At 40.4% G+C, this 118,306-nt stretch overlaps 1 protein-coding gene and 1 long non-coding RNA gene across 5 annotated transcripts; one reads left to right on the forward strand and one right to left on the reverse strand.

The window, feature by feature from the left end:
* Positions 1-25,973: 25,973 nt before the first annotated feature.
* Positions 25,974-111,132, reverse strand: LOC103349888 (uncharacterized). Of its 4 annotated transcripts, XR_011388522.1 has the most exons (9): positions 108,633-111,132; positions 105,638-105,757; positions 98,459-98,788; positions 98,293-98,373; positions 80,769-80,828; positions 61,652-76,093; positions 51,845-52,019; positions 49,097-49,290; positions 31,806-34,976 (listed from the first exon to the last, which is right to left on the reverse strand). It is a non-coding gene; the product is annotated as an uncharacterized lncRNA (long non-coding RNA). The 4 variants fall into 4 exon arrangements; XR_011388523.1 differs by lacking the exons at positions 31,806-34,976; positions 61,652-76,093 and adding an exon at positions 25,974-31,679 and having other exon boundaries at positions 108,633-111,089; XR_011388521.1 differs by lacking the exons at positions 31,806-34,976; positions 49,097-49,290; positions 51,845-52,019; positions 61,652-76,093 and adding an exon at positions 25,974-31,679 and having other exon boundaries at positions 108,633-111,115.
* Positions 111,133-111,855: 723 nt separating this feature from the next.
* Positions 111,856-115,106, forward strand: CCN2 (cellular communication network factor 2). Its single transcript, XM_051854328.2, has 5 exons — positions 111,856-112,173; positions 112,293-112,515; positions 112,751-113,002; positions 113,151-113,362; positions 113,723-115,106. The coding sequence occupies exons 1-5, from the start codon at positions 112,111-112,113 to the stop codon at positions 114,017-114,019; spliced, it is 1,047 nt and encodes a 348-aa protein (XP_051710288.1). The 5' UTR covers positions 111,856-112,110; the 3' UTR covers positions 114,020-115,106.
* The last annotated feature ends 3,200 nt before the right edge of the window (positions 115,107-118,306 follow it).

The raw sequence follows: 118,306 nt of genomic DNA on the forward strand, positions 1-118,306 counted from the left end.
ACACACTTTGGATCAAATAGCCTGTCTGATTTCAAACCGCATTAGAAAGAACTACCATGAAAGAACAGCAAGAGTGAATGAAGCAGAATGGGCTTTAGATTCTCTTCTGAAGTCTGTAATGAGATTTCATTGATGCTAAAATAACTTTCTAAATCTCATGTTTCACTAAATATGGTTTTCTTGGCATGGAATTATAAAAATACCATCTCCCAATCTTATGGGCTTCTGGGTCTAAATAAAAATGTTATCTTAGTGCATAACTGAGGCTATACATAAGGGAAAAGAGACCAGAGAGGGAAAAAAGCCCACGAGTCTGAAACAGATAAATCCACATGCACTCTGTGAAGTATCTAACTGTGGAGGCAACCCCGTCATTGCTGAGCAGCCACAAAGGTATGTCTGGGAGTGAGCAAGCCTCTCTGGGGCCCTGATGCCTCACAGAGGAAGCCAAGAGAGAGCAGGTCAGTGAGATGATTTGCTGGCATTTGAAGATCTCACTGGACTGATATTTTGATTCCTTTCTACAATTTGGTCAGACAAGTGTTTCTTTTCCAAATATGAATGCGAAGCTAGACAGAAAAGCTGAAGAATTCACTAAGCCTTATTCAAACACAATGCTCTTTTGATTTTTCTTTTTAAAATACATAGATTCATCCATTTAAACTGTAGCATCAATGTGAAATGGAATATTACCATGAAATAGGGAAATATTCTATGAAATGCTTCCAAAGCAGCATTAGCTAATGTGGAAAAGACCACTTCACAAAGCAAAAGAGGTTTAAAATTGGAAATGTTTTAGACAGGAATATTAAGTGCCTTTTAATTCATTTTTACATCTTTTTTTCTAGATCTTCCATGTTTCACTAGCAACAAGTACAAATAATGCTTAAAATATCTTATAGTGTTGAGCATTTAACCTAGCATTTGTTTTAAAATAACAGTTAAGATCTTGTGCCCCATATTGGAATGCCTGGGTGTGATACCTATTTCAAGCTCATGATTATAACTTCCGCTACTGCAGATCCTCAAAGGCAGCAGTGAAAACTCAAGTGACTGGGTTCCTGCCACCTATATGAGAGACCTTGAGTTCCTTGCTCCTGGCTTCAGCTCAGCCCAGTACCCGCCACTGCATAGTGAGTCAGCAGATGGAACATATCCCTCTCTCCTTCTTTCTCTCTCTCTAATAAATAAATACATAAAATGTTAAAAGAATTCTTTAGTTAAAATGTATCCTGGCTGACTGGCGCCGTGGCTCACTAGGCTAATCCTCCACCTTGCAGCGCCGGCACACCGGGTTCTAGTCCCGGTCGGGGCACCGGATTCTGTCCCGGTTGCCCCTCTTCCAGGCCAGCTCTCTGCTGTGGCCAGGGAGTGCAGTGGAGGATGGCCCAAGTGCTTGGGCCCTGCACCCCATGGGAGACCAGGAGAAGTACCTGGCTCCTGCCATCGGATCAGCGCGGTGTGCCGGCCGCAGCTCGCCGGCCGCAGCGGCCATTGGAGAGTGAACCAATGGCAAAGGAAGACCTTTCTCTCTGTCTCTCTCTCTCACTGTCCACTCTGCCTGTCAAAAAATAAAAAAAAAAATTAAAAAAATGTATTCTGGCCCAACTTCCCCTCTAAATTCAGGCAGAAATATTCAATATGACTGCAGCTACCACCAATCTGTTGCCTTTATCTTTGTAATCTGACCATACCACACTACAGCACTCGCATAACCTGAACATGCTAACCCACTTCAAGTGCCTTTCCCTATACTGTTCTCTGCATCTAAATCAGTCTTGTCATAAATCTCGTCTTTCCTTCAAGGTCCATCTCAATAAGCTGTGACTTAATCTTGGATCCCTACACTCCAAAGCCATCTCTGAAGTAAACAAACTGCCGTGGTCCTTTGTTCTCCTATCTAACTTGTTGAGCTTTGTTTTAAAGTGGGCAAAGAGTAAATCTCAACAGGAAACTGAAGCTCCAAGGGGGTGAACAATTGTACAACAGCTCAAATATCTACACATAAACTATGCAAAGCTCCATACTGAAAGGATTATACAAGGAAATCTATCAGTTGTTGCCACAATAATTAACTAGTCTCTTCTATTATTTTAACTAGAGTCCATCTACTAATTCTAACACAGATTAAAAAAAGCAATATTGAAATCTGATTTCTAAACTAGGTCTGTTTCAGACAAAAGTGAGAATGGTTGCTTTCTGCCATTATTTTGTCTGTATCTCCATCTTCCACGAACTCTTCACCATACTCACACTACCAGAAGGAATGCCCACTGGGTGTCTCTTGAGCATCATCACACCTACACAGATGTCCCCTACCCCAAACTTTCCACGCATGCTCCCTATGCTCACTGCACTTCTCTGAAACACTCTCTCTTGGGCAATTCCTTTGATTATTTGATTAGCTTCCAATGAGTGCTTAAAAATGATGTGCTCAATGTTCTAACCATTCACAACAACATGCTATACCTACGGCCAAGATATCACCTAAATGAGTGGCTCATTGTATTTGGACTCTGAATTATAATAAGAAAATGAAAGGTTATCATTTATATGACAGTGTGAAGTCTGAATATTTTCACCAACAGTGTGTGGAGGTTATTCCTTTTCAACAAAAGAGCCTAAAGGCCATTACTGCTTGCTCTCTCTCTGTCCGCAAATCACAGAAGCAAAAAGACGGGTTTTGGTTCCACCATTTAGTTATTGTGGGAAAAGGACCAGCCGCAGACACACTGGCTACCCAAAGACTTTGCCAATAATTTGAGAAAATTGACCAAATGAAAATGTAAGTGCAAAAAAAATGTTGAATCCCAAGTTAGAAAAGTCCGAAGATTTTTGGTTTTTTTCTTTTAAATGAGTTTACAAAACATGCAACTAATGGAACAATCTGTTTCAGGTTCAGGAAAATGATTACCTATTGGAGTAACTTTTTAACACAAATAAATTTGTTTTCGTAGTGGATGCTTAGGAGAACTTTTATGAACTGTAATATTCAAGTAAACAAACATACACAACATTTTTACTGCTGTTCCCACAAATCTCTATTTTCTTTAAGTACTTAGTTTCATCATCCATATTTTCATACACTACAGTTCTTTTGGCAAGCATGCCATGCAAGATTCAAGGAAGATCACTCTATTTCCAGCCAGGTCTATATCCCGACCTTAGCTAATTGCTCCATTGAGCAAACATTTGGACTGCTGACACACAGCCAAGCACTGCTTCCCAGGGGCTGTTGAAAAAATGCAAAATTGCTCTCAGTTTGCATTCTGTCACTAAAACCTCCATTTTCCTTCCTGGCTCATGAAAATATTTCCTTTCCTCTGGTGCATACTATTCCTCATGCTTAAAATACTTGGTTTTGTGTACATACGAGAAGAAATACAATTTCTTCTAGGCAACTATTGTGTTAGGCTATAACGCTTTCAATGCAAATCTCCAAACATCCCACCATTTGATTTTCCCACCAATGCTATTTTTAAAAAATATTTATTTAGTTATTTAAAAGGCAGAGTTACAGAGAGGCAGAGGCAGAGACAGAGAGAGAGATCTTCCATTCACTAGTTCACTCCCCAGATGGCTGCAACAGCCAGAGCTGTGCCAATCCAAAGCCAGGAGACAGGAGCTTCTTCTGAGTCTCCCACGTGGGTGCTGGGGCCCAAGGACTTGGGCCATCTCCTACTACTTTCCCAGGCCATAACAGAAAACTGTATTGGAAGTGGAGCAGCCAGAACTCAAAACCGGCACCTATATGGGATGCCAGCACTGCAGGCAGCAGCTTTACCTGCTACACCATGGCTTTACATACTACACCACAGTGCCGGCCCCCTAATTAAGGAAGACATTATTCCCATTTTCAAAGAGAGCCTCCACATTGTACCGTTGGAGTTGAGATCAGGTTTAGTAATTGAATTCAAAATTCATTGATTTTTTCCATTATAATCTCCCACTCTACCTTATTCAAATTGTTACTATCTGTGAGTATTGATTATAACATGTATATTAAGAGGGCAACTACCTGTTTATCTTTGGTTAGCACTTAGCATAGTTTTATATAATATTTTTAGAGAAAGTGTGTACCCAACAAAATCAACTGATTCTTCATTTCTTGAAGATAAGAGAAGATATATTTTTACAGGTTAGTCAATGAAATTTTTTCACATGTATTAGAGCAAAGGGAATGAGAGAGGAAATGGGTCTACTTGATGCCACCATGAGCAAGAGCATAATATATCGTAACTTCTCATCTTCATGGCAACCATGCATAGGCTACCATAGCTTCATGGCAACCATGAATAGGCTACTATGTCTCATAGATGAGAAACCCTAGTCACAAAGAAGTTAAGCATCTTAGGCAGTTCACACAGTATATGGTGCAAATGGGATTTCAAGTGAAGTCTATCTGACTCCAAGTACTATGGTATTCCCATTAAACCATCACACCATCCTCTAGTGTGGTTTCTTACGTAAATTCTATCAGAAGAAAATTTACTTTGCAAATTAGAAAAAAAAATCAACCTAAGCCTACCTTGATTAAAAGATCATGGTCTATCCCTAACCAGATAGTGATTCTGAGACAAATTGCATGTGCACTTGGCACTAATTGCCTGTTTCGTCCTGGAGATACTTGTATTATAATACAAGTATTTCTTTGGGAAGAACCCAATCCTTTAGCCTCTCTGGCACTGTCTAGCATGACTCAAGTCAGACTACAACAGCTCCAAACAACCCCTTCTAAACAAGATCTTAAGAATGTCAGTGACTAAGGTAGTATTGTTCTCAGATGACCTTGGGTGGGGGCCATGTCCCCTCACAAGTATGAAAAATTAAATGTTGCGAGATGGGGAAACTTAAGGTGAAGGGGTGTTACCATTTTCAGCACAAAAAGAATTGTTTTAATGTACCAACTGACTACATATTTCCTGGTTAATGGAAGCCCTCTCTCAAATCTTATTTTTTCCTCTTTGGTAGAAAGAAAATGAAAGATAAGACTTAAATGAAGTTACCCTCTGAAGCCTTACAGGAAGTGTTTATTTTGTCTTATGTAGAAAACCACAACCAGTCACCAGAAGAACTTGATGTCCCCGTTAAGAACGAAAGAGACCATGGTAAACAGCTGGAGGGAGCTGATAGCATGTCACACTGGCTGCATTCTTTACTAGCCCCTTGAATTGCTCATTTCAAAAAGGAGAAAACATTTCCTGCCTCAGTGCATAACAGAGGAAGGCAAACGGTCTGGAATGACCTCAGAAGGCTTCAGACTTCAACATAATTTGCTCAAAGCTTCAATCAACTGAACATTTGCCATACCACTTGGAAAAATGCCTGCATTTAGAAGGAAGAAAGGGAGAAAGCCTCCCCGTGAGAGAGTCTCAACAAGAAATCATTACAAATACTGAAAATATTTTCATCTTTGAGGTGTATGAGTGAGCATATCAGAATTTTTGGTATGTTTTTCCAACGATTCTTATTCCTAGCCAACTGTATCTTTTTGAAAACAAAAGGACATAATCTACTAACATGTGCAATACCTGGAGAATTTAACATATTCATTCATTTACTCACTCAACGCTGCCCCAAATACTTGGTCCACAGATATATCGGGAGCATTTGCTGTGTTTCTGATACTGATCTAGAAAATGTGGCCGACTGTGAACCAGGCAGTGAACTGGCCCATCCTTATGAGCATTCGGACTAGTTCAGTGGTCTTTATCCAGTTTGTGAACCAGAATCACCAGGGTGTTTTCTGGCTTTTGTTGCTTTTTGTTTGTTTTGGGTTTGCTTTTTTTTTTTAAGATGCAGAGTTGGGGGTGGTGGCAGGGGGGAGTCGGAAAGAGAGGTCTTCCATCCTCTGGTTCACTCTCCAAATGGCCACAATGACTGGAGCTGGGCCAATCCGATTTGAAGCCAGGAGCTTCTTCTAAGTCTCTCACGCGGCTCTGCAGGAGCCCAAGCACTTGGGCCGTCTTCCATTAATTTCCCAGGCATCAGCAGGGAGCTGGATCAAAATTGGTTCAAGCTGGGACTTGAACCAGTGCTCACATGGGATGCTGGTGCTGCAGTCAGAGGCTTAACCTACTACACCACGGCGCCAACTCTACCAGGGAGCTTTTAAAACAAGACACTTCCAAGTCCCTACTTTGCAGCAGTTAAGTCAAAGTCACTGGTTTGTAGATGCACAAAATCAAACTGAAAATGAACAATATAGTGTGGTGAACTAATGACAGAAAAATAAGAGCTATTTTGAAAGTATATAGCAAGCTCTCACAACATACATTCAGGGCTGTCCTCGAAGCATGTTTTAAATGATGATTTATCAATCAGTCTAGAAAACAAAGGGAGCATGGGCATTCTGAACAAAAGTGAAATCCAAAGGCAGGCACATACATTTTTTGGGTAGCACAGTGGTGTTATTATTGTTGGTGTGAGGTCCAAGGTTCAAGGCCAGTCAGACAATCAAAGAGACTGGATGAGTAGGAGTGAGACAGCAAGAAAACCCCAATTCTCATGCTGAGGAGCCAGTATTTATTCCCAAAACACTTTAACTTTTCAAGCAAGTTTATGCAAGAAATTCATGTGATATTACTCATTCTTTTAATTCCTTTACACCAGGCCACAGGCATATAAATTTTTGTAGATTTCTAGAAGCAACAAAACAATATAATCTCAAATTGCATCATCTCTTAATTGCTGGAGGAAATCAACACTTGATCTGCTACAGCTATCTGTCATCGCTGCATTCAAATTCTTGCCCAGTAGTTTATATTTCCTTTCCAGCAGAACCAGCCATTTGTCCTGCTTTAAAGATCTGCCCAAGGGTAAGGCCTGAGTGATGCTGAGGACACTTAATGCCCTTGTTCCCAGGAAGAGGAGAAAGCACTGGGGTATGGAAAGAATAATTTGAGCTTTGTGCACAGGCTGCTGGTGGAAGGGAGCACTGACTATTCTGAATTGTTTTTAAAGCATTTTGTCAGTTTGCTTACCTGATAAGGCAAGAATGAGGACCACTTATTTTCCTGGGAAAAATGATAAATTAAACTTGCCTTTGCCTGCTGTGCCTATAATTGCCTCCTGGGTTCCACGAGGCCCCAAAACATGTATTTGTTATTTATAATTTATTTTCCCACTATTTATAAAATAGTGAGACAGTCTTAACAAATAATGAAAAAATTCAAGTAAAGTGCCAACTCTTTTGACTTCCATATTTTGATTTGATATTCAATAACTTACTTTATGATCTATATGAAGGATCTCTGGAAATGAGATCCCAGTGGAAAGGAAGGGGCCATCAAAGAAGGATGTACTTTTCTCTGAAGGGAGGAGAGAACTTACACTTTGCATATGGCCCTGTCTACATACTGACGGAGTTTGTGCATTCAAAAGGCTTCCATAACCTTGGCAGCTCATGACAAGAGCCTTGGGTAATCACTGACATCATAAATAAGAGTGTCAATTGTTAAATCAACAACAGGACTCACTGTGCACTTGCTCCACACGTAGGATTTCTGTCCTTAATGAGTTGTACTCTGAGAATTAATGGTAAAACTAGTCTTCAAACAGTACTTTATATATTTGTGTCTTTGTGGGTGCAAACTGTTGAAATCTTTACTAAGTATAGAGTTGATCTTCTGTATATAAAGATAATTAAAAATAAATCTTAATGAAGAATGGGATGGGAGAGAGAGTAGGAGGGGGACAGTTTGGGGGTGGGAGGGCAGGTATGGGGGGAAGAACTGGTATATTCCAAAAGTTGTACCTATGAAATTTATATTTATCAAATAAAAGCTTTCTAAAAAATAACTTATTTTAACCAAATGACCAACATTTTATTCCTGTGTACAAAGAACTCAAAAATTCCGCTGTACCTCCCACATCCCATTAGCTCACAACAGATAATGGCCGCATTGACAAGAACTATTTCCAGTTCCTGTCAAGGGTCATTTCAGAAAGGAAGCTCAAGCTAAAGCCTCACACTATTATTTTTATTTTACAACATTTAAAAATAAATAACGAGTTACTGGCCTCAAGGGTCTTCTTGTTTCTGCAATGACCTTGGGAGAAAGAAGTTTTATGCAGGGGAAGCACCCAGTTGCTCAGATTAAAGAGCCCAAAGACAACAGCTCAGACCTAAATACTAGGGTTCCAGAGCTACTAGTTAGAGACCGGCTTTCCTCCCACTTGATTTGTTCGTGGCCTTGTGCGGTCATTCACAGGAGTTCAATATGGGTATTAGTTCCTTTTTAGGAAACATCAGACAACAGAATGCTACACCCAATGTAAATAAATACTAATAGCACTGACTGTTTGATGTTTTATACTGTTCTAAACATCAATGCCATGTGCTCCAAATGTATCCATCTATTCATCTTCTACAATAACCTAATCCTAAGAATCTTACCTGTATTTTGATGACAGGGACACAGCTAGAAAGTGACAAAAGGAATCAGAATCCATTTGTTCATGACATAAAATTGACAGTTTATAACCTGTATGCATGTCTGTCTTTTGGTTACTAACTAGATTTTTCCATACAAATAATTGTGCAAGATTCCTGCGGTGCACATGTGAAAAAGGCACCAAGAAGTGAAATGCTCTCTGAATTGTTACAGACAGTGCCCGTGTTCCAACTGCAAAGAGTGAGAATGTTTGCATCTCCAATAAGGATGTTGACACTACCCATGAGCCAAATGCAGATCACCCAATGTTGCAGAATAATTCAAACACTCATGTCAGGTGGCTCTTTCCAGCCAGGAAAGGGAAATGGAGTATTATTGATGATGCTTTTGTTTTAGATTTGTTAGCCCTGAAGATTGTCTGTTGAAATATTTACTCTTTTCTTTTCTGGTAACATCCCCATAGCTACTTGTGATATAGATAGTATAGTCCCATTTAAAGTGACTTTTTGTTTTCTAAATTCTTCCTTCTATTCTAACCTAAAGATTCAAAAAAAAAAAAAAAAAACTGCAGCATTTCTCATTCTATTGTCCATTTTCTGAATTTTCTAGTTCAAATCAATGTAAGCAATGATCCTTAATAACCTAAACGAGGATCCATACTCAAGTGTACGTTTGAGAAAGCAAACGTGTGGTATCAGGGCAGCAGTCTGTATCTTACAGTAACACTGGGTTAGGCCCTAGTGCCACTGCTTGTACGTTACTTGCCCTCTACTGTCCAGAAAATTCTCACGTTTTAATACTTGGATATTAATGCCTGCCACAAGGAATTACTGAAAAGACAAAACATGAGATACCAAGGACAAGTATTTGCATTTCCAAAATAAAGGGTAAATATATTATAAATGGAATTTAGACCAGTAGTTAAGATGCCTGCGTCCCACATCAGAGTGCCTGGGGCCAATTCCCAGCTCCAGTTCCTGACTCAAACTTCCTGCAGTGGAGAAAGCTCGAGTAACTGGGTTCCTGCCACTCACAAGGGAGACCTGGATTGTGTTCCTGGCTCCTAACCCTGGCCCTGGCCCTGGCCCAGCCCCAGTGCTGCAGGCATTTGCCTAACAAAGCAGTAGATGGGAGATCACTCTCTCTCTCTCTCTCTCTGTAAGTCTGCTTCTCAAATTTTTAAAAAATTATAAATTACAATATTTATAGTCTTATTCCTAAAAAGATGTTTTGAAATTTTTAAAGAATACTTTTTAAATAACCAATATCAAAAATACACTGTACAGTAATAAAATCTTCATTGCTGCTATATTCAACAAGTCAATTCCTGATAAACATTACAAAAAAGAAACAGGTATAGAACTCTTAAAATACAATTAAGAGAATGCAGCCGGCGCCAGGGCTCACTTGGCTAATCCTCCACCTGCGGTGTGACACCCCGGGTTCTAGTCCCGGTTGGGGCGCCGGATTCTGTCCGGTTGCTCCTCTTCCAGTCCAGCTCTCTGCTGTGGCTAGGGAGTGCAGTGGAGGATGGCCCAGGTCCTTGGGCCCTGCACCCGCATGGGAGACCAGGAGAAGCACCTGGCTCCTGGCTTCAGATTGGGGCAGCGCCCCGGCTGTGGTGGCCATTTTGGGGGTGGACCAGTGGGAAAAAAGACCTTTTTCTCTGTCTCTCTCTCTCTCTCACTGTCTAACTCTGCCTGGCAAAAAAAAAAAAAAAAAAAAAAAATGCTGTGATTTCCATAAAGATATTTTTATTTTCAATTTTTCATTTTATCAGTTCTGACAATTGTGTGTAAAATCCTTTATATAGTAGCCAATGGAGAAGCAGCAAATGTTCAGGGCATTAAACTGGCCTAGACCATGAATTCCTTGGGGGTGAAGAGGCTGCATGGTATAGTGCTCTTTTCTTTTCTTTTCTTTTCTTTTTTTCTTTCTTTTTTTCTCTCTCTCTCTCTCTCTTTTTTTTTTTTTTTTGACAGGCAGAGTTAGACAGTGAGAGAGAAAGACAGAGAGAAAGGTCTTCCTTCCGTTGGTTCACTCCCCTAATGGCCGCCATGGCTGGTGCCATTCCAAAGCCAGGAGCCAGGTGCTTCCTCCTGGTATCCCATGCGGGTGCAGGGACCCAAGCACTTGGGCCATCCTCCACTGCCCTCCCAGGCCACAGCAGAGAGCTACACTGGAAGAAGAACAAACCAGGATTAGTACCTGGTGCCCCAACCGGGACTAGAACCCCGGGGTGCTGGTGCCGCAGGTGGAGGATTAGCCAAGTGAGCCACAGCTCCGGCCAGTATAGTGCTCTTGACAGATGTTTTGGAGTCACATTAGAGTTTGGATTCTGGATATCACATATAAAGTGGTCTGATGTTCCTGAACCATTTCCTTATCCATTTGCTGTCAGTATACTGCTCATTGCCAGCAATAAATACAATGAGAGTAATGGGCGTGCACACACAGGAGGAGCTCAATAAATGCATTCCTTCATCTCATCTCCCTGTCTTTGTATACTAGTATTTGCACTTACTAGGTTAATTAAATAAAAGCAATGTTGTTATTTTAAATTGTGCTGTAAAAATACTTTACAAAGCCAACTAAGCACATTGGCCTTTTTCTGTTAGTAGGAAGATATGTCTCTTCTCACCTCATTCTCTGTACTCTGGGAGTACAGATATTCACACATACACTTGGAGATACATCACACATGTGTGCTGATGTGAGTCACTCGAGCTGGTTCTAGTTCATCACAACTCATGGAGTCAGGCAGTAACACTGTAATCATAGTTTTGTTCAGAGTTCCCCAATGCCCACATTTCCTCAAAGTGACAGGTATTCATTATTGGTGCTAGCAGGCATTTTCAGGGTTGCAGTGGAAACTATACAAGTTTTCCAGTGAGCACACATTTAGCCAGAAAACAAGAAGCCTGTATCCAATATGCAGCTCAAAAGACACTATGACATCCTCCGGAGGCCAATAACATGACTCCCAACAGAAACATAGTAATAATGAAATTAAGAAAACAGATCTACCCTGGTATTCAGCCAATGTATAAGAATCTCCAAATTCCCTAGGTTAGTCTAAACTCATTCTTCTGTCAATGAGAAAAATAGGAAAAAAATAGTAAATTCTTTAATATCCTGCTCAGACAGATTTTATGGTGACAAAGTTCAAACCATTCCAACAGGAAAGAAGCAGCAAAATAAATCAAGAAACATAATTTTCAATGATGTAATTATTTATTTATTCTTCAATTTCCTGATCTAGTGTTATACTGGGAACCACAGCAGGTACATTTATTTTCCTACAATTTTGAATGTATGAATCTTGTTTGGTTGCTTGATAACTGATTTTATTTATCAATTTCCAATCTCAGGTCTTTAGTAATACATTTTTTTTTTTTGCTAATGAAGAGCCCCTTACTACTCACCACCTCCCCACCCCACTGAACACACACACATGCACTGGAACTTTTACACCATAAGGCTGTTAATGGGCAGATGGGCCCCATTTTATGAGACTCTGACGTTGAACTGATGATGTTGACCCACTGCTCTTGCATATTACACTGGTAAATACTTGAAGTGGAAATCTTGGGATCATAGCTAAAACATTACAAGGTAAAAACCTCATGTGCTTCAATTAGAAATTATTCTGTGTGGGTCATAGTTTCCACGTGCAAGTTTTTTTGAGTTCCAGTTTCTCTGAGGTTTGATTCAGAATACTAAAATGTTTGCACAGAAAGCTGCTTTGACATTTTCCCCTTTCAGTTTCACAACCAAAACAGAATTCACACTGTGGAGCATATCAAGTCCTTCCCTTCACGATAAACAAACTCCAACAGCTGACGATGAGATCCACACCAGACAGTGCAAACTGTAACTTTATTCACGTTGAACATACTTAAAAGCGAAATAAAAGTATAATTGAACAGCTCAAGAGGTTGTTAAAAAAAAATACTGCTTATCCATTAATGGAAAACTGTCCCAGGTCACAAGGTATTTTATTCCAAAGAGCAAGAGCTTGGAGACTAAGCCTCCCTTTTGTGGACAGAGGTCATCTAAGAGCAGGGTTGACAAAGTTAACAGGGAAAGTCTACACTGATTTTCTACACTGCAAATAATTGAGCAGAGAGACCGAGCTTATCTTACAATAACTCAATTAACTTTAAAAAGTGCAAAAATGATTTTTAAGAAACAGTTAAGTGAAAATGGAGTACTTCACATATTCAAGCTGGTTTCAGAAATTTGATTTTGGAGCACACCTAAGTTCACATTTCTTGGAGCTTTTCAAAGACTGCCTCAGTGTTCTTTTGTTTCACAAAAAAGTCACTCGAACTTTTCTTTTTAACATTCTTAACCAATTTATAATCCATTCTTGCGGATCAGCAACATGCTCTGGGTTCAGCTGGTCATTTCTGAACAGAGCTAGACTCACCCAAGAATCTGCAACGAGTCTGTGGTTGGTCAGGAGCTCGCTGGTCAAGGGGTGGTACGGGCAGAGCAGTTACTGCCCCCTCCAAATATGACCACACTTTAATCTCTGGGGCCTGATACAGTAAAGGGCAATTACAACTGAAGATGGAACTGCAGTTGCTAATAAGTCGACCTTAAATAAAGACTTCCTTCTATTACATGGGTGAGCTCAGTGGCATAACAAGAGTCCTTAAAAGTCCAAAAAGGAATCAAGAGAGCCCAGGGATGTGATGTGATAAGGATTCCACCTACTGCTGCTAGATTTGAAAACAGGAGTAGTGTCCATAAATCGAGGGATGCAGGCAGCCTAGAGAAGACAGAAAAGGTAAGGTAAAGAATTCTCCCCGCCACAGCCTCCAGGAAGGAACACTGATTTTATAGTCTAGTGAGATCTGTGTTGGACTTCTGACCTATAGCACTGTTACATGACAAATTGGGATCATTTTAAGCTCCCAAATGTGTGATCATTATACGTTATAGCAGCTACAGAGAACTTACACAGATGATCTCATCTGGAGCACTTTGTCTCAGCTCCACATGGTCACTCATTCCCATGCAGGCAGCTTGGAGACTGCTCGCATGAAAGACTGGGCAAAATTCCATGACAGCAAGGTGAAGTTCAGGGTCTGTTGCTAACTAAGCCTAGACTTGGCAGATTATCATTTTTGACATATTCTACCAGTGGCAATACACAAGAGCCGCTCAGATGGAAGGAGTAGAGAAATAAACCCCATCTCTGAGAGGAGTTGCAAAGTAGCTCCAAAAAAGGGGGTGGGAATAATGAGTATAGTTTTTGCAAATGATCTACCACGAAACTAAAACTTTCACATCTCACTTTTGTAATTTTTTAGTAATTGGGTTTAAAATCTGAACAATGAAGTTATCTTGAAAACTGAATAGTATGTTGTCTACTTTGAAAAAAACATTATTATTTTTGAATTCCTGTACTATTTAGCTTTCTGCAAAGGGCAGACCAATTCCTCCATTTAAATTAAATTAAAATTGCTCAAGGTGTCCAGGTTATCTGGCCATCTAAAGCAATAATGACCAATAGCAACATCATGGGGGTCACATATTCAATTTACAACTTAAAAGAAGTAAAAAACAAACAGTTGAAAAAAATTCTAACAGCATATCTTATTTAACCTAATGTATCTAAACCTTGCCATTCAGCATGTATTTAATATAAAAATGCTGGTGAGATATTTTATTTTCATTTTTCTCATGTTCAGTCATAAAACCCAGCATTAATTCTTATGCTTCTTAGTGATATAAATTAGTCTCATTCACATGCTCCATTGTCCCACATGTCTAGTGACCAGCATATATTAAAGATTTCAAGAAAAGCCATAAGGAAAATTATAAGGTGCTGAAAGTTAGCTCTTCGTGTTCCTTTTTTGTCCTTTCACCACTGGGACATCCACCTACTTCCCTTTTCAGGGCCCACCAGTGATTTGCTGTCTATACATGGGCCATGAAATTGCTTACCATACAGCGTGGAATACATTCTGGTTTAGACACTTTTGGTTTGAAGCCCAAAATGCCATTTACTAGACTTTATAACACAACATAAGCTTCAGATTTCTCATTAATACCAATTTTGCTATTCATCTTAAAATTTTTATAAACTTCAAGTGCAATGTGTAAAGATATTTAACTCAATGATTAGCATCGTAAGGGCATTGTAAAAAAAAAAAAAAAAAACCAAAAAACAAAAAACTACCATTAGTTTTGTTCTTTAAGTCATGACTGCCAAGGGAAAGCAATGGCCAGCTTTAAAATTGCATTGCTTTTAGAGTTCTGGGCCATTCACAGGGAGCCAAATGAGTTAGCGATACAAACAAACAGTGGAGAAAAAGGTGGCTGGAGAGCAACATCTCCTGGGAGAGTCCTTATATTTTGATTCTTCTACCCTTCTGATACCATACAAGGAAAATTAAAAAATCATATTTCAAATATTCACTCAAGATAAAATAATTTCTAACCCTTTTCATTGTGAAGATTTATTTTTTATTCTGAGTTTGGAGTGAACCATAAATTTCATTTACATTTTCTTTTAAACTAAGAAGCATACTGATTTACCAAAACTGAGTAAACTGTAATCTGACTAAAGGATGAAAACAAAAATCAGGACGAAAGGACAGATTCATGGATAAGTGACTGTTGTCCTAAGCCGACAGCTTTTCCTACAAGGTAGACAAATCTAAATACAGTTACATGATCCCAGCCTAGATCATACTGTCCCAGTGAATCACTGCCCACTCAAGTGAACAAAAATATACAATTATTAACTTCCCAGAAATTGAATATAATGTTGGAAAATTAAAAAATTGTTCCTTTTGTGAGTCAGTCAGGGTGTTCTGTGCTGTTTCCAAGATACACAGAAGCAATTGCAAATGTAATGTCTTTGATTGTCGGCCCCTGTGATTGGGCACCATACAGGTATCTGACAAATGTGACAGTGGGGCAAAATAGTAAGTGGGCAAGGCGTATTCATGAACTAACTGGGTATCTTACCAGACACTAGAATATCTAACTTACTTGATGCCTTAGTCTCCTTGGGATGCTCTAACAAAGTACCAAACAATTGATTGCTATTCCCAGATTCGGCTGGATTGCAGCTCCACAGCTTCAGTCTCTGCCTTTCTCACCACATAGTATCCTCTTTGTGCATCTATCTGTGTTCTCACTTGGCCATCTTCTCATAAGGACATTGAACATATTGGATTAGGAGCCACCCTACTCACATATGAGTTCCTCTTAACTAATTCCTTCTGTGGACTTTTTTTTAATAAATAAGGTCACATTTTAAGCTACTAGGGGTTGGCATTTCTACATATTTGGAGGTTGGGTGGGGAGGGGATGAGGAATCTACAATAGTTGAAACCACTGGGATATAAATATAATGGTTGAGAGGCAATGGGGTAGAGTGGTTAAAGACATGAACTGTTGAATCTTATCAACTTGGAAGAAGCCATTTAAATTCAAATCCTGCTTTTGTTGATTAGCAGAGTGACCTCCTATAAGCTTCTAACTTCAGATGCCTCAGGAGTTAATGTCTAATTACATGATGATAATAACAGTAGTGCTTAACTCACAGGACTATGATGAGAATTGAATTAATAAAGTGCCAAGTTAAAGCCCGTCATACTGTAATACTATAAGAGTGAATGGTAATCATTATTTTTCCTGGTGTGTTACAGCTATTCTTATCCAAATTTGAAGTTCTAGTCTTCATAGAAGTATCTATGCTACTATTCTGCTTTGTTTTAGTTTTGGTATTGAGGGTATAGTTCTTTTTCTTTCAAAGTAAACAACTCTGCTATCACACTTAGGGCATGTAAATAGATAAACTTTTGGAAGAGGAATTTGACAACACATATCAAATGTCTCAAAAACATATTTATAGTGTTTAATCCAGCCATTTTATTTCTTTTTTATAGAAAACATTTATTTAATAAACATAAATTTCAAAAGTACAACTTTTGGATTATAGCAGCTTTTCCCCCATAACTTCTACCCACAAACAATCCCATCTCCTACTCTGTCTCCCATTCCATTCTTCATTGAGATTCATTTTTAATTATCTTTATATACAGAAGATCAACTCTATACTGAGTAAAGATTTCAACAGTTTGCACCCACAAAGACACACAAAGTATAAAGTACTATTTGAAGATTAGTTTTTCCGTTAATTTGCATAGTATAACACATTAAGGACAGAGGTCCTACATGAGGAGCAAGTGCACAGTGAGTCCTGTTGTTGATTTAACAATTGACACTCTTATTTATGTCTTCAGTAATTACCTGAGGCTCTTGCCATGAGCTGCCAAGGCTATGGAAGCCTCTTGAGTTCACAAACTCTGACCTTATTTAGACAAGGCCATGATCAAAAGTGGAAGTTCTCTCCTCCCTTCAGAAAAAGATACTTCCTTCTTTGTTGGCCCGTTCTTTCCACCAGGATCTCACAGACAGAGAACTTTCATTTAGGTCATTTTTTACCACAGTGTCTTGGCTTTCCATGCCTGAGATACTCTCATGGGCTTTTTAGCCAGATCTGAATGCCTTAAGGGCTGATTCTGAGGCCAGAGTGCTGTTTAGGGCATTTGTCACTCTATGAGTCTGCTGTGTATCCTGCTTCCCATGTTTGGTCATCCCCTTCTTCTTAATTCTATCAATTATTATTAGCAGAGACTGGTCTTATTTATGTGATCCCTTTGACACTTTATCCTATCATTATGATCAATTATGAACTGAAACTGATCACTTTAACTAGTAAGGTCAGCCATTTTATTTCTAAGAATTTATTCTAAATAAAAAATTGAAGATGAGAGAAAATACTCTGCTACATGGGTCATGGGTTTTTGTTTTCTGTTTATTACCAAAGTCATGTTTAAAATAACAAAAAGTTACAAAATATTATTTTTGCAGAAATTAATTAGTTCCTTAATAGCATAGTGGATTAATGTAATAAAATAGTACTTTATCATTAAAAATTGTGTTGGATACCATCTTTTAAGAAGAATATATATTCACTATATATAATGGAATAAAATGGAGACAAAACACAGCACTGTAAATAAATTTTCTGCAATGATGAAAATGTTCTAAATCCATGATATCTGATGGAACAAGGACAGAAACCTCAGCCATTCTAGGTCATTGCCCAAAAGACAGATAAAATTGGAATTTATCGGCCGGCGCCGCGGCTCAATAGGCTAATCCTCTGCCTGCAGCGCCGGCACACCGGGTTCTAGTCCCAGTCGCTCCTCTTCCTGTCCAGCTTTCTGCTCTGGCCCAGGAGTGCAGTGGAGGATGGCCCAAGTGTTTGGGCCCTGCACCCGCATGGGAGACCAGGAGAAGCACCTGGCTCCTGGCTTCAGATCAGCGCGGTGCGCCGGCCGCAGCAGCCATTGGGGGGTAAACCAATGGAAAAAGAAAAACTTTCTCTCTGTCTCTCTCTCTCTCTCTCTCTCTCTCACTGTCCACTCTGCCTGTCAAAAAAAAAGTGGAATTTATCTCTTATCCCTGAATCTCACTTCAGTCTCACATCCTGTTGTCTCTTCCCACCGCAACCCCACATTCTTCCCCAGGCATTTGGAAGCCAGATTTATTTCCTTTGAATAAATTCGGTCTCCTCTCCGTTAAGTGCCCTTTTTCTTACAAAATACAAAATGGTAGTCCCTGGCCACAGGTGGAAACTGGAGTGTTGAAATGGGGCTTCCATAACTAAGGAAATTAATTTTTATTTCATTGTCATTAACTCAAATTTAAACAGATGTGGCTCCTCACTATGGTAACCATAACAATGGTCTGTAGTATCATTTGATTATTGATTTCTCTTCCCTTCCCCGTTTCCTTTCTAAAATGTCTCCCTTTAGTGTGTCCCTCCCTTTGGATCCTACTTCACAGGTAATGCTCACTCATTCTTCTATTTTATCACTCAGTCCTATCTGCTTTGGGGACATAACTAGCCCAATGACTGAAGTTATTTCAAGGCATAATGAGGCTTAACATACCACAGATTGAGTATCCTTTATCTATACTATTTGGGACCAACAGTGTTTCTGATTTCAAATTTTTTTCTGATTTTGGAATATTTGCATATTAATGGTGAGATTTTGGGGGTACAGAATTGAAGTCTAAATAAATTCACTTATTTTTCATAGGCACCTTATATATACAAGCTGAAGATAATTTTATACAGTATTTTTAACATGCCTGCATTTAGACTGCAACCTGTCACATGAGATTGGGTGTGGAATTTTCCACTTGCAACATCATGTTGGTGCTCAAAATGTTTTGTGTTTTGGAGTGGACACTTAACTTACGATTTAAGATGCCCATGTTCCACAGGGGCGTACCTGGGTTCAATTCCTGGCTCCCACTCCTGATTCCAGCTTCCTGCCAATGCAGAACCTTGGAAACAGAAGTGATAATATAAGCAAATGGGTTTCTGCCACCCATGTGGGAGACTTGGATTGTGTTCCCAGATTCCTCCTTTGGCCTTGGCCCAGGCTTGGCTGTTACTAGCATTTGTGAAGTGAATAAGCAGATAGGAGTTCTGCCTCTGTGTGTGTGTCTGTCTCTCTCTATGTCTCTCTCTGTCTTTGCCCCTCATATACATTCTTAAAAATATTTCAGATTCTGAAACACTTCAGATTTTGAATTTTCAGATTAGGGAAGCTCAACTTGTAGTAGTTGTATCAGTATTTAGAATTTGACCTCCTGCTAAAACAGTCTCCTGATAATTTCATGTATTAAACTAAACACAGGGGTAATAAATAAGTTAGTTTTGATCATATAATAGGAGACTTTCTATCACAGTTGGAAACATTCAACATTGCTTTAAGGACAAGTCATTTGACTTATTTAGTAAGGATGATGAAGTATTGAACTATAGTCAAAGATTGGGCAACTGCACATTTGCTCAGTTTGTTTATTAGCTCTAATATTTTACTCTTGATTCTTTAGGATTTTCTTTATACAGGATCATGTCATCTTTGAAAAAAGTCAATTTTACAATTTCACTTCCAATATGGATCCTTTTGTTTCTTTTTCTTGTCTAATTGCTCTGGATAGAATTTCCAGAACAATGTTGAATAGCAGTGGTGAAGATGGGGAGTCTGTTCTGTTCTTAATGTTATGAGTACAGTTTTCAGTCTTTTACCACTGAGTATGATGTTAGTTGATTTTGGTTTTTGTTAATAAATTCCCTTTAATATGTTGAGAAAGTTCTCTTCCAGTCTTATATTTTGAGAGTTTTATAATAAAAGGATGTCAGACTTTGTCAAGGTGAATGATTTCCAGATCATCAACATCCTGTAAACAGTACCTAGCATTTAGTTTTGCACAGTCAGTAATTTACTAAGTGTTTGCTGAGTTAAACCGATTTGAAAACACCAAACACCAAAAACCTGGAATTGTGTGTCAAGAGACATTCTTTTCATAAATTATCCTTAGAGATTTATTTGCAAAAGTTGGATTTTGTCCCCTTTCCACACAAGCCATATAATTCACATAAAAGTAAGAACAAATCTCGTACACAAAATATATTTTAAAAAATTAAAATGGTTAACTCCAACACCTAGTACCATTAGTAAACAGAGTTGTCTAGGAACATTCCTGAATTCTAGCAGACTCAAAGGGGCAAGGGGGGAGACAAAACCTCTAGCCAAGGCCTCCTGTAAAAGCCTCAGTAGCCTATGTAGAAGACTCCTCAACAGCTCGATTTGAGCATCTGAGGGTCTCCTCTCAGCAGATCACATGACAGATATTTTTAAAATCTATCAGCATCAAGTAGCAGTTTGCAGAGGGACTCTGTGGCTTGCACCAGAAGTCTACAGTTTTCCTCCCCATACTCTCTTGCGAGGTATGATGGCCCCAGGTATGTGATGTTCCTTTCAGGCATCCTAATTGGATCTTGCTAATGAAAAAAAAAAATCCACAAGGAACATGCAGTACAAAATAATATTTGTCACTGATGTGGTAGAAATAGAAAATTACACAAACAATTTGGGAATTATAGGTTCATCACCACTGGAGTAAAAAGTTATAGACCATTTCTCACCCTCAATTATCCACTGGTTCCCTGTTGTGCTTGAGCCAAATACTTGGTTTCCTTGCATGCTTCTCTGACTTCTACTCACCACGAATGAATGCTAAAGAATGCCAGCCAGGAATGCCACTGGCCAGGTTCTTGGTGAATACCTTTGAGGGCAATAATATATGTTTACATGTAACTCATAATTAATCATTAAACTTCCTTTTGAAAAATAAAAACACATTTGGGGGTATATTTTACTGTCTGGGGGGCCAAGAAATGACAGGATGGGAAGAGAGAAGAAGCAAGTATGGTGGGGGTGATTAAAAACATTTGACTTGGCTCAAAATAAAAGTACATATTTCACACATATTTTTAAACCAGCCCCAGAAGACAGCCTGACTTCGAACACACTGAACAGGAAGCCATTTACTGCTGGAATGCTTGCCGAGCCCATCCAAAACACACATGCTCTTAATACCTCTGGGCTATCTAAAAAGGGTTGGGGTGAAAATATTTAATTTATATGTGCAATCCTGCTTCCTGTTTTATTTTTCTCCTCATTGCCAATTATGTTTTTCAAACTTTGTGAAAAATGATAGGAAACCTATTTCAGTTTCCCCTCACCCGTTATTGACCCAGCTGTACGTTCTATCTCGATTTATAGCTCATGCCTGGCTTGAAGACCAAAGTAAGAAAGGTAAAGACGGATATGAAACTCTCATGGTTACTGTGGCTAAAAAGGAATCTGGGTGGAGAAAAGCTTGCCCTGGTGTTGATATCAAGGGCAAGAGGGTGTGGAACAGGGGCTTGCCTTAGCTCTCAGAATGTGTGCATTCAGTAGCATGCATTCCATAAAGGGCAAAAGGAAGGGTATAGAGAAAAGAGGGGAAGAGAAAGAATTTTCTAAGTATCAAATGAGTGACCGGAGATACCTGAATCTTCTTTAATGTCAAAGGAACAGTCTTGGTTATCAAAAGGAATTTTACATATCATAGAAGAAAAAAGAGAAAGTTCCAAATGATTACAAATTAGAATTCAAGCATAATATTTTCTAAAGCTTTATTTAATGACATTAGAGTGCATTATACTTGTTATTACATGGAAGGTATGCCTTTAAAATGAAATAAATTCCAGATGGGTGTACTTTATATAGCATACCTGTTACTCTTATTAGCATATTTTGATTTCTTGAGAATGCTGAGTCAATGTGCAATGAAATATTTGAAGGAAAATCTAAGACCAGCTGGAAATCCAGCAAGTTTGAAGTTCAGATTTTAAAATTCTTGAAATCAATTTGATTTCCCCAGAAAGCTTACCCCACCCTACGGACAGCCATCATATGAAAGGCTTTTTATTGACCTTTTTTTTAAATACTTCAAGGGAAGGGGGGAATATCTGCAAATATTTTAACTCAAATAAGTGCCCACATTTCAACATTGCCTCTCAAAGCTATGTTTCAATTTCATGTCAGACTCACATTCTAACTGGAATGCCATTTTGGGCAAATCCATCTGTTGTCATGGGCTCTACAATACTTTCATGTCAGGTAACCAGCTTTCCTTGAACTTTTGTTGGAAATTTTTAAGGCAAGGCAACAAACTTTCATATTGTTGTGAAAATATTCTTCTTTAACTTTTATTTAATGAATACAAATTTCCAAAGTACAGCTTATGGATTACAATGGCTTTTCCCCCCCATAACTTCCCTCCCACCCGCACCCCTCCCCTCTCCCGCTCCCTCCCCCTGTCCATTCACATCAAGATTCATTTTCAATTATCTTTATATATAGAAGATCAATTTAGCATATAATAAGTAAAGCTTTCAACAGTTTGCACCCACACAGAAACACAAAGTATAAACTACTGTTTCAGTACTAGTTATAGCATTAAATCACAACGTACAGCACATTAAGGACAGAGATCCTACATGAGGAGTAAGTGCACAGTGACTCCTGTTGTTGACTTAACAATTTGACACTCTTGTTTATGGCATCAGAAATCACCCTAGGCTCTTGTGAGTTGCCAAGGCTATGGAGGCCTTTTGAGTTCACCGACTCTGATCATATTTAGACAAGGTCATAGTCAAAGTGTAAGTTCTCTCCTCCCTTCAGAGAAAAGTACCTCCTTCTTTGATGACCTGTTCTTTCCACTGGGATCTCACTCACAGAGATCTTTCATTTAGGTTGTTGTGTTTTTTTTTTTTTTTTTTTTTTTTTTTTTTTTTTTTTTTTGCCGGAGTGTCTTTGCTTTCCATGCCTGAAATACTCTCATGGGCTTTTCATCCAGATCCGAATGCCTTAAGGGCTGATTCTGAGGCCAGAGTGCTGTTTAGGACATCTGCCATTCTGAGTCTGCTGTGTATCCCACTTCCCATGTTGGATCATTCTCTCCTTTTTTTATTCTATCAGTTAGTATTTGCAAACACTAGTCTTGTTTATGTGTTCCCTTTGACTCTTAGTCCTATCATTATGTGTCTTGTTTATGTGTTCCCTTTGACTCTTTTTATTTTTTTATTATTTATTTATTTATTTATTTTGACAGGCAGAGTGGACAGTGAGAGAGACAGACAGAGAGAAAGGTCTTCCTTTTGCCGTTGGTTCACCCTCCAATGGCCGCCGCGGCCAGCAAGCTGCGGCCGGCGCACCGCACTGATCTGATGGCAGGAGCCAGGTACTTATCCTGGTCTCCCATGGGGTGCAGGGCCCAAGGATTCAGGCCATCCTCCACTGCACTCCCTGGCCACAGCAGAGAGCTGGCCTGGAAGAGGGGCAACTGGGACAGAATCCGGTGCCCCGACTAGGACTAGAACCCGGTATGCCAGCACCGCAAGGCGGAGGATTAGCCTAGTGAGCCGCGGCACCGGCCCCCTTTGACTCTTAGTCCTATCATTATGATCAATTGTGAACAGAAATTGATCAATTAGACTAGTGAGATGGCATTCAACTTTATAATAATGCAGTGTATTATACCCTTTGTCAAACCAGCCCTCAAAGCTTATAAGCAATACATGTGATAAAAATCTATTTGCCTTGCTAACTTACAAGTTCTGCGTGGCCACAGATGTACATTATCCTGTGCAGTTGCATTTAACATTAAATTACCAATTCTTGCTGTAACATATTTCTGCCATTTCTCATATATTTTTAACATGAAGTAGAGTGTATTATGAGGCCTGCTATCCTGACCTAGCTGTGTGCCAACTGTGGATAACAATTGTTAAGGCTGCTGCTATAAAGCTCCCAGGATCAAGTTGCAACATAAACTTGGATCACCTGTAATAATGAGCTATTTTAATATTGTATTGAATCACCTGTGAATTGTGCCAACCAGTGGTGTGGAAAAGAGATTGATAGCAGTCTTTGATGATTTCTATGTTTTTTTCTTTTCTTTTTCTTTTTTTTGGACAGGCAGAGTTAGTGAGAGAGAGAGAGACAGAAAGAAAGGTCTTCTTTCCGTTGGTTCACCCTGAAATGGCCATTATGGCCGGCGCGCTGCGCCGATCCAAAGCCAGGAGCCAGGTGCCCCCTCCTGGTCTCCCATGCAGGTGCAGGGTCCAAGCACTTGGGCCATCCTCCACTGCCTTCCTGGGCCACAGCAGAGAGCTGGACTGGAAGAGGAGCAACTGGGACTAGAACCCGGTACCCACATAGGATGTCGGCGCTACAGGTGGAGGATTAGCCAAGTGAGCTGTGTTGCTGGCCGATTTCTATGTTATAAATATATACTGCCCTGACAATCAATTTCAAGGTTCCAAATTGATGTCACTGCATACAAGGCCAAGCTGGACCCAGCACACAACTCAAATCAGCCCAGCCCAGCCTAACAGCATGTGCAGAAGGATAGATCCACCCCTCCCACGTATACATGGTTCCAGGCACTTCACATTCTATGTCTACTTAACAAAAATGCTGAAGCCTGAGTCACCAGGATCAACTTTGGCTGAGCAGGTTTTCAGATCTACTTTGGAGAGTCCAGTTGGCCTTTGGTACAAATGAATTTTGAAATCCAAGCCTGATTAAATGAACTTTTTGAAGATCTCTCAAACATAGTAGTACAGAATAAATGTTAGCTATGGATATTTTTATTTATATTGTTTTTACTTCAAACATAGAATCTTACAACCAGACTACTAAATGATTTCCTTCCTATCACTTTTTCTTCGTGTAACCCACACAGCAACAGAAGTGATCCTTCTTTTTTTTTTTAAGATTTATTTACTTACTTGAAAGCCTGAGTTACACAGAGAGAAAAGGAGAGGCAGAGAGAGAGAGAGAGAGAAAGAGAGAGAGAGAGAGGTCTTCCATCTGCTGGTTCACTCCCCAGATGGCTGCATCGGCCGGAGCTGCACTGCTCCGAAGCCAGGAGCCAGGAGCTTCTTCCAGGTCTCCCACACGGATGCAGGGGCCCAAGGACTTGGGTCATCTTCTACTGCTTTCCCAGGCCATAGCAGAGAGCTATATCAGAAAAGGAGCAGCCAGGTCTTGAACTGGCACCCATACGGGATGCCAGCACTGCAGGCTGAGGCTTTATTCGCTATGCCACAGCGCCGGTCCCAGAAGTGATCCTTCTAAAACCTGAATCTGATAAAGGTCTTAGAATGCAAATTTGCCAAAGATTTCCAAAGTTTCCCACCAAACAGAAGCAGAATACCAATTTATTTCCCAAACCTAGAAAGACCTGCAAGATCTGGCCCCTTCCTTACTTTTTAGCTGTCTTTCTGATCCTTAGCTCAAACTTCTAACTTCCACAATATCTTTATTCCTGTTCTTCTCCCTGCAAAGCGACACTGGCTTTTTCAAAGTCATCAGATCTTGGATTAAATGTCACCACTTCACAGAGGTCTTCCCTGATGACCTAATTTAGATAACCATCAAATCACTTTTTTTGAATGTATCTCATAAATACAACATTAGCAACATAGCAATTCTTCCCACTGTACCCACCCTCCCACCCATTCCCCCTTCCTCTTCCTCCTCCTTCTTCTGTTTAGTCCTAGAAAGAAAAAGAAACAGAAAGAAAGAAAAAAAGGAAGAACGGAATAAAAAAAAATAAGAGAACTGTTCCTCAAAAGTCTAGACAAGGGCTGTTCTGTTGTTGCTTCTCAAAGGTGATTTCGCTTTTCCCCCTTTCTCTTTTCCTTTCCTTCCTCCTCTTCTTTCCTTTTAGAAACTTAATTGTCTTTAAAAAAGAACCCAAGGATGATACATCTTTTGTGAGCTCTTAGACATAACTATAACTTATGAGACATAATGATATCCCCATTTAATACACTAAAAGGAAGTGATTCTTGAGAACAAGTTTGACTATTAAGTCTCATGATACAACTCTTTAGGGACAGAGGTCCTGCATGGGAAGTTGGGGCACAGTGACTCTTATTGTTTATTTAACAATTAAAACTCTATGTATGACATCAGTAATCACCTAAGGCTCTTGACACGAGCTGCCTCAGCTTTGGAACACTTTTGGATCCACTAGCTCGACAAATCACTTTCTATTAACTCATTTTCATCCTCTGTGGAGCAGTGTCATCCTTATCTGTGGTTTCCATTATTTATTTATTCATTTGTTTTATGTCTTTCCTACCAAAATATAAGCAGAGATACTATCTTGCTGACCATTGTATTCTTCGAGCACCTAATTTGTAAAACATCTATTAAGCTTACAAACTGTACAGATGGTATGCAGGTATTGTATATTCCTTGCAATGGAGCCTTGAATTTATCCCATGTATAACTCATACATTAAACCGTGTTCTTTTCTGAAATAAATCACATCATAATCCTCACCCAATATTGAAAACTGTAGGCAACAGTATCTATGTTCCAGATCTCATCAGTTAGTTCCTATGGCAAGTCCAACCAGGGCTGACACTGTGGCATAGCAGGTTAAGGCCACCACCTGCAGCACCAGCATCCCATATGGGCACCAGTTCTAGACCTGGCTGCTCCACTTCCAGTCCAGCTCCTTGCTAATGGGCCAAGAAAAGTATTGGAAGATGGCCCAAGTCCTTGGGCCCCTGTACCCACAAGGGAGACCCGGAAGAAGCTCCTGGCTCCTGGCTTCAGATCAGCTCAACCCCAGCTGTCGCAGCCATTTGGGGAGTGAACCAGTGGATGGAAAATCTCTCTCTGTCTCTGACTCTGCTTTTCCCTCTCTGCCTTTCAACTAAATAAATAAATCTTAAGGAAAAAAAAAAGAACCAATTATTTCCCAGAGTGGAAAGCCATTTGCTTTATTTTTCCCAAGTCCCAATCTTGATGTCACCAGAAATCACTTAAGTGCCTCATTATGTAAACGAGAAGTCATATACTATAAAACCTGGTTCTCTGAAATGCAGACTTTGTCATTTTAAGTATCCTTATTACAACAAGTAGACTGACTCATCTCTATTTACTACAGTAAGATGAATAGGGGGTGAAGGAGACTAAAAGCGGTTCTACAGTAATAGAGTTTCCTGAGCATGGGTGGGGAATCCTCTAAGGAACACTCAACCTTCTAGAGTCAGGATTGAAGTCATGGCATTTTGGAGCAAGTCATAGAAATGCATAGCAAGGGGTTATTAATTAATAGCAAGGGGTTTGGTTGAAAGTATTTTCACATATGAAGCAAGCTCCTCAGTACTATGTCTATTTAATTAGTAGAGAAAAAATTTTAAGAAAAAGAGCAGTTCATAAAATATGTTTCATAGTAAATTAGGAGTTAGTCAACTGAAGCTTGACTGTTGTAGACGTAGAGACTGATAAATTAGCAAGGGTGACTGCCAAATAGTGGTAAGGGAAACTGAGAACTTGGCAGCAGTGACTCATCTGCCATGGACCAGCAAGAGAAAAACATGACGGACACCAGAGTAAGAGAGAAGAGAGATCCAAACAAAATGAGAACATGGAGACTTGAGTGGAGACTTCCATCCACTGGTTCACTCCCCAGATGGCCGCAACAGCTGGAGTTGGGCCAGTATAAAGCCAGGAGCCAGGTCTCCTATGTGGGTTCAATACTTTTCTTGGCTCATTAGCAGGGAGATGGACTGGAAGTGGAGCAGTCAGGTCTAGAAACTCTCTGAGTTTCACTGAAACATGAAACCACCTGTAGCTCTACTTATGTATTGTTTGTAGTTGCGTCAAGTGTGAAATATCTAACAGTATCAAAAGTTGTGAAAGAACTAAATAGAATCCACTCCACAAGTTGTGTTTGACTCTGAACTCATTACTTCATTTTTAAAGACTGAACTAAAGAGCACGTCTTTTGAAATTATTGAGAGATATAACTTGACTCAAGTGGATATATTCTATATTTTTAGTCATTTATCTACTAATATAAAGTAGTTTACAATTGTTATGGTTTCATTAAAATGCTGTGTCTGTCATAAGTTCTTCTCAATAAAGAGCAGGAGGAAGTATCTCTATGTGCTCACATCTTTTTTGAGAACCCTGGATGAAACAGCATTAAAACTTTGATGTTCCGATGCTTCCACAAGCTAATGTGCAAGATGTCTCTCTAAGGGTGTAGCATAACACTTCCAGATGACCATGGAGTTCTTTCTTCTAGAAATATTTGTTAGCACCTGAAGATCATTGCCACAGGAAACCGTGCCTACAATGTCTGACACAAATGGGAAGCACCTTGACTTGCACCAACAGATGTTAAAATGTACTATGTAATGTTACACTAATAAAACAGTATGGTACAGGAAGAAAAATAAACACATCAGAAAGATAACACATGGCTCATAAATAACATTTAGTGTATTATAATAGATTTCTAAAGTTATAAGGAAAGGAGGGGTTATTCAATAAACAGTTCTGTGGAAATGGTTAGTTATTACTTGGAGAATGTATAGCATTAGTCTTTAGCTTAAATTACAGTTAACATACACTATATATTCCAGATGGGCTAAAGAGTTTAATGTTTATATTAACTATAAAATACATTTTAAGTATATAACACATATATATGATTTATATTACATGTGATATATTATCATATACACATACCATATATCGTATGTAATATATAAAATATTAAATATATATTATTTATTGTGTCTACATCTATGTATATATAAGAAGCCTTTTAAAAAAGTCTTACCTCTCTATGGGTAAGGAAATCTTATAATTTTAGATTTACTAAGATTAAGGGTTCTAGAAAAAATGTATTAAGTGCCAGCAAATATGTCTTAAAAAATTGAAAAATACAAGAAATACAAAATCATACCCCAAAATTATAAAGACAAAAATTTAGGAAAAGCAGTTGCCAAAAATATGACAGATATCCAACTGAAATTTTAATGTATCAAGGATTTCTACCAAAAAATCAAATAAATAAGAGAAAGGCAATGAATGGACAACTTACAAGTGAAAATGTATAATAATAAAATATATTTTTTAAAAACTTCTACAATAGTTGTCAAGGAAGTAAAGTTAAATTGATGTTTATTAGTATAACATGCTTTAAATAAAAACTCTCAGTACCGTCAACAATGTGGTGAGATAGACAAGCTCCTAAGTTGGAAGTGGGAAGATAGAATTTTGCAACGTTTGGGGAATGCAATTTAATTGTATGTTAAATTCTCTTGTCTCTGTTTTTCTACTTCTGAGGAAATATTCAGCTGGAAAAAAGACTTAATTTTCAGTGATAGAAATGAAAAATAACCTTTTTGAACAGCATATTAATAATGATATCATTATATAATTATATGATAATGATATCATGTCTAATACTTACCTTAAGCCCAACACTATTCCAAATATTTGATGAACACATTCAGTTGATCTTGAAAAGAGCCCTACGAATTTGATTTTAATCTCATTTTAGAACCGAGGAAACAGAAACACAGCCATTAAGTAAGTTGCTCACAGACGCCCAGCTGTCAGTCAGCAGAGCCACTGTTCAGACCCAGGGAGTCTGACCCTGTCTATGATCTGATACCCCTACACATACCACCTCACACAGCTGTGCATAAAATGGAACATGATACAGTCATTAATTACAATGTTTTCAAACACTGTTTAATGATGCAGGGTCACACAGTATAATTAGAGAGGAAATCACCCCACAGAAATATGCACAGGATGTTTTTCTGATTTGGTAAGAGGCAAAATACAGATGAACAGAAAACATTAGAAGGAATTATTTGTAGAAGTCAAAGCTACTATTCTTGCCTGATAAGGATGTTGTGATTTTAAATTTTTAAATAATTTATGTGCTTTTTTTCTTTTTTTTACAGGTAGAGTTATAGACAGTGAGAAAGAGAGACAGAAAGGTCTTCCTTCCATTGGTTCACTCCCCAAACGGCCTCTACGGCTGGTGCTGCGCCGATCCGAAGCCAGGAGCCAGGTGCTTCCTCCTGGTCTCCCATGTGAGTGCAGGGGCCCAAGCACCTGGGCCATCCTCCACTGCCTTCCAGGGCCACAGTAGAGAGCTGGACTGGAAGAGGAGCAACTGGAACTAGAACCCAGCGCCCATATGAGATGCCGGTGCTGCAGGCGGAGGATTAACAGAGAGCGCCAAGGCGCCGGCCCCCTAATTTATGCGCTTTACCAAAAAAAAAAAAAAAAAAAAAGTTCTAATGAAGACATGTAATGCTTTTATAAAAATCAGAGGATAGCACAAGTCACTTTTTAAAAGACAGTAAAGGGCCTGGCGTTGTGGCATAAAACTGCCACCTGCTACACTGGCATCCCTTATGGGTGGAGTTCAGTTGTTCCACTTCTGATCTGGCTCCCTGCTGATGCACCTGGGAAAGCATTGGAGGATGGCCCAAATGCTTGGGCCCCTGCAATCACAGGGGAGACCCAGAAGCAGCTCCTGGCTTCTGTCTGGGCCAGCCCTGGCTGTTGTGGCAATGTGGGGAGTGAACCAGAGGATCTCCTCTCCCCCCGCCCCCCGCTTTCTCTCTCTCTTTCATTTTTTTTTTAACTTTTATTTAATGAATATAAATTTCCAAAGTACAGCTTATGGATTACAATGGCTCCCCGCCCCATAACTTCCCTCCCACCCGCAACCTTCCCCTTTCCCTCTCCCTCCCCCCTTCCATTCACATCAAGATTCATTTTCAATTCTCTTTATATACAGAAGATCAGTTTAGCATATATTAAGTAAAGATTTCAACAGTTTGCACCCACATAGAAACACAAAGTGAAAAATACTGTTTAAGTACTAGTTATAGCATTAAATCACAATGTACAGCACATTAAGGACAGAGATCCTACATGAGGAGTAAGTGCACAGTGACTCCTGTTGTTGACCTAACAAATTGACACTCTTGTTTATGGCATCAGTAATCACCCTAGGCTCTTGTCATGAGTTGCCAAGGCTATGGAAGTCTTTTGAGTTCACCAACTCTGATCATATTTAGACAAGGTCATAGTCAAAGTGGAAGTTCTCTCCTCCCTTCAGAAAAAGGTACCTCCTTCTTTGATGACCTGTTCTTTTCACTGGGATCTCACTCGTGGAGATCTTTCATTTAGGTGGTGTTTTTTTTTGTTTTTTTTTTTGCCAGAGTGTCTTGGCTTTCCATGCCTGTAATACTCTCATGGGCTTTTCAGCCAGATCCGCGTGCCTTAAGGGCTGATTCTGTCTCTCTCTTTCAACACCATGTCTCTCCAAATCTCTCTCTGTAACTGTGCGTTTCAGATAAATAAAATAAATCTTTAAAAAAAAAAGTAAAAAATATTGGTAGGCTGGTGCCGCGGCTCAATAGGCCAATCCTCCGACTGAGGCGCAGGCACACCGGGTTCTAGTCCTGGTTGGGGCGCCGGATTCCGTCCTGGTTGCTCCTCTTCCTGTATAGCTCTCTGCTGTGGCCTGGGAGTGCAGTCCTTGGGCCCTGCACCCGCATGGGAGACCAGGAGAAACACCTGGCTCCTGGCTTCAGATCAGTGCGGTGCACCGGCCACAGTGGCCATTGTGGGGTGAACCAACGGAAAAAGGAAGACCTTTCTCTCTGTCTCTCTCTCACTGCCCACTCTGCCTGTCAAAAAAAATATATTGGTAGAATATACCCAGATATAACAAAATATAAACTACCTACAAAATTCTAGTCATAAAGAGGATAATTTACATACTCTGGCCTTAGCTGACTTTCTGATTGCATTCTCAGGCTAGAACTAGCTGGCCTTAACCATACGCACAGCCATGTGAGAACTGTAGCCATGTCTTCAAGGCCATCACAGTTGATGATCTGCAGTGCTGGAGTCATCTCTCAAGAACACCGTGTCACCACTACTGCCTCAGGACCTGCCAGAGACTTAGAACTTCCATTCCCACCTACTGAAAGAAAGGAAGAAAGAAAGAAGATTTATAAAGAGAAAATTATTCTTTCCTTCATTTTGTAGTTTTATTTTTTGGCTAGGACATGACATTCCTGTCTGGAGCCCCTGCCATATTTCTTTCATCTATAACTGATTACCATGTGAAAATAGCACACTTGCCCCCTCAGTGTGTTCTGTGTAACACAGACCCAGCCCACGCTTCTAAACCAACTGAAAAACCTTATCATGTAGAACCTGCTTTTGAAACGCAAAACTGTTAAAGACAGACAAAACACATACACCTCTCTCTCTATAAAAAGTGAACACACTTTTACCAATAGTACGTCACTTTATCCTTACAACATCCCTTTAAGGGAATAAAGATGCAACCCCTAAGGCCCCTGTTGGGAGGGTTTCCAAATAAAGTTAAATTATGACTTACTTACAAACAAAAAAAGCCTGAAGTATTAAAGCTATTCGCATACCACAGAGTTTCAAAGGCTAAAAGCTGACCACGAGGAATAAAAAGCAATGCACAAGTAAACGAATGCAGGAATTATGGTTAAGGCGGATTGCTATTTGGGGTCTGGCTAAAAGATCTGCAACGGAGCCCTGGCGAAGTTAGAATGATCTCCTCACCCTACCATGGGAGATTTTCATACATACTGAATGCAAACTATTTTTTTTCCCAGTTCTTCTTGTCCTTGTCCTTATCCTTATCCAACACTACTTCCAAGAAGAGGAGAAGTAGGAAGAGGAGGGGGAGGAGGAGAAGGAGGAGGAAGAAGAGGGGGAGGAGAAGGAGGAGAAGAAACAACTCTAGCTCCTAAATCACTGAATAAGAGTTTTTAAATCCATCACCCAGCTGAACACAGCAGTGGGTCTGTGGACTCTACCACCAAGGGAGGCTGAGGGAGGGAACCACTGAGTTAGCCAATCACAGCCTTTGGCTTGCCCAGAGGCAGGACAAAAATACCAGTGCTAACTTTATTTTCATCCCTGGCTGGGAACACAGAAAGTGGCTTAAAGTTTTTCTTCCTCACACCTCATAAAGAAAGAACTAGCTGGGCAATCAGTGAGGCAAAGATGACAAGGCAGAGTTCGATCTAATGAGACCTGATGGGATCTCTTCTTCTGCCCACATTTCAGCAGCCCTATTCCATGGGGTGTAAAGGCCAAACCCCCTAACCTGCCCTGGGAGCCCCTCCACGGTCTGACCTTTCACATAGTCCCCAGATCAAGCTACCAGATCCATGTGTAGCTGGTACACATTTCTCAGAAGGCAACCTGCCCTGTCTGTCCCCTGAAGCTTTGTTCTTGGCTTTCTCCCGGGTGCACCCACCTTTGTGTGAAACCAAGGTAACTGTGATCGCTATGGGAGCTCCTACAGGTTAACAACTGGCACCTCACGGGCACTTTGCAGCAAGCCTGTATCCCTCCTCTTCACACTGTTTCCTTCACGAAGGAGAAAAGAGTACACAGGTGTTGGAAAACTGTGTCTCCACCGTCCCAAGTATGTGGACTTTGTGTGTTTTGTGTTTTACTTACTATGCTCATCTAATCATTGCTTTCTTCTGCTGTTATTGTTCACGCCTGCTTTAGCCCGGTCTTACAGCCTGCCTCGTATGGCCTCTACTTGTTCCATAAACCCGGGACACTAGAGAGAGCCATCTCTCACACAGAGGTGCAGGCTTCTTGCAGTCCCTGGGAGCCTTTTAGGGCCTCTGTGAAGTCAAAATTGTTTTTATAAACAACACAGATAAGGGTTTATTTGCCCCTATGATGTACAGTGTCACAACACACACACACACACACACACACAACTGCAGAACCACATAGAAAAGCACTGTCTCCTCTTACAGCAGACATTAAAATATTTTTAGAATGTAAGGCAATCCCACTTTTTCCACTTTTTTAATCCCAGAGAACATAGTTATTTTCAGAAAAATGTGATTATATTTATATCACAATGAGTTTACTTTTAAAGAAAGATTAAAAATGTTTTCAGATATGATTTCTAATATGGCAACTATGGATAAGTATAATCCACATAAACAAAAGCTCACAAATTGTCAACTTCCTCCAAGCTATCCTTTCTATTGACAATCACAGATTGACATTGCTGGAAGTCACTAAAAGGAGTGATTTTTTTTTTCACACAAAGGTTTCAGTAAGATATGCATTGTGCACACCTCTGCAACAAAGCTGAGGTCACTTGGTTCACTTGTGGCAAAGTGGCTCCTGCACACGCCATCCTGCCATTCACACAGGTGCCTCAGCCACATTCCAGATTATACACATCGTGAGCATAACCAAAGGAAACTATGTTCTTGCTTCTCTTGTACAGAAAACTGCACCACACTCTTTTGTATCCTCATATGGTACTTGGTACTGACCTTCCTGTGTGTTAGGTGCTGAATGAATGTTTATTGAAAGAGATTTGACTAGAACAACATGTCTTGAATTACCATGAAGTGTTTTAGAAATATACATTTTGTTTATTAAAAAGATTATTTATTTGAAAGGCAGCATTACAGAGAGGCAGAGGCAGAGAGAGAGAGAGAGAGAGAGAGAGAGAGAGGAGAGGTCTTCCATCTACTGGTTCACTCCCCAAATGGCCTCAATGGCTGGAGCTGGGCTGACCCGAAGCCAGGAGCCTGGAGTTTCTTCCAGGTCTCCATGCAGGTGCAGGGGCCCATGGACTTGGGCCATTTTCTACTGCTTTCACAGGCAACAGCAGAGCTGGATCGGAAGAGGAACAGCTGGGATGCAAGTCAGCGCCCAACATAGGATGCCCGCTTTACCCACTACACCACAGCGCTGGCCCCAAATACACATTTTCTAAAAAATGATTGACATAGTACTTATAAGATTTTCATTTCTCCTCATGCAAGTAGTTTTGCTTTCTCTTAAAGTTATCATATGAGCTTGAAAATAATAATTTCATTTCGAAGATACTATCATTCATAATTTATGATAATTATATGCTGGCCTTGTTACAAATGGTAATTATTAGTACATTATATTGTTATATTGTAATATACTAAAACAACTAAAAATTAATATACAGGTGGTATTATACTATGTTGTGAAATGTCCTTAAAAGGTAAAGTTATTCTGCAGTAGATAAGTAAAGAGGCCAAGATAAATATTCCACAATAAGATGCTAACCTGGGCCTTGTGTGTCATACAAATCAGTCTGGAAGTGTCCTGAGGTATTCGCTTCTGGCTCAGGCAGAATCCCCATGAAAACAGCCCGGCTAATTTGAGTTAGTTCTTCTCATTCTGAGGCTAATGAATACAATGAAATGGAATGCTAGAGGTAGGGAAGGGAAATCCTCATTATACCAGTGTACTAAACTTGACTCATTGTAAGTACTATTGTTTTTACCAACAAACTTGCACAACTTTCATCATTACCAAGAAACACTAGGGAAGGCATTTGAAACAGCATGGTTCAGATGCCATGTGGAATGCCTGGGTTCCAGTTCCAGCTCCACTCCCAATTCCAGCTTCCTGCTAATGAGAACTTGAGGAGCAGCAAGTGATGGCTGAAGTACCTGGGTCCTTGCACCCATGTAGGAGACTTGGATTGAGTTCCACTGTGAGCATTTCGAAGGGAGATCTCTGTCTGTATCTTTCAGAATAAATTTTTAAAAAACCAAAGAAGCATGTTTTCCTACAGAGAAATGTTTACATGAACCAATTAAGGGCATACACTGGGAACTAATAATCAAATCCACATCTCACTGGTTAACTCCATCAGTTTAATTATTGTGCTATTTTTTATGTGGATGAAAACAATATTTTAAAATCTAAACTTAGACTAATTGACTATTTCTTCTTGTGATGTAAATTTGTTTTGCAACCTTTCTTTATCTTCCCCCATTATTTCAGCAAGTATGTATTAGAAGACCAACATGGGGCTGTCATTGTGACATAGAGGGTAAAGCCTCTGACTGCTAAGCAGGTATCCCATATGGTTACCAGTTCAAGTCCCAGTTGCTCCACTTCTGATCCATCTCCCTGCTAACACGCTTGGGAAAGCAGCAGATGATGGCCCAAGAACCCCTGCAACCATAGGGGAGACCCAGAGGAAGCTCCTGGCTTCAATCTGGCTCATTGTGGCCATTTGGGAAGTGATCCAGAGGATGGAAGATTTCTCCCTCTCATTTTCTCCTTCTGTCTCTCTCTCTCTGTAATTGTGCCTTTCAAATAAATAAAATAAATCTTAAAAAACAAAAACCAACAATATGCCAGGAAGTATGCAGGCAATAGGGATCCCAAAGTGAGCAGAATATAGGCCCTTCCTTTTTAGATTTTTAGATATTATAGGAGAGATGCAGAGATCCCATAAATATTGAAGTACCAACAATGATGGGTGCTGAAAAGACAATGACAAACTGTTTTTGTGGAGCATTATAGAACCTAATTTCAATGGGATAAAAGTAACATGCTTATTAATTTATAATCATAATCAGAAGAGTACTGCCTTTAATCACTCAGTGAATATTATCACAAAATGTAAAACATATACAGTTTTTACACATATATATTCATATGTCATTTATTTTCATGATGTTTACATCTTTCTCATGTGATAGAAGTTCATATGTGAGTGCAAACTCTTTTTGTAGTATTTGTTTATTTTTTTATCAAAAGACATCGCTGTAATATGCAGCTTTTTATGTTGATGCTGCTAAGTGAATATGGCTAGTACCAACCTGTCCTCAACCCTACTTGCCACTTCCCTCAGGCATGGCTAGCATTATGTTGCCTTACTCAAGAAACTGCAGCTGAGGATTTCCTTGCTCTTCTGACCAGGGAAGGGGAAGAATGTGACCTCATTCTCAAAACATACTTTCAGAGTCCCGGCTTTTTTAAAACATGGAAACTATTTCCATTATCAAATCAAATGTTCACATCTTCAACAAGACCTTTCTTGGTTTTAAGACCCTTTAAATTTCAGAATTAAAGAACTTTAATATGGTCTTTCATTGCCAAGAAGTAAGATTTTATGAAAACTAGTACTAATGATTCCACAGGACTTAGAATAAAGCTTACTATTTATGTCTTTTCAAACAAGATACATGATTCACTTTCTGAATCTAAAGACTAGATTTGATCCATTTGCATTTTCTGAGAAGTTGGCATTGGAAATACATCTTATTATTACATAAAAAAACCAAAATTATCTATTTTGATAACTGACAATGATTTAATATGAAAAAAAGTTAGAACTCAAGAACAAAACAAAATGGAAAAGATGTTTACCTCATGGCTAAGATGCCTTATCCCACATTAGAGTACCTGGGTTCATTGCCCAGCTCTGGCTCCTGACTAGCTTCTTGCCAATGCTTACAGGCAGCAATGAAGGCTCAAGTAATGGGTTCTTGTCATCCACATGAGAGAACTGGATTAAGTTCCTGGCTCCTGGCTGCAACCTCAGTCCAGCCCTGTCCCAGTCCTGGCTGCCATGGGCATTCAGGAAGCTCTTACTCTCCCTGTTTCTCTCACACAAAAAATAAAATAATAATCAAAAACTTAAGTAACAGCAAGTTTGCTGATGCAAACCAAGGGGGGAAATAAAAGCATGTATCTTAGCAATTGGGAAACAAGCTTTCTGTTTTCATTGCATTGTTTGTCATCACATAAACATCATGTAAACACAGACTTTGAATCAGTTATTGATGAGCTTAACGACTCCATAGTAGATTTTTGTGAGAGCTTTTCTACAATAAGTTATCTTCATTTTGATAAATAAGACAGATGTTTTATGTTTAAACAAAGATTATGTGCCTTCTTAGACACTGTAGTCTACATTACATAAGCAGAACCTCAGAAACTCAGTTGCTCAAATTGTTTTTCTGCTTTTGGAAAGTTTTACTCTCTTTGGACAATCAGATTTTTACTGTAGCCTTTTCCATAATTCATTTTGGGTGCAGTAGGTCATACATGTTTGTCTGGAGCTATTCCTCCTGTGATGAAACACCAGAAAACTAAAAACTTGTGAAACAGGCTCAATATTAGGTAAAATGTGAACTTTTTTTCCTTCACATAAAAATATTAGCTCAGGGAATATAATTGCTCAGTGGATAAACTATCAGATGTAGTAAAAGGGAACAGCATTAGATTTTCTTGAAAACTAATGGGGGTGCTTAATTTCCTAAGGAGTTCCCAGAATAATTTGGCTAATTAGCATAAATTAACCTACTTTATTATCATAGTGTCATCTTGTATCTATTAAAATAGTAATTCAAAATAATGGCACCAAATCTTGTTTTAGTACCAGTAATTCATTGTTATTAATGATGCAATGAACACAAATTTCTTTATTTAATATTTGAATGATGTGTTTTCATGTAGCTTCAATTGCAATGTTACTTTGCATATTCTTAAATAACGTTTTCTAGAACAAGAAAATATTTTAAAGTTTTTTGTTATTTTTTTCCAGTTTATTGAAAATCAGAGTTATACAAACACTACAGAGAGAGAGAAAGAGACAGAGATAGAGATCTTCCATCTGCTGGTTCACTCCCCAGATGCCCACAACAGCCGGGACTGGGACAGGCTGAAACCAGGGCCAGGAAGCCAGTCTGGGTCTCCCAAATGAGTATCAAGGACTCAAGTACTTGAATCATCTCCTGCTACCTCCCAAGGATGCACTATAGGAAGCTGGATCAAAAGCACAGTAGTTGGAACTCAAACCAGGCACCCTGATGTGGGATGTGGGTGTCCCAAGTAGTAACCTAAACACTGCGAGAAATCTTTTCAAATCTATAATAATAATAATAATAATATGCTCTCTTCACTTTTACAGAAGACCAGAAGTGGATGATATAAAAGCATCCCTCTTTTTTATCTTCCAAGGGTTACAGATTTAAAAAAAAAAAAAAAAACACTTTTATCTATGTTTATAAATGATAAAGATTTCCTTGGCCTAAATTTTGTACTTCCTCCATTTTAATTTTAAATGGAACAGAGAAGTGCTGAAAGGGAAAGCATCTGGACCAATGCCTTGAAAATGAAAATGAGGAAAAGAATGTTTGAGTGTGTAAGTATCAAAATAGAAAGGGAAGTAGGTAGGATTGCTGTCAAGGGACAAAACATATAATTCTGTTTTGCAGTCCACATTCAGAATTGGATATCTACAAATCTAGCAAAAAAATACATTATTAGCATATAAAATCTCAAATACAATCCATTTTATATTTTTTAAAAAACCTATTGGTTAGTGTCAGTGCTATTATTCCAGCGCCTGATCTGAAATAAACCAGAGATAAAAGGAGAAATACTAAAATTTATTTTGTCATGTTCTACCCATTATGTTACTTTATTAATGACCAATTCCATAAAGCCAAAGAGAAATTTGTTTGAAAGATGGAATGGAAACTAGAACAGACTTTCCCCCAGTTTTTTTAATTCTCTTTCTTATTTGGATCAATTACTATAACATGAATTAACTGTAACTCTGCCTTTCAAATAAATAAATAAATCTAAAAAAAAGATACTCATTTATTTAGACCATAGAGAGACCCAACTCTGTTCCCTTCATCTTCCTGTTCAATGTATGAGTCATAATTTAAGTCCCAGTTCTAAAAACAGTACTACTTAGGCATCACATATTAATGTTAAGTAATTTTTATGTGTATCAAGCTTCTCCCTGTATGAATAAGACTATCCAGTGCAGAATTTGAAGAATTTCTCTCTAGGATCAACATGTTAGGTTAATTTGCACATAGTCAATCATAGCCACACCATGACCTGCTATACCCCTAAGGGAACCAATCACAAAAAAGGAATTCTTCTTGACTGGGTGTGAAAACCCTGAGCTTTCACAGTCAATGGCCATGTTGCTTCCACTGCAAGAAGCATGACACCCTTCTAGCATCTATAGCTGTATCAGATTTCTGGAGCAAGATTCTCAGCCTCTGCCTCATCTTGAAGGAAGTATTAAGAAGCCAGGTCCCCTGCTGACCTAGGTAGGAGGGAGACCAAGAGCATCCACATTGACAAGGTAAGGAAATGAGTAGACCGTAGCAGATTCTTACTTAGATTTCCTGGCCTTCAACCCTCATAGAATAAACTGGATCAAATTTTAACCCATTTATGAAATAAATAAAGCATCATATCTGAGATCCTGGAAAAGTTCATGAAACTGAGATTTGTTTTTATAATTGCAAGAGTGCAGGTACAGGGTATAAATTTCCAATTTTTTTTATGAATCAATATTGTCAGCCAATGCTCTTCATAGTCAATAAATAAAGTCAATATATATCTGCTCTGTTTCTCTACTCCCATTTTTTCAGTCATAACTTTTTAAAAAAAAATTTATTTATTTATTTGAAAGGCAGAGTTACAAAGAGGGAGAGACAGAGAGAGATCAGAGAGAGATGTTCCATCTGATGGCTCACTCCCCACATAGTCACAATGACCAAGGTTGGGCCAGGCCAAAGCCAGGGCTCTGGAATTCCACTGGAGTCTCCCATGGGAGTGGTAAGGGCCCAAACACACGGGCCATTTTCTGCTGCTTTCCCAGGCCTATTAGCAGAGAGCTGGATCTGAAGTGGAGCAGCCAGGATTCAAACCAGTGCTCACACAGGATGTACACATCACAGGCAGCAGCCTAACCCACTGTGCCACAATGCCAGCCCCTCAGTCACAATTCTAATGCTGAATTACAGAGAATGTCCCTCAGGGTCCCATGAACAAAGTTTATTGATTTCACTTTGCAGAACATGGTGGTCTCATCTACATTTGGTCAAGTCTAGTCTGGCCCCTACACAAGCCACTACCAAGGATGCTAAAGTTGGGAATCAGAAAGGCCTTCATAAATCCTCCAGAGCAGAGAAAGTAGAAACCACCCATGTTATCAGGCATAAGAGAATTCCATCATGGCTTGGGGGATTGATAAATGGCCTTGTCTCTGGGATAGAACAGCACCATCATACTTCCCTATTTAGTAAGACATTTCCCTGAATGTAAAGCAGGAGTTTGAAGCCACTCATCTGCCTTTCTATAGCTTTTATTTTAACCTTTCTACAGAGACCTTACTGTCTAGTCCTTGTGAATGTACTATGACCCGGGATCTTAAATTATCTGCCTTCTAGCTAAAATAGAACGTATTGAAGGTCACTGTATTTTATGTGTTCCGCCAAAGCTATTTCTTGGCAATTTGGGTTTGGATTCTTATTTCCAAATGTCACCTCTCTGGAAGCTGCAGTAGATCTCAAGCAAAAGAGGAAGCATATCCAGGCAGTCACATACGGTCAGTTCCCTTCCCTCTCTAAACCAGTCTCAATGCTTTTCTGTGTGCCCCAACCACTTCCTTCCACAAATTCTCCCCTGGTCTATAAAGAATTCTCCCTAGGATTATAGGGGATTCCCTAACATCTCTAGTTTTATCAGATTCTCATCTTTCTCCCTTTAAGGTGGAGCATATATGACAGATGTAACGGTGTGAGGGGCATGCATTTGATGCAAAGACTAAGTTGAACCTTGGAATGCCTGCATCCCATATTGGTGTGCCTGGTTTGAGTCCTGGCTACTCCACTTCTGATTCAGCTTCCTGTTAATATGCACCTGGGGTGGCAGCAGGTGATGATTCAAGTAGTTGGATCTCAACCACTTACATGGGAAACCTGGATTAAGTTTCTGGCACCTGGCCTTAGCCAGGACCAAGGCTGGCTGTTGTGGACATTTGGGGATTGAACCAGTGGATTGAAGATCTCCTCCCCCTCCCCTGCTTTGTGTGTGTGTGTGTGTGTGTGCGTGTGTGTGTGCCATTCTCTCTCTCCTCCTTTCAAATAAAATAAAAAGAAGTAAATGGAAATCTCATGATGACATGAAAGAAGAAATGGAAAGGAAAGAAATGTGAGCTGAGTTGAATTATTTCTTGATTCTTCCTTGTTCATCACACTGCCCTTTCTCGAACCTTCCCATCTGATCTCCCTAGTCATGACCAAGACAGTTCCTTCTCTCACAGTCTGCTCTGTTCCTGAAATGAAAATTTAGCACAAGGAATCTGCTTCCCTATTACATTTCTTTTTGCATCTAAAACCACACCAGTATGTAACACTGTCTCTCCTGGAGTTAAATAACAAACACAAAAGACAAGCAAAACTCACAAGAGGTGGTTATAGGATAAGATTTTTATGTCTTTTGTGTTTCATGCTGTTTCAAAGCAAAAGCAAAAGCAATAAAATCAAAAAACAGCATTGAAATATAGCTGAGGAAATCTGATAAGATTATTTTGACACACATTGTCTTAAATATAATGTTTTACAATTAGAATGCTAATGGAGCATCATATATTTCAAGCACCCTTCTAGGCAAGGTTGAGAACCTAATAAAGAACAATTCAGCTTTCACATATTGGCCATTATCACCTACACACACCTTCCAGCCAAGTTTGGTTTAAATCTTAACTTTTCCATTTGCTATCAGTGTAATTGTGGAAAGAAAATTTAATCATTTTGTGTGTGGCTCAATTTTTACTACTCTGCAAAATGATACCTACCAAAAGGGTTATCAAAGCGGAATAAGTGAACTAGTTATACACAGGATGCACTGAGAAATGTACTTGGCACAGGTAAGCAGGCAACACCATTGCTACTATGATTATTATTACATAGCATTCTCTTTCTACATAGGTTGCAAATTTCCAAACATTGGGATGAACTAAAATATAGATATAAATGGGTTGGGACTTTTGTAAATTCCTGTGACAGAAATTTTAGCATCATGTCCAAATTTGTGTGTGTAGAGTAACAGATTGTTCTCCTTAAGCTCATCTAATAAATAATAACAAATATGTTTGAGTTGAAAACCTAGGATTTTAATTAACACAAGACATCTTTAGGGGCCACAGCACAGAATCAACCTTCAGGGGATGATGTTGTAGTATTTCCTTCAGTAAAAATTAAGAAATGAACAGCAAATTCTCTTCTCTGGTTGATTTAAAATCCAACACCTGAAAGGCAGACTGTCAGTTATTTGACTCTTGCAGTTCTTTGCAGCCCCGTTACTCCACTTTGTTACAGCTATTAGTGGTCAGACTCTGGAGAGTTTCTTTATAACCTTCCAGGTTTAGGGCCTCATGAAGGCTTGATTTCAGCTCTAAATGATTTGATTTCTCAGGAATGGACAGACAATACAGAAAGTAACTGCTGGTTTCCAGAGCCTCTTGTGGCTAATGTAATGTTCCTATAGTGGACCATCTACGGTAGCTAAGGGTTGATAGGATAACCAGATGGTAATAAGAAGGAAACACTATAAGTTAACTGGAGTAGGAGTAGGGTGGGTGGGTCGGTGTTGTGGCGTAGCAGGTAAAACTGCTACCTGTAATGCCAGTGTCCCATATGGGTGTCATTCAAGTCCCAGCTGCTCTACTTCCCATCCAGATCCCTGCTAATGGTCTGAGAAAAGCAGTGGAAGATGGCTCACCTGCTTGGACCCCTGCATCCACATGGGAGACCCGAAAGAAATTCCAGGTTCCTGGCTTCAGCTTGGCTCAGTCCTGGCCATTGTAGCCACTTGTGGAGTAAACCAGTGGATGGAAGACCTCTGTCTCTCTCTCCCTCTCTGTAACTCTGCCTTTCAAATAATAAAATAAATCTTCAAAAAAAATGTTCACTCAGGTACAACAATCCCTTATATAGCAGCACTATATATGAGTACTAACAGGCTCCCCTCCCAGCCTGCTACAAAAACTAGAAGGCAGCATTAACCTCATTCCAAGAGATTAAAGAAACAAGGGCAGTGCCATTGCCCTTCTGATCCAGTGGGTTCCTGGGGAGACTGCACTGAACTCTCCACTGTCCCTCTCCTATGCCACATCAGGAAGTTTCAAAAAACCAGCCTGTTCTCACCTGTCCTCTGTTAAAACATCCAATAGGGCTGCTTGGCTTGGTAGTAAACTACAGGGAATGAACTTGAACAAGTGGAAGTTCTTCTAACCCAGGCCACCCATTTGTTAGTCTGACCTACTTTACATCTCATTTACTGTTAAGAAGGGGTATGGCATCATGCCAATCCAACCAGGTATGCTCATCATAGTCTATTAGTCTGGAAAGTAACAGATGTCAGCCCCTCTCATACCCATGCCCTTTCAATAATACCTAAACAATATACACAATGTGACAGCAAAAGCAAGCTACTACACCTCTATCATTAAGATCCCTATTGTGATATTTAGGAATGCTTCTTTTTCTTTAATAACAACAAAAATTAGGCAAATCCAAATTCAGTTATCAGAAACCATTCCCCATTTCTAATCTGAGAACCTCTAATTTTTAAGGCTGTTTTCTGCATACCAAATTCTTTCTCCCACCCCTGATATATCCAATATTAAGCAATAACAACATGCCAAATTCTATAAAACGTAAAACCTAAAAAAAAAGACATTTTATTTGAAAGGCAGAGTTACAGAGAGAGGGCGAGAGAGACAGCGAGATCTTCTGCCTTTAGGTTCACTTCTCAAATGGCTACCGTAGTCCAGTGTGGGCCAGGCCAAAGCCACCAGCCAAAAACTGCTTCTGGGTCTCCCACATGGGTGGCTGAGGCACAAGCACTTGAGCCACCATCCACTACTTTCCCAGGTACATTAGCAGGGAGTCTGATCAGAAGTGAAGCAGCCTGCACTCAAACCAGCACTCCTATTGGATGCAAGTGTTGCAGGTGGCAGATTAACCTGCTGTGCCACATCAGCAGCCCCACACCATCCTTCCGTTTTATGGGCTGGCTTCAGAATCCACACTTCAACAGGCTACAACAGCTGCAGCTGTACCTGAGATTTTCCTGTATTTGCAGCTAATCCAATAAGAAACCTTTTCCCACCTAGGATTGTTAGTGTCAGCAACAGCTCCTCGAGAACATGCGTTGAAAAGATATTTCATCATTCCAACAACAGCATTAATGGGGTCTAAAAAAAAACCAATCTCACAAATGCCACAGATTCCAAGGGACTCAGAGTGTCTGCCTATTCACCACCTGACTATCATAGCTTGGGAGCCCATAAGCTGTCCCTGTGGCCATCCCCGGCACCCAACATACCTGTTGCCCCAAAATTAGCCTTTGAAAGGGGCATCATGCTCAGGATGCACAGAGCACATCTGGATTAAATTTCTACTGAGACCCAGTGTGCAAAAATCTTTCCCCTACCACTCTTACACTTTTGTAAATTGCCAGAACAATAACAAAAACGCTTCTCTTGTATTTCACGTTGTCTCTCTGCCCTCCCACATGCAAAGTCTGAAAGACTAGGGAGCGCTAGCCTCAAGAGTGCTACTCTGTTCTTTAGAGATGGTTTCTTTACAAGGCAATGAGGTGGCAAAGGACATGCCTTTCCTGCATACCTTGGCAACCACACACTGCTGGCTGCTGCGCTCATGAATGCTGGCCTTTCACTGCCATCTGGACATGCCCACGGGTATAAACATTTTTTCATGAAGAGGACCAGGGAACACACATTACACCAATAAACTTCTTGAATGACAAACACAGCCTTGCCATATGTTGGGGCAGATATATCACATCAGAGTTGAGATAACATATGTCTGCCTCTCATGGACAAGGTCAAATAAATGTCCATTTATACATCCTTCAGCGAATGGCCTGAGTTAGACTGGGGAAAGAAACATATAGAGGGAGGTAGAAAGAGGCTGCTACTTTAAAAAAAAGAAGACCATTGAGTTGGCCCCAATAGTAAACACACCTCTTTAAAGAGTCCAGGGAAAGCCATTCATTCCTCACCCATGCTGCCCTATGTGGAAGCCCTAGAGTAAGGGCTCCTTCCCTTGGCTTGGTGAAATAAGACTGGCACCTACCCCACTCAAAAGCATTTTTATGTTCTTCATAGACAAACATTACAGGCAAAATTCTTAGTATATTTATTTATTTATTTAAAGACTTATTTTATTTATTTGAAAGAGTTACAGAGAGAGGTAGAGACAGAGAGAGACGTCTTCCATCTGATGGTTCACTCCCCAATTGACTGCAATGGCTGGAGCTGCGCCAATCTGAAGCCAGGAGTCAGGAGCTTGTTCCAGGTCTCCCACGTGGGAGCAGGAGCCCAAGGACTTGGGCCATCTTCTACTGCTTTCTGAGGCCATAGAAGAGAGCTGGATCGGAAGAAGAGCAGCCGGGACACGAACCTGTGCCCATATGGGATGCTGGGGCTTCAGGCCAGGGATTTAACCCACTGCGCCACAATGGCGGCCCCTCTTAGCATATTTATAAGAACACAGACTTTGTATTTGATTGGGGGTGGCAGAGGAAAGGATCGAATGAGGCCTCTTTTAAGTTTTCCTGTAAACATGGTTGTTATCAACTAGATAGGGTATCAGTCATATCCTGTTTTAAACGTAATTCTTCAGTGTGTCCACTTTTTTATTTGGATGCTATGAGCCTTGGTATAAAACATTTTAGTAATTTACTAGTTTCTTAGGTGTGATATATTTTATATATCTAGACCATGTTCACTCATAACAGACACAGACAGAAACAAAATACAGAATCCTAGCCACACTAAAGCTTAGACAAGAAAAATAAATTCTCCCCATGAATCATGATATCTCATAAAAGTGGGTTATGGGACATAAATGTTAGGCAAGGAACTGACAATGATATTCCTACTATGACAAAAATAAACAAATAAGTAAATAAATAGCAACAGGAAGAAAGAGCCAAGAGCTATGGGCAGGGAGCAGCCTCGGAGCTTTCCCAATCTTGCCACTTGTGAAAAAGACACGTCTTCTAGAAGCTTTTATGGATGGATGAAAGGACCAAAGAGATGTCCAGGTACATTTTCATAAAAATTATATCACCCCTAATATCCCTTCCACAACCACTGACTAATCTGGTCTGGTCTCAAACATAACTTGGGAGGGTACTGGGAATTGTGAAATATGTCCTCTTGCCATCCCAAGAAATGATATCTTAAGTTTTCCAGTTCAGTTAAAAAAAAATCTTTGTTAACCAGTTATAAAAATGTTCATTTTCAAGCTATTAAATTGGCCCTTTTTTTTTTTTTCTCCCACTTCCACCTCCGCCTTTTGCCTTTAAAAGTTCAGGATGTCTCCAGCAGAAACTGTTACATTCTGTCTAGCAAGCCTGCACTGTGGACAGTGATCTAACCTCTTGGAAAAAAACATGGAGTTCACCCAAAAACTGAGAGAGACATTCTCTCGCCCCAGCCGCCAGCTCAGAGGCTTCAAAGCTCTGGGACAGACCTCGTGAACAGCCTGGGGCTCTAGCTTGTAAGCTGGCAGCGCCAACTCAAACACAGAAAGCACTTCAGCAGGTATAAACAGCAGCCACACACCAGGCCAGGCCCAGAAGGCAGGCTGGGAGGGGGGCAGCCAGCCGACCAACAGGCTCCTGCCTGCGTCACTCTCCCTCGGCCTCCTCCTGTGTCTGGGGACACATGGAAAAAAAGTCACTCTCCAACTGGACTGGAAGTTGAGGAAATCAAAAATCTCAGATTAAACAAATATAAAAATATCTTTCCTCTGAAAAAGAAGGAAGGCCTTGCTGGTGCACACACACACACACACACACAAACATCCACGCAGCAAGAAGTCCTCTGTAATCATCTTGATTTGTTTGAAAACAGCAACACTGGCCTTTGATGGGGTAGAACAAAAATACAGCTCTTTCCTCCTTCTGCTCATTGGTCTTAGAGTCTTCTCAGAGCCTGGCCTTCCCCAGGGGCCCACCACACCCTTTTAAACACACGTGGCTTTCACTGCGCGACACTGATGGCTGGCTTGGTTTGCCACTCTGACATAGCTCTCATCTCAGTGGTTCCAGATCAAGATGCCTGACTGCACATTTGAATAAGAAAAGCGAATAGCCCTCCCACTTCAAAGGTCATCAAGCCTCCTTGTAGACATTAACCCCCCCCCCCCCCCCCCGCCCCGGGGAGCACTCCCTCCACCTACTCAGTTTGTAAAGCAAGATCATCCATTACTAGTACTACTCATTCACACATCAACAGTTTTCTACATTCCATTCCCCTAAGAGAGTTTGTGGGCAAAGGTACCTTCTAATAAGGAATACTGTTTACTTTTAAGTCTACATTTCCTTATACTTGTACTCTATTTTGTATCTTGTTAAAGATCTCTTAGTAACCTCTGTTTCAAAAATTAAAAAATTACTGTCCTGCACTCATTCACTCAAGTAGCATTTATTGAGTGTCTACTGGATGCACTATGTGGCTATTAGATATAACTAATTTCAAGTCCCTATCATCAAGAACCATGGCATTTATGATGATACTTCAAAAGGCTCAAGGCAAGGGATACTATGAAAACACTATGAATGGATTACAACAATGTTTGTACCAAAATAAAATTATATATATATTTTTTATTTGACAGGTAGAGTGAGACAGTGAGAGAGAGAGACAGAGAGAAAGGTCTTCCTTCTGTTGGTTCACTCCCCAAATGGCCGCCGTGGCCGGCACTGCGCCAATCCAAAGCCAGGAGCTTCCTCCTGGTCTCCCATGCGGGTGCAGGGCCCAAGCACTTGGACCATCCTCCACTGCACTCCCAGGCCACAGCAGAGAGCAGGACTGGAAGAGGAGCAACCAGGACTAGAACCTGACGCCCATATGGGATGAAAAAGCAGTAACAATAAGGCCTGGTTAATTTGACTAAATTAGTTTCACCATAAAACTTCTATATTACAAAAGATAGAAACATGTCTTGAGTTCTTTTATGTTTTTGATAATTTATGTCCTTTATTCTTAAGATTCATTTTATTTATTTGAAAGGTATAGTTATACAAAGAAAGAGAGAGGAGGGGGAGAAAGCAGAGAGAGGGAGAGAGAGAGATCTATTTTCCATCCCCTGGTCACACCCCAGATGGCTCCAACAACTGGGCTTGGGCTAGGCCAAAGCCAGGAGTCTGGAACTATATCCAAGTCTGCTATGGATGGCAGGGGTCCAAACATTTGAGCCCTCTTCCTCTGCTTTCAGAGGTGTGTTAGCAGGGAGCTACATCAGAAGTGGAGCAGCCTGAACTCAAACCAGCACTCATGTGGGATTGCTGGCATTGCAGGCAGTGGCTTAACCTGCTGTACCACAATTTGCCACCTACAGCATTTTTCAATAAAGGGCACAGAATCAATTGGACACCCATAGAAGTAAATACAACTATTGACCACTTTCTCATATCACATAAAATCAGTTAAAGATGGACTGTAAATCCAATGAAGAAAGACAAAATAATAAAACCTCTAGTACAAAACAGAGGAGAATGCCTTCATGACTGTAGGCCGAGATCTCTTAAGCAAGACACAAAATGTACTAATTATAAAGGAATATTTTAAAAACAAGAGTTTATTAAAATTAAGAACTAATCATTTATTTCATTTGAAAGGCAAAGAGACACAAAAAGACAGACAGAACTCCCATTTTCTCTCCAAATGCCCACCTCTGCTTGGGCCATATTATGGCAGGCTGAAGCCAGGAGCCAGGAACTCAATCCAGGTTTTTCACAGTGTGGTAGGGACCCAATCACCTGAGAAACTAGAATCCAGCCCAGACTTGAATGCAGGCACTCCAAAATGAGATGTGGGCTTCCCAAGTTGTGTGTCTTAACCTTTAGGCCATCTGCCCCAAAACTTACTAAAGACATGATTAAGAGACAAAAAAATCTCTGGTTACATATATCATAACATATTATACACATGCAAGGATATATATCCAGAAAAATAAAGAACACTTACAAACAAATACAACTTGATTTTTTTAAAAGGTGAAAATGATTTGAAAAGTTGCTTCACAAAAAAAGAACATCCAAAGGATCAATAACCACAGGAAAGATGTTAAACCTCACCAATTATAAGGAAAATAAATATCACTGTGATTTGCCACTATACACCTATCATAAAGACCACAATTTTAAAAATAAGTAATGCCAAGAATTGGCAAGAATATACAACTGGTACTGGCCTCCATTGCTGGCACTATGATAAATTGGCACCATTACTTTGGAAAATTGGCAATGTTGACTGGACACTTACCCAGTGAAGTAACACTTCTACTGAGGAAAATATCCAAAAGAAATATGCATATATATATATATATATATATATGTTGAAAGGCATGTAGAAGAGTCTTAACAGGGTAACGGTCAACCACATAAAAAAGCAGTGAATGATTTACAGTATGTATATTCTCACAATAAAATACCTACAGATCAATGAATATGGATACTTAGAACAACAAGGATAAGCAATAATCATCTCATACAAAAACAATGTTGAGGGAAAGAACTCAGACATAAAAGGAGATAAAATGAATGGTTGGTGCTACAAATAGGATAGGGCTTAAAGTGGAGTAGGAGAGTCTAATAAGCACCAGTGGGGAATCAAGTGAGGCTGATGGAGTGATGGAAACCCACACAGTCTTGATTGGGGGTTGGCTACATATTTTGTTTCACTATGTTGAGTCAATCCATATAATATGTATGCACCATTCCATATGTCTATGCTACTTCCACTGATAGTTTAACTTAAATAGTGTAGAGAAAACAAATATTCTTTATTCACCAACAAAGGATCTATAACTTGTTCCTTAGAGAGCAATTTGGAAATGCTAAACAATTGAATAATCTGATTTCTATGAGTTTATCACATGCATTTTCATTTGTAATAAGACAATAAAAAGATATTAAATGCATAATTTTTGAAATATTTAGATGTCAGGCATTCTTTTAGAAACTTTACATGTATACATGAACTGATTGATTCCATTAAATCTATGAGATAGCTGATGTTATTTCCCCCAGATTAACAGCATTATTTGTAACAAAAAAATAAGAAACTTGGGGCCAGCACTGTGGCATAGTGGTAAAATGCTGCAGTGCCAGCATCCTATATGGGCACTGGTTTGAGTTCCAGCTGCTCTACTTCCGATCCAGCTCTCTGCTATGGCCTGGGAAAGCAGTAGAAGATGGCCCAGGTGCTTGGGCCCCTGCACCCATGTGGGAGACTGGGAAGAAGCTCCTGGCTCCTGGCTTTGAATCCATGCAGCTCCAGCCATTGCAGCCATCTGGGAAGTGAACCATCGGATGGAAGACTTCTCTCTCTCTCTCTGCCTCTGGCTCTCTGAAACTCTGCCTTTCAAATAAATAAATAAATAAATCTTTTCAAAAATGAGAAACTTAAATAATCCCAATGAGAAAATAAGTAATATATCTTTTTTTAAAAAAATTTATTTGAGAGGCAGAGTTACAGAGAAACGGAGAGACAGAGAGAAAGGTCTTCTGTCCACTGGTTCACTCCCCAATTGGCTACAATGGCTGGGGCTGGGCTGATCCAAAGCCAGGAGCTAGGAGCTTCCCCTGGGTCTCACACATGGGAGCAGAGGCCCAAGTGCCTGGGACATCTTCCATTGTTTTTCCACGCCATTAGCAGGGAGCTGGATTAGAAGTGGAGCAGCCAGGACTTGAACTGGCACCCATATGGGATGCTGGCACCACAGGCAGAGGTTTAACCTACTGTGCCACAGCATTGGCCCAAATATTATATCATTATATAATAAAATGAATGAGGTAAATATATATTGAAGTTATTCTTATTTATTTACAATTAAATCTTATTTATTTACAATTAAAAATACAGAATAAAATTATTATTTTAGAGGTCATTCTGCTTTAAAAGATAAAGATAAGCATATAAGGATACTTCAAAAAGCTCATGGGAAAACAGAATTAAAATATGAGTGTTTTTGTACAAAAACATGCCTTTTTTTTTTTTTTTTTTTTTTTTGACAGGCAGAGTGGACAGTGAGAGAGAGAGAGAGACAGAGAGAAAGGTCTTCCTTTGCCGTTGGATCACCCTCCAATGGCTGCCGCAGCCGGCGAGCTGCGGCTGGCGCACCGCGCTGATCCGATGGCAGGAGCCAGGTACTTCTCCTGGTCTCCCATGGGGTGCAGGGCCCAAGCACTTGGGCCATTCTCCACTGCACTCCCTGGCCACAGCAGAGAGCTGGCCTGGAAGAGGGGCAACCGGGACAGAATCCGGCGCCCCGAGCAGGACTAGAACCCAGTGTGCCGGCACCGCTAGGCAGAGGATTAGCCTAGTGAGTTGCAGCGCTGGCCAAAAACATGCTTTTTAATTTGTTTTTTATTCAAGAAGCAAAGAGAAAGACAGTGAACAGAGACATAGATACATACATAGAGCTCCCCATCACTGGTTAACTTCTCAAGTGCCTGCAATGGCAGGGACTAGGTCTGGCCAAATCCAGGAGCCAGGAAGTCAATACAGATCTCCCACGTGGGTGTCAGCAACTCAAGTAGTTGAGCCATCATCTGTTGCCTCCCAGGGTGTGCATCAACAGGATGCTGGAATCTGAAACGGAAACAGGACTCAAACCCAGGCACTCTGATATGGGATGCAGGCATCACCGTCTGCATCTTACCAGTAAGCTGAATGCTTACTTTGGTGCAAAAATAGTTTTGAAATGTATGCATATTAATTTTCATAATATGCATTTTCCATGTATCAGAAAAAACTGGTGCCAAAATAAGCTCTAATTTTTAATTCATTTTTAAAGTACCTCATATACATACATAGAAAAAAACCTGGAGGATACAAACTGTTGAACTGTTAAGGTTGCTCTGGCAGGTGGGACTGTGGGAAGTGTTTATTTTTTTTAATTTACACATTTCTCTATTGAAGGACTGCGGTGAGTAATGTATTCTATATATTATTAGGAATAAAAATGTAAAGCCATTCTTCAACAAAGGTAATAATACATCTTAATTTGTCCATCCATAAGCTCAACTAGAACTCAAAGGAATATGGAGTAAATAAAGAGAACAAATCACCTTAAAATACAAATAGTAAGGATTAAACAAAATACGTTCCAACATTCATATACCTAAACCCTTTCACATTTTTTTCAACCAGCTCTTGAGAGTGATCTTTAAATCTATTTCCTCTGAAGACCAACCAACATACAGGATTATTTTTTAGTATTCTCTGTGAAAAAAAATTATGTCTAAATTTATTACCTCTTTGTTTTAGTAACATTAAATAGAAACTTTAATTCACAAGATTTTAGAGTAAATTTTGTAAAATAATGCAAGTGTAAAAACCATTAGTGGCAACAGCACTCGCTAAATACTGACATCTGACTGTGTGAGAGATCAAGTTTAGCAGCTTTGAGGTATCTACTTCAAAAAATGAAGGTATATGGAAGGAAAATAAGTCCTTGGCACTCAGGTCAACAGAACTTCTACTTAGAGAACTGGCGTTCAGCCTTACCTAACTAAAAAAGAATGTTGTCAAGAGTTGGATTTCAAAATATGTGGGCTAAATTGTAAGACATAAACAGGGTATTTATATGTACACAAAGAATTTAGGAAAATCCATAGCCAGGAGACATGTAATTCAAACTGAAATATTTACAGCCTTTCCTCCTCTCTCTCTCTCTCTCTCTCTCTCTGTCCCTCTCTCTAGGTCTTCTGATTAAACAATTCATCAAGAAGATAGATGGCAAGCCTTTGGGTAGTCATGCCTAAAAGGTCAGAAGATGCTGGCCAGAAGAAGGGAAAAAAAGAGAAAGAAACAAAAACAAACAAGGGACTTGAAAGTACTGTGAGAATCCAAAGCCTGGCACTAGATTTGGCAACAGGTGAATTTTCTTTGGAGGGTATTAATTTTGTAAGTCAAAGCTATTAAAACCTGACTTCCCGTTTCACGTCTGGAAGGCATAATGCACGGGCCTCCTGCTCCAGTTCTCCCTAGGGGCTGTATTTTATCCAACTAGTCCCACTCCCTTCACAGACTCATATTTTAAATGCAAGATCTACTGGCCGACACCATTCATTTAGTCTTGCCACATACTGTGCGGAAGTCTATGTCAATGTTAATCTGGCCTTCCCGGATGAGTATACATGCCCCTACTAAATGCATAAAACCACGGTTCCCAAAAATGCCTCATAATACTTTTAAATTTCAGGAAAATGTCCAATATCCTTTTCCCGCAAAACTCAGTTGGAAATAGACTAATTGCCATTCATTTATAAAACAGGCAGTCACCACCCTTTATTTTCTGCTTATTCCTTTAAGATGTTTGACTCAGAATCCTTTGAGCACACTGGGATCAATCCATCACATTTTCTTAACATGTAGAGTCTCCTACTCTTTATCCTAAAGGATTGTCTTCCACCTTTTCCATGTTTCCTCTTAAACCTCAATTCCTAATATATTCTGTCTCATCAGTGCCATTGAAGGGGATTAATCAATGACCCTTTCTGATCACAATCCTTCTGCTTGTGTCCCAACTCTCAGCCCCTCTTACCCAATCTCCCTTCTCTTTCCTATATCATTCATTCTTCCCCTCCCCTTCTACTAACTATTATGTAAATAAAACCACTACTCTTCTCATCTTTCAAAACCCTCTCTTGAAACCACTTATCCCCTAAGGTACTGCCCTTTCCCTCTGCCTGCTGTCACAAAACCCCCAGGAGTACTATTTACAGGGGATGCCTCCAATTCTCTCCAGCCATTCTCTCTTCAGCTCATTTCACATCACCACTCCACAAGGACCTGCTTTGGTCAACAGTGCCAAGAACTTCCACACTGCTAGGTCCCACGATCATTCCTTGCTCATCATTTAATTGTTCAGTTGTCAACATCTGATGTAAATACTGCAATGTCCTGAGATCATGTTTCCTCCCTCACTTAACCCAGCTCTAAGACGGGACTACTTTTCTGACTTTCCCTGACCCATCTATTTCTTCTCAGTCTCCTTTCTGGGTCTACGACCTCTCCCAATTGGCAGTTCCTCAAGACCCCATTGTAGGTGCTGTTCTCTGAGGTTACCTGACCTCTAGGTAATTTCATTCAGGCTCATGGCTTTAGTATCCTGTGTTTGCTTAGCACTCCAAGATTTGTATTTCCACCCTGACCTCTTCCCTCACAAGCTGCGCACTCGACACCTACCGTGGGTTGATACGTATCACAAACTGAACTGCTAAAAACTGAGTTTCTCCACAGCCAACTAAAAATTGTGCCTCCCATACTCTTTTCTACCACAGTAAATGGCAACGCTATCTGTCTATTGGCTCAGGGCAATTCATCCTGTAATCTTCCTTTGCTCTCCCATCTTAAATACAACAGGAAGCTCCGCTGGATTTAGTTACGAAATATATCCAGAAACCAAGCAGTATTTACCACCTCACCTGCTATTATCCTGGGTCCACATCCCTATCACAATCATTTAGCTTACTGCAAAAAATGCCTAACTAGTCTTCCTATTTGTACCATTCTTTATTCACTCTCCACTCAACACAGCTGACAGAGGCCCTTTTTAAAACACAATGTGTTATGGCCGGCGCCGTGGCTCACTAGGCTAATCCTCCGCCTAGCGGCGCCGGCACACCGGGTTCTAGTCCCGGTTGGGGCGCTGGATTCTGTCCCGGTTGCCCCTCTTCCAGGCCAGCTCTCTGCTGTGGCCCGGGAGTGCAGTGGAGGATGGCCCAGGTGCTTGGGCCCTGCACCCCATGGGAGACCAGGAAAAGCACCTGGCTCCTGGTTCCTGCCATCGGATCAGCGCGGTGCGCTGGCCGCAGCGCGCCGGCCGTGGCGGCCATTGGAGGGTGAACCAATGGCAAAAGGAAGACCTTTCTCTCTGTCTCTCACACTGTCCACTCTGCCTGTCAAAAAAAAAAAAAAAAACACAATCACAATGTGTTATGTCACTCCTCTGCTCAAAACCTTGCAATAGCTCCTTTTGTCAAAGTGAAAAGCATAGTCCTTACAACAGAATTCAAGGACTCCTTCTCATTCTTGCTCCCTTTACCTGTTACCATCACTTAATTGCTGGGTACAGTACTATTCTACCACTTTAACTGTATCATGATTTATCTGAAGCGAAAACTTTCCATTTGGCTATCTTTGATAAAATCTTCATTTCAGAAATGGAACCAAGTGAAATCTTTCATTACTAGACTTGTGTTCCGGACATCTGCCAAGTTAAGGCTGCTGGTTGCTAATACCAGCATAGCTCTGACATGTAGAGCACCTTTTCTTGGAAGTATATTTGGATGACTCAAAAAGTTCATGAAGAAATGGAAAAGCTAAGTTTACTCTGCTGCAGAAAACATTCGAAACCAATGCATAGTGTTTGCATAATGTCATTTTCCTTAAACTTTTTGAAGACCCTCAAATTTCCTAAGAAAATTCTACAGAAGAAAGAAACAACAAGCAGCCCTCCACAATCTTTAAAATTTAGTTAAATGGTACTCTATGATCAAATTGCATGATAATGACACTTTGTTAACTTTTCAACTTGTGTTTTTCTCTAATTATTGGCACCAGGATTCCTACCTTCTGTGAACTTCTTGGCAAAAACCACATGTGATGTTTCTTTAAAGAGAGTCCATTACATCCTCTAGATTTGTTTCATTCACTTTTCAAAATTGGGAGGAAAAATCATTTATAACAAAATTAGAAGAAATTGAAGACAGCGCCATTGGCAAAGAATTTCTTAGTGACCTACTTCTTGTTTCTGAATCTGAAGTCTCATTTCTTTAAATAAAGCACTGCTAAAGCTAACCGCTGTTGAATCAGGCTTTGGGTGGTAGCTTCTACCCAAAAGTGGCTGGGCCTGCTCTATGGTCACCAAAACTCTTCCTGTACCTCCGCATGACACTGCCATGCCCCTTGCACTTGGATCCAGTTGTACGGCTGGGTCCTCCTGTGTGATTTTATTCCACAATTCAGGCTGAAGCACTAAGAAAACTCTCATGTGATTTCCTCCATGCCCTCACTTTCTGGCTGGACACAGAAGAGCTAGCAGAAGATGCTGGGTCCTAAAATATAGCAGAGTAAGTCTGGATTCCTAAAGAACCACAAGGCAGACTGCTCACTGGCCAGGAACATCCACTTTGGATCTGGTGTAAGACAGACTTTTACAGAGGCAGCCCAGTGAGATTTTGGAGTTTATCATAGCAGTCATTGTTACCTATCTTAAGTAAAACAGTACTAGCAGCTGTGCCCTCAGAGGTAACTGGCATATAGTCCTATCCAAGGCATGTCCTCCAGGTGTCTGGCAAGAGTGCATACAAAACAAATAAACAGCACAACATCCAGAAAAACCGACTTTCATCTGTTTTACTCAATGACTACCACAGCACGGCAGAAGTAAATTAAAGTTTCCCAGAACTAAGGAAAGAGTTTTTACATACAAATTGAAATGATGTGGAATGTAGCTGATTAGTGAATAAGAACCTTTCTTCATTCTTTAAATCAAAGTCGAATTGAATTTTCGCCTTTATGCTCCCAACAGCAATCAGGCTAGTATTTCAGAATCTTTTTCCCAAGAAGAAAGACAACAAAGAGCAGCCCCACACCTGGACCCAGTGGCTTTGATTAGTGTCTGGCCTGTGAAGACGTGCAGACCCAAATGTCTTCTCAGAACACAGAGACGGAGTGCAGCTTCTGATTTCAGTTGCCCTAGAGAAAGGAAGGGCTGCATCCTTGTTCTACTGCATGTGGGCTACCGATGTTATTTATATGTTATTTGGCTGTTCTGAACCTCCAGTTTCCTCAGTGTAAAAAGAGAGGGATAAAAGGACATATTTCATAGGGATATTCTAAGAATTAAATGAGGTGTGACAGGTAAAGGACTCCGACACAGTGTTTGGCACATAGTAAGGAACTCTGTAAGTGGTGGCTATTTCCTTATTTCAGCACCTTATATGCAAAATATCCAAGGTTCTAAGATAAACTTCTTTTTAACATCATCCATCCTTTCAATCCATCAGAAAATTAAAAACAGTAAACCTCCTCCAGTATCGGAATGATGTGGTTTTGAACACATGAGGAGAATATTATGTAAATATGTTTGGACACAAAAGATGCTTCAAATATTTAATAAGAGGTCTTCATAAAGATTTCCCCACACTGAATGACAAAGATGAACAAGGAGTTATTCCCCCCCACACACTTTATGATCATGACCAAATGACTCAACACATGTGAGAACAGGTTCTGAAGACTGCCTACACAAGTGTATTTGATAATTTTTTTTCCGGGGCCAGCCCTGTGCCACAGCGGGTTAACACCCTGGCCTGAAGCACCGGCATCCCATATGGATGCCGGGTCGAGTCCCAGCTGCTCCTCTTCTGATCCAGCTCTCTGCTATGGCCTGGGAAAGCAGTAGAAGATGGCCCAAGTCCTTGGGCCCCTGCACCCATGTGGGAGACCCGGAAGAAGCTCCTGGCTCCAGGCTTAGGATCAGCACAGCTCCAGCCATTGCGGCCAACTGGGGAGTGAACCATTGGATGGAAGATCTCTCTCTCTCTCGCTCTCTCTCTGCTTCTCCTCTCTCTGTGTTACTGACTTTCAAATAAATAAATAAATCTTTAATTTTTTTTTTCCTTTTGGTTAGGAATTGATTTCCAGGAGCCAATCAACTAAAGGAAGATGGTGACCCTTCAGTTACTGCATCATCAAGAAATGGTGTAGGTGAAGGGGTCTGGGACAGAGCAGTGATACGGGGCAGGTTGGGCACTCAAGAGACTTGGAGTAACGGCTAACAACCAATCATCATGGAAACACATCAGTACCTGAATGGCTATCGTGGTGCCTGTCCAGTGATTATCAGCTGGACTTAACTTGCCTCATATCCCCCAAAAATGGGGAAATTAACTTAGAATTCTTAGTACTTATCTCTCATTTGCTACCCTACTGACCTTCCCCTTTGTTATTACTAGAAAATTCTTAGTTATAAAGCACATGAGACATAGTCCTGTTGCTACACATATACATGTATCTTTCAAAATTAGTAGAAGCCCAAAATATAGTTAGTGCTCAACTATTCATGTACAAAACAAGTTATTTCTGAGCTATGCATATCAGATAAAGGTTAATAAACCTGAAATAAAAGACTTTCTGCATTCATTTGGTTCCAGTTTTCCCCATAGGCAGACAGTCACTGAGAATACAGTTTCATTTTATGAGGTTCTGAAAAAACCAAAAAGACAGTCTCCTGTCAACCAATCCCCTAAAACATATTGGCTATTCAATGTTGCATTCTCTGAGACTTGTCTCCTCTTCCGAAAAGTGAAAAAGACCAAATAATTTTGGAAGTACTTTCCAGATGCAATGTTCCGAGATCCTACCTTGAAGTTGAGATCTTCAATCACAGTGAATCACGTGGGCAGCCAAAGGAGTCTAGTGAGACTGTATCCAGTGTTGGAACCCTGATGCAACATCTGCTTGACCATCTCCATTGAAAGAAAATTTACTGCTGCCTGATGCAGTACAATCAAACTTCTACCATCTATTTGCAATAGTAGGTTCTTCCTTATAGTAGAGTTCTCCAAGGAAGCAGAACAAATTTCAAATATATAACTGGTTGTGTGTGTGTGTGTGTGTGTGTGTATAAAATTGGTTTGGGGTATACACATATACAGAATGCATGAGTACATATTTATAGTGTCATGCAATGATGGAGGCTGAGAAATACCAGGCTGCCATCTGCTAGCTGGAGACTCAAGGAAGTCAGTTTTAGAATTCTGGTCTGAGCCCAGCAGACTGAGAAACTGCAGAGTCATGGTGTAAATCCAATCCAAGGGCAATAGAAGATGAGATGAGATGTCCTTACTCAAGCAGATAAGCAAAAAGAGTCAAATTCCTTCTTCCTCCACCTACTCAGGCACTCCACAGATTGGATGCTGCTCTCCCCAATCTACTTTACTGACTTCTCAGACACGAATATAGATCTCAACTAGAAATGTACACACACACACACACACACACACAGAAATAATGGGCACCCTGGGCACAGCCAAGTTAACAGAAAATTGACCATCGTACTTTCTAAAATTGTTATGTAGAGATTGTGAAAATGAAACATTCTATGTAAGTATACTTCTCTGTTAGTATTACTATGTTGAATTTAACAATTCTCTAAACAAACATTAAAATACAGTGTATGTAAACAATCTAGCTTTTGCCTGTTGCCATAGCTGAGGAGAGTGGACATCAATTCTTGAGTTGTGCAGTTCTGAACTAGACCCTATGTATTTCTATGTTCTATTTCTACGCTGATCTTCCTGTTAAGCAAATGTTCTAAGGTGTACTCATGTTCTTGATATCTATGTCTGCATTTTCATGTGGATTTGGGGTTGATATACTTAAAGAATGTGTAAAATTTATATGACATATATATTCAAAAAGGGTAATATTCAGATATTTTCAAAGGATCATCACATTGACTCAAATGTAGTATTACCACTAGCACTTACTAATAATATATTTGAAACAATCACATTAATAATATGTAAGGGAGCTCTTATAAACCAGGTTATAAGATAGCAAGTTTCATTTAGTTAAACTCTGTGAATAATATTCACTTTAAACTTTTATTTGCCATAGCTGTAAGTATCATAATACTATATAAACGAAGTTCAAATCCTTACTCATTTTAATCATAAACTTACTAGTGTTCCAGGAATTGGAATTTACCTCATTGACTCTATACTTTCAAATCAGCTTGAATTATAATTCCTTACAAGGTTTTCTTACAGCAAACAATATATTTAATATTTTGATTCTAGGAAGGCATACAGACTACACACAATCACTACACAGTTAAGCATAACATACGTATGCATAAAATGAGGAGTTGTGTTTGTATTCATAAACTTCACAAACACTACTGGGAACAGACCTAAGAACTACTGTATTTCAGAATAACCTTGATCTATGACTAGATCAAGGCATTTAAAATACATAGGAGTGCCTATCAGGTAAAAGGAACACCCTGTGCAAAGCAACAAAACAAACTGCTATGTACAGCGTGCTTCCATTTCCTGACCAGTAAAACAGAAGTAATACCATGTAACTGTTCTGCCAGATAGGGCAATTGTAGCCACCAGAAGAGAAAAAGTGCAAAAGAATATACCACTGAAACCTTAGCAAGTAACCAACAGGCATGAAGAGGTTAGAAGAGTTGCAACCAGGGTTGCTATCCATCATGTGAGTTTCCATTCTTATTTGAATGTTAACCTGTCTAAATTTCATAGTCAAAAAAAAAATTCAAGCCAGAATTTTCTTGAGAACAAACTTCCTCAAGACATTTTAGAATTTCCTGCTTACTTTACTTCTAGCCAAAAGCACTGCAGAAACAGCCACTCGTAATTCTTTCACACCTCTGTTTCCAATCCTGGCCAGACTCTCAAATACGAAAAAGACGTGTTAAGATAGTCAGGGGAAAAGTTCAGTGGATGCTACTGAACCTCTAAAACAAACTTTGGAGCAAAAGTAATGGTAGCTATTTTTTGGTAGTCAGCTTGCGGTCCTTCTATCTGCCGTGATGGTAAATTTACCACCTGGAGTTTTGCGGATTAAACATCTTAATTACTTGTCATGTCTTCTTTTATTTGTATTTCTAATTCTAAGAAGAATAATCCTAAGATTGCCTAAGGCAACAGAACATGCAGAAGGATGCAAACGCTTCCAAACTTTTAACAACACCAAGGCTACATATGTAATATTCAGTAATTTTAGCAATGGAAACACTTGAGAATAAAGTTTTATTTATTTCCTCTTTAATCCATACTAATAAGAATGCCCAAGAAACTCAGAGGAGTATGGAAAGAATAAGGGCCATCAGGTTCCCATGAGATAACCTCAATGTCAAATGATTTCCCTCCAGTTTGGTTCAAAGGAGTAGTGAAGGAGTCTGTGTAGACCTTCTTCAACTAACGGGACATTGAAGACTTTGTAAAGTAGACAAATGGTAGGATGGGGAACAACATGAAGAAAATAGTAGGATTCTTATGGTGAAAAATCTCTATAAGCAAAAGGAGAAATAAGATTCAGCAGATGAATTTTAAGGTACTTTGATGATGTTATCCTTTTAATGGCCATTAGAAGTTAGTGAGTTATTTAGAGGTAAAGGTTAGATGGGCTTAGGGGAATTAAATCCCACAATTTCCAGAAAATACAAATCGTGCACCTACCCTCAGAGGCCTTAGAGTGTATAATTAGAAGAAGTGGCATTCACACATTTCTAGTCAGTCATGGCAGCCAGGACTCCTGTGTTTTGCTTCTTGTTTTTTTTTTTTTTTTTTTTTTTTAACCTAAAAGAAGAAAAACAACAGTGAAACTGAAACCACCAAGTTCAATTTCATGGACCAAATCCCAAAAATAGATCAGACTCAACTTTCTCATGGAAACAAATACAAAGAAAGAAAGAAAGAAAGAATCTGAACTGTTTTACAGTCATCTGAATTTAATACCAAGTCCACAAAGGTAACTTGGTTTTCAGGGGCTCTTGTGAGCTGAATTAAACTCCATATGTTCACAAGTGAGCACACGATAGTAAAAATATAAAGGTTATTTAAAAAATACATGCTTAGCTCTTTATACCATTGTGTTAATATATAATTGATGGGCCAATTTTGTGGCTTAGTAGGTTAAACCACTGCCTGCAACACCATCATCCCATATGGGTGCTGGTTCCATTCCTACATGTTCCACTTCCAATCCAGCTCCCTGTAATGCACCTGGAAGAAGCTTTAGAAGATGATCCAAATGCTTGGGCCCCTGCAACCTTCTGTCAGACCTGAAGGAAGTTCCAGGGTTGTAGCTTCGGCCTGGCCTAGCTCCAGCCATTGCGGCCATCTGGAGAATGAACCAGGGGATAGAGGATCTCTCTCCCTCTCCATCTCTCCCTCTCTCTCTCTGTAAATCTGCCTTTCAAATAAAATAAATTGAAAAAATAAAAAATATATACAATTGCAAATTATTATAGAAAAACTTTTCATAGCTACATGTCAGAATTTTATATATTAGTTTGCCATAAATTCACTTAAAATTAGAGAAATCCTAACACTGCTTAAATTCTGTATTGGAACATTGTTTTCAGTATGCTTTCTTTCGTGTATTATGAAACTATGACTTTAAAAAAATGAAGAGCTCATTTGATATTTGTGTGTCATGGAAACAGATATATAGGAAATATTTTGGGATTATAATTCAATACTTTTCTTCATTACCACATATTAATTTGTAGAAGCCCTTCTTAGTTTAGAATATACTCCAAGAAGAAGAGATTTACCTCGAAGTAGTTTTTAATTAACACATTCAATCACTTCCTTGAAGATGACACATCCATTGAGATCAAGAGAAAAGGATGAAAAGTCTCGCTACACGCTCTTGCCCTGTAGATCTGCCTTTCAACAAACACTTAGGAAGCATCTACTCTAGTGCCACGCACCATGCTGGACTCTAAGATAAGTTAATCCTCAGCACATACTAGGGAAAGAGTTTAACACGCTTCATGTAGAATGCACAGCTCATTGCCCACAAAAACCACAGAATAAGCCCTTTAGACGTGTTAGCTCCAGCAATGATAACAGCGCCAATGAAGATCCCTCTAAACAGGAAGCATCTCATTCCATGCCTTCAGTTTTCACAAATACATAGTGCTACTAATTTCCTTTAAAATAATAACAAGTTTCCACCTGCCAATTCTAGGGTACTGCCAGGAAGAGAATCAGATGAATACAGAAAGATCTACAACCCAATGCATAATGTGATTAGAGAAGTATTAACTAATGCTCTACGGTAGCTCAAAATAGAGTGTGGAACTGAGGGAAGACGGTCTTTTTGTGGGAGTTGATACTTGAGCTGGGTTTTGAATAAAGGAAAATAGTTCACACAGAGTTCAGCTGGATTACAGAATACATGAAGAGAATAACGAGGCCTTATACGTGGCAGCTTTTGAATACTAGGCTAAGAGACTATGTTAGATTTTATTCACCAACAGATAGGAAGCCAGTAAAGGTATTTGAACAGGGGACTAAAGTAAACATATACACAAGGGATCTTCTAAAAACTCATGAAAAATGAGTATTATGAAAACCACTGCACTGATTTCAAAATTCCTACACCAAGTAAACTTTCATTTCTCCATAAATGTTTTGAAGTTCCCTCATAGAGGTATATACGTGTATACGTGAATATTTATGTACATTAAAGTATGAAAGTACTCCAAAATACTTTCTCCTTAGGTATTAATAATTCATCTTACCTGGGATGCAACACCGCAAATCTTCCTGGGTATTAAGCCGTGAAGAAGAGCATTCTGGGGAGATAATGTCTGGTTGCAAAGGACAAGCAGTGAGAGCTGGGGCTGCTGTGCCTTCATCTGCAGTGGGGCCAGCTGACAACAATCTGGAGTGAGCAGCACCTGCAGAAGACTCTGTCCTGCAAGGCCTGTGAATGTGCTCCAGACATGCTGGGGGCTGCCTGCCTGGATCCCAAGACAGATGCCTTGCTTGTACTTGAACCCTTACACATTAAGACTGAACTGCTACTCATCCTGGAGGCTGAGAGCAAGCGCTCCTACTTAGAGTTGGAAGAGATGTAGAAACAGAAAACTTTCTTGTCTTCATTTACAGTGTTGAAGGATTCATCTTCCACTGATGTGCATATCAGTTCCATTAGGACGGTCAAAAACATGGCTGATGAGTTGAAACAACAGAAATTGTTTCTCTCACAGTTGTAAAGGTCAGAGTTCCAAATCAAGGTTTAGGTAGTGCCTTCCTTCTGAATGCTCTACGAGGTAAATCCTTCCTAGCCTCCTCTGGCTGCTTGTGATTACTGGTAATTCTTGGTTTACCATGACTTAATATACACCACTCCAATCTCTGCCTCCACCTTCATGGGGCCTCCTTGTCTATGTGTGTCTGTCTCCAAATTTCCCTTTTTGTATATCAGTCATTAGCTTAGAGCCCATATTAATCTGTTCTGATTTCATCTTAACTTGATTACATCTACAAAGATTCTTTCTAAATAAGGTCACATTCACAGGTCCTAAGGGCTAAAAACTTCAACATATCTTTTGGAGGAAGAGAATTCAACCTCTAACAGTTGTCTTGCCTTGTTGCCCACTAAAGACAAAATACTCTATCTCCCATGATCCGACAGCTATCTCTGGTCCAATGACTCCAGTGATTTAACTAGGGATATGCAGAACCATGAGAAAGCAGGTTCACAGGAGGTGGGGGCACAGAGCTTCAGCTGAAAAAAAACAGCTTCTGATCTGCCAACAGTCTTGATTAACCCTCCAATCCACTGCAAACTGCCCAAGATTTAACCTGCAGCAAGGAAGGAAGCCATAACCAGAAGTGATGATCCACCTGAAGCAACGAACACTTTCAGACACTTCCATTCTGTTTTGCATCCCTGTTGACCTCATTCACTTGGGACGTTCTCTCCCCAGCACTAACTAAACTATATATAACTCAGCAAAACAATTCTGAAAAGCTTGGGCAGGTTTGCTTAGGGGAGCTTATGATACGCAGTTGTAGGGTGGATGTGCTTAAGTATCTGTCCTGAGGCAGCTCAAAAATGCATCATAAAGGAATGTTAGGATCATTCCTGATCTATGCAGAAACAGAAATGCTGACACATTTCTATTTTTTAATTTTGATATTACAAACTCCATTAATGAGCAACAAAACCATTTCTCTAATGAAAAAGAAAAAAATAAAGGCCAGGTTTTAGTATGCGTTTCAGGTTACAAACTTAGAATCAGTGAGAATTTCAACATGCTAGACATGTGGGTAAAAGCATTACAGGGACAGAATTTATTCTTAGGATGTGTCTATGCTCACATCAACCCAGGATAACAACTAGTGACAGCTGGTGGGATTTACTATAATGTGACATCTTCTTTATTGTCTTAGTAAGTTATGATAAATTATTTGTGTGGCCACTTGTAAAAATTATTGTTTTCACATCTGCTTATCCTATGAAATTCTAAACTCCAAGAAGATTGAAGATTGGGCCTCTATTTGCTATGCTTCTATATCTATGATGCCCATTATATAGTAGGAGTTCAATAGATATTTAGGAAATGATTATAGGTCAAAAATATAGAAACAAACACTTATAAGATTTAAGGTCTTCCTACACAGAGAAAGACCGATGAGTCATTCTGCAGTTGAGGATCATGTCACTGCGTGAGTGTGATTCACAATCAGTCCCATGATTACTGAGCTGGGAGATCATTAATTTTGAAGATTGGCAGACATAGAGTTGACTTAATTTGTATTCCATATAAAATTAAGGCATCAAATCCAATGTCCAGCACTAATTTAGAATGTATGTGGCTGAAATATTTGTTCTTAGCTTGAATTAAAGTTCAATGTTTTCTTTTAAAATAGTAATAAAAATCTGTATTCAAATAGGTTTGTTGTTGGGGCCGGTGCTGTGGCGCAGTGGGTTAAAACCCTGGCCTGAAGCGCCGGTATCCCAAATGGGTGCCGGTTCGAGTTCCTGCTGCCCACTTCCAGTCCAGTTCCAACTCCTTGGGCCCCTGCACCCACATGGGAGACCCAGAAGAAGCTCCTGCCGTTGCAGCCAACTGGGGAGTGAACCATTGGATGGAAGACCTCTCTCTCTCTCTCTGACTCTCCTTTCTCTGTGTAACTCTGACTTTCAAATAAATAATCTTAAAAAACAAACAAACAAACAAAACAAACAAAAAAACCCAAATAGGTTTATGGAAAACTTCCTGAATGCCCAAAAATGAAAGAAACAAACTATAATTGAATCCACATTACTACACTCCAGCATTTGGACTATATTTATATTTTTATATTGTAAGTTAAAAATCTATAATTCCACGAATATATGGAGTACAAAGTGATATTAAGATTTATGAATATAATGTGGAATAATAAAATCAAGCTAAATAATATATATACATTGTCTTTTGTTTTATACCTTCCCAGCACTTCGTGGGCCTGCAATTAAAACAATTACCACATATTCTACATCAGGAATCTACAGACATTATGGGCATAATAACTTTCCATGGTTTTATTCAATAAAATTATTAAGTCTGTGAGTATTCACCATATAATTTTTCTGTATTTGAAATTCTTCACACATTAAGTTAGAAAGGAAGAGCCAATAATTTTCATTGCTTGAATAGACAGCAGGTGCTTACTTAATATATTTGAAAATTAATGAAACTATTACGTTTATACATATATAATTTTTAAAATTTGGAACAAATGATTTCTCTGAGATTCTTCTCTAATATAAGAATATGTTCATATCCAAAGGCACTGGGTTGAACCAAATGATATTTCAATATATCTTCCTGATTAATGTTAACAGACACATCCGGAGTTCAGAGCTCTGCCTTACATTATTCACACATTTAAACATGTGTGTGTGCCTGTTTGTGTGTGTGTTGAATCCTAAGAACCTGACACGGTTGTAGATCAGATACTCTAATATCAGCAGCTTCTTATGATCTAACCTACTAAAGATACTTACAACTTACACCAGATAATTCTATTTATTCAGCAAGCACTTACTTGGTACTGACTTTGTGCCAAGCACTACAAAGTACATAGTGCCGTCTTTCTCTCCCAACGTGTATGTTCTAACAGCGATGTTTATCATGTGCTGTGGAAACACACAAGACATATCCCTAACTCTGATTGACTGACTGGGGGGTGGGGGCGGGGGGAGCTCCATTGCAGACATGACAGGAGTCTGATGAGAGGAGAAGAGGGGAAGACCACGAAGGCACCACCATGCTGTGGCACAGGGGCATGAAACGACTTGTTCAATGGGGAGAAGCTTAGGGGGAGAAGCTCGGAATGTAAGGAGTGTATCAGGAAACTGAGGCAGAAGGTGAAGATTGGGTCACATTGTGAAGGCCAGCCTAAGGAGTTGAGACATTATCCTATTTGTAAAGTCATAATCAGCTCTGATTTTTAAAAAGAGTGATTGTTAGAAAGACAACTGGTGACAGCATGGAGAATAAACTATCATAGGAAGAAGCAGGCCTCTAGGCAACAAGAGACACAGTTGTTGCCATCATCCAAATGAATGGCAGTGGGAGACTGGGAGAAACGGGCTGGATTTAGAGATATTTCTGGTAATAGAACTGTTAGGACTTGGCAAAACAACACTAAGTGTGCTTCTCAACAAATTTGGGAAGTTTTAGTTCATTAGTTCCTAAAATCTTTTTCTGCCTCCTGTTCTCTTGCATTTCCTTTTCAGATTCTACTTATATCCATGTTAGATTTTCTGATATTTTTCTACAATGGACAGGGGCTCTATTCATTTTTATTTTAAGACATTTCCTCTTTTCCTTTTGATACTTAGAATGAATAACTCCTATTATCTGTCTTCAAGTTCATGAGCTCTATTTTTCCACCATCTTCAATCTGCACTTAAGCTCATCTAGTGTTTTGTTTGGTGTTTTTTTCCTTTTAAGATGTTTCAGTTCAATTTCCATTTGATTCATTTTTATAGTTTCTATTTCTCCACTGAAATTGCATCTACTGGTTCATTGTGATCTTATTTTTCTTTACATTTTTATATAATTTTAGCAAGAGATTTAAAATTTTCACTGCTAATTCCAATTCCTTGGGATCTTCTTGAAAATGGTTATCACTTGCCTGTTTTCTTCATATATTTAGTAATTTGTTTGGTTCCCTGATTGCTATAGAGAATATATTGCACTTCTCTGAAAATCACTGAAGTTTTGTTGATTTGTAATGTGGTAAACTGAAATTCCAAACTGTGTTTTCCCTGTGGTAGCCAGCCTCTGAAATCTCTGTCTAAGTTGCTCAGCCTTGGGTGGCTGCTACTGTTAGGTTAGGCAGGAAAACAGAAACAAGTCCGTGTATGTGAGAAGAACAGAACAGGAAATTCTTAGTGAAAGCAACCTGACATTTGTAGACCAAAAGTACCATCTGATACCACTCCAGGGGAGGTCCTGCACCGCAGTGACGTTCCTGTCCAATAACATTCCCAGGTGAAGGAAATTGACAGGAAGATAATCATCCCATATTCATGACAACCACAGTCTGCACACAGATAAGGCACTCGGTCCTCTGCTGAGCAGCTTGCCTGGTCTGTCAGGTGTAACCTTCATTAAACTTTCTTAGTTTGCTGCCCGCTACTCTCTATCTGTTGCCAGAATTCTCTCCTATGGGAGACAAGGACTGATCACTGTTACAACCTTAACAGTTAACACTACCTACCACACACCCTTCCTGGGTCGAACATGTATCCCGACAGAGTAACATGCAGATTTTGAGGCTCTCCCTCCAGGTTCCTTGCTCAGTAAGTATTATACTCCCAAATATGGTGCTGATTAGAGCCTGCCTCAGGTGGAAAGCTTCAAATATGTGAAGCTCATCAAGTGCTGTTCCCTTCTTCCAACACCTTTATTGCCCTTCAGTAGTAACAGAGTTGCTTCATATATATATATATATATACACACACACACATATATATATACACATACGTAACTACATACATGTGTGTCTCTGTGTGTGTAATTATGTGTACACACATATATATTGTGTATGATTATACAACTGTTATCATTGGGATGCCATGCTGATGTGAGATACCCTTCCAATTCTTGGAGGTGATCACATCAACATCTAACAAAGACTGGGCATCCCTAATCTGAAAACTGAAAATCCAAAACGCTCTAAAATCGCAAACTGAGCACTGGGATGATGCCACACATGTGGAAAATTCCACACCATGAAATTTAGTTTCATTTACAAAATTGGTAAAACTATGATATAAAATTACCTTCAGGTCATGCATATAAGGTACATAGAAAACATAAAGGAGTTTTGTGTTTAGACTTGTGTCCCACCCCTGCAGTATATGCCAACTTTTCAAAATTCAAAGAACTCTGAAATCCTAAACACTTCTGATCCTAAGCATTTCCAGTAAGGGGTACTCGACCTGCATAGAATTAGATGTATTCTCTGTTTAGAAACTGTTAAACACTATAAATAATAAGATTCTAAAGTAACAATGAATCACAGTAAGGCAAATATAAATAACTCAATTTAAAAAACAGTAAAAGAATGAATATTTCATAGGTTGGAAAAAACAAATGGCCAATAAACATTTTTAAAAGATTATCAAGTCTGGCAGTAGTCAAGTAACTTGAATTATAATAGCAATGATAAATCACATTATTTCTCTGGTAGGCCAACTAACAAAACCAAGAAATAGGTCAATGAGAATTCTTATACACTGCTAATGGGAATATATATTATACGTTGAAAAATAACTCGGTATTTTCTTGAGAAGTTGACTCTTTGCATACCCTATGATCCAGCAATTTCATCCCAAAATATGCACAACCTAGAAAATCTCTTTATTTCTGCACCAATAAAAATGTCCTAGAACATTCAGAGAAACACATTTCATAGTAACAGCCACAACAAAAACAAGAAGTAGGAAGCCAAATTTCCATTTACAAAAAGAATGAACCAATTTTGACACATTCACAAAATTTAATATTAGCAATAATAATGAAGCACTTACACACTATCACGTATAACAAGATTATAAACAAACAAAGAATTAAACAATATATTATTAGATTCATACAGCTAAGCAGTAAAATGATTCTTTTAAAGGCAAACATAAAAACTCAGCATACGGGTTACCTCTTGGGAGGAACCAGAATAGATAAGTAAGAACCAAAATGTATAAGTGTTTTGCAAATTCTTAAAGAGATGATGATTCACAAATATTCTTTTAAAAATATGCTTCATAAATTATTCACATTTACATGAAATTTTATAGTATAAATTTTTATAATAAGATATAAGACAAAAAATGGAAAATCATAGAAACAAATGATGATAACCTAGTCACAGAAGGGATATCTTGCAGCCATGTTTTCAGTTGAAGTATATTTATATATTTGGCTAAAAATATTTGGTAAATTCCAACTAGAGTGGTATTTAAATAATTATGTAATCAGAATTTTTTTAGAATTAGCATATTCTAATATGCTACAAAAAAGATATCAAAGGCACACTTGGGTATTCATAAACCAGTAAAATGTATAAAACATGGTTTTGATTAAATAGTTTTGACCTCAGTTTTATAAATAATTATCAGGGCACTTGCAACTTAATTATGTATTACTTAGATGGATCCTCCCCTAAGGTTTACAGCTGGTTGATCATATAGATCCTACATAATTATTTTCATTGAAACAAAAAATGTTAAAATATATCATTCCCAGGTAAGATTATTGAATTAAAACCTCTTCTTTCCCGATATCTTGTGTAAACTGATAAATGCTTTTTTTCTTTTCAAAATGTAAATTCTGTATGAGAGAAACCAATGCTTTCACAGAAAAATCATTATGGTTAAAGCAATCTAAAAAAATACACTCCAAAACTCTGGAGTTTTGAAAATCAGATGCTTTTAAAAAGCTATCTGGAATCTCATTGTGGATTTCCCAAAAAAGGCCACCGAGGCTTTTTCTGGGGATGTTGTAAAGTTCATTTTCAAAGCAGCTGGGAATATTTCAGGAAACAGTCACAATTTGGAATGTAATGAGATTCTTAGTCATGAGGGTAAAGAACACACCAGGCAACGATCAATAAGCCAGGGGTTCTTAGATCAAGGACACAAAGCAAACTGTAAATCTATAAAGACTTTCCAGAGGACAAATATTTTCCTATTTGTTTTTTCCTACTTAGCAAGTATGTTCTAAGTTCTCATAGGTCAGTTTCTCCAATCTGATTACACTGGAACACTAAAAGGCCTACGTGATTAAGAGAAGGGAAGTTGTCCATGGGGAATAAAGTTGAGATTGCTCCTAGTCACACGTGGGCAGCACACCAGCTGGGGGCTTCACAGAAATGCAGAAGCTTGGGCCTTCTCAGACCTTCAGAAACTTCATTTCCACAAGATCCCCCAGCACTAAGTCAGTGCTAGCTACAGACCAAGCTTATTTTAAATATGGTTACCTAAAAAGCATTTGCTTTTCTTTGGATCGTAACATTTCACAGACAGGCATACGAAAAATGAGGCAAGCACAAAGAGAGGTGTTGCTATTATCTTTGAATTTCTATTACGATGACAACAACAAAGTTGTTGTTATTATTATTATAAATAATATAATAATAAAGTTGTTTATATTATTATCTAAATGATACATAATATCCTTTCCTGCATATTTCTTTTGTGAACTGGAAAAGCAGGTGTTTCCCTTCCACTAAAGGACGTATACAAGACTTCCAAGAGCAAATATCAAGCTACAATTATTGTCTGTTAAAAAAATTACCTTTTTTTATAAATAAAAAAGAAAACAAGAAACATTGATCCCAATAGATAAATATTAATCTTTTGTGAAGGGTTGAGCTAAGAATTGGAAATCTTGATTAAGATGTTAAGGTGTTGCCATTAGAGTTTATGGGTAACCCAAAATTAAAAGTTTGAAAATACTTAGAATTTAGACTTTTCCTCATTTCCCAGATGTAATCCATCAGCCAGCTCTGTCAGTCCTACCTTCACTGCAGTGGCCTGGAACTGGTCCTCTGTAATCAACAGGACCTTTGTAGATGTGCAAATGTGCATCAGACTATTCATCACCTGCACTGACTGAAGCCTTCCACTCGCTCCCTCACAATGGCCCAATGGGTTCTGCGTGGAAAGGCAAAAGCCCCTCCCACACCACAGTCTCCCTTCCTCACCCCCACCCCATCCCCATTTCTGGCTTTTTCTTACTTCTCAGTATCAGCACCTGCTCCTCTCCTTGAGACAGGACTGAATCAGGACTTGAATCATAAAACTAAGCCTGTTTGGTCCTGGCCATGTATGCATTTGCCTGACCATTACCACAGATTACCCTACTTGAACACCCAGCCAGCTGGAACAAGAAGCTACTCAACTATAATAACCAATGACAACCTCATCCCTTGCCCACCCCTAACAGCACTGTTAAGGACTTTTCCAACCATGCTGTCTCCCTTGTGCTTGCGCTTAAGTCACCAGTAATCCTTGTCTGGGTTAAAAGTTTGATCACACGTCAATTGCTATTACAGTTTATTTATTTATTTATTTTGACAGGCAGAGTTAGACAGTGAGAGAGAGAGGGAGACAGAGAGAAAGATCTTCCTTTTCCGTTGGTTCACCCCCCAAATGGCCAGGCGCTTCCTCCTGGTCTCCCATGCAGGTGCAGGGCCCAAGCACTTGGGCCATCCTCCACTGCCTTCTTGGGCCACAGCAGAGAGCTGGACTGGAAGAGGAGCAACCGGGACAGAATCTGGCGCCCCAACTGGGACTAGAACCCAGAGTGCCAACACCCCAGGCGGAGGATTAGCCAAGCGGGCTGTGGCGCCGGCCTCTATTACAGTTTAGTCAAAGAGTCTCAAGCCAGTAACAACCTCACCACCCCAACACATATACTCTGGCTTTTGCACACCTTGCTCACTCTCATCCTTCCACTCAAAGGTTACATCTGTAGACATGGTTTTCTGGCCTGTCCACCTTCTCTGAAATAGCACACGGCTCCATACACCCTTGTCATGGTATAACACCTCTCAATTTGTTTCCTAGTAGCCCAGAGTATAATCTGCAGTAAACTCTGTCTTAGTCAGTTTTGACTGCTATAGCAAAAATGCTAGCAACCGGGGGCTTTAAACAGCAGACATTTATTTCTCACAGTCCCGGAGGCTGAAAGCCCTGTAGCAGGGTGCTGATGTGTTTGGTTCTGGTAAGGGCTTTCTCACTACACTGAGAAGAAGGAGGGGGATGAGAAAAGCAGGGAAGGAAGGAGGGAGGCAGTAGGAAAAAAAATTTAAAATCCGAATCGTAATGTATCTGTGGGAGAAATTAAATCTGGAAATTCAGACCTAGATGATTAATTCATGATACACGCAACACATTTACAGAAGAAATAACACCAATTTCACACAGTATTACAGAGAACAGAAACTAAGAAATATTACCAATCTAATTCTATGAAGGAGATATAGTGTATATAAAAAGCATAAAAACCGATCGATCTGGGCTGGTGTTGTGGTGTAGCAAGTGAAGCCACCGCCTGCAATGCTGGCATCCCATGTGGGTGCCAGTTTGTGTCCCAGTTGCTCCACTTTCCATCCAGCTCCCTGCTAATGTGCTTGGGAAGGCAGCGGAAGGTGGCCCAATTGCTTGGGTCCCTGCCACCCATTGGGAAACCCAGAAGATGTTCTTGGCTCCTGGTGCCTGGCTTCAGTCTGGCTCAGCTCGGGCCATTGCGACCACTTGGGGAGTAAACCAAAGGATGAAAGATATTTCTCTCTCTCTCTCACCATCTCTCCTTCTATGTAACTCTTTCAAATAAATAAAATAAATCTTTATATATATATATATATATCTGTCTCAGTAATACAGATGTAAAACTCATACCCAAATTTTAAGCAAATTAAATTCAGTGATACATACTTAGGGTAAAATAAGGCAAGCAAAATAGGTTTCCTGAAGAAATACAAAGCTAATTTAATATTCAAAATTTATTACAAAATTCAACACACACAGGGAGAAAAATTATATGGGCATTTCAAAATTTCAAGAAAAAAAATCACTTGATAAAAACCAACATCCAGGGGCAGGCATTGCAGCATAGTGGATTAGACCATACTTTGGGATGCCTGTATCTCATACCAGAGTTATTTATTTCTTTTTTTTTTTTTTTTTTTTTTTTTTTTTTTTTTTTTTTTTTGACAGGCAGAGTGGACAGTGAGAGAGAGAAACAGAGAGAAAGGTCTTCCTTTGCCATTGGTTCACCCTCCAATGGCTGCCGTGGCTGGTGCATCGCGCTGATCCGAAGGCAGGAGCCAGGTACTTATCCTGGTCTCCCATGGGGTGCAGGGCCCAAGCACTTGGGCCATCCTCCACTGCACTCCTGGGCCACAGCAGAGAGCTGGCCTGGAAGAGGGGCAACCGGGACAGAATCCGGAGCCCCGACCGGGACTAGAACCCGGTGTGCTGGTGCCGCAAGCTGGAGGATTAGCCTAGTGAGCCACGGCGCCGGCCCCATACCAGAGTTCTGGTTCAAGTCCTGGTACTCTGCTTCCGATCAAGCCTTTTGCTAATGCATCCTGGGAGGCAGGAGATGAGGGCTCAAGCACATGGGTCCCTGACACCCACAGAGGAGACCGAGATGGAGTTCCTAGCTCCTGGCTTTGGTCTATCCCAGCCCTTGCTTGCAGGCATTTACAGAGTAAACCAGCAGATAGAAAGTGTCCCCATGTTTACCCTCACTCTGTCACTTTGCCTTTCAAAAAAATAAATAAATAAAACATCCAATGATGGTGCCAGTTGATGGGAGCTAACCACTGTTGACTCATTTGACATTAATTACCTGATTTAATTCTTACACAAGCTGTCCAAGGTGGACACTACTAACATCAACATTCTACAGATGAAAGAATAGAGGCTTAGATTTACAAAACTTGCCTAAGTCACCCGGCCACTAATTATGAGAGTGAGGGTTTGAACTCAATCTGTCTCCCAGATTTACCCTTTTAACCACTACACTATCCTATGCTCAATTTTTAAAGCATTTTTCATTTACTGTATGTAGTCTTTGCAAGCCAATAGGAAAAAAAGCAATAGGCAGACTCCTATTTCCTAAAAGGAGATATGAGACCTAATGAAAGTGCTTGTAATGGCACATATTGAAGCCAAGAGGGTGGTTTTTAATAAAACTGAGAAAGGGTGGATTGCTTTCCCACAGAAATTGTGGAAACATAGATGCTATCCAACCTTAGAAATGTAAAATTGGTCATGTTTTTGATCTTAGGACCAAAGGAAAAACTACAAATTCCACTGTTTGGAACATTTAATGGAAGAGTTTTAAAGGAAATCATTATTATAATCATGGTACCCACCAGCACTATGAGAATCCAAGCTCTGTCAACATTTTCTTTATAAATTCACTGTTAGGACTTTCTAACTCATCCAGTATTATTCAGCTAGAGCTAAAAGAAAGAAAAAAAACCTCTGAAACGTAAGATCTTAAAGTGTGAGTGATATTGTTCCAAGAATTAAAGAGGAAAATGGATATCATGTGATTCAGACACAATAGAAAAATGTTTGGCTTATGCAGCATTTTAACAGGCATTAGCTGACTTTTACTTTGTTTTTCTTGCTTTGGAGAAAGGTTTTGGGGAGGTGGAATGTGGTTTGACCTGGAATGGAAGGTTACATTGTCAACTAACCAGGAGCAAAATTTTAGAAGTTTAAGATGTTATATACAGTTTGATGAACTCTTTAAAAATCTACATGCTGTGTCCACTTTCTGAGTCTGCACAAAGGCTTGGAATCTCATAAAGGGAGATTACATTTAAGAACTCTGGCACTTTGTTTTTAGTCTAAACCATAAAAAACTGAAAGAACAGCCATTTCCAATCCTTTCCAGTACATTCCTGCTAAATGGAAGCAAGAAAACATGGAATAAAATGAACTATTCAGCCATTTCAGAACTTCAACAAATATTGAATTAAAATCTCTTCTGAATATTCTCCTCTTATCTCTATACACTTTGAAATTATTTTTCCCATCTTCCTTTTTTCTCTTCTTCCTTCTTTGAGATGACTTGCCTTTAATACAAAACCAAAGATGAAAAAATATCTGTAGCAAATTGTGTCTTACAAAGATAAGTGAAAAGAATTTATTTAACAATTCAATCTGGAATGATAGTTTATTTGACTGTTTGTCATGCTTGAAAACCATGGTAAATGCTGTTTAGGATTATACTACTTGACTAAATCAGAAGAGAACAAATGAAACAATGAAATGTATTCCATTCACTATGGTCAATCTACACAGTCACAAAATATCAAAGAGACTAAGAAATATGAAGACCCTCACTGGTTCTAGAAAATAACACAATAAATTGCCCAAAGCCACTCTACTTGCCTAGAATCCCATAACTGTAACCTTATCTGGCTTCTCTCACTAATTCATTCAATTCACTTGTTACCTCAATGGATCTAGAAATACATATACTATATAGGGCTATTGTTATGGTATAGTGGGTAAAGCCACCACTTAAAACACTGGCATCCCATGCGAGTGCTGGTTCATACCCCAGCTGCTCCACTTTTGATCCAGCTCTCTGATAATGGCCTGGGAAAAGCAGTAGAAGATGGCCCAAGTGCTTGGGCCACTGCCACCCACATGGGAGACCCAGATGAAGCTCCTGGCTCCTGGCTTCTGCCTGGCCCAGTGCTGGCTATTGCAGCCATCTGAACCAGCAGGTGGAAGATCTCTCTCTTTCTTGCTTTCCCTCTCTGTAACTCTGACTTTCAAATAAATAAATAAATCTTTAAAAATAAATCAGTTATAGGCCGGCGCCGTGGCTCATTAGGCTAATCCTCCGCCTTGCGGCGCCAGCACACTGGGTTCTAGTCCTGGTCGGGGCGCCGGATTCTGTCCCGGTTGCCCCTCTTCCAGGCCAGTTCTCTGCTGTAGCCCGGGAGGGCAGTGGAGGATGGCCCAAGTCCTTGGGCCCTGCACCCCATAGGAGACCAGGAGAAGCACCTGGCTCCTGGCTTCAGATCTGCGCGATGCGCCAGCCGCAGCACGCTGGCCACGGCGGCCATTGGAGGGTGAACCAAAGGCAAAGGAAGACCTTTCTCTCCGTCTCTCTCTCTCTCTCACTGTCCACTCTACCTGTCAAAAAATAAATAAATAAATCAGTTATATACATATTACACATCAAATTCTGACTTTAAACACCCTCTGACTTCTAGGACTACTAAAGGTCAGTGGATGTTTAGAGTGCAAAGCAATTCATACCCATTTTCTAGTAGGGTCTCACATTCCCAACCAAAAGAGTTGTCAGGCTATTTTACCCACCCAAGAATTTTTATTTTAAATTTACCTTAAATAGCAATTTTTATCAAACATTCATTTAATGGATACTTTTACAAGTACATTTGTAATTTTTATTTTAAATTTTTATTTTAAATTTACCTTAAATAGCAATTTTTATCAAACATTCATTTAATGAATACTTATACAAGTACATTTGTAATACTATACCCATTTTAAATAAAATATCCAATAAGTAAGTGAACTTCTGAAACTAAAAAAATGATGGCCCTTTCCATAATTAGGCTTTTACATCTTGTATGACTTTTTTTTTAAGATTTATTTATTTATTTGAAAGCTAGAGTTATAGAGAGGTAGAAGTAGAAGCAAAGAGAGAGGTCTTCCATCCACTGGTTCACTCCTCAAATGGCTGCAACAGCCAGAGCTGGGCCCATCTGAAGCCAGGAGCCAGGAGTTTCTTCCCAGTCTCCCACGTGGGGGCAGGGGCCCAAGCACTTGGGCCATCTTCTATTGTCTTCCCAGGCCATAGCAGAGAGCTGGATCAGAAGTGGGGCAGCCAAGACTTGAACCAGCGCTCCTGTGGGATGTTGGTACTGCAGGCAGCAGCTTTACCCGCTACACCACAGCACCAGCCCCTGTATGACTTTCTCATGTACCTTTTTTTGCTACAAGTACAACTTAACAAAAAATTATTTAAAAGTAAACTGATTCATATGTCAACATAATCTAAATATGGCCTGCACCAGCACAGAGTGTGTTAAATTTCTGAAGTTAGAAGGAGTACTGTAAGTAAGAAGCCAAAAGTTCAGACACTCAAAAAAAGCTGATGCAAACCTCTTTGGTTGGGAATATCACAAAAATGGACTTTTCCACACAACGGCCTGTACATCCTGTTTTTAGCTAAGCTGGAAATGCAGTAGGAACAATACTTTGTATGCCATGCCATTGCTTCTACTTTTGGTCTGAAAACACCAAGCAGAGACGATGAGTGTGACGCATCACAAGAAAAAAAAAAAAAAAAAGCTGAGTAGAGAGGTGTTCTGGGCTAAGAAAAGGAGAATTAATGGGAACAGAATTTCCTAACTTGACCACCAGTTAACCATAGCTTGGAAGCCCAATGTGCTATGAGTCACTTGCAACTTGCTCCAAAATAACACAAGAACATCTTGGGCTAGATCATTACTGGAGTATATTGTTAATACTATTTCCAGCAAAAATAAGCAAAAACAGTTATTTAATGGGCAAAATGGTACTCATGTAAATTCCTTTTCACAGAATAATCTGGAAATGAGATAGCACAAACAACTTGCCAGACAGTCTGATAATGTTATTCACCACATTTATTTAGAAAATTTAGGCAAAAATCACAGCTACCTTCAACAGAGTTGGTAGTAACTTCACAGGAAGAGTGTAGAATTGTTAAAGACAGAACACACATGGAATTCTCAAAAGCAAAGTCCCAAAAGCTTTATAGATTTTGAATAGATGATTACATTTTGCTTTTTCCAAAAGGCCACTAAATATAGCTGTCCCTAATTTAATTTTTTAAATAGAGTTTTTAACCCTTCTTAGTTGATAAAATCGAACCACCAATACCTAACCCTTTGGCTAATATATCTATCAGATCTGTACAACATTGAATGAGCATAGTCAATTAGGAAAACTGAATTTGGGAGCTATTGCTATTGTCCATTTGCACCATAACAAATGGTAAGGTGTGAAGTTGGACAGTCACTTAATGATGCAGTGTGGAACTCTGCTCTCCTGTAACCTGAATTTATTATTTGGCCCTTAATAAATATACCCCAAAGATAAAGTATACTCTCCCTCCCAAAACAACATACAAATACAGGAAAAAAAGAAAACAGGTATGTGGGATTTGCAGCCAGGAAGAGAGAGGCTTCATAGTATATTGTATTGCTAATTAGCTGTAAAGGAAATTTCTGAGTCCCTAAAAACAAGAGTAAAAAGTAGGAAAATAATGAAATGAGATGGAGAACTGTATCCTCAAACATCCCTTCACGGAGGTCTATAAGTCCCAGCCAAAGGAGCAGACCAGTCAGCCTAGTGGTCAGGGTAGGACCTGGGGGTCTGTGATTTGCTAGTCAATGAACCAGATAAGGAAAATAGAGCAAGTTGCTCAGAATCGATTCAAGTTTGCCACCAAGATCAAGGCAGGAAGCCAAGAAGTACAAGAGTCAGTAAATTCTAGAATAAGTGAGCAAAACCTGAATCCAAAACAGAAAGATGACCCAAGGATCCAGAACCTTCTAGGGTGAGATGCTGACTGGCATTTGGTGGGTGATGCAAAAAAGGACATGCCCTGGGGCTGGAGCAAACATCTGGCAAGGTGTGCATTGTTTCAGTTATTTTATTCTTTTCTAAAAATTGTTTTGGTAACCTATATTTTTCCACAGTCCTTGCCTCTTCTGTGGCTTACAGCCTTGATACCATCTATGTATGTTGCATGTGTGTCCCCAGGAACTGGCACTCCAGTCTAAACAATCTGAAATCAGATTACAGAAGGCCACATATAGTCTGTTTATAATTTGCTTTTATGGCTGGGTTTCTAAGGCTTTGTTAATGGTTGAAAAAAAGAAGATAAAGAAATAATACATCTCTTGTTTGACAGTGGTTGGGCTCCCTCCTTGGAGCCATGCCATTGGCAGGCACAGATAGGCATGTGTACACCACAGGACCAACCTGACACACTGTTGTTGGATTTAAATTAGTAAACCAGGTATATTTTCTTTTGAAACTTGGACCCTATGGCAAAAAGGCTGAGTTTGATTTCTTGAAGACTTGCTTAGCTGATGTAATCCTGAGACAACAAAACTCAGACTATACAGAAACAAAACAAATATATATAGTTTCTCCTGATTTATCAAGTACATGACAAGGAAATGCTTACAGCAAGCTACATACTCGGGGGCAAAGACTATGTCATATTCATCTTTTATTCCCCGCGTTTAAGTATAGCATCTGGCAGATGGTAGGTGATCTATAAACATTCATTGAACTGAACTGTATTGCTTCATGTTCCCACCAATGATCCCCTTTCATCAGGTTAACATCTGCTTTTCAGTCTGGCTCAGCTCTCACTTCCTCAGAAAGAACCCCAGTGACCTGATCAATTCTCCATCCTCACACTTGCCCTTATACACACTCCTTCAAAACTCCCAGCTATAATTTTATACTCACTAACAAAACTCTTTGAATACAAACAACACAAACCATAAACAATGAATTCCAAGGAGGCCAGGACGGTGTCTATTTGTTTTTTCAGGCATGCAGTAAATACTGTTTTTGTTGGCACTCATTAAATATTTGTTGAAGTAGTGAACCAAGAACCCATAATTTCCACGGTTTCCTCTCAATCTTATGATACTCACACACAACCTCAAATTGCATAAAATAAATCATCCAGTGTATACTCACACAGCAGTAGGATCTGGGAAAGCAGGCTTTTGTAATGCAGGTCATCTAGTAGTAAGAATTCTGATAAAAAAAAAAAACACAAATCACAAATAGGATCCATGATAGCCAAAAATTAGCAGCCATTCTGGAGTGTACAATGGAAATGTTTGTAGAGAACTATTTAATCTTTGTTGGATACTTCAGTTGTTTTAGTGTTTTAATATTTTATTAGATTACATGAGAGACAAAGATCCCCCTTACTCTGGTTCACTCCCCAAATATCTACAATAGCCAGGCCTGCATCAAGCCAGAGTCAAGAGCCAGGAACTCAATCTAGGTCTCCCATGTCATTGGCAGGGACTCAACCACTTGAGTCATCACCTGCTCCTTCACAGAGTGCCCATTAGCAGGAAGCTGAACTAGGAAGTGGAGCGGGGACTTGAAGCCAGGCACTCTGCTTTGGGATGCAGGTATCACAGCTAGGGTCTTAATCAACATGCCAAATGCCTGCCCTGTAATTTTTTTTATAAAGTATATCATTAAACATAAGCATTGATTTTGTTTGTTTAAAGACTGAAAGTTCTTAAACATGTAAATTTCCTATGGTTCCACATCATGGTTCAGTCATATGTAGTTTTTCTATGGCATTGTTCTCTGAACCTTGGGAACAAGAAAAGAAGAACTTTTCTGATCTCCAAAATTCAATCCCAAAGAAAATGAGATCTGTTGAATAGTGAGGTTAGTTTCTGGTTAATGAAAAAGAAAGAGTAGAAACCGAAAACTGGTCACATTTAATCTAACACATTTAATTTAATTTATAGTAAGCTAATATACAGTGTCCAATTATTCCAGTCAACAACTTAGTAAGTAAAATTCCAGAAGAATGATTAAGGCAAAAAGGAATACCCCAGAGGGCTGTTGCTTTAATCCATTTAACCACGTTCATGCACTGTCAGGCACCACCCTCAGTACAGAAGTAACAGTAAAAGACAGACTCAGTCCCTGCCTTTGTGAGTGAGCCTGCAGTCAATGGCAAGTCCCTCACTCTGTATCCCACATCTTCCTGGCTCCTCTATCTTCCTCACAACATGCAGGGAAAACTCTTGGCTCAGGCAGGGCCACAAGAGATGTCTCTCTCCTCCAAAACGAATTCTCTTTATTTGGCCAGAATTATTTAGGGACAATATGACACACCAAGTTGGGTTTCAGTAAATATTTTAAATTTTTTTTTGAGAGACAGACAGAGCTCCCATCTGTGGGTTCATTCCCTAATATGCTCAAAACCCCAAGGCTGAGCCAGGGCCACAGACAATAATTGAGAATTCGATCCAGGTCTCCCACACGAGTGGCAGGAATCCAATTGCTTGAGCCATCACTACTGCCTTCCACTGCTGCACTAGCAGGCTGCTGGAATCAGAGGCCAGGGCCAGGACTCAAACCCAGGCACTCCAATGTAGAATAAATGCCCACCTCAATAGGTATCTTTAGAATAAAGAATGAATTAACTAACCATCCAATTGATAGGAGAGAAAAATTATAAATGAGGAGTTGGGCTACAATGCCACAGGGTTGCCTTCAACAAAAGTCAAGTTCATCAGGTGTAGCTGTGAACTTCTAAACTTTCAGATGATTCACCTGATGACCAATATGTTACCTGGATAAAGAAGACATTTTTATGGCCAACTTCATTCAGCCCTACTCAAAAGCAAAACTTTACTTTCTGTTTTTAACTGCATGATATGTTTAGCAAATATCTCTGATGCTTACAAGGCGATAGACTCTCAATGCTGCCACTCTGTGACTTTGGGAAAATGACATAGTTCTCTGTGCTCATTTACTTATTTATAAAATGCTGAAAATCCACCAGTAATTTTGTGAAGATTAAATAAACCTCTATATGTCAAGTGCTTGGCACAGTATTAGGGATATCATAAGCATTCAGCTGATGCTAGTATTATGATCAATATTACTGCATTTCTTGTAGCATAATTATTATAGATTATGTATCTCCTTTCCATGTTATTCTTTTTTCAAAAAAGATTTATTTTATTTATTTGAAAGGCAGAGTGGCAGAGAGACAAAGAGAAAAAGAGAGAGAGAGATTTTGCATCGGCTGATTAACTCCCCAAATGACCACAACGGCCAGGGCTCAGACAGGTCAAAGTCAGGGGCCTGGAACTCCATCCAGGTCTCCCCCATGTGGATGGCAAGGTCCCAAGTACTTGACTCATCTTCCACTGCTCTGCCAGGTTGCATTAGCGGGAAGCTGGATCAGAAGCAGAACAGGCAGGGCTCAACTCCAACTCCAGCTCTAACATGGGATGCCTGCATTTCAAGCAGTAGCTTAACCCACTGCGCCACAACACCACCGCCTCCATGTATTTCTTATTGGGGAAATTGGGGAAATCAGGGTTTTCATTAGATTGAAGAACTCTACAAAAGGCACAACAGAAGACCTGGTATTTTTATTCAATCATTCTACAAATATTTATTGAGCTGCTGCAAGGCGTCAGGGTTGGCCAGCTCTGCAATTCAACTGGATGACTTCCGGGGTGCTTCAAAGAGACACGGCAGAATAGCAGAAGAAAAGGGAAGCACTTGTGAGCAGGGCGAAACTAAGCGCCAAATGCTGTAGAGAGTCAACATAAATAAAAAGTCTGAAGGGGTCCCCAAAAACGAGGTCACTAGGTAGTATTAAAACTTAGAAAATCACGGTCAGCTTTAAGGAGTCCAAGCTTGGAGAACTTTCTGTCTTACTACTGAGCCCTATTTATCCTAGAATTCTATAGAAAAAAGTCTCGGCCTTAAGTGAACATAAATTTCATCAGAGCTGGTTTGCTGTGCTATCAGTTCATCAAAATAAAAACTCAGGAGTCAGAACAATTATTATCATCCAAGGATGAGCTACAAGTCTAACTTGGGGCCAAAATCTAGCCTACTGAGGTTAATGTCCAAACATGCTGAGCAATAAAATGGGAAATTAAAAGAGGCTTCTCAGACTGAAGACCTGTTTTCTAGGGTGCTCAAGCCTGGTCTTACATAGACTAAAGTCAGCACTATAGGATAAGCAATGAATTATCGGAAAGGCCTCCAGCTGTCCACAGTATCATTATTTGCTGAATGTTTTTCACCAACTATATATCTATATATATAGACAATGGTCCATTGTGAAATGTCAGAATTATCATCCTATAAATGCAAGAGACTCACAAAACTGTATTTGTATGGACTCTGAATGTGTTGGGTATGGATGGATTCTTTTGTTTTTGCATTAGGCTAAACAAGAATTGCAAAGGTTGTTTGCAAGCTAAAAACTAGCCTGTCATACTTCTATGAATACAGGAAGAAACAGGACATCTCTGGTTCAGGGACAACTAACTTTATGACTTTCACAGACAGCAGCAGCCAAAATATCAGCATTTCCTTGCACCCATTCTTGAAGCACCAATTCCCATAGGAAAACATGAAGACAGGCAGCACCAGTAAGCATGATATATTATACAGTAAGCATTACAAAAGACAGATCCCAAACTTGGAGAATCCAAATCAATTATGCCTACCCTTTCTTCTGAAGGGAGACAGTATCTCCATCTCCCAGGGCTATTCACTGATTACTGAACTGACTGAATGGAATAACATCAGTTAGTTTAGCCTCTGTTCACAAGACGTGTAGAAATGTGAGAAACCCATGGAGAATCATCTATGAGCAAGACCTTGACACTAAGACCACTCACTCTGGCTATGCAGTGTGCTTGCCATCATGTTGGCAAAGAATATAAATGACTGTGACTACAAAGCCCTTTCTAATGCAGGAAATATCTAATCTGGACTTAATATTACTGCACATTCCTAAGAATATTTTCCTGAGTTTCTCATGCATTTCCCTTTTCTTAAAGTTAGCACAAATTTATAAAATTTTATCTATTACTATTTCCCAGGAGGCACTGGGGAATGTCTGTAAAATTAGGAAAGAAATTGTAAAATGCTTCTGCAATGCAAAACATGTCTTTTCCACCAGTGCTAAAATGACATTCCAAAGTATATTATGGGTTTCAGGTAGGCGTAGTCATAACTGCAGACTGTGAATGAATTTTAGTAATGTTGTTCCTTGCATCCTCCTACCAGGCCATCCAAACCTCCTAAGTGAGCACGTTAATTCTGAGCAGTACTAAAGCATGAGTCCTTGTTTTAATATTTACTAGCTGTTTTCTTGAGTGAATCATTTCTCCTTTCTTACCCCTAGTTTCCTCATTGTTTAAATGTGAATCACACAACTTTGAGAAAGTCAAATGTCTTAATATCTGCTGAAATCACCTTGCAATTAAAACATCTTTAAAATATTTTAACATTTGGGCCTAGCATTGCGGTGTAGCAGGTAAAGCTGTCACCTGAGATGCCAGCATCCAGTGTGGGTGCTAGTTTGAGTACTGGCTAAACCACTTCCAATCCAGCTCCCTGCAAATGCACCTGGGAAAGAAGTGGAAGATGGCCTAAGTGTTTGGGTCCCTGTAGCCACATAGGAGACCAGAAGAAGCTCTTGGCTTCAATATGTCTCAGCTCCGGCTGTTACAGCCAGTTGTAGAGTGAACCAGTGGATGAATGATCTCTCTCTCTCTCTCTTTCTCTGTGTGTGTGTGTCTCTCTCTCTCTAACTCTGCCTTTCAAATAAAATAAATCAATCTTTTGAAATATTTTTAGTACTGTGGTTAATTAGTATTTGCTTCAGCTTGCTTGTGCCTTCATGGATACTTGTGATGCAGACATTTAGAGACCAAACTTAGACTTTTCTTACCCTTGTAAACCAGATTATCCTAGCGTATTGGGCAGAGTTGTGGTTAATCAGTTATTTGCAATTGGCTTCATGTGGTATTGGAGGTCCAGTGGTCATTTCTTTATCATCAATAATTTGGGGGGAGGTTAGGGGTGGAAAGCACAGGCGAAGGGAAGAAACAGAATATTACTACGAGATCAGAAGGCATTTCTGGATATTCAAGTGTACTTTAAAATGCTGTAAGGAAATGGAATTGAAGGATAAGTTCATTCTGGTGCAGAACACTTCATTTCTGAGGGTTTTTTTTTGGGGGGGGAGGGTGCAAAACATTTTGAAATCCAGGCATACATATGTAATTTAACCATTTTCCTATTATTAAACATTTGCATAGTTTTTCTTTGATCATGTTAATAATGATGCTACTGTATAAACATCTCTATTCATTTCTCCAGGTGTACATAACAATATAGTTTATGTAATATCATGTCCTAAAATTAAAAGCTGACTATAGGGTGTGCACCTCATTTTCCTGGATAATGCACACTGTTTTGGAAAATAGCTGCCAGCATAATATATGTCACTGCTGCTCTGTAATTTGTCATGCAGGTATTGTCAGATATCATAAATAATTTATAACCTGATGAGAACTCAATGCTATCTATTTTCGGTTTTAATTAAAAAAGAAATCAAGGCATAATTTTTTCATGATATGCATTTGCTAAGAAATGTTTGAGGACCTCTCATATACATGATTTCAGTAATTCCTTACACCAAAATAAACTTCTTTTTTAGCTACATTTTTCCATGAACTCTCAGAAGTACCTACATATAAAATGGAAAAAGTTTTATGATACAAACACAAGATATGAGAATGTTTAGTTGAGAATCAGGAACTAGGAAAGAGATAGAAATACTGTACACTTTTTTAAAGATCCTATTTATTGAGAGGTAGAGTTACAGACAGAGAAAGGAAGAGACAGAGAGAAAGGTCTTCCATCTGCAGATTCAAATGTCCCCAACAGCTGGAGCTGGACCAATCCAAAGCCAGGAGCCAGGAGCTTCTTCCAGCTCTCTTACATGGGTACAAGAATCCAAGCACTTGGGCCATCTTCTACTGATTTCCCAGGCCATAGCAGAGAATTGGATCGGAAGAGGAACAGCAGGGACACGAACCAGCACCCATATAGGATGCTGGCACTGCAGGTGGAGGCTCCTACTACACCATAACACCAGCCCTACACACTTTTCCTTAATCTTTATAAATATGCCTTCTCTCTCTCTCTTCTTTCTATCCATTTCTATTACAGTAGCCAAGAAGGTTATCCATCTATCTATCTATCTTTGTGTGTGTTTCTATTAAAGAAACCATTACTGTCAGAATATAGTATTGCTCACCAATGATATCAATGTGATTCTGCAGACAATGTACAGAAGTCTCAAGAGAAAGAGTTCAAGACCCAGAACAGATGTACTGCAGCTGGTGAAACAGGTCTCATGCTACATTTGTGAAGACCTACATCCAAAACTCTGATTTCTGCTTAACTTTCCAGCAATGAAAAACCTTATGGATTTTTAATGGAGTAAAGGGACAAGGTACATAAGTATTCATAGATCAAAAATGGAAAGCAAAGAAAACAAGAGAAAGTGAAAGGTCAGGGATCTGCCACTGATCCAAATAGTTTTGAAATGAAAACCAGAATAAGAACAAAAGAGAACTAAAACATGGAAATATTAATATATTCTTATGACACTGTGCTATTTCCTTTAGGAAAAAAATTTAATCCAGATTCTCCAGTAGAATCTTGTATTCAGTTCTCTTCCAGTTTTCAAATTTTGGCAAAGACACTACTTTAAAGAAGCAAATGTTTCCATAAAAATAAAAGTGAGAAAAGATTTCTAATTTCCCTTAAAAATTCAAATGCTTTGAATCAGTATTGGAACTAGATTTGTATAGGTACGTTTCTAAAGCATCTAATGATCTACAAGAATTGATTTATAGAGCTTCTCCTCTGGAGAAGAATGAGGCCAGAAGTCAGCGTGCGTATCAGCTACCTCTGTGCTCTTTTTCTCCTTTTGCTCCATTTGGACCTATATTCCAGTGCAGCAATCCCGTATTCTGATGAATTCACCTTGCTGCTCAAAACATCCAAAATTCATAACTATTAAATTTTGAAATAGTAATCCACATTATATATATTAGCATTTTAGATATTAAGTTGCTAATTTAAACTATTAACTAATGTTTAAGATTTATTTATTTATTTGAAAGGCAGAGTTACAGAAAGGCAGAGGCAGAGAGAGAGAGAGAGAGGTCTTCCAGCCACTGGTTCACTCCCCAAATGGCCAGAACAGCTGGGGTTGCGCCGATCCGAAGCCAGGAGCCAGGAGCTTCTTCTGGGTTTCCCACACGGGTGCAAGGGCTCAAGGACTTGGACCATCTTTCACTGATTTTCTAGGCCACAGCAGAGAGCTGGATCAGAAGTGGAGCAGCCGGAACTGGAACCGGTGCCCATATGGGATGCCAGCAATGCAGGTGGCAGCTTTACCTGCTATGCCACAGCACTGGCCCCTAAACTATTTTTTTTTTTTTTTTTTGACAGGCAGAGTGGACAGTGAGAGAGAGAGACAGAGAGAAAGGTCTTCCTTTGCCGTTGGTTCACCCTCCAATGGCCGCCGCGGCCGGCGCGCTGCGGCCGGCGCACCGCGCTGATCCGATGGCAGGAGCCAGGAGCCAGGAGCCAGGTGCTTTTCCTGGTCTCCCATGGGGTGCAGGGCCCAAGCACCTGGGCCATCCTCCACTGCACTCCCTGGCCACAGCAGAGGGCTGGCCTGGAAGAGGGGCAACCGGGACAGAATCCGGTGCCCCGACCGGGACTAGAACCCGGTGTGCCGGCGCCGCTAGGCGGAGGATTAGCCTAGTGAGCCGCGGCGCTAGCTTGGCCCCTAAACTATTAACCATTACATTAACAATGAATTTTCCAGATTTAGAATTTCAGTTTGATTATTTTAAATGGATTGCAATTCTCTGTTGAAGTTCTCCATCTTCCCATCAATTTTGCCCTCATTTTCTTTCTTTTCTTGATCATGTTAATCACAGTTGGTTTTAGGTCTCTGTCTGATAACTGCTGTATCCAAAACACTTAAACATTTATTGTCTGTTTTTCTCTTAGGTACTGGTCATTTTTTCCTGTTTTATAGCATGTCTTGCAATTTTGTAATGAGTGTTTAATATTATGGGTGGATAATTGTGAGGCTCTGCATATATTCCTTCAAAAGGAGCTAGGTTTTCTTTGAGCAGTAACAAAACAAATATGGGGCTGGCGCCGCGGCTCACTAGGCTAATCCTCCGCCTTGTGGCGCCAGCACACCGGGTTCTAGTCCCGATCGGGGCGCCAGATTCTGTCCCGGTTGCCCCTCTTCCAGGCCAGCTCTCTGCTGTGGCCCGGGAGTGCAGTGGAGGATGGCCCAAGTGCTTGGGCCCTGCACCCCATGGGAGACCAGGAGAAGGACCTGGCTCCTGCCATCGGATCAGCACAGTGCGCTAGCCACTGGAGGGTGAACCAACGGCAAAGGAAGACTTTTCTCTCTGTCTCTCTCTCTCACTGTCCACTCTGCCTGTCAAAAAAAAAAAAAAAAAAAAAAAAAAACAAATATGGGTGGATCACTATGATCCTGTCCAGGCCTGATTTATAGCTCTGGTAGGCTTGTCTATTTCAGTTTTCTTAAAATATGGTCTCCACCCCTTGAGAGCCTGAGGTTGCTTCCCAATGCCTCTCTCACAGCACCATGGCAGCATCTGAATTCCCAAGTCTCTCCCCATTTACTACGGGACTACAAAAAAAAGAAAGAAAATCTGAGATCAACCAGATGTTTTCTGGGCTGGGTTTCTTAGAGGTCTTGTCCAGTTTATGTGCACATTAGTAGTTGTCAAATGACTTCAGTAGAATTTATGTGCAGATACTCGAGAAATTTTTCTGCAGTATTCTACTTTGCAGAAGTTGCCCTTCTAACTTACTCCTCTTGCTACTTGTGGTTGCCCCAAATTCTAACTTCTTTCTCCTTAGTCTAGTAAGAATGCCACTTTCTTCCTGTATTTCATTCATCTACACTATAATTTTTTTAAAGATTTATTTATTTGAAAGTCAGAGTTACAAAGAGAAGGAGAGACAGAGAGTGATTTTCCATCCATTGGTTCACTCCCCAGATGGCTGCAATGGCTAGCACTGGATCAGGCTGAAGTCCAGAGTCAGGAACTTCATTCAGGCCACCCATGTGGGTGGCAGGGCCCAAGCATTTATGTCATTTTCCACTGATTTTCCCAGGTCAGTAGCAGGCAGCTGGATCACAAGTGGAGCAGCTGAACTCAAACTGGCACTCATGTGGGATGCCGCCATCCAAGGTCCCAGCCTTACCCGCTACACCCAAATGCTAGCCCCTTGCACTCAGATTTAGAAAGCGCTCTCAGAAAAATATTGAGGGAGAATCTGAGCTCAGCTCATGTGTTCCTCTTCTCTATAAGATCAAAATTATGCCCTAGTTATGTTGGTTGCTGTCCAGTGCTTTCAATTTATTGTCTTGTACATCCTCTCTATCACAACTGCTACTGCAGAAGGATTTATCCATGACAAGTGACCCCATCATAGAAACTGAAGTCTTCAATGCAAGCTTTATTAACAGAAAATCCTTCAAAAATGAGTTGATCCTTCTCAAAGAGGCAAGCACGGATACTCAGATCATGGTATAGCACCAAAAGAGACCACGGTATCCCTGATACAGATTATAAAATTAAATGGGCTTTCTTGTCAGATATGTCTCCAGCAGAAGTAGAGAAGAAACAAAACCTGAATTTTTTTTTTTTTTTTTTTTTTTTTTGACAGGCAGAGTGGACAGTGAGAGAGAGAGACAGAGAGAAAGGTCTTCCTTTGCCGTTGGTTCACCCTCCAATGGCCGCCGCGGCTGGCGCGCTGCGGCCGGCGCACCGCGCTGATCCGATGGCAGGAGCCAGGAGCCAGGTGCTTCTCCTGGTCTCCCATGGGGTGAAGGGCCCAAGCACTTGGGCCATCCTCCACTGCACTCCCTGGCCACAGCAGAGGGCTGGCCTGGAAGAGGGGCAACCGGGACAGAATCCGGCGCCCCGACCGGGACTAGAACCCGGTGTGCCGGCGCCGCTAGGCGGAGGATTAGCCTAGTGAGCCGCGGCGCCGGCTTAAAACCTGAATTTTTCAGGGCTCTCAATTATAGATTCTATACAGGAAGGATATAGTGAGGAAACAAAGTAGCAGACATAACAGAGTGTAATTGTTCAATGACCAGGTCTGGCACTTGTGTCTCTAAGCAAGGCAGCCACTGCCTAGACAGTCAGCTTCTTCATCCACAAATGGAGAGGAAGGCACCCTGTACTCTGTAGAGCTCCAAGAGCTGCAGAAATGCTGAGGCCACATCCAGGCCTCTTCCTTGCAACAACCACAGCCACTCCTCTTGCCTTCTGGGCACTGCATTTATGCAATAGGTCCCATAGTCAGTCATTTGGAAAGCATAAGACTACATGATTCCAAAGACTTTTTCCCCAACCCTATGACATACTCTATGTATACATTTAACTAGATGAGAAAAAAAAAAAGAAAGAAACCATCTAGTTTTACAATCGAGTCCCAAATGGAAGTAGTTTCATGGTGTTTACTTTTCACAGATCTTCAAACACAAATTCCTAAGACCTTCATAATTTAATTCTCATACTTAGTGAATATTTAATATGTATGTTTTAAATTCATCACCATGCTTATTTTCTAAGAACTAATGCCACATCTAAAAGAATGCCTTACTTTATTTAACATTTTTGCATAAATCCTGTTTCAAAGCAAAATAATTTAGTAACTAACCTGCTAATTATGAAGTTTATGAAGTTTTTACAAGGTTAAAACATATTTGCCCTGTTTCTCATTTAATGATCCTTAACATGGTTAAATAACATTTAAAAGAAAGATCATTAGAGCAGAGATACCCCTCTCTAGAAAGTAAGCTTCCGGGGCTGGCGCTGCGGCACAGCGGGTTAACGCCCTGGCCTGAAGTGCCGGCATCCCATATGGGCACCGGTTCTAGTCCCGGCCGCTCCACTTCCGATCCAGCTCTCTGCTACGGCCTGGAAAAGCAGTAAAAGATGGCCCAAGTCCTTGGGCCCTTGCACCCGTGTGTGAGACCCGGAAGAAGTTCCTGGCTTCGGACTGGTGCAGTTCTGGCCATTGCGGCCAATTTGTGAAGTGAACCATCGGATGGAAGACCTCTCTCTTTCTCTCTCTGCCTATCCTCTCTGTGTGTAACTCTGACTCTCAAGTAAAAAATAAAGAAATCTTTAAAAAAAAAAAAAAAGAAAGAAAGTTTCCACTTAATATTTGTTTTTTGTTAGTATTTTAATAAGGGACAGTAAATATTTATTGATAATATTTAATCATTAAAGAAAGTATAATAATACCTAACACTCTGAAGGCCCTCACTGTATGAGTATACCTTATCCAAAATGCTTGGGAACAGAACTGTTTCAGATTTTTTTTCTTAGAATTTTGGAGTATTTGCATATACTATATATGATGAGACATTTTGGAGATGGAACCAAAGTCTAAACATGAATTCATTTATGTTTCATAAACATCTTATATACATAGCCTAATGGCAATTCTATATTTTATTAAATTTTTATTTAAGAGGCAGCGAGACAAAGAGAAAAACAGAAAGGTAGGTAGGTAGGTAGATAGAAAGAGCAAGTTTCCATCTGCTGATTTACTCCCTAAAATGCCCAAAATAACCTAGACTAGGCACGGCTGAATCCAGGAGCTAGGAACACAATCCAGATCTCCCACATGGGTGGCAGGAACCCAGTGACTTAAGTCATCACAGCTGCCTCATCAGTAGCAAGCTGGAGTCTGAAGCTGGAGACAAACACTGAGCCCAGGCACTCTGATGTGGGAGACAAGCATCTTAACTGACTTCTCGGCCACAAGCTCAAACACCCACCCCCTACACAATATTTCTTAATAACTTCGCATTTTAACAGCAATTCATCCTATGATGTCAGGTCTAGAACTGCCTCGTTGTAGCATCATGCCAGTGCTCAAAAAGACTCAGCTGCTGGAACATTTTGGATTTCAAAGTTTTGGATTAGGGATGCTCAATCTGTCTATATGTCAACAGTATTCAAAACACCCATCCCCCAAAACAGGTTCTGCTACAATTCCTCATTCTTCAGAAAGACAAAGCTCTCAGGGGTGTGAGGGGTAGAACAAGGCTGACTAAGAGATCTGTCTCCAGAGCCCATGTTGGAATGCACTGTGCCCCACTTTTGTACGTCAGCAGCCACTACAGGTACTTGATGCCTTATGAATGAAACCAACCACGATGGTGATAGCCACAAAAAACAGTGATAAGTTAGTATTCATTTTACTCTTTTTCATTTATGTTTGTTTCCTTCGAGTATATTTTTGCACTATAAATAAGGCTGGATGACATCAGAAAAGAAAGCAATAGAGACTGAATTAAAATCAAGAGAGCCATACTTCATCCTAGTTCTACCATTCCCTAGTCATGTAGCTTTGGACATGTCCTTAAATAAACAGTCTACAACTTAACAGGAAAAATCCCAAATTTTGTCTACATGAAAACTCACATGAGTTTTAGGGAATATCAATCATATTATTAATCACCAAATAACATTGGAGTGATTATCATTAAAGGATTAACTATAAGTAGTATTTCTATTTTAATTTCTATTAAACAGTCCTAAACTGAACTTTAAAAAAAATCTACCCTACAATAATTTAGAAATGGTTTTCTTTGTTTTGTGGGACTTATCCTATATTAGATAAGAATAAAATGCTCAATACTTCCTGTATGATCATTTTTTGTTCTACAAATTCCAGAGGAGTAACCACACCAAAGGAATTTAGCAACAAACTTCAGAAGATAGAGTGATTGGCAAATATCATTTAAATTTTATTTATATTATAGGACAGATGCCTTACCTTTTGTTTTAAGAAAAAGACAATTTAAGGACAATTCCAAGATGGCAGAATAGGGAGGGAGCTAGTTTAAAAAAAAAAAAAAAAAGTAGAGAGAGTGCAATTTCAGGAAAGAATTAGGGAGAAAACTGCAGAAAACACCTCACAAATTAGAGGGACACTGTGCATCTATGTGGAGGGTGTAGACACACACAACTCAGGACCCCAGCAGAGCTAAGAGCCTCAGCACCAGCTTTGGAGAGTGAGGTGAGACCAGACTGCATCAGCCCAAGCCACGGGCAATAAAGCTGCAGGAAGACCCTGGTGTGGGTCTGGCCTGGAGCCAAGTGGGAGAGTGTACTTGCTGATCTAGAGGGCATAAATTGAGGGGAGCCACATTTCTCTCTCCCCGACTACTCAGCACTGGCATCCTGTGAGACAACCTGAGAGAGGGCAGACACCATTTTGGAAATATGTAACAGCTATGTTAGCTTGCATCTGCATGCCCAGCAACCAGCTAAAAGGAGATGCCTGAGTCTGACTGGGAGAATTGACAGGGGGCTGGGCACTCATGACCGTGACAGCCCTGTGTTCGGGGACAGACTGTGAAAACACTATGGCTGCATGGGAGGACACAGGGTATGCTGTGTCTCTGTGCACTCACTGTAGGTGGCTCCACACACTCAGGGCTCCCTGATTGCCTGGGTGAGAGTCTTTGCTGCAGGAGCTGGGCTCACACTGAGGACTGTACAGATCCTTTGTGTAGTTCTTGCAGCAGTGCAGATGAATATTATACCCACTGGGGCTAGCTCCCAAGCACTGGTTGGAGGAGAGGAGGTGAGTGTGAGTCTATGTCAACAGAAATGATCAAACCTCCCCCTTGATTAAAAAAGAGAGATTTAACATGCCCAACTTGGGTGCCACCTTATACAATCCTCTCACCCTGGAGCTCTGTTCACAGAGCTCCCAGGCCACACCCAGCACACACCTCTGGCTATTCACTGAAAGCAGACACTCCACTAAGTCACAGAGGCATAGTACAAAGATAAAAGCCATTACAGGAGAAAAATTTTAAAAAGTATCTCCACAAATGCCTAAAAATAAACACAGAAATTCAAGAATAAAGAATAAGGAAGACAGGGGCCAGTGCTGTGGTGTAGTGGGTAAAGTTGCCGCCTGCAGTGCTGGCATCCCACATGGGCACCAGCTCAAGTCCCAGCTGCTCCGTTTCTAATCCAGCTCTCTGTCATGGCCCGGGAAAGCAGTGGAAGACAGCCTAAGTCCTTGGGTCCCTGAACCTATGTGGGAGAACTGGAAGAAGCTCCTGGATCCTGGATTTAGATGCCCAGCTCCAGCCATTGTGGCCATTTGGGGAGTGAACCAGCAGTTGGAAGACCTCCCTCCTCTCTGCTTCTCCCTCTCTGTAACTCTGTCTTTCAAATAAATAAATAAATCTTTTAAAAAAAGAATAAGGAAGACAACATGATACCCCAAAGGAACACTTCAATACTAGAACTACAACACTTCAATACTAGAATGTGAAGATGAAGAGACTGAAGAAATGCCGGAAATGTAATACAGAAAATTGATCATAAGATTACTTAGAAGTAATCAGACGCAATCCATGAATTAAAGAAATCTACACATGACATGAATAAAAATTTTTCCCATGAAATTGAGATTTTTAAATAGAAATACTGAAAATGAAGAATGCCATAGATCAAATAAAAAATGCAGTGGAAGGCCTTGACAACAGACTTGGTGAGGCAGAACAAAGAATATCTGGGTTGGAAGACAAATTTCTGGAAATTTACAGTCAGACCAGAAAAAAAAAAAAAGAAATTAGACAACTAAAAAACAGTGTCGGAGATTTATGGGGTACTATCAAGCAACCCAACACACGGTCTTAGGAGTTCCCAAAGGCATGGAAAGACGGACTGAATTAGAAGGCCTTTTTAGTGAAATAATTACGGAAAACTTCCATAATTTGGGGAATGAAAGGAACGTTCAACTACAGGAAACACATAGAACTCCTAATAGATGTGATCAGAAAAGATCTTCACCACAACACATTGTAGTCAAACTCTTAGACCTGTTTGTTCTTCAAGAATAAAAAGATGTTTTAATACTTCATTGCTATTGGATGTCCTCTGTAGATAAACCACATAGTGGGAGAATCATAAAAAGATGAAGAAATATCATCACTGCCTCATTAACTCAACACATATTTACTGTGCTTTGTGGATTTTTCACATGCCTGGCATGTGGCAAATTGTAAAAAGAAAAAAATAACACAGTATTTATTAAAGCAAGAGGATGAACAGAAAAATCACAAAAACATAAGCATTAAGTCTTTTTTTATCCTATACTGTGGCAATCATCTTCCAAATATTCTCTAAGCACTGAAAACTATGAAAAAGCAAATTGTGAGAGTGTGTGTGTGTGTGTATGTGTGTGTGTGTGTGTGTATTCCAAAAGACTAGAGGACTGAGTGAAGGGTAATATATTCAGCATCAATATAACAGTAATTAGGAATCTGGCTCCTAAAACGCAGTCCCTGCCTAAATCTTACAACTCATCCCCATATTGTTTCACATCAAAGCAGCCCTTCTACTCTCTTCCATAGGAGTCAGGTATTCCCAGAGTCAAGACTGTTAATTACCATTCCAGATGTCTGGGGCATCCAGGCTGCCAGTCTCCTCCTAAGTCTTTAACCCAACTGTTCTAAATTCATACAAAATTAAGTGTCATCAATTAAACTTTTGATTCATAGATGCCTTCCTCCTGCACACAGATTACAACCTCCAAGTGAACAAGAACCAGGGAACGTTTTACTACTCACCATATTTAACAAGTGGTAGAAATATACCAACTGCTTAAAATATTTGTGAATTACTTATTTCCTTAGGAAGTAAATGACAATAAATAACTAGTTGAGTTTTAACATAGACACTTAAATAAACTTATTAATCTGAGAGTTTCACACTAAAATCTTATTATGTCTGAAGTTAGGTGACTTTAGAACCAGCATTGTGCAGCAGGTATAGCTACTGCCTGTAACACTAGCATCCCATATGGGTGCTGGTTTGAGTCCTGGCTGCTCCATTTGGGATCCACCTCCCTGCTAATGCACCTGGGAAAGCAGCAAAAGATGGCCCAAGTGTTTGGGCCCCTGCCACCCACATGGGAGATCCAGATAGAGCTCCTGGCCCCCCGCTTCCACCTGACCCACCCCTTGCCATTGTGGCCACCTGGGTAGTAAGCCAATGGATGGAAAACCTCTCTCTCTCTCTCTCTCTCTCTCTCCCTCCCTCTCTCTCTCTGTAACTCTGACTTTCAAATAAATACATTTTTAAAAATAAAAAATACAGTCAGGCAACTTTGACAACCACATTCATTTTTAAAATTCCATCAGCAGCAGTTAGTCAATCACTAACTTTTCCTAAATACGTACCAGTATTTCTATCCAATATTCTAGAGAATCATTTACTTTAGCAAATTATGGCTTAAGCAAAACAAACACTGTATTCCTCTAGTATCCTTAAAAACATAAACTTACCAGGTATGAATATATAATCCTCAGAACTTTGATTTATATAATCAATAAATATAAAATACTGACCTATGACCTGATATAAACATACTATAAATCATCAAGGTTCCTAAGACTTTAGTAATTATACAATTTTATTTAAAAATAGACTATTTATAGAATATTTTAAAGTTGAAGTTAGTTCCCAGACTTACATAAGGAATCCATTCAAAGGTGCATGTGTTTATACTCAATGCTATGTGAGAGGTTATTCACAAATACTCAGAAGTCAACTTCCAAGAAACACTTTAAATTACCTAAAAACTTTAAAAAAGTAGCAACTTGCCAGTAAACTTCCCTGTGATCTTTGATATCTTTAAATCAAAAAAGAATTTCTATAACCTTTCCCTTCCAAAATTTGAGAGCTTACAGAAAGACTCTCCCTCAAAATTCCCAAAAATGTTATGATTTTCTAAATATTCCATGAGGCTTAAAAAAAGGGGGAAGCAAAAACTAGGAAAATCAGTTTTATTCTAGTACTGTAATTGAATTAAAAAGTGCTATGAATAATTGCATCAGAAAATATTATGTGGAAGTAAAACCATCTCTCAGGCTGGTGACGTCTGTATCAGTTTATGACATCTTGTGATACAATATTAAGAAACTGTTTATTAAGAAGGGGAGAAAAACATACTGGATCACGAAACTGATCATTGGCAAGATGGACCACCTCATGGCAAGACCTGAGTCAGCTTGAAGAACCCAGGTCTTCTCTGTGACCTGCTCTGCATTTCACTATGGTACTTTATTTTTTTAAAAGATTGACTGATTGATTTAAAAGGCAGAGTTGAGAAAGGCAGAGATGGAGAGAAAGGTTTTCCATCCACTGGTTCACTCCCCCAATGGCCGCAATGGCCGAAGCTGCGTTAATCTGCCACCAGGAGCCAGGAGTTTCCTCAGGGTCTCCCACGTGGGTGCAGGAGCCCAAGGACTTGGAACATCTTCTACTGCTTTGTCAGACCATAGCAGAGAGCTAGATCAGAAGTGGAGCAGCTGGCACTTGAATTGGCACCAAAATGGGATGCTGGCGCTGCAAGAAGCAGCTTTACCCGCTACACCACGATGGCAGCCCCTCACTATGGTACTTTCATCCTTGATTTCCACACACTGGTCTCTTAGAACACAGGTACTCCCCAGATTCCCACAGTATCTCCAAAACCACACATCCTCACACCACTTGCCCATGCTGCTTACCAGGTTGCATATCTTGACCACTTCTGGTTCCAAGACTATCTGTGTGCACATGTATGTGTAGATGGATCTCATCTGCAATACCTAAGTTCAGCATGGAAAAAAAAAAAAAACCTTAGAGATAAAGATCAAAGTTTTAATACAATGGAATATATATTAAGATACTTACAATAGGCTGACGCCATGGTTCAATAGGCTAATCCTCTGCCTGCGGCACCGGCACACTGGGTTCTAGTCCCAGTCGGGGCGCCGGATTCTGTCCCAGTTGCTCCTCTTCCAGTCCAGCTCTCTGCTGTGGCCCGGGAAGGCAGTGGAGGATGGCCCAGGTCCTTGGGCCCTGCACCCCATGGGAGACCAGGAGAAGCACCTGGCTCCTGGCTTCAGATCAGTGCGGTGCGCTGGCCACAGCGTGCCGGCCGCAGTGGCCATTGGGGGGTGAACCAACAGAAAAGGAAGACCTTTCTCTCAGTCTCTCTCTCTCTCTCACTGTCCACTCTGCCTGTCAAAAAGAAAAAAAAAGATACTAACTATAAAACATATAGTAATGATAAAAATTATTTCCATAAGTATGTGTTTCACTGTATACATGTATATGTGTGAGTGTCACTGCATTTGCTCAAATAAAATAAAACTTTATTTGGGGGGCCGCCATTGTGGTGTAATTGGTAAAGTCGCCAGCAATGCCAGCATCCCCCATGGGTGCCAGCTTGAGTCCAGGCTGCTTCACTTCCAATCCAGCTCCCTGCTGCTGAGCTTGGGTAAGCAGTGGAAGATAGCCCAAGGGCTTGGGCCCCTGCCACCCACATGGGAGACCTGCAGGAAGCTCCTGGATCTTGACTTTGGCCTGGCCCTGCCCTGGCATTTTTGGCAATCTGGGGAGTAGACCAGGGAATGGAAGATCTATCTCTTCATCTCTCTCTCTCTCTCGGTCCCTCCCTGTCTGTAATTCTACCTTTCAAGTAAATTTTTTTAAAAAAAGTTTATTTGGTATAAATATATGCCACACTTCCTCCAATTAATAGAATAACTATGTCAGTAAAAAGACATGAAATAATATAACATGGTAAGTTACTCATTGGAATGGAGCCAAACACAAGGTGAAAAACAAGGAGTGAGGTGATAGTGGTGGCTAGTGACAGGTAAGAACGAAGATGGGAACCAGACAAAGGGCTTTATCATAGAGGCAAGGGAAGCCAAATGGCAGTCTGGAGCAGTGACTAAGAACGAAGCACTTTGCATTGAAAGATTCTTCAGGCAGCAATGGAAAGAATGAACTAAGGAGGGCAGTAAGGCAGGTCCAAAGACAAGTTAACAACAGGAAGACAAATGACGTGTAGGCAAAGATGTGAAGGATGTGACATGTCTGGGAGATACAATGAGAGATGAGCTCAAAGAGCTTGATGGTCAACTAAATATAAGGAATGAAAGAGAAATAAGAATGATGGACAATGCACCTTCTTCAGTAGGAAGTGAGTGGAAAACCAGTGGTTCCCATCAGTAAGAGCAGGAACTCACATAAAGGGAGCAGACGTGACTGGTGCAGACAGGGCTTACTTTAAGATCTGTGTAAGATGTCCAGATTAATGTCCTGGTAACAATACAAATGAACTCAGAACAGTTTCTGTCCAGGACAGGGAACACGGAACCATCAATAATGTGGCCACTAAAAAGCAATTAAGTAAGAAGGACCAAGGACAAAAGACTATGAAGTCTCTCGTATTACAGGGGTAGGTAGAGAGAAATGAATATGCAATAGAGACTAAAGGAGATGAGATGGACAAAGCATACAATTCAACTACAATGCCCACAGAGTGATCAAGCTCAATGAGTTCTGAAAAGAATCTGTTGGACTTGGCAATGAAGAGGTTATTTGGTGGCAGTTTCCAATGGTAGAGTCAGGAGCTTTATCACAGTGCATTGAAATATTAGACAGAAGGTGAATATTTGGAGACAGTAAATACAAGGAGTGTGTGTGTGTGTGTGTGTGTGTGTGTGTGTTAGGAACTTCAGTGTGAAAAAAGCAGTGTCTAGAGGGTTGTGAAGGCTAAAAGGAAGGTTGCTCTGGTTGTTTGAAGTAATTTTTTTAATATTTATATGAGAGGATTGTGCTGAGAAGGCATTAGAAAACAGATTGAAAGGCAGGAAGAGTAAGGGGTAAAGAGAGAACAGTGTTTCTTAGAAGGCAGAGGGAAGTTGGATCAAAAGAAAAGCAGAGGTCTGAACTGGTCCTGTCCAGTCAAATGGTCTGCAGCAATGGAATGGTTCTCTGTGGTGCCCAGTATGATAACCACTAGCTGTACTCATATGCAGCTACTGAGCCCTTGAAATGCGAGTAGTACAACTGAGGAACTGCACTTTTGAATTTAAATAGGTGCATATTGCTACAGAATTGAATACTACAGGTCCTCACTAGAAGAATGAACATGAGGTTGAGGACCCATCATTTAGGAGATAAAGGCTGGGCTCATGTTTGATGGTCTCATGTAGAAAGGCAGATTAACTGAAAGGCAGAGGAGTAGTGACAAGATAGGACCCTGGAGAGAAGCTGTAAGGTTTCCAATGGACACAAAGAACTGACCAGAACAATTAAAAAACAGAACTGCAGAACTAAGGACCCAGTTAAGACGCAAGACCACTAAGGTAGTACAGTACAGGAACAGCTAAGACATGTGGCTGGCTTGAAACCAAAGTTGATAAACTGAATGACAGAAATGTTAATAAGAGATTGTTGACATCAAACATTGTGCCATGGACTTAGAAGGAAACCAAGCTATATGTTCAGGAGAAAAGCAAGAGGCAAGAAAACAAAGTCTCAAATAGGTCAAAGAACTGATGTAAAGGATAAGTGAGGGGCCGGCACTGTGACATAGCAGGTGAGGCTGCCATATGCAGTGCCGGCATCCCATGTGGGTGTCAGTTCGAGTCTCAGCTGCTCCACTTCTGATCCAGCTCTCTGCTGTGGCCTGGGAAGGCAGTGGAGGATGGCCCAGTCCTTGGGCCACTGTGCCCATGTGGGATGACCCACAGGAAGCTCCTGGCTCCTGGCTTCAGAAGGGCACAGCTCCGGCCATTGCAGCCAATTGGGGGGTGCACCAGCAAATGGAAGACCTCTCTCTCTCTCTGCCTCTCCTCTCTGTAACTCTGACTTTCAAAATAAATAAATAAATAAAATCTTTAAAACAAAAAAAAAGGTGGGGGGATAAATAAGAGAGAGACAGCAGGAGTATATGGATGAATTAAGACCAAAAAGGATGGAGTCCCTCTATGTAATGGCAAGGTTTAGCTCAACTTCCAAAGGCTTAGCAGTAGTAACCTAGAAATGAGATTGGACAGCCATCTGTGTAGGATTGGGATAACAGGTATGTGGCAGAGAGACTAATAATAATCTGCCACCTATAAGCTGAAGACCCAGGAGAAGCAACACACAGCTTGAAGGCATAAGAGCTTAAGAGGTAATGGTGGATCCCAGTCTGAAGCTTTAGAAGCCATAGTTCAGAGAACAAGAGAAGGCGGGGTCCCAACTCAAGCAGCCAGGAAGAGAGAGGGCCAATCCAGCCTTTCTCCACCTACTTGTTGTAGTCAGGCCATCAGTGGATTGGATGATGTCTACCCACACTGGACAGAGCATTGGGTTTTATTCAGCCCATTATTTCAAATGCTAATCTCTTTCCAGAAACACTCTCACAGACCCAGATCTGCCTATGTCATGGCCCAGTCAAGTTGACACAGGAAATTAACAATCACAGGTGCCATGGAAGAATATGAGCCAGGTCACAAAGTGCCAAACTGGGCAGGCCGGAAGAGTGTGAGTCAACTGAGACAGACCAGGAGGCCCTGAAGGAGGACTTCTGGGGGAGATGCAGAGAGTCAGAGGTAGTCAACCATCAACAGAGATGATCCCATACCCTTAGAGAAGTTCCCGCTGGTATCACAATCAAATTAGTCAACTTCAAAGATCCTCCAGCTGGTTTACTCAGGGTTTGTGTTGTGTCTCACTTTCTTCACAGAGGGAGAACAAATAGCTACAATTTCCATTAGCAGTATTATAAAATCAGGTTGTGGCTTATACAGCTAAAGACAAGCATTCTCTCTCTCCCTCTCTCTCTCTCTCACACACACGCACACACACACACTTTAGGACTTTAATAGCTAAAACTGGGAACTTAGATGTTTCCTTTCTCCTACAGTGTCAACACTGCCTGTGTGCGCATGCCAGATACACACACATACACTCACATGTCCATGTCACACACAGATGCTTTCCAGACACTGCTTTTGCAACTATCACAAAAACTATTAAACCAAGATTGAACAGTATCCTAGTTCTTATTTATATATAACTAGTTCTATTTTTGTGAATATTAATATAATGTGTTTAGATACTTTAGATATGGATACCTTAAATAATAATTGATACCAAATTCTTTAAACTGTATTCTCTCTTTCAAGAACTTTTACTGCCCCCTGTGGCAATCTGATGACAAAAAAAAAAAAAAAAAAAAAAAAAAAAAAAAAAAAAAAAAAAAAAAAAAAACAGAAATACAGTATCCTAAAGATAGACTCACAATTCATAAATAAATCACTCACAAGTTAAATAATGGTATGTATCTCGCTAGAAAAAGCCTGTCCAGATGAACAGCCACAATACTCTTTTCTTTCAGTGTAATCTGCATAACATATGACTTGGAAAGCCTTTGGGGCTAAGGGCAAATGTGCCAAGGTAGAAATTTAGTATCTGGAAATATTTAAAGGTAAACTATAAAGTAAGTTTTACTTTACTTAGCAAAGAGTTACTGAGTGCTTACTTTGTGATGAACACTGCTCTAAGTTCTTGACCAGATTCTTGGAATTTAATCCTTGAAAACTGCCACATCAATTTTATGACCATATTACCAACTGGGTGCTATTATTATCTTCAGGTTAAGAAAAACCAATGGAAATTTAGTGAGACTAAGTAGTTTACTTGGCTCAATGCCATGCATTTAATAACACAGCTAAGTGGTGAAACAGAGGGAAAAAATCTTTTTTAAACAGTGAGAAAGAAATATCAAGCCCAGAAAATTCTATATTCAGATAAATTTATCATTACATATATTGATAGGACATTAGAATTCAAGATAAAAGTTTGGCCTCAATAAATCCAAAGTAATAGCTAATTTTATGAAATTCTGTAAACCATAGAATTAACTTATTTTAAGTTATGAAATTTCACCCTGGAATATCAAACTAATATTGCTAAAAAGTTTGCTTAGTTAAGTATATCAGGCTCATTGATGAAATGTAGACATCAAAGTTGTTTTAAAACCCAGCTATGGGTGTCTCTCCCTCTCCTCTGCTTTTCTGCACTTGTTTAGCTAGTTGGGCTGCTCCAACAGTCATGTTTCCCTACCACCACCCAGTCAGGAAAAATGAGGAACCTCAAGCAAAAACGACCCCAGCAACGTTTCTCTGAAGGCCACCAGGTGATGTGCCTGTCAATGCACTTGGGGCAGTGCTGCAGCCTTGTGGCCCCCTGTCCTCACATGCAGAGTCTAAGAATTCCTCTTCTCCTTGGCACTTACTATAGACACAATGGCTTCCAGATGGCCATTTCTGCTCAATGTAAGGTTGTTTTCCCTTCTTGGAAAGTTGGAAGTGCTGATGAGGAATATTAGAGTTCAGAGATCTTGAGTCCTCTTTAGACGAAGGCCAGGCTTTGGGGAATAAAACAAGAACGTCTGAGAGGCCCCTGCTGTGGGCCCCTCCCCACTCTGGCAGCTACTTCAGAAGCTGGCCAGGAAAACCCTGCTTGACTGGTGAGGGAGGGACATGGCTGGAAAGCCAACAGAGGATACACTGGGTCGTGGCAGTGCCCGGCCCCACTTCAAAATAAGATTGGTTCAAAGTCTGTCTGAAGCTGGACCGGAATTCCGATTGCTTGTTTACCTGCTGAGCTGAAAGGGAGCAGCTGGAGCCTCAGCAATCAGCCATATATGTAAACCACAGGGCCAAACACAATCAAGGAAAAGGAGCATAGAGCCATCAAAAATGTAGGGAACACCACCAAAGATTCCCTTGGACAAAATACACCTGCATAACGGTGAAATACTCCCAGGCACTGGTAAGTCTATAGTTATGTGAAACTTCATCCTATAGCTGTTAACTTCCCCACACTTACACTGGGAATTCCTTCAGAACCTGCCATTCCTAGACAACACTGTCAGGCTATTCCATGCATACTTATGATATAGATCACATTCCTTCAACAACCTGAAACTAAGGATGATTCACATCAAGTCATTCCATGGCTAATGACAAGGTGAAAGCTACAAGCCGGAAATACAGAATATATCCACTGCACTGTCAGTTCATTAAACAAACACTATGCTGGTAACAGGCTAGGACATGTTTACTAAGGGATCCTCATGAAAAACCTACATGTAGTGTAGATATTGCTTCAGTGCTGATGTCTTGTCCCAGACTCTCTCACAATATTATTCATAAGCTTATCAGTGAATGATGCAATTATTCAAGAAGATTTGACAATGTCTGTGGTTGGTCCCAGTCTCAACCTAAACAAGACTGCACAGCGTCAGACTGAAGCCTGTCAGTGTGGGCTGAAGCTGATGTCACCCCAGAGCACGCCCTGATAGGAAGCCTCCCAAACATAGCCGTCATCTTGATTCACTTTTCCTTTTATAGCAACATCAGTTCATTTGTGGGTAAGAAACAACACATCTGTCTGCAGCAAAAAATTGTAAAAATTTTAATTGCTAAGAAAAAAAAATCTGTCTACACCCATGTCTCTCTCCTAATACAGATCAGTAAACATTATCTTTCTAATTCATGCTTCTCTCAGATCACATCATAATATTGACTCTCAATCAGCCCATAGACATTCCATACGCCTTCAGGGGTATGTTCTTGAGGAGTTTAAGAAGGGGATATTTAGTGCAGCAGCTCAGCTGCTATTTGGGAAGCCAGTACCCCAAATCAAAGTGCCTTGGTTCAAGGTCTGACTCTGCTTCACAAACTTCCTGGTAATGTGCACACTGGGAGGCAGCAGGTGATAGCTCAGTTAGTTGAGTCCTTGTATGGCACAGGAGAGACTACCTTCTGGCTTTGGCCTGGCCCAACCCACTCTGTTGCCTGCATTTGGGGAGTGAACCAGTAGATGAAGATCTCTCTCTCTCTCTTCTCTCTGCCTTTCAAATAATAAAAGTTTTAATTATTTTAAAAATTTCTAAAGAGTTTACAAATAGTTGTTATAACTGCCTTGAGGACACACAGTAGTCTCTGAACACTGTGTACGGAATATAAAGAAAAGCAGCAGTGAAGTTTGGAAGAAAAAGCAAGATTGTTCACTTACAAAGAACTGATTCACACATTCCTGCTGCACCTGTGGCCAAGCCCATGTTATAAGTAGCATCCTGGCACCTCAATTTCATGACCTTCCAGATGGGGAGGGTAGTATCTCATGTTATAAAACCTAAAAAAAAAATAGTGCATGTCAAAGGAGTTCATAAATTAAAGATTTCTACATACACAGAAGGTGATACAGTCAAAACCATGTTTCTGTTCCATGCACTCAGAGCACTAAGAAGCATTCATGTTTAATCAGACAAAATTGGCATTGTACATTCTAATGTCAAATTACACAAAGCATTAGTTTACTTTGAATTCAGCTCTGATGGTGTCAAGAGTATAAACAGAAAATTACTTTCTTCACATATAAGATACATTACTCAAAAAAGCTTTATCCACGCATTCAAATTTCAAAACATAATTTCCATAAGCATAGTTATATAAAAATTCATCCATAGGAAAATGGTTTAGAAACTCTTTAGACAATGTGAACTTAGTTTTCAGCACACTGAAGCATACTGGCTGCCAGTTTTCTTTTGATTTGAAAACTCACTTGTCCGTCTCATGGTAGCAAAATTCACATTAAAAAAAAATGCATGAAACAAAACTGCCAAAGCAATGTATGTACAGTATAAAGGTCTTTGGCATATTAAGCCAAAGAACACTACCTTGACTCCTGAGAAGTATATCCACAGAAAATATCGTGTACACAGGCAATGATACAGTTTAGTTGTTTCTTTCTCATGTATACTCCATATTCTTGTTAGTGAAGCCCACACATTTCTCATTGAGGAAAAAACTATTTGAAACTTTCTAATTCCATCCTTCCCAAAAAGTAAATGAAAACGATATAGTGGAAATGAAAGCTGTAGATGTCATGTGGTGACAAAAATAAACCAGATAGGGTTTCTTATATGTGTCCTGAAAGCTATGATTAAAGCAGAAATGCACTATCATATTCTTATCATATGGGATGACATGCAAGAAAATGCAAGAGGCATAAAACAAAGGTTCACTAGCCTCTATCAATTCTGAGTATCTACCGTGAAAAATGAAGAAGTGGGATTGGATTCTCTCTCATCTTGTTGCAAGACACACATTAAAATCCCTGTAAAGAATGACGGTGTTACAAAGTCAGACTGCGATGGGCTGCAGAGAGCCACTCAGAGTTGGACTTAGTCTTAAGGGTAAGGAAGAGCCACAGAAGAGTGGAAGAAGAGAGTGATCTTAAAACCCTGATGCCTTCTACGGAAGTGGTTTCATTAAAAGGGTCTCCCTGAGCTGCCCTACAACTGTGAGCAGGTGGACATTGTAAGCTCAGAGGAGTAAGGGCTGTCCTTGAGCTCACCTAGCAGGTTTGGAACTTAGTCTTCAGTTTTACAGCCTGTCTTCCCAGGTTCTTTCTAATGGTTTTCAAAAAGTGTGCCAGGAAGTCCTGGCATTGTAAAAGGTGGCCTCGGGTCTCTTGGCTAGAGAGGCACCTTTCCAAGGATGAAATGGGTTCTAGCTTATTCTATCCCAGCCCCCCACCCTATGCAGACTCCCTGAGGACACATTCAAGGCTAGGAGAGTACAGATCTCTTAGTACAGAGATTTCAAAAATTTTTTGCAACAAAATAAACTTATCTTTTAATCCCCTTTTTCCAGGACCTTGTTGAAGGATCTTGGTATTTTACATCAGTTCTTTTAAAATATTTGTCCATTCATTTACTCCCATTTTTCAAAACAAGTGAGCTGGTCTTAGTCCTCCCTCCACCCTCTTGAATAGATCACTCCAAATCACACATTTTAAAGAACAGTTACCTGCAAGTCCTTTTATTCCCAGTCCCTTAACTATCACCTTAAGTATCATCAAGGGATCTCACATTCAGTATGATAAAACAAAGTGTGGTAAATACTCCTGGCTACTAACTTATAGTGAGTGTGAATTTCTAGAGAAAGTGGTAGAACCCACCATGTCCAGCACTAGCAACTATGTTCTCAGGCCCCAATTAAAATCAGTAAAGGTCAGCTAGAGAAAACAGAGAATTCTACATGAAATTTATATACACACACACACACACACACACACTAATTAAATTAACAATGTAAGTGGAAAATTATAAAGGAAATATCTAATTAAATTTGTTTTTCCTATCTCACTCCTCCAGCACCAAATTCATCTGCAAGCAGGGAAAGGAACAGGCAAACATAAACCATAAACCACATGGAACTTGACTGCCTCCTGACAAATATCTTTGCATCAGAAATATCCCAAGAAAGCCAGAAAATTAATCATAAGGAGGAAAAAGCATGAAGGTAATGAATGTAATTTGGATAGTAAACATCCGCACTTCTTTCCCTGCTCTGAACTCCCAGCAAGTATGCCCTCTCCTTAACCTTCATCTCAAGCAAACAGAAGGTCATGAAAACCAAACCAGGGACCCTGCAGATTTTAGAATATTTATTACTATCTTCAAAAGCCTCTGGCATACCACTTTTTTTTTTTTTTTTTTGGTGTAATTCATTTACATGATTGAATTTGAGGCACATCAGAAACATTAGAAGCCCACTGCCGATCCACCGAAGGGACAAATCGCTCACTGTCCAGATGCCCATATACGGCCAGATTTCCTATAAGTCTGACAGCTCTATGCATGCATTGCGTATGGCTCTTGGCTCTGAGTCACATTCCTCCGGTATGTTTCCCTGGGAGCTTTGATTTCCGCTTTGAGGGCTGGCTCTGACTCCTACTTGCTCTTATAAGAAAATGTCTACAACTGAAAGTTGAAAATGTGCAAGATTCCTTCTTTAAGTACACAAACACTCCAAGTCTGGCCACTTTCCTGTAAGCCTGCCAGTTTTTCTCAATGTCTGATACCTGATCAAGTCATCTTTTTTTAGGGGGGATAAAACAACAAAAAACAGAAGGAAAGGAATGCAGAGCACCCACAGTTGACATCTTACAAGACTTAACCAAACGACCTGTAAAAATGATGCCTGAGTAGACACACACATACCTTATTTAGCTTGGTAAACAGGACTCAGTAGCCAACTTAGTGAATTCCTCATTTTGGGGGGTGGCTTGGGATGCCTCTAAAAAGCATCTGCTAGTTCAACACTTGCTTACAAGTCAAAATTAGTGCATCTTACCATTCTGCACACACATTCAAAGGCCTTTTTCTCCCAATTCTGACCTGCTGTCAATCAAAAGAGTTGGGATAAGTCAGAATTGGACAAAGTTAGAAGCCACTATTTCCACTTTACCACCCAGGCCCACGCAAACATTTGCTGAGTCATTTATAATAGTACAAGAATTCAGATTCCATGGCATGAATTAAGGACAGAGTGTAAGCATTTCCCTTTGAATTTCCTGGCACTTGATAGTCTGTATCACAACAAAAACATACTTTTGAGTCTATGAATGTCTTGGATATCATTTCGTATATTCATTCTCTCTTTCTCTGTAGAGGTGGAGGGGATCTATCTCTGTCTGTGTGTCACTCTCCTAATAATCTTCTATTTTAACCCTTTCAAAACAGTTGTGATCATAAAGCCTCAACCTAACATAATACACAACACATTCTTAGTGGGATTTCACATGTTTGATATATTTCAAGATGCTTATTTTCTCTTAGTCAATATTAAAATCTCTCACTTGAAACTAACCAGGAACTTGTTTTTGAGACTTTGGTTTTACTATAAAATTCACATGGTCCTTCAAACTCTTTATAATATGTCTTGAAATTCTTACCAACAGAGCAGAATGCTAATACACCTACTATGTATATAGAGAAAATCAAGAAAGACCCAGAATATAAAGGACCAGTTCCTTGAGAAATCAATCTACTCAACCCTCATTGATCATTATGAAATTAGAAAATTCTCCCCTTCATCTGATAAATGCAAGCTTGGGAATAATATGGCTCCTATTTGTGACTTGCTTAAGTTTTGTGAATGGCAGTTCTAAGAACACAACCCTGGTCACCCAGTTCAGCAATTTATTCCTTCCATGAATGAAAGTCTCCCCCTGCATGCATGAAGCTGGTAATGGCAACATTCAGACACGGCTGAGGATTAAAAAAACAAAAATCCCCATCCATTCTCCCACCTATCTCAAGCTGCAAGCCATGAAAAATTGCCAAGGAGCCCACATCCCACCCTAGGTGAGACTCAAGCTTCAGATCCCTACACTGCCCCATCCAATCCCCACCTTTCCAACCATTAGTGGTAGAAATAATTGGAGGTTTAGGTCTTGAAAGATTTCACTGTGGCTTCCCACATATTTTGGACTTTTAAAATCATCCACAAGGAAGAAACAGTTGGGGGCCAAGTTGCCTTTAATACACACGTGGTTATTAACATAATTTGGAATGTTCCTTCTTTAAATAGGAACTCTCAGGCCTTCTCTCTTTGAGGAATGCTTGGAAAGAACATTAAATAACAATGATGAAAATTCTTCCAGAGCTCCACAGGCCCCCCCTTGGCCAGTCATTCACACTGTTGACATGCAACTACACTGTACAACATGTGGCTGCTTAAGGCGGTAATTGTGCACAGATGATGTGGTCTACACTGAAGCTGGAGTGGTTATTTTTTTTTTCTTGGCTATTTTTTAATCCATGGATTCAAACTTGAAAACCTTGCCCAGTTTAAACAGGCTTTATTCAACATATAAATTTATTATGCATTGTTGCTAAAGTTGGTGCCATCAAAGACAGGCATACTTAGACCTGTATCCTGAAGTATCAACAACTGAGAGGAATGCACTCCTTGGTAACACCAGTGTCATACCATGTGGCATTAGGGAAGACAAAAATGGCCTGGCCCTAGGATCACTGTCTTTATATAAAATGGTAACTGGAGATACTAGCAAACAACCACTAAACATCACAGATTCTAGATGGAAGCACACTGAATTAACTGGACCACTGGGGAAGCTAAATGGCAATTTGAAATTGGAGATATGCTTCAGTTTACGGGTCATATTTGACATCTGTACATAAGCAGGGGGGACAAAACCTATTCTTTCCTGGCTCCAACCTTACCCATTAGCTTACCTGTTCCTTGGGTAACCAGAAGTCACAACCCCTGTTTATAGATATGTAAGGAGTCACTAAAAATATAATTATTCACAGACACTCTTCTAACCGGATATAATGACCGGGTGCACTGTTGTTACATAACCGCCTTTTTTACCTCAAGTCAAACCAAGTCTAATGCACAGTTGAAGATTACAAGTTTCAGTGCAAGAAAAATCACTTCTCCAAGACCCCAGAACAGCAGTGTTTAAAATACCCCCAATGAAACCCAAGCTTCCTGCTGGCCTCCTGCTGTCGGTTCCACTCTTCCCATTGCTGTGTTCCCATCCTGACACCCAGAGCCTGCGACTTCCCAACACATCATCATTTGCTGGGAGGTAACAATAGACACATTTTTCTGGAAACACTGATGTCCATTCATCCCCTTTCCCTCCCCACACCCCTAACAATGCAACTCCTACAAGTATTAAGAGAAAGCAAAGCAAAAGTGCTAGAAATCTCCCCCAGGACACCGCATCCATACACAGAGCCCCCACCCACCCCCACTCCCCCTTTGTTCCCTTTCTTGTCTGCCCCTGGGCGACCAAACTGTCAACTGCAATGACAAAGGATGGAATTCCCACACTTTGGAGATGAAATTCAGGGTTGTGCAGGTAGACATCTCGGGGATTTCACATGGTTCAAAGCCAGGTCCTGGCTTTCTGCTCTCTGGAGAGTTTCAAGGGCCTATAGCTTCTAAAGCGAAAACTCTTGCAGAAAAAATCGTAAAAAGGAAACCCTTTCGCATTTTGGGAGGACTCCCTGCCGTTTGCCTCTTCAGCTACCTACCTACCTCCTCAAAAGGGATTTATGTCAGCGGAGAGCGCGAGGCAAAGCTCTTAGAAACAGAACTGGTCTAAAATCGAATAACTGCCGATGTGTTTTCAGTGATATAAATCAGGAGTGGTGCGAAGAGGCTAGAGGGAAAAAAAATCCTATTTGGTGCTGGAAATACTGCGCCTTTTTTTTTTTTCCTGGCGAGCCGGAGTGTGCCAGCTTTTTCAGACGGAGGAATGCTGAGTGTCAAGGGGTCAGGATCAATCCGGTGTGAGTTGATGAGGCAGGAAGGTGGGGAGGAATGCGAGGAATGTCCCTGTTTGTGTAGGACTCCATTCAGCTCATTGGCGAGCCGGGGCCGCTCTGAGCGTATAAAAGCCTCGGGCCGCCCGCCCCAGCCTCACACAACAACTCTTCCCCGCTGAGAGGAGGCAGCCAGTGCAACTCCAACCGCAGGCGACCGACCGCCTCCAGCCCGACGGCAGCCGCCCCGGCCGACAGCCCCCGAGACCACAGCCCGACACGTCCAGGCACCCACCTCCGGCCACAGCCTGCGTCCCGGCTCCGGCCCAGCGCACCGCGCCCACTTCGCCGCCGCGCACTCCGCCCCGCCGCCCGCTCCGTCCACAGCACCCAGACCATGGCCGCCGCCGTGGGCCCTCTCCGCTTCGCCTTCGTGCTCCTCCTCGCCCTCTGCAGCCGGGTAAGCTCAGGGAGCCTCCGCCGCAGCCAGCGGCTGCCGGGGAGGGACTCGGGGCCGGGCGACGCCGGGGGCGTGCGCACCGAGCCGAGCACAGGCTGACCGCCCCTTCCTCCCTGCAGCCGGCCGCCGGCCAGGACTGCGGCGGACAGTGCCAGTGCGCGGCCGCGCCGGCGCCGCGCTGCCCGGCGGGCGTGAGCCTCGTGCTGGACGGCTGCGGCTGCTGCCGCGTCTGCGCCAAGCAACTGGGCGAGCTGTGCACGGAGCGCGACCCCTGCGACCCGCACAAGGGACTCTTCTGTGACTTTGGCTCGCCGGCCAACCGCAAGATCGGCGTGTGCACCGGTAAGACCCCCGCGCCGGTGCCCGGTCACTTCCTCCCTCAAAAGCCCACCCGCTCGCTCGCCCGCTGGACCTAAAAACCCCTAGACTGGAGCCCCTTTCTGCAGCTGCTTGCAGCCCGCCCCCTGCAGCCGGATCCTAACTTGCATCCCAGCTGCGCGTTTATAAGTTAACAAGTCTGGGAACGGGTACCTGACCTCTGCATCACCCCCTCCCTGCTTTCCTTCCTCTCCTTCAGCCAAAGATGGAGCTCCCTGCGTCTTCGGTGGCACGGTGTACCGGAGCGGAGAGTCCTTCCAGAGCAGCTGCAAATACCAGTGCACTTGCCTGGATGGCGCGGTGGGCTGTGTGCCCCTGTGCAGCATGGACGTCCGCCTGCCCAGCCCGGACTGCCCCTTCCCGAGGAGGGTCAAGCTGCCCGGGAAATGCTGCGAGGAGTGGGTGTGTGACGAGCCCAAGGACCACACCGTGGTTGGCCCTGCCCTGGCCGGTGAGTTGAGTCTTCCTCTAAGTCAGTGTGATGCCTCACCCCCACCCCTACCCCGGCCACGGGAGGTTGAGTCCTGAGGATGCCAAGTGCCAGGGGAAATGTCTTCTGCTGGCGTTTCACCTTGTGTTTGCGTGCTCTGTTCTCACAGCCTACCGACTGGAAGACACATTTGGCCCAGACCCAACCATGATGCGAGCCAACTGCCTGGTCCAGACCACAGAGTGGAGCGCCTGTTCCAAGACCTGCGGGATGGGCATCTCCACCCGGGTTACCAATGACAACGCCTTCTGTCGGCTGGAGAAACAGAGCCGCCTCTGCATGGTCAGGCCTTGCGAAGCTGACCTGGAAGAGAACATTAAGGTACCTGTCCGCTTCCTGTTAACTCGTGTTCGTGGGACGATGATAGTGGGTAGCACCAAAGTTAGGTCTCCTCTCACCGTCCTTGTTGCAATAGGAGCGTTATCTCCAAAAATATCTAACCATGGAGCTGTTTGGCTGGAATGAGAGATTGTGTAATAGGAGCCACAAATTTTCCGCTACAAAACCCTCCATAGTGTTAGTTAATTCAAGGCATTCCAAGAGAGGCCGTGGCTATTTTTGGAAAACTGGCACTTCACAAGCTTTCTCTTTTCAAAATACAACAGACCAGAGCTCAGAGTAGAAGAATGCCACTTCCTAGTGGCGCCACTGACTTTTCTCTTCTCCCCTTGTTTTCCTTAGAAGGGCAAGAAGTGCATCCGTACCCCCAAAATCTCCAAGCCGGTCAAGTTTGAGCTCTCTGGCTGCACCAGCGTGAAGACGTACCGGGCTAAGTTCTGCGGAGTATGCACCGATGGCCGATGCTGCACCCCACACCGAACCACCACCCTGCCGGTGGAGTTCAAGTGTCCTGACGGCGAGCTCATGAAGAAGAGCATGATGTTCATCAAGACCTGTGCCTGCCATTACAACTGTCCTGGGGACAATGACATCTTTGAGTCACTGTACTACAGGAAGATGTATGGAGACATGGCATAAAGCCAGAGAGTGAGAGACATGAACTCATTCATCAGGCTGTAACTTGAACTGACTCACATCTCATTTTTATGTAAAAAATGATTTCAGTAGCACAAGCTATTTAAATACGTTTTTCTAACTGGGGGAGAAACAATTCCTACCAAATTCAAAACATTGTGCCATGTCAGACAAATACTCTTATCAACCCCAGACACTGGTTTGAAGAAAGCTTAGACTTGACAGTGAGACTAAATTAGCGCACAGCGCCAGAATGTGTACAAAGGTGTGGCTTTAGGAGCACAGAGAGGCACCAATAGAACAGCTAGGACGATCAGATGGCCTCTGAAAGTAGTAATATACCAGCTATTTGGAGTGTGATTATAGATGGAAATATTTAGCATGCTCGCTGACCTGCCTTTAGCTCCAGCGACAGCTAGGATGTGCGTTCTGCAGCCATTATGAGACTGAGTCAAGTTGTTCTTTAAGTTGGAACAGCAGATTCAGCTCTGACATTCTGATTCAAATGAGTGTTCAGGAATCAGAATCCTGTCTATTAGACTGGACAGCTTGTGGCAACTTAATTTGCCTGTAACAAGCCAGAATTTTTTATTGATATTGTAAATATTGTGTGTGCGTGTGTGTATATATATATATATATTTGTACAGTTATCTAAGTTAATTTAAAATTGTTTGTGCCTTTTTGTTTTGTTTTTAATGCTTTGATATTTCAAATGTTAGCCTCAATTTCTGAACACCATAAGTAGAACGTAAAGCTTGTCTGATAACTCAAAGCATGAAATGGATACTCGTGGAAATTCTGTTCAGAGTAACAGTCCATCCAAACAGACAATTTGCTGAAGGTGAGGCAGTGATGTCCTTGGAAGTCTGATTTCTATGTAGGAAATGTGGTAGCCTCACTTCATGCACAAATGGCCTTTATTTAAAAATGAGTGGCTCTATGTTGTAGCTGATCAGTCTTTCCACCTGGAAGCATTTGTTTCTACTTTGACTATGACTGTTTCTGGACAGTTTATTTGTTGGAGAGTGTGACCAAAAGTTACATGTTTGCACCTTTTTAGTTGAAAATAAAGTATATATTTTTTCTATAGAGGACTTGGTTCATTTATGTTAAGATAATTCCCAATCTTTTTTAAATTGATGAATCAATAGGATTGATAAACATACTTCACACTAACTACGCATCATAGACTTAAAGGCATGCACGTCACATGGAGTACATACATAGTTTTCTGCACTCTAGATGACTTCTATCTCCATCATCTACAAGGGCACCTTCTACATTTAGTGCCTCTCTGACCACTGTAGGTTAATGTTTCCAATCCTTCACATCATAAACTAGTCTATGAACTTTGCACATGGAAAATGCGTGAATTTTTTTTTTAATTTGTAGGCTGTACTGTAGGTCTGCTTCTGAAGTTTGGTATCTTCCTGCTAAATCCGAAAAGTATAAAATGAAATCTACAATAAATGGGACAACTAGTAAGTCTTCCTTCGATAGTTTTGTGTTCAGTTGCCATGATAAGCAATGATAAGTAGTAGTCTCCAGATCAGTGGATCCTGCTTACCAAGTGGCTTCTAAGTGATCCAATGAAGTTGTTCAATAGTCCTGTTATAGAAATTATATTTAATATATGCAGGCTTCTAAAAGAAAAATGAACCAAAGTGAATGACAAAAGAAACAATCAAATGGTAACTAGGAGCCCCTGCTTTTTTCAGGTGAGGAGAACAACTTAAGTCCAAGGGAAAAAAACAGTTGCAGACAGATCAGCGTGTCCCAGGGTAACTGGCAATGTTGTAGTGCCAGTGTCATTCCGAGAGACAAAAATACACCTGAAAAATAAAGACTAGTTCTACAAACAGTGCCCATGCCACAAATCAAAGGGAAAACTTCCGTATTCAAAATGTGAACTGTATTTCTGGTCAAAACATTGTTTTAGGATATACCTAACTATGTATATAGCAACGCTGTCAATAGTAGCAACCTCCCCACCCCAGATACACAGGCACACACACACACACACACAGAACACATTGCTAGCTCCAATTACTTTCTGTCAATTGACTTCAAGCTGCAAAGATGAAAGACCATGGTAAACGAGCCTGATTGTTCTGAAAGGAACTGGAGCATTGTAGAAGGATGGAAATAGTAGTAGAAGCACAGATTTCAGATTTTCTAAGTCCCCTTAGAAAAATAGAGTGATTACATTGCAAATCATAACCCAAAGAGCAATATTTGAAACAAAATCAGGAAACTCGCTGACCCCCTTCCCCAAGTATGCATGAGGGCAAACCATCGAGTACCATAAGGCCTATACTATGTCTGCATGTGTGTGGGAAAAAGCAGAGCGAGTCCAGATATTATCCAAGGCTCTTGAAAACAGGGGAGCTCCAAAGCAGCCAGCAAGTGTTGGCTAGTGAGAGAGGAGGCCACTTTGAGAACAGCAGCTGGAACTGGCCACGGTGTTGGCCACTTCAAACAAACTTACAAGCCAGGGCTGTTTTCCAAGACAGGACCCCCGCACACACACTTGGGAGTGGAATAAAAATTGAATAGATCAGGGATAATGGAGACATTGAAAGAGAGCATCCATACACAAATGAGGCAAACGGAGATTCAAATCTAAGGAAATAAATGGCCATGTTTTAATATTGCAGGAAGAGAAGAAATTTAGAAATCCTATGTAAATCAAGCCTCCCACCAGAACAAAGTTCAGGAAAATGAATGTCATTGAAGTTAAATGAAATTATCAAAGCCAAATCTCACAAAAGTTGCTCTCTGAATTTAAAAAAAATGAAAAAATAAAGGGCACAATAGCATCCCCACAGGTAGTAAAAGCATTCATGAAATACATGTTCACAGAACATAGAAAAATGATCACTCTTCCAAAAGAGCATTCAAAAAAGTTATATTAGGTATATTTGACAATAAGAAAACAAATAATGGCATAAACAGCAACATATATCAGAATTAGCAAAATTCAGAAATATGGTGACAAACTATAAGAAGTTAGACATAAAGGAAATATATAAAACCAGAAGGAGCACAAGAATGAATAACCACAACAGAGAAGGGGAAAAAATTTTAAAAGAAGAAATAAATATGTTTCAAGAAAAAGTGATAATACTGTAGACAATCACAAAAAACTGATATATAAGTACTATGAATTATTGAGGAAAAAAATTATTATTTAATAAACTTTACTTACATAAAAATTATTTTAAAGACTTATTGAAAGAGCATTCCATGTTCATAACAAAAATCAACCACAGTAAGACAATCTAGTAAAATTGATGGAATTTAAAGAAAAGGAAAAGGCATAAAGAACATGAACAAAAGGAAAATCATTAGCAAAAGGACAATAGTTCATCATTGGATTTGGATTTTTTTACAACAATAACAGAAAATAATGCAATAACATATTTAAGGAAAAGATAATATGGGCCAAAGAACTTTTATCCTCAAAATTGACTTTTTGAGAAAAAGGACACAGGGAGTTGGCGCTGTGGAGTAGCAGGTAAAGCTGCCAACATCCCATATGGGTGCCAGTTTGAGTCTCAGCTGCTCCACTTCAGATCCAGCTCTCTGCTATGGCCTGGAAAAGCAGTAGAAGATGGCCCAAGTCCCTGGGTTCCTGCACCCACGTGGGAGACCTGGAGGAAGTTCCTAGCTCCTAGCTTCAGATCGGTGCAGCTCTGGCCGTTGTGGCCAATTGGGGAGTGAACCAGCAGAAGGAAGATATCTCTCTCTCCCTCTCCCTCTCCCTCTCCCTCTCCCTCTCCCTCTCCCTCTCCCTCTCCCTCTCCCTCTCCCTCTCCCTCTCCCTCTCCCTCTCCTTCTCTCTCTGTGTAACTCTGACTTTCAAATAAATAAATAAACCTAAAAAAAGTAAAGAAAAGAAAAAGGACACAGGGGGACTGCCACTTTGGCATACCAGGTTAAGCCTCTACCTGTGACACCAGTATCCTATATGGGCACTGGTTCAAGACCTATCTGCTCTACTCCCGTTCCAGCTCCCTGCTAATGCGCCTGGAAAAGCAGCAGCAGATGGCCCAAATGCTTGACCTGGAAGAAGCTCCTGGCTCACGGCTTTGGACTGGCCCAGCTCAGGCCATTGCGGCCGTTTAGAGAGTTAACTAGCGGATGGAAGATCTCTCTCCCTTTCTCTTTCTCTCTCTCTCTCTCTCTCTCTCTCTCTCTCTCAGTAATTCTGCCTTGCAAATAAATGGATACATCTTGGGGAAAAAAAGGAAAAGATGTCCTAAATATCTCTGTCTCTTCGTGTTTCT

This window comes from Oryctolagus cuniculus, chromosome 5 (genome assembly GCF_964237555.1).
Source record: "Oryctolagus cuniculus chromosome 5, mOryCun1.1, whole genome shotgun sequence".
Lineage (NCBI taxonomy): Eukaryota > Metazoa > Chordata > Mammalia > Lagomorpha > Leporidae > Oryctolagus > Oryctolagus cuniculus.

Excerpts from the sequence above, each read along its gene's own strand:
- CCN2 (XM_051854328.2), top strand. The coding sequence starts at position 112,111 with ATGGCCGCCGCCGTGGGCCCTCTCCGCTTCGCCTTCGTGCTCCTCCTC. Across the intron at positions 112,174-112,292 it reads TCCTCGCCCTCTGCAGCCGG|CCGGCCGCCGGCCAGGACTG; the intron begins GTAAGCTCAGGG and ends TCCTCCCTGCAG. Across the intron at positions 112,516-112,750 it reads CAAGATCGGCGTGTGCACCG|CCAAAGATGGAGCTCCCTGC; the intron begins GTAAGACCCCCG and ends CCTCTCCTTCAG.